The sequence below is a fragment of the Asterias amurensis genome, chromosome 17 (genome assembly GCF_032118995.1).
Source record: "Asterias amurensis chromosome 17, ASM3211899v1".
Lineage (NCBI taxonomy): Eukaryota > Metazoa > Echinodermata > Asteroidea > Forcipulatida > Asteriidae > Asterias > Asterias amurensis.
In genome coordinates, this window is record NC_092664.1 from 856450 (window position 1) to 978345 (window position 121896).

The 121896-nt window shown below is 39.8% G+C and overlaps 1 protein-coding gene and 2 pseudogenes across 1 annotated transcript; 2 read left to right on the forward strand and 1 right to left on the reverse strand.

Annotated features, from left to right (window-relative positions):
• The first annotated feature begins 19729 nt into the window (after positions 1–19729).
• On the forward strand, positions 19730–30818 carry LOC139950186 (uncharacterized; annotated as a pseudogene).
• Positions 30819–31703: 885 nt separating this feature from the next.
• On the reverse strand, positions 31704–121484 carry LOC139950052 (uncharacterized). Its single transcript, XM_071948682.1, has 7 exons — positions 121331–121484; positions 76906–77043; positions 76169–76263; positions 72227–73181; positions 70473–70601; positions 57037–57195; positions 31704–35309 (listed from the first exon to the last, which is right to left on the reverse strand). Exons 1-7 carry the CDS (start codon positions 121482–121484, stop codon positions 35122–35124), a joined length of 1818 nt encoding a protein of 605 aa, XP_071804783.1. The 3' UTR covers positions 31704–35121.
• LOC139950188 (uncharacterized) lies at positions 48312–49222 on the forward strand (annotated as a pseudogene).
• Positions 121485–121896: the final 412 nt, after the last annotated feature.

Below are 121896 nucleotides of genomic sequence, written 5' to 3' on the forward strand. Positions count from 1 at the left end.
TCAAATTGTTTGCCGCACATTGAAAAGAAAGCAAGTTGACGGTCGGTCACTACTCCTTAAAGTGGCCGTGCTCATGCACCATCCTCTAAGAAACTTTCCAATGCTTATGGGCCTTGCCCGGGAAATATTTCAGCAAGCAAGCGCGTAACCCCAAATTCAGAACCACAGAATCAATCAAATACGTCGTTTATCTTTACGGAATGTGCAGATTTATTTGAAGGCTTAACAATCACGAAATTCCAACTGCAGCGGCATCACATAGGAATCAGTTTTCTTTGAAGACTAAGCTTTTTTAAGACGTTCTTTGGGGATTAATTGAGAAAAATTTAAAAGTTAATAGAGAACAACTTCCTAGAAGGCCCTAATTCAAATATCAAAATAATCCCAATTCCCATAGGTCTTAGCATTTAAACGACAAGTTATTGAAACGAAAGTTCTGTTAAAGTTATGTCATTTGAATACAATACCGAAACAGTGTTCGAAACGCTCAGACTGGCGTAGACTATTAAACTCTCAACTCTTATTTTTTGTGGAATAAATTCAATTGCCATGATTAAAGATTAAATTTTAATTAAATAATTAATTTAATTTTCGAACGAAGTTTCACTGAAGGTTTCCTGGTTCATAAATAAAAACAATTCTGAAAAATACTTATGTTCGAATTATCATTGTTTTAGAGCTTACGGATACGGAGGAGCATGGAAAAAAACCTCACAAATTCAGCCTTAGGCATGAGGCATGGACAATATGTTGAATAAAAAAAACCAGATATGTCCTCGGATTGTTTAATAATTATTTATGCTACACGAAAACAGTTTTGGGTTAAAAAGTTGAAGCTGCCAAGTAGAAAAAAAAAGCCACCATCAAATTTGTTCAAGTCTGCAATATTCTTGAAAAATTATGGTAGAATGATCATTTAAAACACAAAGGTAATTTTAACAATACAACCGCATGGGTCACATAAAAATTTTCGCAGCAACGGAATCACTAAGGTTAGTTAAGCAATATCTGAGTTCCACATATACACGTTAAGGCAGGGTAAAAACTAAGCTGTCAAATTGTTTTCGATCCGCACATACTTGAACAAAACAGTATGCAATGAAACGAAAGCCAGTCGGTAAGAGACTATTGCAGAGTGGCCGTGCTTATGTAGGCACCGACCTCTGACCATGGCAACACTGTTGCTAGGCGGCGTAAGAACGTTTTCAAAGCTTTTGGGCCTTGCTGCGGCAATTATTTCATAGAGAAAGCGGTAGGCCCCAAATGACAGAAGTCCGATCAACAGAATCAACCAATTACGTCTTTATTTTGACGGAATCACGAAACTCTGAACATAAAAAAAAGTGTCAATCACTTGGGGAAAATATAGAGGGGACTTTTTAAAGACGGTTTTGGGGGATTAATTTGGGGGGAAACTGGCAAGTTAATGGAGAATAATTTCCTGAAAGGCCCTAATTCAATTATCAAAATAATCTCAATTCCTGTATAGCTCTTAGCATTTAGGAGAAAAATTATTGAAACAAAAGTTCGATTTAAGTTATGTCAGTTGAAGACAATACCGAAACAATGTTCGAAACGCTCAGACTGGTGGTGACTATTAATCTCTCAACTCTTTTTACTGTTTGTGGAATAAATAATTGTGTCTGCTTTTTTCAATGGCCCTGATTAAAGAAGATATTTTAATTAAAGGGTTAACTTGTTTCTCAATCAAGTTTCATTGAAGGTTCCCTGGTTCATAAATTAATCAAAATAATCCCAATTCAAATATAGCTCGTAGCATTTAAAATAAAAATGATTGAAAGGAAAGTTTGATTTAAGTTATGTCAATTGAAGACAATGAAACAGTGTTCGCAACGCTCTGACTGGCTTAATCTCTCAACTCTTCTTATTATTTGTGGCATAAAACCGCTCTGCTTTTTTCAATGGCCCTGATTCAAGATGACATTTTAATTAAATAATTTATTTAACTTTCAAACGAGTTTTATTGGAGGTTTCCTGGAAGTTATCAATAAAAACAATTTGGAGGAACGTCCACTGTTTGGCGGGAAAATACTGATGTTTGGATTCTTTTTGTAGAGCATATGGATAAGGAGGAGCAGGGAAAAAACATCATAAATTCAGCTTCAGGCACGAGGCATTCACAACATGTTGAATAAGAAACAAACCCAGATATTTGCTCGGATTATTTTATAATTGTTTGTACTGTATCGAAATAACTTTTGGGTTTAAAAGTTGAAACTGCCAAGAGGGGAAAAACACAATCACAAATTGCAAGCCTGCACTATTCTTGAAAAGTTATGGTAGATTGATCAGTTACAATACAAAGGTTTTTGTAACAATACAAACGCAAGCGTCACAGCAAAATGTAAGCGGCAACGCTCCGATCCGTAGCAGCACTGTTGCTGGAATCGGTTAATACAAAAATACCAAACATACGTGTGCAGGGTAAAACCGTTAGCTGCCAAATTGTTTTCGAGCCGCACATTTGAACAAAATAGTAATGCATTGAAAAAAACAGTCAGTCACAGACTCTTGCAGAGTGGCCGTGCTCTTGTAGGCACCTTCCTCTGACCATGGCAACACTGTTGCTAGGCGGCGTAAGAACCTTTCCAGAGCTTATTGGCCTTGCTGCGGCAATTATTTTATAGAGAAAGCGATGTAGGCCCCAAAATGACAGAAGTCCGATCCACAGCATCAACAAACTACGTCTTTATTTTGACGGAAGCGGCAGATTTATCTGAAGGCTTAACAATAAAGAAACTCCAAACTAGAGCGGCATCACAAAGGAATCGTGTTTCTTTGATGATGAACCTCGTTACCCCCCCCCCCCCCCCCCCCTTGAACGTGGTTCAAAGTGTCAATCAATTCAGGAAAATCTATCATCAGGGACATTAATAGACAGAGATATTTTTAAGGGGTAAAAATATACATGTGGATCTACTTCAGGGAAACCAGACCAGGTAACAGAGATTAGTTTCCTAAAAGGCACTTTTTAATAAGTTATAAAAAGTCCGATCGACAACAGTTTCTAAAGAAAACGTAACATTTATTGTATCAGCTGTATACATGTAAGCAACTTAGGATGTGTAACGTATTCTGTGCCGTTCATGAGAAATATGAATATGTTAAATCAGGCATTTGACTTGAAATAAGCGCAACTTGTAATAAACGCAACGGACGATACACATATTACATGACCCGGCCCAGTTTCTTACCATAACCTAAGCAAAACAAAAACTGCGCTTACGGGGTGCTTCGCCTAGCGTCTATAATAGCTTTATAGCTCTATAATGCTTGTGTGCTTGCGTTCTCCACGTTTTTACTAGGCATTATTTGCCTACATAAAAAGAGGACCAAAAGTGGACAACCCTTTCCCGAAATCTGATAGAGTTAACAGAAATGGGGCGCTTGTACAAAAGACGGAGAATGGTGATGCAAGTTTTGCCGGCGGGAAGCAGAGCCATAAAAGGTGGCATGGACTCTGCGTTGAGGAGTTCACCCACACAAGACCAAATTCCTTATTAAAACGGAAAATACTGGGTATGAAATAACCTCAAGGAACATGGGTGTTCCAAAGCTACTGGTTGAATCTAACCAAGATCTGAGATAATTATTATTTTTATTATTATTATTATAAGCATCAAAATCTTGCAAGTTAACAGAAATTTATAACCAGCCAGCCAGTACCGTAAAGTTTGCATTGCATGCAACTGGTGCCCCACTAAATACATTTGCTAAGAAATAGTTTCTGCTGAACAGCGATTAAATTGGGCCTATAAAGTATATTACGCACATCTATCGAGTCGCCTGCTAAGCACATAAGAGTAATGCTTCAAACCAGCCAGAATTACATTACAAAGTTTACATTGTTGCGACTAAATTAATTCTTGATGTAACTGTATTACTTCACCTGGCAGATTCATGTACTGACTCTACGATAATACACTCAGGAGAGTGGAGGAAGCTCTTAAAAATGTGTGATGGACGGACACAATTTTCAGGGTTTACGGACACAGTGTGAAACGTTACCATTTTCTGTATAAAATACCGAAACTGGTGTACATACCGTTTACTTGCTGAAATTATTTTCGTCTCAGTCAGACCACCAAATCTTGGGTTGTCGGCCGATTAAAACTGAATATACATGTTTGGTTGTACAGTAATGTTTCATTTTTGTTCCACAGATTCCAAAAGAAAACCTGATTGACAGATTATTATGGGTTATGTTTGTTTTTCTTCATTTGTTTTAATTATATTTTCTTTAATTAAATTAGACATTTGTTCAGGAACTTTTGTCAAATTTATTCAGGTTTCTGCTGTCTAACCCTCCGTATTAATTAACTACATACTTTATTTGATTAAATTCAACTTTGTATACCACGTTTTCAACAATTAATTTCGGTAGAGTTGAATGCAACAACAATAGAAAACACATAGTTACGGGAGCAGTAAATGTTTAATTGTGTCAAAAAAGGTCATGACATAACATTGTGTGTTGAGAATTGTCGGACTTAGCTACGATCCAGTGATAATGTTGTAATGTATCTGTTTTTATTAACAATACATAACCTTATTCCCCCACGCGATAAGTCCCAATTGATCTTAATGATAAACATTCGCGATAAGTTAATGGATTCCACGCGCTAAATTAATGGAAGAGCAAGGATGGCCTGTGATTTTTATCTTACCCACCGTCACTACGTGTCCCCCCCCCCCCCCCCCCAGTAATGTGTAGGCAATACGAACTGTTTGCAGCCAAACTATGTATCCTTGGCTCACACTTTGGGGTTCTACATACACCGATCTAAACTGGTGCACCCCCCCCCCCCCCCCCCACCAATGCATGGGCCTTGTCGCATTAATTATTTCCACACGCAAGCGATATAACCACAAAAAGACAGAAGCCCCGATCCACAGAATCAACCAATCACGTATTTATTTTGAAGGAATCTTCTGTTTTATGTGAAGGCTTATAAAATAAAGAAACTCCAAACCACAGCGGCATCACAGAGGAATCGTAATCCCCCCCCCCCCCACGTTTGAACGCGGTTAACATCACAAGTGTCAATCAAGGTAGGGAAGTTTAGCAGGGACTTTTATTGGCGGGGACATTTTTAAGAGGTTAAAATATACTTGTGGGGTTTATTTTGGGGAAAACAGACAAGGTAACCGAGAATGGTTTCCTTAAAGGCCCTATCAAATATTAACAATAATATCAGGTAAGCATTTAAAAGAAAAATGGCTGTTGTTATGTTGTTCGAAACGTCCAGACTATTTATCTATTATGTCTATTTTTTTTAATTTTTAGATAGAGTATCATTTAAGGTTAGTTTATCAATTAGGCACTTCTACTTTTACACAACCAATGTAGTTTCATGAGGAATATCCACTGTTTGGCGGCAAAAGAATACAAATATTTCTCATGTAAAGCTGGTTGGACTTTGCTTAGCCCAGAAACTCAGACCAAACAAACATCACTATTCTGTGCCATTCATGAGAAATATGAACAGGTTAAGTGTTAAATCAGGCCTTTGAGTTTGACTTGTAATAAACGCAACGATGCACAGTGCATGCTGATGATACATGACGCGGCCCAGTTCATGTCTCTGTTCACCGTAAGCAAACAAACCTGCGCTTACGGTGCTTACGTCAAGCGCATTTTCATGGATTAATTATAGCAGTGATGTTTTGCTTGTTGGGTATGATCCACATTAAAGTGGACAACCCTTCCTGAAAATCTGTGGGAGAGTCCGAATTTCTGATAGCAGAAAATTTGAACATAAATTATTTTTTTAATATTTTTTTTATCTACCAGATATTTTGGGGAATGTAGGTCGTCAACTTTTGGTCATCCATTATTTATAGCGCAGAAGCAGAAATGCGGCGCTTGCCCAAAAAAAGAGCCAGAGAATTGTGGTGCAAGTGCAGAATTTGGGGCGGGGAAAAGTGGAGCCACTTTATTTTGCATGGACTACGCATTGAGGATTTCACCCAGACAGGACCGAGTTTCATAAAGCTGAACTTGAATCTGCTATGAAATAAATTCATCAGGCCTGTAAGCATAAAAACTGGCTGCCAAGCATAGAAAAATCTGGCTTAATAAAAAGAAACTTAAGTAATCAGCCAAATCTCCATAAAGTTTGTTGCAACTGGTTGCATACATATAAAACTAACCTTAGTATAGACATTTGCTAAGCAATATTTTCTGTTTCTTACCAACATTATGAAATTGGGCCCATAATTAAAGCATGTAAGCACATCCATCATGCCTGCTAAGCACAGAAAAGTATTGCGATACAAAAACAGATAACCAGCCGAAATTACATTATTAAGTTTACATTGTGTGACTGGTGCCCACAAATTTTTCTCTTGCTCAACAAGAATGTGTCAAGCAGTAGTTTCTTGATGAAAAGTGTACTTTTGACATTTTGATTCAATGTATTACTGCACACCTGGCAGATTCGAATATGCTGTAATTACTGCACAGACCGCATACATACATTGTGCACGTACATATAATGTATTATCCGCATAATGTATAATAAACACAACTAGATTTCATTATTGATTTTTTTGAGATGAAAATAGCCCTATACATTGTGTGCGTATTATTCTAATATAGGGGAAAACATCCATTTTGTTACGTTTAGAGCTCAGTAGCACTTTTTCACTACAGCATACATTGTAAGTTTTATGGTTTTGTTTCAGTTAGAAAGTTAAATTTAAAGCTGGTAAGGCGAAACAAATTTCGTCACATTTTTGAAGTCTGCACTATTCTTGTAAAAAATCAAGTTAGTTGATAAAATACAATGTAGTAATACAACCACAGGCATCACATTATCACAATGTTAGCGGTAACGCTCCATAGCAACACTGTTGCTAGGAAACGCAAGGATCTTTCCATTACCGATGCATGTGTCCCCGGTGTCACCTCCGATGAAACTGTTCTTCATTTCGGTGTCCCACAAGGATCTGTTATAGGTCCTCAGGCTTTCACCATGTACCTGTCCCCAATCGGTGATCTTCTTCGTCAGCATGAGGTCAAGTTTCACATGTATGCAGATGACATCCAAATCTACGTAGAATTTGACCCCAAAATCCCTAATGATGCAGAATGTGGGCTGTTCAAGCTCTCGAAGTGCATCAGTGACGTTCAACACTGGATGTCAAGCAACAAGCTTCAGCTAAACGAAGAGAAAACTGAATTTTTCATTGCCTCTTCAAGCTGTAACTACAAACATCTTGCCCATCTGACTCTCACTATAAACAACAGCACACTCCACCCATCAACTTCCATCCGGAATCTTGGTGTTGTCTTCGACAATACTATGTCGATGAGTGATCATGTCACATCAGTCTGCAAATCAGCTAACTACCACCTCCGAAATATCGGTAGAATCCAAAAGTACATTGACGCTGAAGCCTGTCACGCCGCTGTTAGGGCACTTGTACTCTCCAGATTGGACTACTGCAACTCTTTGTTAAGTGGTCTCAAGCAATCTGATTTAAGCAAGTTACAAAAGATACAAAACAGAGCATCCCGTATCATCTTCTCCTTCTGTCAAGAGCCAACTTCAGAGCCTTTTCAAGATTTTATTTAATGAACAAGGGCTCTATCCTTTATGTTGGGGAAAACCACTTATAATATCTAGGCACATGTGATTGTCCCAAATTAATTATAGAGCCCTTGTTCATTTGATAAAATGTTGACATGGCTTTGAAGTTGGCTCTCCACAGAAAATATTGGTGTTTTGTAATACATTTTCTGTCAAGAACCAACTTCGAAGCCCTGTCAACATTTTATCAAATAAGAAGGGCTCTATAATTAATTTGGGACAACCATATGTGCCTAGATATTATAAGTGGCTGTCCCAAACTGAAAGGATAGAGCCCTTGTTCTTTAAATAAAATCTTGAAAAGGCTCTGAAATTGGCTCTTGACAGAAATATAAAAAACACCCATATTCTTTGTAACCTTTGACCTAGGCAACAGTTACCAACCAACATTAAACTAACACCATTTGTAAAAACAAGTCCAGTCTATATCTTGACCAAAATTCATTTTGGAGACCTATCCCCTTCTTGGTTTGCCAACATTTTGAAATTGGGGGATATTTCTCACTTTCGGTTGCCACAGCAATGCATAAGTACAATGTGTATGGTATGTATTGTGAACTTTTGATCTGTAATATTTGTTAGCGCCACTCAAATCCCATTTGGTTTTTGCTTTTTATGTGTTGCTGAGAATCTATATAATCATAAAACGCAGACAACTTAATGGGATCATATTGGCGCGTGGATTTCTAGACGACGCAAAATCGCCCGAAATAGGCAGTTGTGTAGTTTCATATGACCTTTGACCTTTGTTATATTGGTGGGCCAACATGATCCCAATTATTTTTCAGTTGAAATCTGTTTAGGAACACTCAACTTAACCAAATACAAGAAAACATTGATGGGATCTTGTTGGCATAGATACTTAGTGATGAAAAAAGTGAATGTTGTGCCAATTTAGGCCAAAATGTGTGGAATGACAATACTTTAGAAAATTTTCAAAAAATCTTTTGACATGCAAGTTGCAGAGATCCCAAGATTCTTTTTTCATTTGTCATTAGATGAAAACTGTTCCAATACCCAGTTGCCATAAAAACAATTTTTTGTTGTTGGCGCGCGAAGTTACGGAGGTGCGAAAACGCAATATATTGGTAAAATTTGAACTTTGACCTCTATTATCTCTCTGCGCCAACAAGATCCCACGCACTTTGCACTTACATTTGTTTTAGGGATGCAAGCTCTTTCATTTGAACTTGTTTAATTCATGGGATCTTATAGGCGCGCTGAGTTATGAGGCGTTGAAAATGGCACGAGGGCACTGTTCGTCAAAGGTTCAGGTGCGCGTAACATGATGCGCCAACGAGATCCCAATTTTTTTTTTTTACTTTTGTTATAAGCCCAACTGGAGGTTTCAAAAAATGTTTTACTTTTGTTGGGATGACCTTGGCGCACATTTTTGTGTTTACAGGGAATGTACTATTCGTTTCTCGAGGGCTTTTAGGCCGAAACTTTGATAACTGGTAACTCCAAAACCGAAAGCGTCAGCAAACTAAAATTTTGGATTTATTCGTTTGGTATGATGATGTATCACTCTGATTTTTTAGAAGAAGATCTGAGAACCCATGAATCACCACTTGGTACACTCTTACAGGCAGGGACTCATAAGTAAACAAAATCGACTTCAATTATTCATAATGTTAAGATAACTTGACCAAAAGTGTAAATTATTTTTATTCGTCGTCGGGCGGGCGGGCACGAAAAATATTGATTTTGATTTGTTTCAATATTATTTTAGTGTGGTTTTAAAACCAAAGACGGCACCAGAACGAAAATATGTCAAATAAATCTTTAATGAAAAAATATTGCCCGAGGTTAATTATAATACACTTAACTTTAAAGACTTACTTTGAACAAAATAAGTTTACGGTCAGATGTTGATCTACGCGGTTCCGAAGAGGGAGAGTTACAGACATACGGTCGCTAGAGTATTTTCAGAAGCAAATTGACAATGATCTTTGGATAGTTTTCTAGTCCTTCATTAACCAAAGACATAAGCGCAAAATAATTCCTTTGTGATACGTACATTTTTATCAATAAACGGCGATGGTTATTAAAAACAAGTATCTTTAAAACCGACTCAAAAACAAATTGTTAATATGATTGTCATGTGTATATACCGAAGAGGGAGGGTCGGGTACGACACTCTATAGAGTAATTTTATCATCCACAAACGTAGCCGTATTTTAATTTCTTCAATACACTTTATGGGAGATTCACAGTAATCCGTTTGCCTTCACCTAAATAAAACAAAATTGAATTAAATTATATATTATTGTAAACTAAAAATGTTGTATGTTCGCCACCGGGCGAACACAACTACTACTTTTGTTTTTTTTTTCCCAAGAAAAAAGCATCGCCGCAATCCGCAATAAAATTAACCAACTAATAAAAATGTCCTGATGCTTGAAAAACGCCACCGCAAAGTCACTTACAGTTGCCCATTTAAATATGTATAAGAAATTAAGAGTTATCATTTACTAATGTTAATTTTCTATCCATTCTTGTCCATTTGGCCTACATGTAAGGTCAAGAAGCTGATAATAGTTTTTGTATTTATTTTAAACAAATCAATATATTAATGTAAAATAAGGATTCACACAAGTATTTGCAGCCAATCAAAATGTCAAGAGTGATTTACATGTACCATAATTGTTTGCTTAATTTAAACTGACTGATCATGGTAATTAATATTTTCCTTAGTATTTGTTTAGGTTTCATAACGTAGGTTTTATAGGTTGTTTAGTTGTTGAAACTGGGTCAAAGGCAATTTGTACACAGTCTGCGGAGAATAAAGAACAAACAGTTACAAAAGACAGTGCCATTTAAGTAGTTCCATTGGGGGACAAAAACGTACTTGCATTGAAAAATAACTGACTGCAAAACCGACTTGAGATTTGAAAAGAAACATGAACCAGTTTTTGATTCTTTCGAGCGGAAAATAAACATCATCGTCAACTGCATTAACACCCAAGAGATGCAAACATTGAAATCCAAAAAAGTCTTGATGTTTCAAACAAACTCTACAATGAACAAACGATATGCCCTTGAATTTCTAGAAGGAATAAAAGATCGTCATGTTTGCCGCCGTCGAGTTGGGAAAAACTGCAAAGCAATCTACAAAGCAACTGCAGAATGTATGCGGTAAAAGGTGCACTGCGCCGCGTGTCACTCAGTTACCGATACGGATGTCTTCGTAGAAAAATCCAGATCGCGATGGTTTGTAGGATCGTGGAGATAAGATTGGTAGGAGTTCATGCTGCGTGCTGATGATGGTCGATGACGATGACTGACCGTTTAAAACGAAGTCTGCGTGTCTCACTTGCGTTGTGTAATTTGCATACATGTGCGTTGTGTAATGTGTGGTTTGTGTTGTGTTTTGTGTGGTCGCAATGTGGTCAGCGTTTTCGAGGCACTTCGAGTGATTGTTTTATGGTTGCGTCGTTGATATTTTGATTAAAAAAGAAGAAGGGAAATCTGGTAAACCAAATTTATTTTTACTCACAGCTGTTTTTAAACTGTTCAACAACAAAAATAACTAGACGTTAGGTGTTTGTGAACAAACACACAGCTGTTCCGTGTTATTTTGCTTGGATTAAGTGCTAAAATGACCAAGGGGTCTGTAACTGTAAAAAAGTTTGAAAATCGGTTGTGTACAGGTTAAATTTGGGGCACGGTTGTTCTAATTTTATTTTGATGCCTAAGGAGTCTAAAACGGTTGTGTAGTTTTTAACAGACCCGACATCATCATCAAGGACAAGAAAGACCAGAGGTGTATACTAATTGATGTGTCAATACCTTCCGAAGGAAACACCTCAATTAAAGTTGCCGAGAAGCTGTCTAAATACAAAGACCTTGAGATCGAGATTAGCAGAATGTGGAGTATGAAGACCGAGACAATCCCAGTGGTCATCGGAGCTCTGGGACTAGTAAAGAAAGGACTGGAGAAATTCATTGAACGTATCCCTGGCAGCATAAGCATCAACTTAGTCCAGAAGATTGCACTCCTCGGCACAGCTCACATACTACGTAGAATTCTGTCCATTAAATAACATCACCCCTTTAGCGCCTCAGATCCATAGTCTGCTACAAATACAGATCTCGATAGACAAATCAGTGCGAAAATGCGTAATTTAGTGTAGGGACTTGTGGCGAGTTTATACATTGGAGTAGTCTGGTGCTTCGTTCTAGTAGTAAACAGCTCAACTAAGTTTGATATGGTTACCATGCCACATTCTCGACACATTTTTAGTGCACAGAATCAGCATTGTGAAAACTAGTGTGCGGGATCGTACATTCTGAATTTTACCTCCATATAAATTAAATGGGTCACAATGTTAACATTAAATAACATTTTCAAACAAATAATGTTATGGAATCAATGAAAAAGGGCACGACGGCCAAGTGGCCGTAAGGTACGTGATTTTTAAAAGGGCTTCACGGCAATTCGCTGGGGCATCGCGGCAATGGCCGCTGGTGGCCGCTGCAGAGGTCGAGGCCTGCTAAAGTGACACAAACACGAAGGATTGATATAATATTGTAAATTGAACTGTGCATGTCGTTATTGAAAAACACAAATCAAGTAGACTTGGTTGTGATCTGTTTGAAATGATTCATGTGTTATTTGTTGTTTGCATCTTCTTTGTTACAATGTTTGATCATTATTGCAAACAAGGAGCAAAAATAGTGGACGTCGATCACCTTTACAATATCTGTGCTTTAAAGCCTCTCATTTTCGTAGCCAGAGCTTCCAGGGGTGGATTTCACAAAGGTAGTCCTAACTTAGGACTAGTCCTAGGCAATGCTAAGAGATAGGACCAGTCATAAGTTAGGACGAGTTACTGGTCCTAACTTAGGACCAGTCGTATCTCTTAGCATTGCTTAGGACTAGTCCCAAGTTAGAACTACCTTTGTGAAATCCATTCCCTGGCCCCTTAAGGGGGGGGGGGGTGAGACAGACTTGGCGCAGCCCGCTCGTGTTGTGTGCTATGCACACAATGTTTCTATTTTTTGTAGTGATTTTATGTTGCACTCCCACTTTTTTAGTTTCCACTTTCCAAATTCCAGGCTAAGACACTGAGTACTACTAGATTAACCAACATTGTATTTTCTCGTAAGAAAATGTGTATTTTCTAATGTTCTATATTAAATGTAACAACCTTTTTAGAAAAGGAAACGGGATCAGGGTTGTTTTATTTTGTTTTGTCTGGACATTTTATTTGTGTACTTTAGTGTTAACAACATGTTTCACGTCCGACCTGACCATAGAGTCTGAGCACACTGCTGGTCAAACAAATTGATCTCCTGGACAATTAAAGAAAAGTGATTTTAGGAGCTCAAATTGAGCTTCTGAGTATTCTCAGGAGAGCGATTAAAAGATCTCCTTGTAATTCTATAAACAAAGGTCTGGTGCTTTATATTAAACTCAAAAGTTTGTCCACTAAATGAAATCAATAAATACTTGCGCGCGCGGCATCCCGCTAGATGAGGAGGATTCTAGTATATAAAAATGTTGTGAAAGGTAATGTGGGGTAAGGGAGGTATTCTTAAAGGTAATAATCATTTCGTAGAATTGGATTAGAAATTGTATTTATAATCGGTATGGAATATTGTCATTTGTTGTATTTTGATAAATTGTTGAGCGTGCACAACATAGTTGTGAAACGTCGCCTCCCCTCCTAACCTTCTCTCTTGCGTTCTCCAACTAAAGGAATTGGTGTGTGTTTCTGGAATTGAGCTTTAATATTGGGGAAGGGTGTACTTGGCAATGATGGTTCATGGCATGATATGTAGGGTTTTTCGTGATATTTTAGTGTTGATTGAGCGGGCAAACGCATTATCTGTATAAATATGGATTATTTTTCGCCTCTTTTACGCATAGTTTTAATTCAATCGGCTTTTGTCATTGTATTAATTTTATTCACTGCACTGAGTATTTCCCTGCTAAGATAGCTGTAAGGGTAATTACTTAGTCCACTAACAATATAGCACGTACACTGCTTTAATGACACACTTACTTTATTGTGTTAAGCAATTGGGTATAAATTAAATATTGCCGACAACAGGCGGTCTTTTTCAAAGAGCCAATCAGACAATTGTATATCACGATGAATTTGGAATCCGAAGTCACCGATAGCCACGGATTTACTCGACTAAAGGCTCACAAGAGTCTGGTCCCCCCCCCCAACAATAATCACCGCTGCTAATAGCAGAGGAGATATCCGAATAAAAAGGCTTGTATGAAAGTGGTACCCTCTTGCTACATGTAAAATATGATTTGCTGCTTTGTTTCCAATAAAGTTCACAAGATTTTAGAATCTTAGGCCCCCATAGTGATTTATCGAGCGTACGTTAAACGACGCATACAAAGTTGTCGGAGCACCAAATAAAGCGAGTTTTCGGAACATGCTGTGCAACAGATAGTCTACTGTTTTTACTGCTTTTGGGGAGTAACAGAGTGTCGGCCTCTCTCATCTATATTATAAAAGCGCTTAAATCGCATGGGCGCCGCCATGTTGTTTTAACGTTAAGTGGTGCCCTGCTAAAATGATGCGTCCTAGGGTCAATTTCGGGGTACCCGTGGGTTGGGAATATGCATTGTTTGTGACGACACAGTCAAAGTGCGAGTGTGTATAACTTTGTGATTGAGTGCAGGCGTCGTTTGTGATGTCACAGTCACAGCGTGCGACCGTCCAGTAACTTCGCGCGTACATACAATAAAGAACAATGCATGGGATTAAGCTAGGCACCACGACAGGACGAAGGCTGGTGGGGGTTATTAGAGCACGTTGTGGGACAGGGAGAAGGAAGGGGTACGCAGTGTGGTACGTCTGTTGGAAGGGGGCGGGGGAACGACAAAAAATGAAGGGAACATAGTAAAAGGGCTGGGAAAATAATACAGCAAGGGGAAAAAGAAAAGGGACTAATGATGACATTAGACAGGGAAAAATAAACTGGACAGAGAAAAATATCGAATGAAAGAGTGGTGGCGCCATACGGAAACTTTTCCGGACCAAACCCAAGGACAAAGGCAGGGGCAAAAGAGACTTAGTAAGAAAGAAGTGGCATGGAACTGAACCCAGATTCCATCATAACCTGTATCGTGCAACAACTTGCTGTATTCCGTACATACTGTTTACTTGTCGGGACAGCATAGAATTCAAAGTGGCGTTCAGATCCAAAGCTTATCCTAGCATGAGCATGTACCCACATTTCAGTCTTATTGTCACTGTATCTATCTAGACAAAGACTAATCTGGGACATGATGTTTGTAATGGTTGAAGCAGGGGAGATGCTTGTTGTACAGCTTCAATAAATAGTGGTGTTTTTCCCCTCCTCTTCGTTTTACAGATTTAGACAACAACAGTGACGCCTTAAAAACCCCAATCCATTCAGCAGCTGCAGAGTCGTCGTCCTCATCTTCTGCAACCTCTTCCTCCTCGAAGAAACACAGCGCCGACCTTAACAAATGCTACAGCCAGACGCTCAAGTTCATCGAGATGAACCACTATTTAAAAGACTCTCAGGAACGATTAGCGGATCAGTGTAATGAACTGCAAGAACTTGGGAAGTCGGTGGCGGAACAAGTGGATATGCTGAGAGTGCAGTTAAGCTGATGGTCCTTCGAGGCCTCCATACTCATTTGCAAGACAGTCGAGCAGTCATTAAAACTGATTATCAACAAGTTATGAGGATGGAATCCAGCCCCGCGTGACGAAGTCCCCTGATAAAACATCCAATTTTATATGTTATCATATCTCTGGAACCCTATACAAACTAAAATAATAGAAACAGTAATTTTATTGGTCTTTAATAACTACTCCTACGTCCTCTCACTTATTTCACTTTTAGAAAACATTTGCCTTGTTATTTTGAGGGTTTGTGCGTCCAGTTTGGTTAATTTTGTATGTAGAAATTCGTAAAAAATGTAAAGTACCCGATTCAGCCGCACAAGAGGGCTAAACCCGACGGCCGATTGCTTAATATCGTAAAACGGATTTGGCAAATGCACATCCTGAGTCCTGACCAAACTGCTTTAAGTTCTAACAATTTTGTTGCTTCAGAACCTTGACCAATGGAATGTTCGTTCACAGCTTCAAAACAGCCGTTGATGTTTCACAAAGTTCGTAACTATGAAAGCATACTATTCTTAAACGGTAATTTTATGCACTCTGTTGAAGAACTGGCAAAACCTATATGAAAAGAATCAGTATTAAATGTATTCACTTTCTTCTTGCAAGTAAATTATTGCAATTTCTGCGTGTATACGTTCTGTGTGTGGGGGATGACATAATGGACTGTACCCCATACCACCAATGGTACAGGGTTATATGGAACAAATAAAGTTATTAGCAACAGTGGGTTGCTGTTTGATGCGTTTAAAAAATGCTGGAAAGTTGGGTACGCCTACATGAGTGACTTAATTATAATAAACACATCTGTAACAGGCGCATGTATTTTTGTTTCTCATAAATATTTTTTATTTAACACGCGAAATTAAACCCGACGGCCGATTGCTTAATACAAAATGGATTTGGCAAAAATAATGTACGTCCTGACCAAACTGCTTTAAGTTCTAACAATTACGTTGCTTCAGAACTTTGACCAATGGAATGTTCGTTTACAGCTTCAAAACAGCCGTTGATGTTTCACAAAATTTGTAACTCTGAAAGCATACTATTCTTAAACGGTAATTTCGTGTACTCTTTTGAAGAACTGGCAAAACCTATATATGCAAAGAATCAGTAATATATTCACTTCTTGAAAATGTTGCAACTTTTGCGTGTATACGTTCTGTATGTGGGGGGATGACATATGGACTGTACCACCAATGGTACAGGGTTATTTTTATATGGAAAAAATAAAGTTATTATAACAACAATGGGTTGCTGTTTGATGCGTTTAAAAAATGCTGGAAAGTTGGGTAGGCCTACATGAGTGACTTAATTATAATAAACACATCCTGTACAGATGCATGTATTTTTGTTTCTCATAAAGCCTTAATATTTTTTATTTTAATAACACGCGAAATTAATCCCCCCCCCCCTGTACAAAACGGTATATACACAACGCCATTTACCCCTCTATCTGCACGCTCTGCGAAACATCAATGAGTCACTCTGGAATGTTAATGGGAGTCCGAGGACCCACTTCAAACCTAAATAGGTGGCTCTGTGTGCAGCCTACGGCTTCCCCCTTCGACCAACAGGTGGCCCATATATAAACCAGACAACCACACATGTATAAGGAGATATCGCTCGTGACTCTAGCCAATCATACGGCTTCCCCCTTCGACCAACAGGTGGCCCTTATCAAACCAGACAACCACACATGTAAGGAGATATCGCTCGTGACTCCAGCCAATCAGACAACTCGTAAGAGGGAGTTCGGGTCAGGGTTTTGTAGACTTGCAACCCGACGTCTGAAACGACACAACCGTGTTGAATTCCACAAGGATGCCATGCCACTGGAGCTTCTAATTTCAATCCAAGATGGTGCGGGTTACGGCTTTAATAGTATAGATGAGAGCACATCTTTGGCTGGTTTATATTAAAACATTATAATACAATAAGTCTCAAATAAAACCGGTGTATTCGGTTGCTTTGGACGCCACGACTCTTGTCTCATGCCTCCCTTGACTTACCAAATTACAATATTTCGCCAAGGACTTTTCTGGGAAATATGTGACCATTTAGATTTAGATCTGGGATCTGGTAAGTTTACGTCCTTTTTCTTCAAAATCTTTTCTCAACTCAATTGTGTTTTTGACTTTTGAGTGTTATTCGTTAGACATTGACTATTGAGGATTAAGTTTGTGTTCCTAGAATTTGTGTCATAATTTTTAAAAGTAGTAAAAATTGAGCAAATCTGTTGACTAGACCATTTCGCCCTGTTTGTTATGAAAAATGAGCATGAGTCGTAACCCTCCGGCTACGCCATCGGTAGTTGCGATAATGTAACCCTCCTGCCGACAGCGGAGCCGGAGGGTTACAAAGCTTACGCAATGTGTGCAGGGCGAAATGGTTAAAACATACAATTTCGACAGCAGATTTGCTCCATTTTTACCACTTTTGAAAATCATGACACACATTCTATGAACACGACCTTAATCCTCAATATCTCAATCAATCAATCAATAGTTAAACTTATAAGGCGCTAATCCAACAGTCGTTGCTCATAGCGCCGTACAGTAGGCTTTTGAAAACAGATGAGATATAAGTAAAGTTTTGAAATTTGCTAATGAAGAAGATTGCTTGATGTTCTGAGGAAGACGATCCCCCCAACTGTGTTTAGTTCTTTGAATGTGAAAGAGTGAAGTGTCGGAACAGGAACGCAGATTTCTGACAGGTTCTTTGATTAATACTCAAAACACAATTGATAAAATATTTTGAAAAAAAGCACAAAAACTTACCAGATCCCGGAGAAAAACAGTCACAAATGTTGAAATGTTGCATCGCCATTTTGTGACTTCCCGATATGTTCAACGCTTTATTTGTTGGTCACCAAGCGCTGAACCACAGGTACTGTACCAGCCAATTGAATTGACGACCTGCCGAGCAGCGGCCGAGTTGGACTAAACCAAACTGTAAAAGGGGTGATATATGGCAGTGCGGCAGCGCTGTCCGTTCACTATGCCAGCCGTTCACTCATATAACGCACACGCACTGCCGCACTGCAACACCCCTAGCACAGGTTGGTCAAAATTCTGTTCAAAATATTTTTACCAAACTCAGAAAGCTGAAATTTTTACTCACATGTTCCTTGTAGTCGGAAATCGATTCGCGCATTGTTTAAAATGTTCTTCTTTGGTGTTAATATTTGGAGAAAAGAAAATTGAAATTGAAGTTTCCCACCCGCACGTCGAGAACAGACTTGCTTGTAAACACTTTCTTGCAGTGATCACTACCGCCCTCTCGTGGCGGCTTTGCTGTTTTTAACTTGTGCAAGCTGCAATTTTGTTACAGCGCAAACTTCGTTTTCCTCTTGCCTTTTTTTTAATGCACGACTGGCTTACACAAATTTAAAAAGGGTCATATTCTCTGACGTATTGCTGATGACGGCACTATACTCAAAGCCATGCGCACTTTAGCTCACACTATCAATTGGTACATGATGATCACATCGCCAGTACAGAACTTCGGCTTATTTTTTCAGCAATAATTTCTTCAAGGATATTTCAGGATATGTTATTAGGTGTGAACTAATTGAAAATGTACTAAGGGACACTTATGAACGGAATTTCAACTTCTCAAATTCTTCAAATGAGTCAAAGAAACATCATCCAACCTCGAAAGTTCAAAACAAAATTACTATCTGCTAGATTGAGTTTCATTCTCGATTGCTTTAGTCACTAGATGGATCACGTGAGGTGGTTACTATGGGATTCTATGGTGTGCCAATATGTGGAAAAAATTAAAATATTTTAAGTGAAAATGACAAAAACATTTTTTTTTATTAACTGCATACTCATACTGTCATAAATTCAGAGGAAAAGTTTCCGTATAGCACCACCACTTTTTCATTCGTAATATGTAATTTACCTGATTGATAATCCTTTTTTGTAAAAATGAGTGAAAATGTGGTGGCGCCATACGGAAAGTTACCCCGAATAAATATTATATTATATTAGGATACGTTCCGTTAGCGCAACTAACTCATATGCTCATGAACTCATGAACTGACTAAAAGTAACTAATCCATTCTTCAACAAATCATCATCATCCATGCCATTCAAAGTTCTGTGAAATAAAATACATCTCATTATTGAAGTTGAACGGTGATAATCGATGGAAACGAACAAAACATGATATACCTTTTCTCACAATTCACTCACAGTTTGGACATCGACGCAGCTTCAGTGACAATTTGACGCTCTTTAGGTTGGGTTTACAGAGGGTCCAAGTTTACAAAAAAAACATGTGGGAGATTGTCAAGTCGTATTTTGCTCAACTCGTTACCAGATTATAAAACGCCGTAATATAAAAAGCATTGTAGTCGATCTTTTGGGGATCGAGGCGTGCAGCAGCAGTGTGGCAACGCACCGCATAGTGCAAAGGTCAACAAAATAACTTCCGGCTACAAAGCATTATGGTTAAATCGCGCGAAATTCAGATCTTTGCGCTGCTCATCACGGTTTCGGTTGGGTTTTTTCACTTGCTTGGTATGCTTTCACAATTCCCAGAGCAATCGTCAATAAATTAAGAATATTATTAGAAAGCACGATCTCTTCCAGAGTTACACAGTTTATGTCAGTATCAGCGTGTGTGATCAAAAAATTGACACAAAGTTTAAAGGCGTGTTATTTCTGGAATTTCTACTCGAACTTGTTGATGTTTTGCCGTTTTTTGCGTTATTTATTTGAGCTGTGCTGTGCTCATGATTTATACGCGTACGAAGATCAATGACCATGCATCTTCAAATCTTGTTTGACACAATGTTTGAGTGTTGACATATTCTACAAGCTGGTTGAAATTAGTAAACTTCAAAAGACTTCAAGTTCTAAGCAAATGGTGACATGGACACACTCTTCACTAACACAGACTAGTAGTACAGTAGTGTAGTAGTAACATGTGATGATGATTAAGATTTCAACAAATGTAGGTACAACTTTCAAAGCTGCAAAGGAGAGAAAATGAGATGCAACATTTTGGAGAACCACAACAAAGTCACTCAGGGAGTTAACCCAACAGAAAATCGAAATGTCTGATTTAAGCACAAGTCTACTATGCTCAGCATGTGATGAACAAGATGGTACCCACGTCATTCATGAATGTGAGAGATTTATACGACCCCAGGACAAGGAAGCAGAAGCATCAAAAGATGATACATGTGACGCTGGAAAGCATCCTCAAAGTAATTCAAATAACTACACGGTGCATTGTGGTTTCGGTGCCACAAATCAAATTGTGAAAAAACATCTCCAAAGTAAAACACTTTCCAACTCTGGTGTTAAGAACAATCCCGATGATATGAGGATACTTAATGAATCCTTCCATGACGAAATGGCTGTAGACATGGCAGAGTCTGGATATGGCTCACTACTTACAATGTCATCATTGGGTCTACAATCACCTCCAATCAAAATAAATACAGAATCAGATAGTATGAAGAGTACATGTCATGCAAGTAGACATAATACATCATGCCACAATGGATTTCAAGACTTTGATGACTGTAGTAACCACAGTGAAAGCCAACACCCAGCAGGGCAAGAACAACTGGATATTGTATCTGGTTTGAAAAGCCATGAACCTGCTCTCATGGACAAGATCTTTTCTAACTTTACAGCCAAAGATCTAGTTAGGTATTGCCAGCTTTCAAATTGCTACTTTATTTTTAAACTTACTGTGTCAAAGATTTTAGTGCATTGTTTGGTTATTACTTTTGACTCAGGCCCAATTTCATGACACTGCTTAAAGGATTTGGGTACTTTTTCAAAATGTCCATAGATTTACATTAAACTTACAGGGTTTGAAGATAATGATAGTGGAAAGCTTCCCTTCAAATCTTACTTACTGTTACTGAGGTGCTGTAGTTTTTGAGAAATGAGTAAAACAATTTAATGAAAATACATTTGGAAATGATTAAAATAATTTTTGCCTCATGAAACGAAAATTATTTTCATGACATTGTTTTACTCATTTCCCCAATACTACAGCACCTCAGCTCGTAGTATTTACAGGGAAGCTTTCTACCATCATTATCTTCAAACTGTGTAAGTTTAGTGTAAATCTGTGGACATTGTGTTTTTGTCCTACAAAAGTTACATAGACCCTTTAAATATTGTCGTCTAGTTACTGAATCACAATTTCTTAGCAAAGCTCTCCATTACATGTTACCAAGTAAGTTTTTATGCTCAAAATTATTTTAAGTAATTACCAATAGTGTCCACTGCCTTATAAAGCCCGGCTCCTACCTCCTGAGAATGCGCTACAAAATTTTGAAGTCACAAATTCACAACAAATAATTTGCAACAGTTGTAGTGAGTTTAACTCCTGCGAAACATTCGCTGCGAAAACAGCAAAGTGACGTCAAAGTTAGCTTCGCATTCGCAAGAAGTGTCAACAAGGCTTTATAACTAGAGGAAACAATCAAATAAGTGCTTTGGTAAGCTGCACCATGAAATTGGACCCTGGCTGTAACAACATGCTTAGAAGCCAGAGTTTAATCACAATAGACAAATGAAATTGGTTCAAATGCAGACAGTACTGTCGTGTAACACCCAAGTCATTAATTAATAAATAATGAGGATAGAAAAAAATACCTGTGACCTTGCTAGACCTCTTAGATCACAGATTTTGATTTACATTAAAGAAAGAAATGGAACAACAAACCGCAAGTTTTTTAAGAGGTGGATTGTTACATTTCTTTATAGAGATGGTGCATGAATGCAGCCTTCTCTGTAAGAAATATTCCCACAGAGAACACGGATCCGAGAACACACCGCACAGTAAAGTCTCTGTATTTATGCTGTAAATTTATTTGATCTTGCACTTAAATGAGTAATAGTGATTGTTACCAGTGTCTTCAATTGCTACTCTTTTGACTACATAAATCTGAAAATGTGGACTGGATTGAAATTTATTGTTTTTTTTTGTTTTTTTTTTGTATAAAGACAAGAGTGGTAAACAAACAGAAATAAATTTGTGTCCATCTGGAATAGCATTTGAAGATCCCACATAATTGCAGGTCATGGCCTCCATTGACTCAAAGAACTTCCAGTGGAAGTGCCCTTTGCAAAATGAAAATGGCCTTGCCCTTTCAACATGTTCAATAGATGAAATTCCAGGCCTACATCACATTGAAATAAATTAAACTAAAGTATTTGGACTAAATATAGCCTAAAGTAAGAACTAAAGACTTCCAGAGAAAGCTTGATTGCATTCTTTATCATTACTTTCAGATTTAGTGGAGTGAATCAAGAATGGAGAGCAATTTGTGAAGGAAACAAAGAAACCGCTTCTAAGAAAAGGGAACTCCTTCAGCAAGAAGAACAAGCAAGAGAAAACTACAAGGTAGGATACTTCATCCAGAATAACCTCAACTTGAACAATAATCAGTAAACTCAAGTTGGGCTAGATTCACTCAAGTAGGCTTACATTGTATACCTTCGTAAACAGAACTTATGAATCAACAGACCCTTCCCATGGAATATGTAAATTGCACATAGCGCGTGCGCACTAACGTTTTGGTTGGCAAAGTGAGGGAACATCGCGCTGTTTTCTACACGGCTAATGGGTGCGTGACGCACACGCGATTGCGCGTCTGCTTAGTGCACAACTCTATGGTGTTTGCCAATCAACAGGGTCTAGGCCCCCCCCCCTAGGTCCCCTAGCCCAAAACATTCTCAAATCAACCAGGAAATATATTTCTGAATGCATCTGTTGATTTAATTTGTGTAGTTTCTATCCAAACATGATGTTTAGAAGTAAGCTCAAGAATCAGTACTGTGAAGAATCAGATACCAATACTGTTTTCAACCAACTAAAGCCTGATTCATACTTGCTGCAAATGCCATTTTTTACGTCACAAAATACTCAGCGAAACAGCCATGTGACGTAAAAACTCGCTTCGCCTTCGCATTCCCAGGAACAATGCAGTGAGATTTCAATTAAGACAAATTACAGCCCTGGAAATGAGCCTCATATAGGACTCTGAAATGGGCCTCATATAGGACTATATAGAGGGCTAAACTTGGTACTGACTGGTACAATGTGTTATAAATACCAACAACCATTCAATAAATTTGCAGGTTCAAAAAGAAAACAATCTTTGTGTGGAGTTTTGGTGTTAGCATTTATAAAGATTTAAACAATTGTGCAGATAAGGAGTCAACAAAAACACTGACAATTATATCAAAGACACTGGACACTATTGGTAATTGTCAAAGACCAGTCTTCTCACTTGGTGTATCTCAACACATGCATAAGTAACACACCTGTGAAAATTTGAGCTCAGTTAGACATCGAAGTTGCAAGATAAAAATAAAAGAAAAAACACCTGTGTTACACAAAGTTGTATGCTTTCATATGCTTGGTTTCAAGACCTCAAAATCTAATTCCGAGGTCTCAAAATCAAATTCTTGGAAATTACTTCTTTCTCGAAAACTATGTTACTTCACAATGTTTTATACCATCAACAGCTCCCCATTACTTGTTACCAAGTAAGGTTTTATGCTAATAGTTATTTTGAGTAACTACCAATCAGTGTCCACTGCCTTTAAATCATTTTTTATTTTTATTTTAGGAAAACTATCCAAAGCAAAGCTGTCCAAGACAGACAGTTAGTTCATCAACTCCACTTGGTAAAGTCCAAAAACTTGGAAAACCACAAGCATCAAGCACACCGACCACAAGAAGCAGTAGTAGCAAGTATGACATATTTGTAAAGGTTAGTCTATACTCGTATCAGGATGATGTAATGTAAAGTGCTATCATCAGCATTCTCCCTTAACAGAGGTCCACTGGCCAAATGGCAGTTAAAAACACGGGTCCAATTTCATTAAACCTTTAAAGGGAAGGTACACGTTTGGTAATTATCAAAGATGGTGTATCCCAACATTTATAAGCATAAAATTAAGCCTGTGAACATTTGAGCTAAATTGGTCATCGAAGTTGCGAGCTAATAATGAAAGAAAAAACACTCTTGTGTGCTTTCAGATAGGAATAAATAACTTCTGGCTAGAAGTCTTTTATTATTTAAGTGAGAAATTACCTGTGCATCCCCTTTTACAACAAGCAATGAAAATACTACAGAGCAAGACTGAGCAAAAAAATAGTGTACAAGGTACGGCTGTACAAGGAGAATTGTGTCTTAGCGGCATAATGGGACCTTTTAAGCTTCTGGTTCCCCCTGCATCCCCTTATACATTTAACAATAAAAACACTACAGATCCAGACCATTGTGTGTAAATACAGTGGCAACGAAAACTACCGGAAGCCGAGCATGCCTCATAAAAATGCAGGGAGTCGGCGCGGGCGTTCTCTTCACCTTATGGCAATGATAATCACGTCTTGTCTTCCTTGGTAAAAATTAAAGAAGAAAAAATAGCGGAGCGGGATCAAAATAAGCCATCCCGCTCCTCAAGCCTAAAACCAGTTAATATGAAACCCATTAAACTGCCAGTCTTCAGTATATTTAGGAACAGTTATCAGGCTTAATCTTGCACAAGTAAAAAACTTCATTTATCGAGTATACTCATACTGAATATTAAATTTTCGATTAAAGCCATTGGACCCTTTCGGTACAGAACAACAAAAAAAAGTTCACAGATTTACAAATAATTTACAGGGTTTACAGAAGGTAATGGTGAAAGACTTCTCTTGAAATATTAGTCCATGAAATGCTTTACTTTTTGAGAAAACGGTAAAACAATATAAATTCTCGTTAACGAGAATTACGGATTTGTTATAAACACATGTCATGACACGGCGAAACGTGCGAAAACAGGAGTGGGTTTTCCCGTTATTTTCTCCCGACTCCGATGTCCGATTGAGCCTAAATTTCCACAGGATTGTTATTTTATATATAAGTTGTGATACACGAAGTGTGGGACTTGGACAATACTGTTTACCGAAAGTGTATAATGGCTTTAAAGCCATTATACACTTTCGGTACCAAAAAAAAAAAAAAAGTTCACAGGTTTACAAATAATTTACAGGGTTTACAGAAGGTAATGGTGAAAGACTTCTCTTGAAATATTGTTCCATGAAATGCTTTACTTTTTGAGAAAACATTAAAACAGTATAAATTTTTTCCAGACTCCGATGACCGATTGAACCTTAATTTTCACAGGTTTGTTATTTTAAATATAAGTTGTGATACACGAAGTGTGGGACTTGGACAATACTGTTTACCGAAAGTGTATAATGACTTTAATCGGTTATTAAAAATAACTGACATCGACAGACGTTACTTTAAGCACACACACAATTGCTAAGCACAACAATAATGTTTCTTATCAAAAAACATACAGTTACCATTGCTTTGACTGGTACCTCGATCATTTCTTGCTTAGCCAAGAAATTTGCAAAGCAGAATTTTCTGCTCATCAGCTTTATGAAATTGGGCCTTTAGCACCAGTCAAAAGTCTCTCCAGGTGTGGTCAAGCTGGCTTGTTCAGTGTTGAAAAGCATAATTGAATATAAAGTGTGGACAAGTGAAAAAGGCTGTCATACCAGTGAGTGGAATGACAGGCTAACTGGTCCTGCTGGATAGTGGCAAAGTGAAAGGCAAACTTTGCTTTTCATTCATAAAATACAAAAATGTTTGTGTAAAAGGGAAGGTACACGTTTGGTAACTATTCAAAACAAATATTAACTTAAAAGCTGACTTGGTAAGGAGCATTGGAGAGCTGTTGATGGTATAAAACATGTGGGAAACGACTCCCTCTGAAGTAGCATAGATTTTGAGAAAGATAATTTCTCACTAAAATCAGAACTCTTTTATTCCTATCTGAAAGCACATAAATTCGTCCAACAAGGGTGTTGTTTCTCTCATCATTTTCCCACAACTTCGATGACCAATTTAGCTCAAATTTTCACAGGCTTGTTATTTTATGCTTATATGTTGGGATACAAGAAGTGAGAAGACTGGTCTTTGACAGTTACCAAACGTGTAACTTCCCCTTAAACTTTGCCAAGGCATCAACAATGATTGAATGTAGAGTTTGAAGGTAGCAGGGATGGGGTGGGCACCTCTATGCAGTCAACCCGCAGGTCACTTGATATAATAAGTTTCCTTTGTGATTTATCTGCACGAGTTGGCGTGATTTTTCATGCGTGACCTCGGTTTGAATATATAATTAGTCCAAAGGACTTCGGAATTCAGTCTTTTTCGGCCTTATCTGAAAAGTATTGACAGAAACAATGCAGAAGTACATTGAAATGAAGAGCACACCTGTCGTTTTGTATGAAAACAAATCGGTACAACTCAAGTTTTAAAAAGAGAAATTTGTACGTAAAAAATGGCTTCAACTGTACAGGAAAACCATGCTGTCTAATACATGTAGTTGATGTTTTCGTAATGGGAGTTTTGGATTAATGGTTGAAATCCCTGTATCCTGGCAGGACTAGGTACGATTCGGTCTCGCGTTTAACATTTCCAGGTAGAGTATGAAATAATCTATCCATACAAACTAATTACGGACTGTTGCCGACATTCATTACGGGAAAATTTGCCAGGTTTTTGTGACTTGTTTTCTCTGTTTTTGAAGCCATTTTTTATATACAAATTTCTCTTTTTAAAATTTGAGTTGCACCGATTTTTTTTTAACAACAGATAAGCTCTTCGTTTCAAATTAATGGTACATTATTTTGGTTGAGACTTTTCAGAAAAGGCTGAAAATGATCGAATTCCAGAAGCCCTTATGACTAATTAATAATCACACAGAGGTCACGCACCCAAAACGATGCATACTCTACAGATAAATCACAAAAGGAAATTAGTGACCTGCGTGTTGACTGTACATGTGTGAAGGGGTGACAGCCCCTAACAGTTCCCATACCTGCGGGTTGACTGTACATGTGTGAAGGGGTGACAGCCCCTATATACAGTTCCCATAAAAGAGTTTGTGATTTTTCATTTCAATAAAACATTAATTTTAATTAAGATGATTTTTGCAGTTAAAGGGAAGGTACACGTTTGGTAATTGTCAAAGACCAGTCTTCTCACTTGGTGTATCCCATCATAACCATAAAATAACAAGCCTGTGAAAATTTGGGCTCAATGGAAAACTTTGGACTATCTGCCACTCACCAAGAGAGGGCGCTCTTCACCACGTAATGTCAACAACTTAGGAATAGGAGAAGCATGAGTGACGGTCACTGACAGCAAATACCTTGTGTTTTGCGTGTTTTTGATTTTGTATTTTAGATTTAGCCAAACTGTATTTTGTTTTTCATAACACATTGCCAGCATAAACCAAACTAATCTGGAACAGGACGTACTGGACACGAGTTCCCCAAGGAAAACAAGCGGTGTTCATGAGTTTTTGGGAGTGTTTCTTCTAGGGTAATTAGCAAAAATTCAAAAATGCTGACCTACCAAAAATTGAGAAGAAATCTGAAGTTTAGTTGTATGACAATGTATCTGATTTAATTTTCAAGAGGCTGAGAGACTTCTAAATATTTTTTGAGTATTTTTGAATTTTTAGCATTTACCATTGTTTACTATAGGAGTTGAGCACCCTTACCTGGTAGGTCTGCTGCCCTCTAGTGGCAGAGCTCTCAAAAAGTCTCCCATTGGTCATCGAATTTGCAAGAAAATTATGAAAGGAAGAAACACCCTTGTTGGACAAAATTGTGCGCTTTTAGATAGCTAGAAGTCTTTTATTATTTTAGTGAGAAATTACCTCTTTCTCAAAAAACTACGTTACGTCAGAGGGAGTCGTTTCCCACAATGTTTTATGCTATCAACAGCTCTCCAATGCTTGTTACCAAGTCAGGTTTTAAGTTTAAATATTATTTTTGAGTAGTTACCAAACGTTTACCTTCCCTTTAAAGCCATTATGCACTTTCGGAACAGAAAAAAAAAGTTCACAGATTTACAAACAACTTACAGGGTTTACAGAAGGTAATGGTGAAAGACTTCTCATGAAAAGTTGTAATATTATTCCATGAAATGCTTTATTTTTTGAGAAAACATTAAAACAATTATCGATTCTCTATATCGAGAATTACGGATTTATTTGTAAAACACATGTCATGACACGGCGAAACATCAGAAACAAGGGTGGGTTTTCCTGTTATTTTCTCTCGAACCCGATAACCAGTTGACTATGTAAATTTTCAGAGGTTTGTTATTTTATATAAGTTGTGATACACGAAGTGTGGGCCTTTGGACAATACTGTTTACAGAAAGGGTCCAATGGCTTTAATAGCAAAGCAAGCTCTTTAAAATAGAATTAATAAATACCTCAGACAGTTTCGCTATTCCTATTGGTGGAGAGCGCGTCACGTGGGTGTGTATAAACCTTTGCTTATGACCAGTAAAAAGTGTCAATTCATGGGCGTGGCACGTGACCTTGCACCTATTCTTTTAAGACAGTTTCTTCATTCTTATTGGTCGAGAGCAACGGCTAAAACAGTTGTGCCACATCACGCGATACGCGCACAGCATTCCCTTATAAGGAGTTGTTTACCCGAGGGCGACGTAGGGCTTTACCATTTCGTAGCTGGAGGGGTGTTGTGTTGAAAGAAATCATTTAACAATTATAACTTTTGCATTGATTTTACTTTTTGACCAAAAAGATATGATTTTTTCACCGAAAAGGTATTCATGAATGGGAATCAAAGTGTGTTGAATTGGTTTTCAATAAGGGAATAAAAGAGTAGGCGATGAGTTCTTAAACATCCATTTAAAATCGGAAAGGGTCACGGCCGTGTGATAGGCCACGACCCTCCAAGGTTTTAAACGGCCGTTTAAGAACGAGTCACTGTACTCTCTTATTCTCGTTCATAAATGCCCTTATGTTAAAAGCGACATAATTTAACATGTAAAGACAGTGTGACACTGTTTCATTTGCGAATTTTTTCGAAGTTTGCAAATTTTCAAAAACTTTGGTAAAAATGTTTTTGGGAATTGCATTCCGCATAACTTAAATTGGCGTACATTAGCTTGCGCGCCCAACACACGAAGCTTTTCAAATTTTCAAAATCTTTTGCCGAAATGTTTTATGTGCGTCGGGTGGTGGTGTGAATACACGCGTGTGCACACACATTACGCGATGTTACTAATAGCTACACACACATTACGCGATGTTACTAATAGCTACACACACATTACGCGATGTTACTAATAGCTACACACACATTACGCGATGTTACTAATAGCTATGTTCCGCGTAGGTTAAGTTGGAGTCCACAGCTTGCGCGCCCCACACGCGAAGCCAGCTGATATTAAACAGCTCTAGCTGTGTCTTTATCAGCCGTTTAAACTACGCCACGTGACGCGCTCTCAACCAATAGGAGTAGCAAAACTGTCTGGGGTATTTCTGAACTAAGTGGTTTAAACCCGCCGAGGCCTGGTTCTTTATAGTTTTTTCTTTGTTTTCCCATACCAGAAAGCAGAATCTCTTTTAGCTGATGAGTCTTTCATCAAGTGCGCAAAAGGCTCATGCTTATCACCAGCTAAACTCACACTACACAACCAATCAGCAGAGTGTGTACAATGTGGCTATGTGTTCTGTACAAACTGCAGAGGGAAAGACCACAGAGGGTCACCATGTGAGGCACTTAGATGTAAAAACACCGCCATGAAACCAAATGGGATCAGCAGTGGCAAGAGTAAGAAGAGTCTTCGTAGATTATCTCGATTAGATAACTCATCATGATGAATGTAAACATGTTCCGTTCCAACTTTAGAGTTGTCCCAACTGTAGTTGGGACCAGTCCTGACTCCAGTGTTACAGTTTGAATGGGCCAACTGTAGTTGGGACCAGTCCTGACTCCAGTGTTACAGTTTGAATGGGCCAACTGTAGTTGGGATCAAGATATCTGTGTTCCTTGGGGGAACTAGCAATCACAACTACAACACTAGACTAATGGTGGTTCTACTGTGTACATGAAGGAGAAACAGTTGATTTTTTCTAAGGTTTTGGCATGCAGGGTTGACATACAAAAAGTTTGTATTTAGATTAGAGCCTCCAATTTCTCATCCATATTAGAATACTGTGTATCTATAGGGTCATTCCATGTCAAATCAACCAGTGGTCCCCAGGTGACCCCCTCAGATTTTGATGAAACTTCATCAGAATGATTGGATGTGGCTCAAATGAACACGTACCAAAAAGCTAAGTCATACTCCATGTCGTTTTCGAGATATGATCCATTGAAATTTGGTCGAGGCGCCCAGACGCGACATGTGATTTTTGTACCAGGTAGAGAGCTCAAACTTGGTATTCCATCTTACTTACTTTTTGTCACATTTCATGAATCTGCACTCAATTTAAATGTATCTCCTCGAATTTTCTAGTTATGGTCACCCATAAATGGCCGAAAATGTTTTTTGTGATAATTGGGGTTACCCTGTGCCCACATGAGGGGTCAAATGAATCCTATATTCCCTAGTTATTATCTATGGGTGCATGTCTTTACCCATAAGCAATTATAAACTCACCTCACCTATGCATTAATTCAGAAATAGCATGGGCCCAAAGTTGGTTCCAGCCAGAAAAAGGTCAAAAAGACCCCGCCCGTCTTGACCCCGGTTGACCCAGCGATCAATTGATTCATTTTTTGAAATTGATACCAGTAAAACATATATATTATATCTACTTATACACCAAATTTCAGCTTTGGCACTCAACTCCTTCATGGTGTGGTGGCCATTTGAATATTATGTTTTTGGCACATTTTTAATGTAATATCATACAGTATACAATGTACATGTACATGTACAATACATGGTAATATATAATGTTTGAAGCTTGTGTAACTTATTTTTTCTGGCTAGCAAAAAAGTAAGTTTATTTGTGTTATTGTTTTTAGAAATGGGTTGATGATGCATGTTTTCAACTGCAATAAATAATTTAGGGCAGGTACTTCAAAGTGCTGCAAAAATCTCCCATAACACACAAAATATTGGAACCATACCCCACTTGAAACTTGAAACATGGATCAAACCACACAAGACAAATAAAATCTGCCAGTACTTAACACTCACTGTCTGTCATATTCTTCTCTGGTTTTAACCCAACCCCAGTCCCCTTTGTTTCCTCCATGCTAATACATGTTTATGCTGGTTAAACTTTCCAATCACATGGTCACCTCATTTGCATAAACGCTGGTAACTTTCCATACACTACTTTTTTAGAACAATACTTCTCTAATGTGTATCACATGCAAACACTACTTTCTCAAACAAAATAGTACTTGTGTATCACGCAGAAACCACAAATGCCAATGCAGTGATGATACTTTTTGCTAGCCAGAAAAATCAGTTCCACAAGCTTCAAACATACCATGTATTGTACATGTACATGAATGTACACATGTACATTGTATACTGAATGATATTACATTAAAATGTGCCAAAAACATATAATATTCAAATTGCCACCACACCATGAAGGAGTTGAGTGCCAACGCTGAAATTTGGTGTAAAGTAGATATAATACATATGTTTAACTGGTGTCAATTTCAAATAATGTTTTAATTGATCGCGGGGTCAAGACAGACGGTGTCTTTTTGACCTTTTTCTGGCTGGAACCAACTTTGGGCCCATGCTATTTCTGAATGAATGCATTGGTGAGCTTATGATTGCTTATGGGTAAAGACATGCACCCATAGATAATAACTAGGGAATATAGGATTCATTTGACCCCTCATGTGGGCACAGGGTGACCCCAATTATCACAAAAAACAATTTTGGCTGATTAAAGTGCCTACTTCAGGTGACCATAAGTAGACAATTAAAGGAGATACATTTAAATTGAGTGCAGATTCATGAAATTTGGCAAGAAGTAAGATGGAATACCAAATTTGAGCTCTCTACCTGGTACAATAACTAAATTATGAGCTTTCAAAGTCGGAAATCATCACAAAAATCACTTTTTAAGTCTCCCGTGTGCACAAAATGGCCGCCTCGACCAAATTTCAATGGGTCATATCTCGAAAACGACATGAAGTATGACTTAGCTTTTTTGTATGTGTTTATTTGAGCCACATCCAATCTGATAAAATTTCATCAAAATCTGAGAGGGTCACCTGGGAACTTTTCTGAAAACTGGTTGATTTGACACGGAATGACCCTATAACCTTTTATGAGCAAAAAATGCAAGCAAAGAGAAACTTGAGCAGATCAAAAATATTTTTTTAGAAGCCCAACTTATTGTGGTTATCTACATTTACATCTCAATCAATGTCACTGTCATAATTCCAGTGACCAAGTCAAAGTTCCAACTATAGTTGGGCGATCTAAACATTGTACAGTATTCTTGAGTTGAGCTGGTACAAACAAACATACTCCTACAGGACTGTGATAATGATAAGGCGGCAGCGTGCTCTGTACGTCTTGGGAATTCTTAGTGCCCTCCAGGAGACGATGCCTTGCCCTTACTAACTAGGCGACCTTGATTGTTTTACTTGTATTGAGTACTGTTTAAAACATTCCACGAATATTTTTTGTGCAGAACTTTGGTGCTTGCCGTGCATGCAGAAACATGGTGATAGTAATCGCAGAATTCAGCGATAAGCAGAGCCATGAAATTGGGCCCAGTTGATTTGAATTGTTAACGTACCTTATTGGCCCACTTTGTGGATTGTATATCAATGCTTTGTGTTCAAATTGGCAATATACACCATGATAATGTGTTTACAGGTCTGTGTAATCTTTTTAAAACTGTTAATGCTTTATAAGGGTACATAACATTTTTTAATGTAACTATACCATATTCAATGTTCAATTACTTTGACAAGATTCTCCTGGTGTCACAAGTAAGTCTATAACTTCAATTTTAGCGACTTTAAAAATGCATTCATAAATACCTCAAACAGTTTCGCTAATCCTATCGGTAGAGAGCGCACCATGTGGGGGTGTTTAAAAGGTTGACAATAACCAGCTGGAGCTCTGTTTTTAACCGGTTGTTTTCGAATACTACGCGCTAGTCTTGGTGCAACACGTTTCTTGTTACAGGTGATGCAGGCGCTGTTGAGTTGGCTGCGCTTTGTGTGAAAGGAAAACATGAAACGTCTTGCACCAAGACTAACTTCGCCACGATGCATATCCAAAAACTGTCTCAGTCATAAAAATGCAACCCACGTAGAGAGCTCTAAGACGTCGGAAAACGGATAAGTTTTACTTTATTACGCCTTTTAAAGGCAGTGGACACTATTGGTAATTGTCAAAGACTAGCCTCCACAGTTGGCAGTTGGTGTATCTCCACATACGGTGTATGCATAAAGTATCAAACCTGTGAAAATTTGAGCTCAATCGGTCATCCAACTAGCGAGATAATAATGAAAGAAAAAAATACCCTTGTCACACAAAGTTGTGTGCGTTTAGATGCTTGATTTCGAGACCTCAAGTTCTAAATCTGGGGTCTCGAAATCAAATTCGTGGAAAATTACTTCTTTCTCGAAAACTATGGCACTTCAGAGGGAGCCGTTTCTCACAATGTTTTATACCATCAACCTCTCCCCATTACTCGTCACCAAGAAAGATTTTATGCTAATAATTATTTTGAGTAATTACCAATAGTGTCCACTGCCTTTAACCCAAAAGGTATTTATGAATGGAAATAAAAGATTAGTGCCTTGTTCTTAAACAGCCGTTTAAAACCTTGCAGGGTCGTGGCTGTGCGACCTTCGCCTCGGGCCTTTATCACACGACAACGACCCTGCCGGTTTCAAACGGCCGTTTAAGAATTTCGTTGCTACCCTTGTATTCCCTTATTCAATTCCTAACAATACATAGCAGCTCATCTGTTTACAGTTGCTGTGCTAGACAAATGACAGAAACAAATACTTGAACTGCACTTAGGGGGTACTGTACAGTAAGCATTCATTGTTATAGACCTCATATATACCAGTATAGATTCCTCTAATCTGATTGGTTATTGAAACCAACAACCTACTATGACCAGGGTCCAATTTCATAAAGCTGATTAGCAGAAAATAATGCTTGACAAATTTCTTTGCTAAGCAAATATTTATTGGGGCACCAGTCTCATTAATCTAAACTTAGTATAGTTTTGGCTGGTAACCTATATCTATTAAGCAATACTTTTCTGTGCTTAGCCAGTTTTTGTGCTTGCAGGCTTTATGAAATTGGACCATGAACACGGATCCTAAAGCTAGTTACAATGTTGCCAATTTTATGTGTTACTTCCTTCGTAACATGGTTAAAAAAATACCCTCCAGTACAGCATAATGTATATTGGAGTACCTAGTTCTTTACAAAACCTTTTAGGTTAACATAAATATACAGTATGTGGGGTGTCGTGGCCGAGTGGATAAGAGCACCAAACTCAAGCTCTGGTGCTTCTGTTCAGCAGAGTGTGGGTTCCAATCCTGGTCGTGACACTTGTGTCCCTGAGCAAGACATTTTACTATAATTGCTTCTCTCCACCCAGGGGTAAAAGGGTACCTATGTGGGCAGAGATGGTTCCTGTGATTTATTTAGCTTAGTGCGCTACATATTTGACAGCACAGGCTGTATACATGTACTCCCAGGGAGCTGAGATGGTTTAAAGGCATTGGACACTATTGGGAATTACTCAATTACTGCATGTGATCCAGACAACTTTAATAAATTTTCGTAATTAATTGTACATATTGATGAACCTACTTACTGAAATCTAATCATTTTTTACACAGTTTTTAAAGTATAACTCTCACTTTTACACAATTTTAACAGTTGCCTCTAAAATAGTTATCTGTTCAGTATGTGTGTGTGTTAATAATAAGTTGAATGGACAAACACAAAAAATTTCATTGTAAATTTTGTAAAACATAAAGTCAAATTTTGGATCAGTTAAATGGTATACTTTGGTTGTGTCAACAAAGCGAGAGTTTCAGCTGAGTCCAGTCCATTGTAGTGATGTGTAGACAGCATCATCATCGCCATTAATTGAACATATTATGACTGTTTTCTTGACGTTAGTAGCAAGGCGTCCGTAGGTGATTAGGTCCAGGGGAGATAGAAACCTCTGATAAGGGATGCAGACAGCTATAAAGTAGGAATGATAAAGGAATGGATCACCTGAAACAACAAAATACAACATCATGAAAATTACATCATTCAAGGTAAAGCAAGATAATTTAGAATTGCTGAAAAACACTCATTTAAATGCAGGTAGTAATGTAATTTGAAGGAAGACTGTTGCGCAAGTCTAGTGTCATTGCACACCAGTGACATGGATTTAAAAAGGGCTCTCATTTTGGGGAATATCCACAGGGCTTGTTGCTCAAAATGCTTGTTCTGATTTTATTTGAAGCATCAAGTCGAGCACTGTAGGCCTTTAAGAGAATATTGATCTCATTTGTCTTTATGGGTACTAGAATTGAAAGGTGTTTATCAAATTAAAAGTCAGTATTTTGACATTACTTGGTTTTGGTTATAGATATTACACAGTGGTTTTATTATTGAATTAAAAAACACAAGACCGTTGGCTTTCCCAGTCATGAGTTTACTGGTCGGATGCTAAAATCACTGGCCTCGGGCCTCTGCTCCAGCATAAAATTGTAGCCCTGTTTACAGTTAGGCATGTACATGTACATTGAAAGGGCTGTTGGAAATGGTTTGAGATATGAAATATTAAAACATCTTCCCGATTGGCCGAGAGTCATGAGAAAGTTGTTTGACATTGCTCCAGTGAGATGTGCAGTCATAAAGCACACATGGCTACAATATGGTCCTCAATTGAAACTCGATTGCTCTAGTCCAAAATACTTTGCTGGCCTGCCAAGTATCATTTAAAATATTAAATATTTTACCGGTAACTGTCCCTCCGTCACTATAAAGAAAACCTTTGCAATACAAAATATCCTCAGTGTTGCGAGTTGGATTAGTTTAATAATTTGGACAATTGAGGGCGCTATGCAAAGCAACGCCACTCGGGATCATAGATCTAGACAATCGCAACAAGTCAGTTTTTGGAGTAGAAAATTATCATTTCTGTTTAGTCTTGGAGGACCCTGGATCCCAAACCAGCGGTAAGAGGACATTTTAGGCATTGCTAATTTATCATTGTTGGGGTTAAATGGGGTATGTTTATTTGGGATAGATTCGTACTTTTGTGTAATCTAGGTCACTGTCATGCTATTACGGGAGCATTTTGGGTACGTTAGGCTAGGTGGACTCGGGACTTTTTATGGGTTCTCTTCCCAGTTTATTCCTAAGTTTTGGGGAGGGTTTCCTGTAATGGGTTAATTGTTAGTAGTTATTTTCATGTCAGGTGTGCTTGGTAAATAGTAGGGCCTGTTTTTTATAACTTTAGTTGAGCTGTAGGTTACAGAGCCATTTCGTGGCCAGTTTAGGAAATTCCAAGTTTTTCCCAGATTTGTTGTTGTTAAAGGTGTTTTGAAGTTGTTAGACAAATATTGTTTATTTGTTTTCTGTGTTTTTGACCCTAGTTGACGTGCAAGGCAGTTGAATGGTGCATGGCAAAGAATAAGACAATTGTATGTTGGAGAAGTTGAATGAATAAAGAAAGAACTCAGAAATAAACATCGTTTTCAATCAACCGACGTTACACTCAGAAATTCCTGTTTCTTATAAACAGTAAACCCTAGTAAACCTTCAGGGCCAAATGTCATTGAGCTGCTAACAGCAAGCATAAAAAGTATTAATAAATACCTCAGACAGTTTCACTATTCCTGTTGGTGGAGAGCGCATCTTGTGGGGGTGTATAAACCTTTGATAATGACCAGTATTTATGACCAGTTGTGAGCGGATACTCCGCGCTACTCTTGGTACAAATGTTTCTTGTTACGGGCGATGCGGACGCTGTCGGTGTGTTGGCTGAGCTGTGTGTAAGAAAACGAGCACGTCGTCCATCACGACTACAACGCGCACTAAAGGATCTGGAAACTGGGCGACTCAGTCATAACAATGCAACACATGGACGTTATACATACAGAGCTCAAGCACGTCAGAAACGGATAAATTTTACAGAGTGTCTTACCCTATTACGCCTTTTAACCAAAAGGGCATTTATGATGGAAATAAAAGAGTAGCGACCATTTAAAAGCTTGCCTTCGGCTCGGGCCTTTATCACACAGCAACGACCCTGCAGCTGTTTTAAACGGCCTTTAAAGAACTCGTCACTACACTTTTATTACCCTATTAATTTTTGGTTTTTTCTATAATACACGGATGTGTGTAAGCAAGCACACATCTCAAGCGTGTGCAAAAGCGCTAACTTTCATCTTCGTAACATAGCCAAAATTCGCAAATACTTGTCTCTGGATACAGCTGAGAAAGTCATCCAGGCTCTGGGCTCCTCCCGCTTGGACTGTTGCAACTCGCTCTTGGTTGGGCTTCCAGCTACATCTACTTCTCGTCTGCAACATGTACATAATAATGCCGCTCGAGTCGTTGTCCAAGCCAGAAAATACAACCACATTTTGCCTGTCCTGAGACGCCTACATGTACATTGGCTCCCCGTTGTGTTCAAAGTTCTGCATGGACAAGCCCCACAGTATCTTTGTGAACTAATCTCAACTAAGCACAGCAGTAGTGCTCTACGGTCTGATGGATCTCACTTGCTGGTAGAGCCAAGGTCTACATGTAGAACAATTCGTTACGGAGACCGTGCTTTCGCCAAAGCTGCTCCTGCCCTATGGAATAAGCTCCCTGTCTTAACTTCGCAAAACAACATCACTCAACAACTTCAAGAGGGAACTAAAAACACACTTGTTCACCTAGACTTTCATTGGGTTTAAGTTAAGTTATGTTTATTCTCGATTTTCTATTGTATAATGTTTTCGTTTTGTGTAGGCGTTGATCGGTTTTCTGTAGAAGTGCGCATTATAAATCCATATTATTATTATTATTATTACTTACCCAAGCTCTGTAAAAAAAAATAACAGGTATACAAATTGGATGTGAGTAAAACCAAACATTATTTTTTATCCTGGATACAAATTTCCATCCATAAAAAAGTAGCTCAGCATAAACGATCGACCTTACCAAATTTAGGTTACCAGCTAAAACACGATGTCCACCATTTGTGACTGAAATCATGCTGAGCAGAAATTTGTTTTGCAATATGTTTTGCTTAAGCAACTTTATGAAATTGGGTCCTGATGGCTAGCTGTGTGAATCAATAAAGTGTAATCTCTAATCTTTAATGCAAGTAACATGTCTGTTTGTGTAAGAAAAACTCCCAGGTGCCTGTATAGATCGGGCGCGTTAAACCGGAGGTCGTTGGTTCAAATCCCGCTCTAGTCAATTTTTCTTTGTTCAACCCAAAATCATTTATAAAATGTACCCAGTCAGTTTCCCTTGTAGTTTATTATTTGATATCTGATATAAAAAGTCGCATCCCCTTAAGGTGATCCCCTGTCTGCCGCTTCCCAGGTTGTATCGTTACCTGGGTGTGATCCCTGGCTACACGGCAGTTTGCGGTTGAATGGCTTCTGACAGGCACCCCCCCCCCAACATAGATATTGACTAAATAGGGAGACCGTCAACATAGGGCTAGAAAACTCAGTTGGTAGGGCGCCGGCACGTTAAACCGGAGTTCGTTGGTTCAAATCCAGCTCTAGTCAATTTTTCTTTGTTCAACCCAAAATCATTTAAGCTAATACTTCATAGTTTTATGCCTCTTTTGTGGAGTTGACGACGAGTTGATGGCACCAGGCGATAAGTAGTTGGACCCTATTTCCCAATGTGCGTTGCTGACTGATCGATAAAAGACGAACATTTTATTGCACAAGGAGTTTTTTATACAACCAATCCTCAAATTACGAACCCATAAAAATGGTGGTTGACAACAACAAAATTAATCAAGGGCAGAAATTAGCGGGTAAGATCTTCCCAAAGAACACAAGAAAAGTCATGTTTAAAAACACAAATGCCCTGCAAGCCAGTCCATTTCTTGACTTTTGACACGTAGAACAGTGTTGGCTTTTATCCACAAACAATCTGAGCCAGTGTTGTGCAATGTTGGGCTGAGGATACTCTGCCATGTAGGTTGGAAAGACAAATGGGTGAAAACAATCATACACACCACAACTTGTCGTCCAAGTCCCTGTCTGTCTCAGGGAAATATACAAAAGCATTATGCTTAAACTTTTTCCCTGCATGTTGACTATTACGTTAATTTCAATAGTTATTATCTTCAAATTCTATTCTTGCTGAAAATAAACCAAGCAGCAAATCTCTCTGCATATAAATCATTTTCCTTAGCCGCTCCAGGACTGTGGAACCATCTTCCCATCACAATACGCACCTCAATTTCACTGCCTATTTTCAAGAAAGCACTTAAAAAACATCTTTTTCCTTAGTGTCTGTTTTTGCTTTATTGTTCATTTGTTGTATTATCTGCATTGCTACTGTTTGTCTAAAGCGCTGTGGTCTAAATGAAATGGCGCTATATAAAAACCCATTGTATTGTATTGTATTGTATTTTCATTGCATCCGTCCTTCATTATTATATTCATAGATTTTTGTTTTCCATACATGTTTAAATTGTTATTGTCGACATGAAAAATAAATTTATTGATTAAACTACATGTAGCAACAATTCTTTTGTTTTAGCCATAATAACCTTGACATTTGGCCTAGGGTTAAAAAGCAATAGGCTTCTTGAGGATCCCAAGACCCACCCACAAATAAAAACCAATCCACAAACCAGGTTTGGAGTTGATATGACAAGTACTTCTCGAGGTATTGCTCAGACAACATTTCTTGTGTTTTAGTCGTAATGACCTTACAGTTTGGCCTAGGGTCCAAAAGCAATAGGTTTCTTGGAGATCCCAAGACCCATCCACAAACAAAGACCAATCCACAAACCAAGTTTGGTTATTTTATCTAGAGGGGAATTTTTTCCAAGTTTCTTAAATGTACAAAGCTACACAAACTACTGGTAAAACCAACTACTTATAGAACGATACGAAAATCAAATTGGCAAATGGCAATAAACAGGAAGTTTGATGATTATGCTTGGCATTTAGTTAGTACATAGCAATACAAAAGCCTCCCATTTGGATTAAATGTGTCTAAGTTGTTATTCTTAAAGGGACACACTGGCCGAATTGGGCTATTTGGGCTACAAAATAGACTAAGAAATGAATTCAACGGTCTACCAGGAATGAAGAAGAACAGTCCTTTAAAAAAATCATCAAATTTTGCCGTTTTTGAGCATTTTAAAACAAAAACTTATGTCGCGTGATTGTTCCAACCAAAAAGTGGTACAAACAATCACGTGACCTTCCGGGCTAGTTTTACTTCCAGCCGTCAAAAAGTGACTTACCAAACCAAATTTAAATCTTTTTTTTTCACAAAATTATTAACGAGTAATTATCGAAAAAGATCATGTGTTCAAAATATCGCTACAAAATGTAAAATGGTGAAATATCTAACTTAAGATTCGCATTCAAAGAGTCCGTGTAACGGAAGCTTGTTCTATGGCCCACGGCGTGAAGCAATTGGAACGTAAGCCTAGGGGCATACCACGTATCGCACATGCAGGGTCTCGCGGGGGGCTGGAGGTGTAATCCCGGGCGCTATGAACTCCCAGCTTGCGGGTCTCGCCGTGAGCTTGGGAGGGGCTGGGAGTAAATGTTTGTCATCGTGGGTTTGTCAGTCGGTACACCTCGTGTTGAATCCACTATTTCTTATGATCGCAACGTTACAATACTATGCTGTTTTGTTTCATGGCTCCTAATTTCTTTTTGCTAGGAGTTTTCAGGTAACAATAAAAAAAGATTGAAAAAGATTGTATAAAAGGTTGAAAAAAAATGATTAAAAAAAATTCTCTCAAAGCACAATTTTGTCAAAAAATATTTTTTTATTCTGTGAATGAAGTGTTATTTTGAGATTAATGAGGTATTATTTGGTCATGTTCCAAGCTACGCAGCTACTTAGCTACGCTTACGTTCCCTCAAGTTACGCTATAATATCAAAAGGTACGTTTTCAAGCCGAGTCAAGCTACCCTTACGTTCCATATGCAGCTACATTTACATTCCAAGATATCCAGCTACGCTTACCTTCCAAGATATGATGTTCCAAGCTACGCTTCAGTTTTTGCTTACGTTCCTTCTCAAGTTACGCTATAATTACAAAAGGTACGCTTTTAATCCTGCGTCAAGTTACGCATACGTTCCATACGCAGCTACATTTACGTTCCAAGATACTCAGCTACGCTTAGGCACCTTGTCAAAACTATCCCCGGGAAAACACAGGGATATTCTAACCCGGGGACGTTTTTCCTCTCGGTCCAATTAGTATAGCTTTCAAATTCATAACGGGATTATTCCGGGACACTTCACTGACAGCTGAGCTGTATGTTTACATTCTTTAAGATTAGCCCCAAGCACTCAGATCGTTATCTACTGGAAGCCTTGTTTGCGGTCACCACTGAGGGAGGTCACCTGCTTGTGGTTTTCTCAACCAGATAAAGCCAACACTGGGATATGAACTGGGATCTACACAAGTACACTAGTTTTTATGCAGTTATCATTTAGCATTTTGGTAAATCCTGGTTGACATAATGAAAACAATTCTCTCAAAACATTGTATAAGAACTATATGCGTGATGAAAACACTTTCATAATTTGCAGAGTTGGTTTGTTTTGTACTTTTTTGTTACTGATTTGTTACGTGTAAACATTAACTAACTTGGATTTAACTTTGAGTTTTATTTGCAGCGTTTTTGTTTTGTTTAAAATCCTACACACTTCGGACACAGTTCACATTTCTAACCATTTAACAAAACAAATTCCCACATAAGTAATAGTCTCACATATTTTTACCTGACAGTACTTCAAACAACATTACATTTTTTTTTGTGGTACTGTACCTTTTTATATCCATTGTACTTGATTCTACTGTGGTTTCTTTCACGTTTATTTTAAAAAGTCAGCCGCCCCTAAAAAACGAACGCAACCTCCCCACACCCCGCCACCTTTCAATGATTTAGACGCCCTATCGATCATTTAACAGTGTTGAATGAAAGCAACTTCAAACATTTTTTTAATACTATTAAATGCTTCTCTATTATAAACATATAAATCGAAAAGTTAAGCTTCCAATGAGCATGCAACTATTTCAGACCGGTCTGCAATACTAGTATTTTTCAAAAGCAACTCTAGTGTATTCCATGCAGGGACTGATTATATTTTCCCGCAAGAAAAACGACGCTAAATTAATAAAAAATCACCGGCGACGACTAACGCTTTCTTCTGCGATTTCATATACTTGTTTACACCGCTCTGGCAGTAGGGCAAAATCGACCAATGAAAACAATTCTTATGCGCTATGTGGACATTCAACAGCCTATGGAAACACTCGTCTCTGGGACTGTGGCTTCTCCCACACAGACACACATACGCATTGTAGGCCTACATGTATGTACACAACTGGTGTGGACGAACTGCATGGTGACATACATGTACATGTAAAGTTGTCACACACGTGTAAAGTTGTCACACTCCCTGTTTTTACTCTGAGCATGGACGGTGACTTGGGATTTTATAACTAAACTCTTATGTTTTCTACTTGCAAAGTAAGAACAAACAGTTGTTTATTATATTAAAAAATCATTAAAACTGTTGCTTTTTGGCATATATGAACTGGATAAATGCAAGAACTTTGACCTATTGTTTTAATCGTGTGAAGGAATATCGCTACACTATTGAGTCCTGCTATTAATGCTGCACAACTTTTGCGACGATCGTAGTACGTAACCCTCCCTCTCAAACTAAATATCATAGGTTCAAAAACAATCAACGTGTAGTTCATATGTTGTTCCATGGAGGTGGGTTGTCCTAACAAAGGTTTTCCATGCAGTCTTCTTCCATGATGGGTAAAAAAAAACCTTCACGTGAGTAAAAATGTTGTGCCACGATGATGCCTAATCAAACAACTTTATTCATGATGGTTTTTTCACAATAAGGGATCAATTGTAATACAAGTTATTTAAACACCATCCTAGCATACCAAAAACTAGCAGCACAGATTGATGTTTGGAACATTATTGTTTTGGCAAAGGTTATTTAAAAATCACAGTTGATAGATTTCAAGCCCTGTGCTGCTGAAAAGCCCTGGAGGGTGTGAGATCTTATCAGCGCCAAACCGCAGAAAGCTCAGCAGGGGAGTATAAACAAAGACCAGGACAGAGTGGCCCACCACCGGGAGACAGCCGACCGGGAGAGAAACTAAATAACAATTCATCCCGCCTGAAAACCACGACCGGGACAGACATCCCTGAATATTCCCGGGGATAGTTTTGACAAGGTGCCTTACGTTCCAAGATATGCTTACGTTCCAAAACATAAGGTTACCAAGCTACACAGCTTCTCAGCTATGCTTATATTACAAGATACTCTTTTGTTCCAAGATATGCTTACATTCCAAAACATAAGGTTACCAAGCTACACAGCTTCTCAGCTATGCTTATATTACAAGATACTCTTACGTTTCTTCAAGTTATGCTATAATAACAAAAGGTACGCTTTCAATCCAAGATATGACGTTCCAAGCTACGCTTACATTCCAAGTTTTTGCCTACGTTCCTTCTCAAGTTACGCTATAATTACAAAAGGTACGCTTTCAATCCTGAGTCAAGTTACGCTTACGTTCCATACGCAGCTACCTTTACGTTCCAAGATACCCAGCTACGCTTACGTTCCAAGATATGCTTACTTTCCAAAAGATATGGCTACGTTCCAAGCTACGCAGCTACTCAGCTACGCTTATACAATCCACATACATCTTTTAGGTTTGTTACGCTAAAATCAAAAATTACGCTTTCAATCCCGAGTCAAGCTAGGCTTCTGTTTCAAGATTTGCAGCTACGCTTACGTTTCAAAATACATTCTCTCAAAGACGTTTTTGAATCCCTCATGATGCTGGTTGTTTATAATTTATGGATAGACTGGATCCTTATGCTGCGTCGTAGTAAAACGTTGCTATATAAACAAAGCACCAGTCTACTTACAACATTGTGCGACAATGTCACGAAGATTTGACAGTTGCAACGGCTGGAAACACGACACGCTGGCCTTTTGCCGCTTTTGTTTTTTTTAATCATTTATCGCTAATAACGTGACATTTTGATGATTTTTTTTTACAGCAACCATCAATAAAAACATTATTTATGATTCTACAGCCCTAAATTGCATAAACGGTGAGCCGGTGTGTCCCTTTAACAAAGATCAGTTTTTCCATACCAAAATAATGATTTATTATTTTTTTTATTAGAATAAACGTGGGCTTTCTGTCATTCATCTTCATGAAATATATATGAAAACAGCAAAGAGAACTAAATAAAGAACAGACTATTTTCTACTAAGGACATTAATATCAAAGGTCAGAGAATTAGTCGACCAGTGTTTTATCTGGCGCCAAATATACAGAGTCACCTTACAAGTACAAAATAAGTGGACTAGTGTCTCTTCTTCCAATTTACAAAAGGTACACAGATTAGAATCCTTCCGACCAATTTTAGAAAGAAAGGAATTTACACCCAGAATTCTATGCACCAATCTAAACTGGAATCAACGTAGCTTAGTGTCACATGTACAATTAAAGGGTAAACCACAGAATTGAAATGTGCCATTTTGGAGTCGGAAAATCACACAAATTTTGTCTTCCCATTTGTCATAATAAACTTGTGCACAACTTTTTTGCTGGAAGTGAAAACACTGTACAGAGGGGTGGAGCCCTTTTTGTCCATCAACAAAGTCTCAAAATGAAACGGTAAAAAAGGGCGAGCAATTTCTGAAGTTTCTCTATTCAGTACATTACGGAAGGAATGTTTAATTGCAATAACCACGCCCCCGTACTCTAAAAAAAATTGTTCTGACCCTGAATTTCCTTTGAAAGGCCAAAAGAGAAAGAGCCACACCTTACGAGTCAAAAATGTCACACCCTTTTTGTTACCGACCATAATATTCTGACTATGCCATAACACATTTTTCAAAACGTCAATTTGACTGCCAGGTACATGACATTTAACAAAGCTGCACCAAGCATTAAGAACATCAATCCAAAAATGGTTTTGATTGGCAGCCCCAACAATGCCTGGTGGCCTCCCTCGAATGCTAAAGAATAATAAATATTTGAAATCTCTGAAAATAGAGTGACCCAACCCAAGTGATCTGAGTTTAGAAATCTGCGGATCCAGGTGACCTTAAGGGCTTTTATATACCAATGCATGTCAATCATTTTAACTCCTTCATGACTATAGCTTTGAATCATCTGGTTCCTGGACACACGGTCATTCCTTCTCCACAGTGTAAAGTTATAAAAGATACAGTCCAATTCTTTGATAACATTGCCAGGCGGGTTGGGGAGAGTTAAAATAAGAAAAGTAAGCTTAGATAAAAGGAGCGACTAGGTTACAGTAACTCTCCCCAGCACCGTAAGGTTATGTTTAGACCACTGCTCAATTAAACTCTTAATAGAAGAAATGACCAATAGTGTAATTCAAATTCACCATTCTTAGTGTTAAAGTCTATACCAAGGGCTCTGAAAGAGTTTTCAGCCAAAACCCAGTTGACTTTGATGTGCTCACAAATCCCTTTCTTACGCCCTTTGTTGCTACCAATCCAAACCGCATTTGTTTTGTCAATGTTGACTTTTAAGCCCGACATTCTAGCAAAGGCCGCAAGTATTTCAAAGGACTTTTGAAAGGAGCCTTCTGAGCCATCTAAAAAAGAACTGTGTCATCGGCATACTGGGAAAGTCTGAATTCACAACCGCTACCTTTTTTCAATTTTGTCTACTGTTTTTTATCAGAAATGGGGTTGATTTACTCTGGGTCCGCCTGATGCTTATTATTTTGTATTTTATTCTGTGTGATATGATTGTTTGTATTGCAATGTTTTTACTAATTTCTTGCTACTTTTTTAACTGTTGTGTATTTTAAACCATATTGCTATTTTATTGATGTTTTTTAATCCTGCATTTTAATGTTTTTCTTAACTGTACAGCGCTTTGAAACAGTGTTAAAGCGCTTTATAAATGCATTTAAGTTAAGTTAAGTTAAGTTAGCCATTATGCCTTTAAGCACTTTGTATTTTCGGATCAACATTCCAAACACTTCTGCACATAAAAGGAATAGGTAGGGGCTCAAAACCATCACCCTGTCTACAACCTCTTTCAATCTTAAAAGATTCGGAAAGAAAATCACTCACCAGAACTGAAGCCTTCGCCCCACTCTAAAAAAACTCTAAACCATTTCTTAATTGCAGGGCCGAAATTAAATTGTTCAAGAACCTTCAAAACGAAACTGTGTGAAACTTAATAAAAGGCTTTCTCAAAATCAAATAACAAAAACATACCGGGAATATTATTGTTTTCTGTAAAATTAAGCAAGTCATACATCAGCCTATTATTTTCTCTAATACAGCGGCCACTTAGAAAACTATTTGTTCTACCCTGAGTAGTATGCATAATTTAAAGAACGCAAAAGGTACCATGCAATATCAGAAAAGAAAAACTTATAAAATTCGAAGCTGAAACCATCCGAACCTGGAGATTTGTTATTTTTGCTCCCCTTTAGGCCATTTAGGAGTTCACCGTATGACAAAGGACCTTCCAAACTCTCCCGCTGTTTATCTGAGAGAACTGAAACTCCATTAAAAATGGAGCACAAATTGCTGTCGTTCAAGTTTTCAGCCACGGAATAAAGTTTTTTTATAGAAAAGCCTCATGCAGGATTTCACAAGAGGACCTACACTGTAGCATATGTGTTGTCATCTCTGACAACAGAACTGATAGTTTTGTTAATCATCCCCGGTGTGACTTTTCCCCAGATCCCTTTTGTAAAGTCCTCGGTTATCAATAGCAGACATTCTTGCAAAGAGATTACATGACCGCTTCGGAATTAGGAGCAAAGCCTATGACTAGCTGAATTCTTTTCTGCGTGGTAGAACACAAAGGGTGTCAATAGGGTTATTGTTGTCAAGGCGGCAGACTCTCCAATTTGGAGTGCCACAAGGTTCTGTTCTGGGACTGGTTTTGTTTTCTCCTTACATGGATCCACTCGAGGACATGGATCCACTCGAGGACATTATCACCCGCAATGGTCTCAATTGTGTAATTTATGCTGATGATTGTCAGCTTTACATTTCTTGTGGCTCTCGTTCTAATTTTTCTTGTGTGACTCAAATTGAGTCCTGCGTTGACGAAATTCGTTGCTGGATGCGAACAAATAAGCTTGCCTTAAACAATAGCAAGACTAAAATCTTGTGGTTTTCTTCACGCTTCAAAGATTCCAGTTTGCGGGACGTGAAGACAGATGTGCGAATCGGTGATGTCCGTATTATGGCCTCTGATACGGTTCGTGATCTAGGGGTGGTACTTGACTCGAGTGGCACCATGAATGCTCATATATCTAATGTGTGTAGGGTTGCATCTCACTCCCTCTGGCGGATTGGTAGATTAAGGAAATATTTGGACCAATCTAGTACTGAAAAACTTATACATGCCTTTGTTACATCCCGGTTAGATTATTTCAATAGCTTATACTTTGGTTTATACAATTATCAATTTCAGAAATTACAACATATTCAAAAGCTGCATACAGCCTGTCTTGTCATTAGGAAACGGTTTGATTGTCATTCAGATATAACACCAGTTCTTTTTGAATTACACTGGCTTCCAGTCAAAGTTCGTGATGAGTATAAAATCGTCTGAGTTATTTTTAAACTTATTCATCATGGTAAATCGGCCCCTCGCTATCTGTCAGAATTAATTTCAATTTACGTTCCTCATATTCAAACTAGAAGTTGTGTTGGTGTCAAACTTAATTTTTCCTTAGTTGGCCCAAGGCCTAGCAAATCTTATGGGGATCGGGCTTTTTCTATTTATGCTCCCACCCTTTGGAATAATTTACCCGTTCATTTGAGGATTATCACCAACTTTGATAATTTTAAAACCCACCTCAAAACATTTCTTTTTAAAGACATTATCTCTGACTCTTTACATTTGTTCTTTTTCATTGCCTTTTATATGGTGTTATCGTGAACAAGAACTGCTGACTAAGTTTTCAACAATGAGGAGAAAGTGCTGCATTCCATTTGACATCCATGGAAACCGAGACATCCGATTCATTACCTTTCCTTGATGTACTCATTTCCAAGAGGACTGATGGTTCTCTAGCACACTCCGTGTACAGAAAACCCACCCATACAGACCGCTACCTCAACGCTCGGTCATTTCATCCTCCTTCTGTGAAAGCCTCAGTGAACCGGACCCTACTTCAAAGGGCACACATTATTTGTGATAAGGAACATTTACCTAATGAACTGGAGCACCTTAACACAGTGCTAAAAGCGAATGGGTATAGACCAAACAAACGAGAGTCCCTTTCAAAACACAACTCTCAGTCTGCACAATCCAAAGATATGCCCATTGCGGTCCTTCAGTACATTGGTCAAACCTCACACAAAATTCAACGGATCCTCCGTGAGGCAGAAATCAAGTTCTACTACCGAACTCGCAACAAGTTGGAAACGAAGCTACACACTCACATACATGTAGACAAGCATGACTCTAGCAGTCAGGCAGGGGTCTATCGAATTCCTTGTACTTGTGGTAAAGTGTACATTGGCGAGACCGGTAGAGACCTAACTACCAGGCTTAAAGAACATAAAGCACACGGCCGCAGAAGGGAATATGACAAATCTGCCATTGTCAAACACTCCACCGATTTAGACCATGTCATAGATTGGAACAGGCTCGAATCATAGCACCTGAGAGACATTGGTATACAAGGCGTATAAGGGAAGCTATCGAAATACACAGACACGACACTGTGCCACAAGATATCGGTTATTTCATCAGCAGCATTTGACATACTATCCTACCACCCTCCTCCTCTAACAATCCCCAACCTACTGACACGCCTCACTACACCCGAGGGGTTTCTCACACAATGGGCAACCCTAACAATAGCCCTGAGCCCGCCAACCACAGAACCAATCAGAGCATTGATTGACCTGCAGTGGATCCACTGAACCCCTATAAACCAGCCCACTCTTCTCTTACCTCTTCAGTCTCCTGACGATGGCTAGAGCAAGCTAGTCGAAACGTTGAGACCAATTCAGAACTGACTCCGCGGCAGTACAGTTAATTACGATCCTATAAGCTAAAGTAGTAGTCCAGTCTAATTTCTATACCATCCGCCCTGGTACAGTCGACTCCCGTTAATACGAGGTCCGCCGGACTGGCCCATTTTCCTCGTATTATCCGAACCTCGTTGTATCCGATCGCGGTAATAATCAATGGCCGCACGTGTACACAGATGCATGGCGGAGCTGCAATGAACTACTGTGTGCATAGAGTGTGTGATGTACTGCACAAACAAGCACAAAATTAGGCTTAAAAAACTGTTTTAATTAAGTTAGTTTAGTTTTAAATTCAATTTTAAAATCAATTTACATTTTACAAGATTGAAAAAATGTGTGAGATTTTAACTTGCGTTCTTGTTTTGGGAGGTTTCCCTTGCAAAACTTTGGTCGCCGGCAGTTTAATGCCAATGCAACAAATAGAGTCTTGGTTTTCATCGGTAACCACCTGTGTAATGTTGGATGGTTCATTGCTACTACGAGATACCAGGGAAAATCTTGCTGCTGCAATCATATTGCACACACTGTGAAAAACTTCGCCCGTAGCAGTCAATAAAATAAAAGCTGGATTTTCATTGGTAACCACTAGTGTAATAATAGATGGTTCATTGCTACCGCGAGATACCAGGGAAGATCTTGCTGTTCCGTGTTTTTTCATACTGTTCATGCATCTGTGTGCACGTGCAATACACCCAGTCGCAGCAAGCAGTTAACAAAAAATAGAATCTTGATTTTCATTGGTAAACACCTGTGTCATGTTAGATGGTTCATTGCCAATGAGGGATACCAGGTAAAAACTTGCTTTTGCATTCAATAATATTGATCACGCAACTAGTTTTGCTTGTAAGTTGCGGGTTTATTTTTTTCTGAAAATGCATAATGCGCTTATAAACTCAGTGGATCAGTATCTTTTGTAAAGATTTCTCCATTGTTTGAACCATGCAAACCTACCAATCCCACCATTGTCTGGAATTAACAATCTTGCTTGCTGACTCGTGACTCCCGGTTTCGGATTAGTGTTGCTAGTGTAGCGTCCACTTACACCTCTATTGTATATCCTAAAAGCCACAAATAACGACTTGACAGGCTGCACAGGTATTTCCTTTGTGGTTTTTGAATTGTTCTCGTTATAAAAGGGTTTTTAACAATGTTTTGCTCGTAATGGGTCGCCCAAAGTACCTCGTAATAACCGTGTTCTCGCTACTACCGTGCTCGTATAGTCAGTATTTTAATGCATTGAAACACGCATGGGGCAGTTCGGGACCGGCAAAAAACCTCATAGTAACCGGAACCTCGTAATATGCGAGCTCGTAATAACGGGAGTCGATAGTTAAAAAGCAGGACAGTTCTTTTCAGAACTGAGAAGTCTCCCGAACCTCCGATTATCTACTCCGCGGCAGTAGAATAAAGCAAGACAGTTCCCTAAGAACAACTCTACCTGGCAAGTAGATTCACACATGGTGTTACCGCAAACCAAATATACATTGACACCTCACCATGCAATGCCTCAAATCCTATATACATTTGACACTCAACGCAAACCGAGGACTAAATCTCTTGCTGTACTGTGAGTGTCTCATAAAACTCAAAAAAGGGATACAAATGATGTGGTAGTAGAGAATATAATGTAGATGATGATACATATACCGTAATTTTCAGATTATAAACCACGCGGCGTATAAACCGCACTTCCCCAAAATATACAAAAAAATGTTAAGGTGTCGGCGTATAAACCGCGATCAAAATTTAAAAAAACATGAAAAAACTAACTGTGAGCAGCTGCAGTACACCTGAAAAGGACACTTCTTTTGTGGAAATAGATGTTAATAATGCATTGGCCAACCTAGATGAATCGCCAATAAAAACAGCATGTCTAGCCCCATCTAGTAGGAAATCTAAAGGAAAACAAAAGTTACACTCTGCAACAAAGAAACTGAAAAGAAAAATTGAAGTAACTTATGATGTTCCACTGGACAGCACGGATTGTGAAGGAGAAACAGACTTGCAGGATTTAAAACTGTATCGGTCAATGATGGAGGAATCTAAGGAGAAATTTAGGAAGTCAGACTCATACACTCACCGTGTACAGATATTGACTTTGTCCCCATTTACCACAATAGAAAGAACAATGCAGAAATTTGGTGCCACTAACTACTTGGTTAAGAAAAGTCGAGCTGTGAAAAAAAAAAAATGTACTCATGGACTATGTGATAAAAACAAAGGATAAGCGTTGTCGCCAGATCTAAAAGCTGATATTTCTGCATTTTATGAAACAGATGAAAATAGTCGAATGTGTCCTGGCATGAAAGAGACTGTGACAGAAACAAAAACGGTGAATCTGTAAAGCATCAGTAGCGCCTTCAGATAAGAAGGTTGGTTTTTCAACATTTGCCAAGCTGCGACCAAAGTGGTGTGTTTTGGCTGGGGCCTCTGGGACATTCTGTGTGCGTGTGCAAGTACCACCAAAACCCTAAACTAAAGGTGGAAGCTTGTCTGAAATGTGATGTCCATGAACTCTTCAGATACTGTGTACATGTATGTTCAGATGAAAGTGAAGCATGCATGATGGGTCTATGCAAGGAGTGCCAAAGGCGTCAGGGGGTCATTGACTACCTGAGCCAGAGTGATGATCTAAAAATTATAGAGGAGATCACTTACAAGCAGTGGGTTAGTACAGACCGGACAACGTTGGTAACAATCGTAGAATCAAAGGAAGATTTCATTGAGAACTTATCCACGCAGATAGAAAAATTGACCCGCCATGCTAACACAGCAAAAGCCCAAAGTTTGTATATGAAAACTGTAAAAGCATCAATGACTCCTTTGCAAGAAATCATAGTTCAGGGGGATTTTGCTGAGAACTTTTCATATGTTGTCCAAGATGAAATCCCAAGTTCTCATTGTGAAAATAAACAAGACACCTTGCACCCATTTATCGCTTACAACAGGAAAGAAGATGGCACTCTAGAACACATTAAAAACATTAAACTATGGTTATGATCTACATGTAATAGACACACTGAATGCCATTTTCAATATTTAACTTATTGCTTCCTAAAATATCTATAAATTTCAAAATGTGCTCACTGCTCATATAGGCCTAGATTGTGCTACCTGTTTGCATACGCCTTGCATGGTATGTAATGTACTACATGTACATGTACATGTATAAGCATACATGTAGGAATATCACATTTTTGGTCAATATGGCAACTTTGGGAAGAGCTGGAAAGAAAACCAAAAGTATTATATCTCTGAATTTTTTATACTGTAGAGAAGACATATGGAGGTAAATTAGTTCATCTCCAGATCACCTAATCCACAAGGTCAAATTTAAGGTCAAAAGGTCATTGACCCTCAACATGTTCTGACATGAAATATATTGGCAGATTACGATTGCTTATGCGATCCCCTTTCCAAAAATACCCAATTTTACCCTGTGGTTACTGAATTATGGTCTTTGAATATTGGCGATGCCACGCATTTTGACCGAAATCGACAAGAAAGAGCATGCCGTAGCGCGAAAACCATTTATAGGATCGAGCTAAAATTTTAAATTTGAGCTTGTTGAGCCAAAATTACTCCATAAACCAAATTTGAGCAAATTTCAAGAGGGTAGGGTTTAAAATTGCCCTTTTGGGGGGGGGGTGATTTGACACGGAATGACCCTTCTGTCGTTTCGACTATTCTTCCAGACAGCTCTGTCCATTCCTCCACGGACAGTAGTAGTCCAACCCAGCTGTGCTGTGTAGACGCTTGACTACTGTCTTGAGCTCTCGGTCGAGCACCACTGGTAGAGTGATACGAGGGCAGTGAGCTGCAAGACGTGTCAAAAGAGTTGCCAGCGTGCTTTGAGGACCTTGATGTGGACCGGTCCAATTTTGCGGCAAAGGTAGAGTGCCTTGTTGGAGATTCTATGTGGCCATTTTGGGTAAGGCCCCAGGTCCGCATGTTGTACAGTAATATAGGGAGCACAAATGCACAAAGAGGCGGATACAAAGACTCTCACTCATGTGGTGACGCCGCAACCAAAGTGTCTTCATCTGGTGGAAAGCTACAGTAGCTAAACTGCTTACGACGGGCGCCGTCCTCGCCGTCTCCCAACAGAGAGCCAAGCTTCTTCGTCATGCGCCGTTCCTCTTCTTCGCGGCAATCTAGACGTTTAACCGATGTGTGCTCAGTTTTGGTCATTGTCACTATAAGAAACCATTCGAGCAGACTCCTTGGTGCAACTTGTTCCACCCTGTCGATGAGTTCTCATGAGTAGCTTACGAAATTTACATCATCTGCAAATGCCACATCCAGAGGAAGACCACCGTCCCGGTTGCTTTGTGTTTGCAGCTTTTGACGAAGGTCACAAGAGCCGCTTCATGGTGTACCACAAACAACACTGGAGAAAGGCTGTCTCCCAGAGGTTCGCAATGGTGGTTTAAAAAAAAAGCGCAAGCACCACTCTGTAGTCATGGCTCCAACGATGATTCTGATAGCACTAGTCTAATAATGTGAAACTCATCAAGAAACCTAATGGTATCAAAGGCACGACTCATACCGATCCCAAGAATGTTGGCGCTTTTCTTGCAGCGTTAGGTCTTGGCGCACAGCCATTGGTAGCCAAAGACAACATCTGCTGTTTCGATCTCATCGAAATCCCCTTTGACCAGGGGCAAGAAATGCGTCCACCCTCTCGTAAATGCGTTTGAGGACTAACATAGAAAGTGTCTTTCGTAGTGCCGTCAGCAGGACGAAAGGTCTCAGACTAGACAGTTGGCCTTTAGGTTTCTGATGGAGAATGAGGATGCCTTGACCAATTGCTGTGCCTTCAGTGGTTGGTTAAAGGTGTCAGCTGTTGGTTGTGCCAAGTTGTCTGCGGCGTATTTGAGCAGTTCGCCAAGCATTGAGTCGCAGCCACAGGAACGACCATTGTAAAGTTTCTTCATAGCTTCCTTCACCTCTGCAGGCTGTACGGGGGTTTGCATTGGACTGCACTCTTTGAAAATGAGACATACACCCGTGGAAACATCACTCCAGAAATGGTCGCTGAAGTACACTGTATTAACTATTAATCAGTTTCAGTTACGTCATTTACGGTGTGGCCATGTTCGTTGTGAATCACAGGAGGGATGTAGGGTTTGCGGTAGAGTAGTCTCACTGCAGGGAACATCTGTGCACCATCAGGGAGGCATTCAACCACTGTCGTGAGCTTGTCTAGTCGTGCGAAGGCGTTAACTTCCGCATGGAGTGGAGGACGGTATTCCGTTCTTTTTTGAGTCGCTTTTTTGTAGCACCGGGTTGCATAGCGTCAATGCAGAGACAAAGATTTTGTTGTTTTGGAGACATTTGTTCTATCTTTCGACTGAAAAAAGTGTTAGTGTTTAGTTGTGCTGGGTACAGTGCTGATCGTGCTTTCTGCAAATTTCTTCTAGCCCAACAGGCTGTTTACTTTCCTGAAGGCAGCAAACTGCAACATTTCGGCTGGCAAGGTCAACTGCAAGATGTGCTCGCTCAGTTGGAACTAACAGACCCTGGGCGTTGAATGTGGCAATGGAGCTCCCCGGGGAAAAATGTCAAAACGAGATAGACATGTGGACATAAAATACTCTATGCATGGGAGTCAAACTGCACACCGAATATGCATAAAATAACAAACCTGTGAACATTTGGACTCGATTGGTCATCAAAGTTGCAAGACAATAATGAAAGAAAAAAAAACCTTGTTGCACAAGTTGTGTGCTTTCAGATGCCTAAACATGGCCTCTTTCTCAAAAACTACGTTACTTCGGTGGGAGCCGTTTCACGCAATGTGTGTACTATCAACAGCTCTCCCTTGCTTGTGACTAAGTAAGTTTTTATGACAACAACTATTTTGAGTAATTACCAATAGCGTCCAGTTCCTTTAAGGCGCCTTGTCAAAACCTCCCGGGCGTTCCTCCACGGAGAGTCTGCGGACTCGACAGCAAATACCGCCGTTGCTAAGGACCTCGGACAGTCCGCGGAAGAACGGTCGTGTGCGTTGAAGCGCAGCGAAGTTAATGAGCTATGCATGCCGGGCACTATTGTTGGTATAACAACAAGTCTCATGAACAAGTCTCCAGAACAATACATGTTGCGATCCAGTTTCCGAAGCCTAATTTGCAACATTTATGCTTGATACAAAAATATAGATTTCCGCAAGAAAAAAAAATTAATTAATAAGGAATCACCGCCGCCGCCGACTAACGTTTTCTTCCGTGATGTTGAATACAATTACATGCTGCTCTGGCAGTAGGGCAAAATCGACCAATGAAAACATTCGTTACGCGCTATATGGAAATTCAACAGCCAATTGAAACACGTGTCTCTGAGACTGTTGCTTCCTCCCCTCAGACATTGGACAAACCAGACTATCTGGTTGTTTTGACATGGACATAGTCGCACAGGTGTGTAGACTTGTTTGTTGGTGACGGTGACTTGGGATTTTATAAATATAAAAACTAATGTTTTCTGCTTGGAAAGTAAGAACGAACAGTTAAAATTGTCCCCTGGATACTCTGACCCACTTGAAACGGAGTTTGCACGTAGCCTGGAACTTTTGTCAGTCGAAGCCGGGAAAGAAAACCATTTTTGACATTCATGTTTTGGTTATGTAGGCCCAACCAAGTCTTAAAAATCACACATTGGAGGAAATGGCTTTTAGTTACACATCCGCCCTCACTTTGCTTTTTATTCTGCAAAGGTAAAACCATTGTTATCCACCTACGTTCCTCCGCGATTCCGCCGATCAGCTAATAAGCTGGACCTTACAATGGCCGACCGGTCACTCCGCGGAGCCGCCGGAATATTCATGTTTATTGACATGTAAATGAGCCGTGTGGCGGTGGATCTGCTCGGTTGCTACAGGTTCTTTTGTTACAAAAATACGCGGACTCCCGCAGAATGCACGCGGATTGGAACAGCTTGGAGGTTTTGACAGATGCCTAAGTGACGACTGTCCTACCTATTTAGATATGAGGCACTTGTAGCACCAACATCTTTGAATGTAGGACCCTAAACCAACAAGCATTTTAGCTCTTCTTGAAGTTACACTTGATTTGGTGAATGAAGAGGAGTGAGCCAAAGACTGACACAATCAAAGTCAGCTCTTTAGATCTAATGTTACCAATAAGGGAATCAATGTGTGGTTAAGAGGTTTTCAACTAATGGTTTAAACCCACCGAGGCCTGGTTCTTGATAATTTTACCGAGACGTAAATCTGTTTTGGTCAAAAAGTAAAATAAATGCAAAAATTATAATTGTTAAATTATTTCTTTCAACACAACACCCCTCCAGCTATGAAATGATAAGGCCCTTGGGTAAACAACTCCTTATAAGGGAATGCTGTGCGCATCGCGGGTATCGCATGATGTGGCACGACTGTTCCAGCTGTTGCTCTCGACCAATAGGAATGAAGAAACTGTCCTATAAGCACAGGTGCAAGCTCGCGTGTCACGCCCATGTTTCAACACTTTTTACTGGTGTTATATCATCCGTTCAAAGAACCCCTCGTGACGCCCTCTCAACCAATCAGAATGGATAAACTGTCTTTTGTATTTATGAATGCTGGTTTTGAGGTATATTCATGTACTTGTGTGTACCTTACTGCTGCAAGAGTCCCATTCCAGGAACAATTTGGTATTGTTGCAATTTGGGTTCTCAAAAAAATATTTACCTGGATAAACGAGAAAGTCACCACCAAATTTACAGCCTGAAGTGAGATAATAGCCTGTCTCCCATAGATCTTTGAATATCTTGTATCTCAGCATTTCTTGTGGTGTGCTAACCAGAAATGTTAAATCTGTCACATCCTGCCTTGGTGTGGTAGATGAGGCTATATCAAATATAAAGATGAAAAATTAAGAATGCAAATAAACAAAATGTGTAAAAATAATTTTTTGAAAAGGCACAAACATGTTTTAGAAAAAATGTTTTTATGATTGTACAGTTTGGATAAACCATTCGACTGATTAAAACAAAATAATTCTGTAAGTTTAGTTTTTATATACATTATCAGAGATGCCAAGGCCAGAGACCAGCTATGCGTGAGATTTTTCAAAGCTCACGACCCCCCCCCCCCTCCCCGCGGAAAAACCTTTCCAAATCGCCGCCCAACTTTTTGTTTCTTTCAATAAAATAAAAAAAATTGCAGAAATTAAATTGTGGACAAAAGGAAAATGACATCTTTCTTTTGCATGCTGTGATAAAATGAAATAATAAAGAACATTTATAGGGGGCCAAAATCCACCAAAATGAGGTGTTCAAGGCGCACAGGAGGGGGAACCACACACAGCAAGGAAAATAAGACAAATATACCAGTAACACATAGGCGATTATAGATTAAACAAAGTGGTTTTCAACTTAACCATTGAAAGTATTGATGTTAGTAATATTGCGGATTTGTAGAGGCAAGTCATTCCAGAGTGTGGGTCCAGCATGGGAAAAAAGACCTTTGCCCCATGACTTGCTACTCTTAGTAACTTGAAGCATGCATGTATTGGAAGATCGCGGAGATCGCACAGGAGTATAAGCTTTAACCAAAGAAATGTTATATATAGGAGCAGAACCATTGATGCAATGAAAGATAAGCAACAGAAGTTTGAAAGTAAGACGAGATTCAACTGGTAGCCAGTGTAGTGACTTCAGAACCGGTGCAATGTGAGTGTGTTTCCTGGTAAGAGTGACAATGCGAGCAGCTGCGTTTTGTAATTTTTGTAGTTTAGAAAGTTGAGTTTGGTAAAAGTGAAAAAGAAGACCATTACCGAAATCCAGCCGAGAAGAAATGTGAGCATGGACTATTTTCTGTGGCTGGACGGGTCAGGTATTTGCGGATCAGGCCAACATTTCTCAACTGGTAACGAACAGATTTACACACATTGGATATATGACCTGACATAGACATTGTACAATCGAAAATTATACCAAGATTTCTGCAAGAATGAGAGAGAGGAATCACAGAATCAGCAATCTTGAAAGAAGTAACATCGATCTTATCTAATTGAACCTTAGAACCAAATAATAGAAACTCAGACTTAGCACAATTCAATTTAAGAGAGTACACACTCAACCAGCTACAAATATCCTCCACACAAGATTCAAGATTGTGATTGGAACAAAGTGCCTGACTTTGACTTGGGGGAAAAGAAACATATAACTGAATGTTATCTGCGTAACAGTGATAATTGACAGAGTGACCTTGAAGAATGCTCTTTAGACCGCTGAGATATATGGAAAACAATGTAGGACCACCGACAGATCCCTGCGGAACACCACAAGTAACAGGCGTACATGTAGAATCAGATTTACAATCATTAATACATACAATCTGAGAACGATTACTTATATATGACTACAACCATTTATATGCCTGTCCAGTAATACCAAGTGATTGAAGAGTATGAAGTAAGATCTTATGGTTCACCGTATCGAAAGCGGAAGAAAGGTCCAGAAGAAGCAAAGCAGTAATATTTCCACCATCCATTTCATTGAGTATCTGGTCAGAGACATTAGCAAGGAGAGTCTCAACTCTGTGCAGTGGACGGTAGGCAGACTGACGGTTATCGAAAAGATCATTACCAAGAAGATATTCAGAAACTCTAAAAATAACAACCCGCTCAATTATCTTAGAGAAGTATGGAAGATTTGTACCGGTCGATAATTGTTGAGAACTTCAGGATCAAAGGATGGCTGCTTCAGGAGAGGACGGATGTGAGCAATTTTTAATGACACAGGAACAGTGGCTTTATCAATGCTCAAGTTGACAATACTTGTAATTATTGGTACAAAAGTAGTGAAACACTCTTTGAGCAATGTTATGAGGTTGGGTCCAGTTCACAAGACTTAGCGGGAGTTTGACGTAGGAGACGCTCGATCTCATCTGCCGTAGTAGGTCTGAGAGTATCCAGGATGGCTGGAGTCCTGGGGGCTGGTAACATTGACTTATCAGGATGAAGGCTACTGCAGATGCGATCAATCTTGGATTGGAAGAACTGGCTGAAACACTTAGCAAGCGATTCACTGCTGGTGTGAGTGGGTAGTGGAGATAGTTGTTTTCGGCGAAGAAGACGATTGGCCACAGTAAATAAGCGTTTGGAGTTGCTCCCACAATCACCTATTACACCTACGTAGTAAGAACACTTCGCTTTGTGGACAAGTGCATTGACGACGGACTTTTGAGCACAATATAACTGACGCTTCGTTCCAGACATCTGCGCTTCCGTTTTGCAATGGTGATGTCCTTGTTATACCAAGGGCTGTCGTGACGTTCCTTAACATGTCGGGACGTTGCAGGTGCATGAGAATCAAGAAGGATGCGTGCTTGAGAGTTGTACTGGTCGACGGCATCGCTGACATTATCAATGGTAGATGGTATTATGCTTTGCATGGCAGTCCTGGCAAATGAGAGTCTGTCAACAGCTTTGATGTTTCGTACAACTACTCTTTTACCGTTATGATGAGGCTTGAGTTTGCAGGTAATGGCAGAGTGATCAGATATTCCAAGTATAACTTGAACATCTGAATAAAGCTGGTTGTCAAAGTTATGAACAATGAAGACATCAAGGATGTGGCCTTTAGCGTGGGTAGGCATTGTCACTTCCTGTGAAAGACCATGACTGGTTAGCAGGTCATTGAACTTCAGGGTATTAGGTGATGAAAGATTATCCAGATGTGTGTTGAAATCACCAGTGATAACAAGAGGTGAGGGTTTGAACATTCTGTTGTCAAGCATTGAAGAGAATTCATCAACCAACATGGAGAATGATGAATGACTCCTCGGAGGTCTATATATGACAGTGATATCCACACTGGTGCTGTCTGACGTAAAGGTACCTGACATCATCTCAAAACTCTCAAAAGCATCAAAGGTGTGAATATTCACTTTAAGGTCATTGTGAAATAGGATACCGACACCACCACCCCGCCCAGTAGCTCTAGTTTGGTGCTTGAAGGTAAATCCTTCCGGAAGGAAATCAGCAATGACCGCTTCATCGTTAGAAGTCAGCCATGTTTCGCAGACACAAACAATGTCCAAATAGTGGTCGAGAACAAAGTCCTGGAATGCGGTGGATTTATTCCGAAGAGAACGGGCATTAAGCATACAAAACTTCAAGTAATTCTTTCGCTCATTATATAGTTGATATAGGATATAGGATATAATTGATGTTGAAGATAGAATGGACTGACCACGAGGAGTTGATTGTTGAAACCTTTTTCGAGCTCCCAGGCTTCCATGATGGGTTTTTCTACTGCGAAGAATGCCTAAAGATTTTATTGTTTCAAAAACTCTGGGGTTTAATCGGAGTCGAGTGTTGCCACGGCCAGGATTGATGTTGTGAAGTGTAAGACTGTCATATGTGATGCGTCTATTCTGCTGAGTAGAAATCTTTTTGGGTGAACCATCCTGGAAACCAGTTGGTCCAGGATTCGGGCTGACATCCCCACATCCAATCAGTAAAAGTTGAAAGGTGGCGTTGGAGTTCAAATAGTACAGACTGCGAGTTCCACTGTATTTTCTTACAGAATAGTGCTGGCTAGTCTGTCTTCAAGATTCATGATGCTGAGTAAGGCAAGCCCCTTTACTCAGCAGAAAATAGAGACAAACAGGGCAAGCTTGACCAGTTTCATTGTTAGTGAAGATGTCTATTGTTCACAGTCAATTGTATTCCCTACACACCCCAGCGAGCAGGCTGCAGTGCTAACACAACATGGAGTATATAGTCACCTTTATGTAGTATATGAGCCACAATTTGTCAATATTTCTGTTTCAGGTAAAACATCACACCAGGCACAAACTAGGCTGTAACTGTAGTACAGTAGCTTCCACAAACTTATTCCAGTAAGGTGGTATACAATTGAATATGCAATTGGACAGTAACTTGAAAGTTAAGAGCTGTGTGCAAACATTGTAGATTGCGTTTTTGGTACACACAAGCGATTTGGCAATGCATTGTCGTTAATTTTAAAAAAAAATTCCCAGTCTGGCCCCAATGCGTGAGAAAATAGTTGCTGTGTGTATGAGCATGAGACAGAGCCCAAATGCGTGAGTCTCATGCCTAATGTGTGAGACTTGGTAGGTCTGCATTATGACAGTGGCGATTATTATGACAAAAATTCTACCCTAAATACTTGAATGTGCAGTTATTACATTGGTTAAGTTTATCAAACTAGGCACATCATTAATGTGAACGAAAACCCACTACAACATAAATCACTGATTGGGTGTCATGAAAACTTGACCATCTAAAACAAATGTTGAAATTTTAATGTTTTTCTCAAAAGTACTCTTTTTATGAGGTATCATTTGTCTACGAAGCAGGAGCTGAAGCCTTGCTTTGGCACATTCCATAACCACAACATTCTATAACCACAACATTCTATAACCACAACATTCCATAACCACAACATTCCACAACCACAACATTCCACAACCACAACATTCTATAACCACAACATTCCCTAACCACAATATTCCACAACCACAACATTCCATAACCACAACATTCCATAACCACAACATTCCACAACCACAACATTCTATAACCACTACATTCCATAACCACAACATTCCATAACCACAACATTCCAAAACCACAACATTCCACAACCACAACATTCCACCACAACATTCCATAACCACAACATTCCATAACCACAACATTCCACAACCACAACAATCTATAACCACAACATTCCATAACCACAACATTCAATAACCACAACATTCCATAACTACAACATTCCATAACCACAACATTCTATAACCACAACATTCCATAACCACAACATTCCACAACCACAACATTCTATAACCACAACATTCCATAACCACAACATTCCATAACCACAACATTCCCTAACCACAATATTCCACAACCACAACATTCCATAACCACAACATTCCATAACCACAACATTCCACAACCACATTCTATAACCACTACATTCCATAACCACAACATTCCACAACCACAACATTCCACTGTTGCAATATGCATAAAGTTGTTTATTGACCTTTGACCTTTCGTGTGTTGCATTAAACGTTCCCGGATGTTAGCTTAAACCAGTGACTCGTGTCTACAATCTTGTGCACCTAAAATCATTGTTTACTAACTAAAGTATGAAGCATATCATATTGAAACATGGTGGCAGCGGTGAAGTATTCATCATAGAACTCTAAGTTACGCTTCTCTATAATGAAAAACTGAAAGAGAACCCGTCCAGGAGAAAAGCAAAAAAGGACAACCGATCAGTCCGTGAGCCCATCTACAGATCTATGATCTATCTACATGCGTCCGTGAACCACCGTTCTGCACTACACTACACTCGTCCGTGGATGTGTACGTCGCCCGTAAGTTGTAGTTTAAACTCTTAAACCGTGTTGATGTTTAGCAATGTTGATAGTCACCAAAACCAATAAAAGTGACGGGAAAGTGATTGTACTTAAAATAGTAGGAAAACGTACAAGAAATATGCAATCTGAATCTCACTGAACTGATGATAAATGCATACCTACTCAGTACTTTCACTCGCCATGCTAAAAATAACACACTCTCGACTCGTGAGATAGGGCTCCCTTCATGAACATTGTAAACTACATCTGTACCGCTCACTGACATCTACGCAACTGACTAGTGCTCGTATCTACGTTGCTGTTTTGGCATAACAAATAAATATAAAAAATGGCTTGTGCTAAACCCCTCACCCATGTGTCTCCCCCACCTCAACTAAAGCTCAAAGAAAATGCAATCGAAGAGTGGAAAATGTTTAAACAGATGTACTCCAACTACTGCATTATAACTGAACTGAGCAAACATGACAAGGCATATCAAAAGGCAGTATTCCTTCACTCTATGGGCCCTGCTGGGGTAAAGATCTTCAACAGCCTGACCTTCTCTGAAGATGATGATAAAGATGATATCACCCTCATCACACAGAAACTTGATCAATACATCATTGGTGAAGTAAATGAAACATATGAGCGATATATGTTCAATAAAAGGGACCAAGAAGCATCAGAATCTATAGAGGCTTATCTATCAGCTCTCCGTGAACTTGCCAAAACATGCAACTTTTGTGATTGTTTACAAGACAGCCTACTTCGTGACCGAATTGTTCTCGGGATCCGTGACTCACACACACGTAAACTGCTGCTACAGAAACGCAAACTCACTCTAAAGATGGCTCTTGACATCTGCAAGTCAGCTGAAGCAACCACATTTCAGCTGAAATCTTTTGGTGAAACCGAAACTGAGGCTGTCCACAAAGTTAGTGACTGGAAAACTAAGAAGGATACATCAGCTAAACACACAGGGAAACTCCCCACCATCACATGCAAATTCTGTGCTCGCAAACATCTGAGAAAAAAAGAACTCTGTCCTGCATGGGGAAAAACCTGTAGCTTATGCAAACGAGACAACCACTTCAAGCAATGCTGCAAGTTCAACAAAGAGACACGCAAAGTTCACGCACTAGATGACGCCCACGTGTATGGCTCTAATGAATCATTAGACTCTAGTGGCACTGAATCCATCAACTGTGTAGAGATTACTGTCAATGCTGTCGAAAACACCAAAGGTGCTCTCTTTGCTGAAATGATGCTTGATGGCAAATCAATGAAGTTTCAAATAGACTCAGGAGCTACCGTCAATGTTTTGCCAAGGAAATATGTGACTGAATCCACAATTCAACCACACAACCTCACACTTAAGATGTACAACCAGTCCACGCTAAAAGCTGTTGGCAAGACAAAAGTCATCTTGCGCAACCCCCAAAATAAGAAGAAATACAGGGTTGAATTTGTGGTGATTGAACCAAACTTCTTCACTCCCCTCCTCAGCCGCAATGCTGCTGAACGCATGTCACTGATCACAGTCAACTATGACAACTTCAGACTACTGCACTCAGTAAACGTCACATCCACTGAAGGCATTCTCGCAGAATATGATGATGTATTCAAAGGCAAACTTCCAGGTTCTCTACCAGGACTAGTCCACCTCCACATTGCAGAAGACGCAAAACCAGTGCAATGCTCACCTAAGAAAGTACCAGTGTCACTAAAACACAAAGTCAAGACAGGACTAGCACAACTGGTTAAAGATGACATTCTTGCACCAGTTGATGAACCTACTGAATGGTGTAGTCGCATGGCAGTGACAGCAAAGAAAACCTCGAATGATCTGCGATACTGTATCGATCCCCGTCCACTGAACAAAGTACTTCAAAGAGAGTTGTACGAATTGCCCGTTATGGAAGACATCTTACCAGAACTTTCCAGAGCTAAAATTTTCTCTAAACTGGACCTCCGATCTGGATATCTACATTGTGTGCTTGACGACCAGAGTAGTCTGCTCACTACCATGATGACACCGTTTGGTAGATACAGATGGAAAAGACTCCCATTTGGTCTGAAAGTCAGCTCTGAAATATTTCAGAAACGCCTCCACCAAGCGATTGCTGACCTTGACGGCATTGAATGCGTTGCCGATGACATCATTGTTTTTGGTGTTGGCGATACAACCGATGAGGCAGAACAGAGCCACAATGCAAGGCTAAAACAACTCCTCCAGAGATGCAGAGAAAAAGGCATCAAACTCAATGGAGAAAAGTCTGAGATCAAATCTCAAAGCATCACCTTCCTAGGACACGTTGTCACCAGTGAAGGTCTAAAAATTGATGCAAAAAAGGTTGAAGCCATCACCAAAATGAGTAATCCAACCAACCCCGTAGAAGTACAACGACTCCAAGGAAGTGTCACATACTTGGCCAAATTCCTCCCAAGATTATCCGAGGTATTTGAACCAATCAGAAGACTCACAAGAAAAGGTGCAGAATGGCAGTGGACTGAAGAACACAACAGAGCAATGTCTGATGTAAAAACACTGGTTACAACTGCACCAATACTGGCCTACTACAATCCAAAGAGAGATGTAACCATACAATGTGATGCCAGTAAAACAGGTCTCGGTGCGGCTATCCTACAAGAAGGAAAACCAATTGCTTATGCAAGTAGGGCATTGACCCCAACTGAACAGAGATATGCCCAGATTGAGAAAGAGGCTCTTGCAATCGTGTTCGCACTTGAACGATTCCACCAGTACACCTTTGGTCAAAAAATTCTAGTTGAAAGTGACCATAAGCCGCTCGAGACAATTGTCAAGAAACCACTTCATCGTGCCCCAAGACGTCTCCAAGGCATGCTGATGAGAATGTTGAACTACGACATAGAAATTGTTTGGAAGAAAGGCACGGAAATGCATCTTGCAGATATGCTGTCCAGATCATACCTACCGTACACTGATGGATCAGATGACTTTGCTCAGGTCAACCTGGTTGATAGCCTTAGCATGGGACCAGACAGACTACGACAAATAAAAGAAGAAACGGACAAAGATGAATCACTGCAACTACTGAAAGTGGTGATCCAACAAGGGTGGCCCGATGAGAAAGACTTCCTTCCATCCCAAACACTACCTTACTTCAACGTTCGTGACGAACTCTCCCTTTCTGATGGTCTTGTGTTCCGAGGGGAGCGCATCGTAATACCAAGCTCACTCAGGAAAGAAATGATAAAGACAGTTCACAACTCTCATCTTGGTGTTGAAAGTTCCCTCAGGAGAGCTCGTGAATGTCTATTCTGGCCAGGCATGTCTGCTGAGATAAAGCAGTTTGTATCAAAGTGTGATGCTTGTAGATCATATGAGACAAAAAACCAGAAGGAAACACTCATGCCTCATGATCTACCAAACCGCCCCTGGGAGAAAATTGGAGCCGATCTTCTAGAGTATGATGGTAAGGACTACCTAATCACTGTTGACTATTTGTCCAACTTCTGGGAAATAGACAGACTCCACGACCTGACCTCAAAAACTGTCATAAAAAAGTTGAAGTCTCACTTCGCAAGATATGGCATACCAAACTCGGTAATCAGCGACAATGGTGGTCAGTTCACGTCCGATGAGTTCAAGAAATTCTCCAAAGTTTGGGATTTTGAACATTTCACTATCTCCCCCAAACATAGCCAATCTAATGGTAAAGTGGAGTCTGCAGTGAAGGCTGCAAAAAGACTACTGAAAAAGTGCAAGAAAGCCAACTCTGACCCATACATGGCACTTCTTGAACTGAGAAATACTCCAACTCAAGGAATCAGCAGCAGTCCTGCACAAAGACTGCATAGCCGAAGAACCAGAACCCTTCTACCCACATCTAACAGCCTGTTAGTACCAAGAGGAAGAGACATCATGGAAAGTGAGCGAGCCAAAATGAAACATCTACAGAGAAAACAGTCGGACAACTACAACAAACATGCAAAAGACTTGCCATCGTTGGCAGAAGGAGATGTTGTACGACTAAAACCATTCCGCTCTGGAGAAAAACAATGGCCACGGGCTGTTGTAAGCAAGAGACTGGACGAGAGATCCTACGAAATCGAAACCCAACAAGGACAGACCTTGAGACGCAATCGTGTTGACCTGAAGAAAACGCATGAAGAACCACCAGTAATGCATGGTCACACAAACATGAGACACTTGCATGCCCCGACACCCACTGACCAATGCATTACAAAGGAAACCATCCTACCCCCACAGAGTCACCCAGACCCACATGTATCTGATGGATCTGGAACACCGAAACAACCCACACGGAAACAACCCACACGCATCCCTGAAATGGAACACCCCCCAGGAATGCATCAAACAATTGACCCAAACCCTCAACAAGAGACAATTGAACTGAAAGACTTGCCAAAAACCAGATCTGGTAGAATGATCAAAGAACCTAGCAGACTAAAGGACTATGTTAAATACTGAGAACTGAGTTCAAAGCAAAACAAGATGCTGTTCGCAAATTGACAACAGTTGCTTGAGTTTATATTCTAAAAAAAATTGTTTTTGTTCAAACCAAAAAAAAAGCGTTTTAAGCAGTTGAGAGGGTATTTTGGTTTCTCACTAAAAAAAAAAAAAAAAAAAAAAAAGTTAGGAGAAATTCCTCATTTTGTTTGACTAGAGAAAACAAATTGTTTCTCTATTTTTCCACCTGTTTTTTTTTTTTTTCTTCTTTGGAGAAAACATGATTTAATGCATGTCTAAAATAATTTGTTTTTCCCAGTGTTCAAGTTGGAGTTAAATTGTTGTGGCTTTCAAAAAATGCTCCTTCCTCAAAAAGAGGAGGATGTTGCAATATGCATAAAGTTGTTTATTGACCTTTGACCTTTCGTGTGTTGCATTAAACGTTCCCGGATGTTAGCTTAAACCAGTGACTCGTGTCTACAATCTTGTGCACCTAAAATCATTGTTTACTAACTAAAGTATGAAGCATATCATATTGAAACATCCACAACCACAACATTCTATAACCACTACATTCCATAACCACAACATTCCAAAACCACAACATTCCAAAACCACAACATTCCACAACCACAACATTCCACCACAACATTCCATAACCACAACATTCCACAACCACAACAATCTATAACCACAACAATCTATAACCACAACATTCCATAACCACAACATTCAATAACCACAACATTCCATAACCACAACATTCCATAACCACAACATTCCACAACCACAACATTCAATAACCACAACATTCAATAACCACAACATTCCATAACCACAACATTCCATAACTACAACATTCCATAACCACAACATTCTATAACCACAACATTCCATAACCACAACATTCTATAACCACAACATTCCATAACCACAACATTCCCTAACCACAATATTCCACAACCACAACATTCCATAACCACAACATTCCATAACCACAACATTCCACAACCACATTCTATAACCACTACATTCCATAACCACAACATTCCACAACCACAACATTCCACAACCACAACATTCTATAACCACTACATTCAATAACCACAACATTCCAAAACCACAACATTCCAAAACCACAACATTCCACAACCACAACATTCCACCACAACATTCCATAACCACAACATTCCACAACCACAACAATCTATAACCACAACAATCTATAACCACAACATTCCATAACCACAACATTCAATAACCACAACATTCCATAACCACAACATTCCATAACCACAACATTCCATAACCACAACATTCCACAACCACAACATTCAATAACCACAACATTCAATAACCACAACATTCCATAACCACAACATTCCATAACCACAACATTCCATAACCACAACATTCTACAACCACAACATTCCATAACCACAACATTCCACCACAACATTCCATAACCACAACATTCCACAACCACAACAATCTATAACCACAACATTCCATAACCACAACATTCCATAACCACAACATTCCATAACCACAACATTCAATAACCACAACATTCCATAACCATGTAATTCATTGCGGTATGGCCTTCTGAAAAAGGAATTAAACCGGGTACAGATAATTCAAAACACAGCAGCACGGTTAATAGTGGGTGCTCGTTCAAGAGACTCCATCACTCCCCTTCTAAAGAAACTTCATTGGTTGCCCGTAGAAAAACGTGTTGTTTTTAAGATTCTTATCATGTGTTTTAAAGCCAAGAATAATCTTGCTCCATCTTATATGTCAGATCTCATTCATAAGCACAATCCAGTACGTACACTTTGATCATCAGCACAACACCTCCTTGCAGTACACCCTGTTAATATGCATACCTATGGAGACCGTTCCTTTGTGGCTACGGCTCCAACTCTGTGGAATTCTCTGCCCTTGACGATCAGGAATACATCTTCCCTTGATGATTTCAAGAGACACACCTTTTCTTACAATTGTTAACCATTCTTGTATTGTTGTGTCGTTATGCATGTAGTGGTGTTACATGTATTTGTCCCCTTATATTTATGCTGTTGTAGATTGTATAGTGTACTTCTTTGTAAAGCGCTTAGAGAATTAAGTGTTAATTATTAGGCACTATATATAACGAAAGTTATTATTATTATTATTATTATAACCACAACATTCCACAACCCCAACATTCCATAACTACAACATTTCATAACCACAACATTCCATAACCACAACATTCCATAACCACAACATTCCACAACCACAACATTCCATAACCACAACATTCCATAACCACAACATTCCATAACCACAACATTCCATAACCCCAACATTCCATAACCCCAACATTCCATAACCACAAAATTCTATAACCACAACATTCCACAACCCCAACATTACACAACCAAAACATTCCATAACCACAACATTCCACAACCCCAACATTCCCTAACCACAACATTCCATAACCACAACATTCCACAACCACAACATTCCATAACCACAACATTCCATAACCACAACATTCCATAACCACAACATTCCACAGCCCCAACGCTCCATAACCACAACATTCCATAACCACAACATTCCATAACCACAACATTCCACAACCACAACATTCCACAACCACAACATTCCACAACCACAACATTCCACAACCACAACATTCCACAACCACAACATTCCATAGCCACAAGAAACCCCAAATTCTCAAATGTAATGCAAGATGCACAGTTGACCTATTTATTGGGCGGTTTTAGTGACCCCCCCCCCCCCCCAAACCAAACAGTGTACTTCTATAGTGTCCATTATAACACCCCTTACAAATATTCTGCCTTTTCATTGGTTTAGATCGCGTCACATGATGTGTCTTAGTTTTACTAGAAACGGCGGCCGTGTGATAGTGCATTGTTGGCATGTGATAGTCCGACGACTATCACACGCCAACAATGCACTATCACACGGCCGCTGTTTGACGACTATCACATGGCGTGCAGTACCCAGACGTCTTTTTACCCACCTCAAACCCTAACAGTTGTGCATTTGTGTATCTGAAATGCGCGTACGAGCGTTACATATAGGAGGACGATAAATAGTCTGTTTGGGTGTTAAAAAACGAATATTGACTTATTTTACTCATGGTATGGTTAAAACCCCGACACCCTCGGTGATCACCAGACCGTTCCTTTATCCCTCGGCTGGGTGACAACAAAATAGAATGCTCCGGGAATCACCTCGGGAGGCGCAGTTTTAACCACAGCACTCAATATTTGTATACCATATCAAAAAAAGCCTAAAACTGTACCTGTTACAAGATGTACCAAGTACCCCGAGGAGGGCTCTGGATCAGATGGCTTCTTGAAGACAGCTTCTTCGGTAACGCCTTTACCTAAAGACATAGTCGATACAATGTGGTCTTCAGTATAGTCTTTACCTAAAGACATAGTAGATACTTTGTGGTCTTTAGTAATGTCGTTGCCCAAAGACACAGTAAAACATTGTGGTATTTAGTAAAGTCTTTACCTAAAAACACAGTAGATACGTTGTGGTCTTTAGTAATGTCGTTACCTAAAGACACAGTAGATCTGTTGTGGTCTTTAGTAATGTCGTTACCTAAAGACAGTAGCTCTGTTGTGGTCTTCAGTAATGTCGTTACCTAAAGACACAGTAGATACATTGTGGTCTTCAGTAATGTCTTTACCTAAAAACACAGTAGATATGTTGTGGTCTTTAGTAATGTCGTTACCTAAAGACACAGTACATGTAGATCTGTTGTGGTCTTCAGTATAGTCGTTACCTTAAGACACAGTAGATACATTGTGGTCTTCAGTAATGTGGTTACCTAAAGACACAGTGGATCTGTTGTGGTCTTCAGTAATGTCGTTACATAAAGACATAGTAGATACGTTGTGGTCTTTAGTAATGTTGTTACCTAAAGACACAGTAGATCTGTTGTGGTCTTTAGTAATGTCGTTGCCCAAAGACACAGTAGATACATTGTGGTCTTTAGTAATGTTGTTACCTAAAGACACAGTAGATCTGTTGTGGTCTTCAGTAATGTCGTTACCTAAAGACACAGTAGATACATTGTGGTCTTTAGAAATGTTGTTACCTAAAGACACAGTAGATCTGTTGTGGTCTTTAGTAATGTCGTTACCTAAAGACACAGTAGATACGTTGTGGTCTTTAGTAATGTCGTTACCTAAAGACACAGTAGATACGTTGTGGTCTTTAGTAATGTCGTTACCTAAAGACACAGTAGATCTGTTGTGGTCTTCAGCAATGTCTTTACCTAAAAACACAGTAGATATATTGTGGTCTTCAGTATAGTCTTTACCTAAAGACACAGTAGATACATTGTGGTCTTCAGTAATGTCGTTACCTAAAGACACAGTAGATCTGTTGTGGTCTTTAGTAATGTCGTTACCTAAAGACACAGTAGATACGTTGTGGTCTTTAGTAATGTCGTTACCTAAAGACACAGTAGATATGTTGTGGTCTTCAGTATAGTCTTTACCTAAAGACACAGTAGATACATTGTGGTCTTCAGTAATGTCGTTACCTAAAGACACAGTAGATCTGTTGTGGTCTTCAGTAATGTCGTTACCTAAAGACACAGTAGATACGTTGTGGTCTTTAGTAATGTCGTTACCTAAAGACACAGTAGATCTGTTGTGGTCTTCAGTATAGTCTTTACCTAAAGACACAGTAGATACATTGTGGTCTTCAGTAATGTCGTTACCTAAAGACACAGTAGATCTGTTGTGGTCTTCAGTAATGTCGTTATACCTAAAGACACAGTAGATACGTTGTGGTCTTTAGTAATGTTGTTACCTAAAGACACAGTAGATCTGTTGTGGTCTTTAGAAATGTCAATACCTAAAGACACAGTAGATCTGTTGTGGTCTTTAGTAATGTCGTTAACTTAAGCCACAGTAGATACATTGTGGTCTTTAGTAATGTTGTTACCTAAAGACACAGTAGATCTGTTGTGGTCTTTAGTAATGTTGTTACCTAAAGACACAGTAGATACGTTGTGGTCTTTAGTAATGTCGTTACCTAAAGACACAGTAGATACATTGTGGTCTTCTCTGCCTTCGGAGGGCAATGTTTCTTGGTTAGTTGTTGATTCACTACTCATTAAATCATCAGTTTGGCCACTGGGGACATCTTGTGCCATGAGTGTCACACCGTGTGTCACACTGTTTTCATTGTACTGAGACAGCATCGAGTCTACTGTTGTTGGCATCATTTCTTGATTGCTGTAGCCGACACAATTTGTCCGATTTTCTTTAAAACTGATGAAAGATGCACTCGAAATATAGCAGTTTTTAGCATCTGGAGGAATTTCTTTTGTAATTTTCTTGTTAGCGCCTTCGCTATCAGTAGACACATCTTGTGAGGTCAAACTTGAATTGGATTTTGAGACTTGCAATTTCAAATTAATCTCATAACTTGACTCTGCAGCAGGAATAATCAATTTTTCTGAAGTTCCATTAAGACTTTGTTCAATTACTCTTGTAGAGCAGGTTACTGGTTTGGCATCTTGCCGTGATCCAATGTTTGTGCATGTTTTATCTGCAACACTACTAGCAAGGAGGTGAGAATCCCAAGTGTTTGTAACAGTGTTATGATTCAGCAAACTTGATATATTTTGTTCTTTATCATCAGACACAACGCTGCATTCTACAGAAACGCATTCTTGCTCCAAATTTGAAGCACTTTTGTCCTTGTGATATGAGCATTCACCTGCTTGGGATAACGTCTCCTCAGTGTGGTAAATCTTTCTTACTTCAGAATCAGTTTGAAATAGAGTCATTTCATTCCTAGGAAGGATCTTCTTGTCAGCAGCATCCTTTGAGATGACTGAAGGAAGAGAGATTGTCAAATTCTTTTCACGTTTCTGTTTCTTGGCTCGTTCAGCTCGTCGATGTTTCTTTGTTGTACGTCCTGATGAAATGATGGCAGCAAACTGTTCCTTCTTTTGCAGTTTTTGGCTTTCCCATAATGCTTGCTGTTGATAAGAGCAAAGATAAAATAATTATAACAATGTGACACAACGTAGTCCTGTGGGAAAACCATGTGCCTACATGTAATCTTGTCTCAAGGTGTTGGCTTTTTAATACAGCTTTTAGTAAAGCGCCCTCTTTTGGTGCAATGGAACAATGACATTGAAGTACATGTATAATGGACATTGCGCTAAACTAAAAACTGACAACAACGGCTCCAATGAAAGACCAACGCGGAGCATTTTACTGGGTCTAGCCCCTGACTCACATGTCAAAATCAAATCGCAATTGAAGTGCTTCCCGATTCCAAGTACGTGCTGCTTAATGATCAGATGTTTAAAAAAAAAAGAAAAAAAATGGAACGGTAAAAAAGCGGAGCTCAAGAAAAACAAGCAACAGGGAAAAAGCGGAGCCCAAGAAAAACGCTTTAAAGCAGAGATTTAACAGGCCTGCATTGAACCAACACATAATGAGTTGACGCAATAAGTGGTTTAGCAGAATGAAATATAACTTGCTCTGGGATTGTTGTTCAGCTTAGGCCTCAATGTCCTTACATTCACATCTAAAGACTGCAGTTATCAAAATCAAATAAACTCTAATTTTTAAAGTTTCTAAAAACTGCAACTACAGTCAACTCCCTTTATTACGCCCTCGCATATTACAAGGTTCCGATTACTACGAGGTTTGTGCCGGTCCCGCACTGCCCCATGCGTGTTTCAATGCATTAAAATATTGATTATACGAGCACGGGAGTAGCGACAACACAGTCAATTCCACCAAATTCCACCAAAAAGTGTCCTCGGCCCAAAAAATTGAAGTCAAATTTGCGGAATTAAATTTAGGGTAGCAAGAAAGAGTGATACCTAGTGATTTCAAGTCTATGTTTGTTTATTCTTTTCTTCTTGGTTTTCCATGTTTTTCATCGTTTATTAAAAAAGTTTTTTTTTTGCCAAATTCATGATTTTTGGGAAATGTTTGGCACAATTGTCTATTATGCCCTCCTGGTTACATTTTAGATGATATTTTAATTATTCTTAGCTTAAAATATATAACTGGGGGTAAGTAACCACAATTTTAAAGAAACTTCATTGTGAATTTATTCACAGGGTGCTGCCACTCGTTTTAATTAGCCCTTAATTACCAATTATGAAATGTAATGTCCATGACATTGCATGGTGTTTAGTTTTATATTTTAAAGCCAGTAAGAGATATTTTCATGAGACTTCATACGCAAAGCTAGTTTTTAGGGGCTAATCCTATAATGCAAGAAAATTAATAAAAAATTAACTACATTTGTGCTAACGAGCCTCATGGACATTACATTTAGCGTCATGGACATTACATGCCACATGACACACACCCTTTTTTCGAAGGTAAATGCTAAAGTTTACCAACGAAAATAAATTTTTTATTTATTGTTAAAGTCACCTGGAAGTGGTATTTTTTTTAAATAAAGCTTTTGTCACTAAAATATGTGTTTTTATGAGAGGAATGTGAAAAAAAAGTTAACTAAGGTTTTAAAATCTTAGTTTTGATTGTATTTACAAATTTACGAGTAGGCTCCAACCCGAGAGGGCGCTGTTTGTGACGTATTTCAAGGCGCGATATTTGGAGAAAAAATTTGTAGTCGGGCCCCCGTACATTACGTCTGGGAACATGGCACATCAAAACAAACTTAGACACGATTTTACACACAAACGTACATTGAAACTTGAACATGTTGAACGCCTAGTGGTTTTTACAAAAGCTATTGCTGCTATTTTTATTTAACTATGCGACTTTTTAGTGACAAATTGGTTGTAAGATGTGGGTATTATTATAGAAATACGGCCACGGAGCAGACTGCACGCACGCACTATGGCTGCTGTATAATGGGCGGACGGTCACATAGGACCTGCACGCACGGTGAATCGCATGCGGTACCAAAAAAAAATCGTGTCACTTGGCAAAAGCTAAAAACATACCCTCAAAGTTCAAACTTACCCGAATTTTTTCACGTTTAGCAAATGCCCCTCGTCACGTCTTTCAGATACCTTCTTCGACTTCCCACTAGCTAGAAAAATTGTTGGGACGGCGTCGTGTTTAAGAATGGCTCTTCTCGTCATGTCAAATGAGTTGTGTATCCCGGATTCGAAGCACGACGGCTCTAAGTGTTCGCTGCAGCGCTGAAAAAGACGTTGGACCGGACCACTTTGCTCTAGTTAATCTGACTTTCGTAGCCCACAACCGCCTATACTTGGGATCTGCAGGAAACAGATGAAGACTGACCCCATCTTTAGTTGTTTTGCTGCATCCAGCAGCAATACACCTGGTCGGCATTGCCAAAAAAATGCCAGAAAAAAAAACCTTTTTCGCAGCGTACAAACTCACGTCTTAGAATTACATGTACTTTTGCACGTGTGTTTATCTACGCATCGAGGGGGGTCTATGTTTGATCGAGGCAAAGTCTTCCTTTTCCTACGTCACAAAAGGGGTAGGCGGAGTCAACCCCCCAAGCACTTAATTAATTTTTTTAACATATAAATCGTGACAAACAATTACTCAAAAAATTGTTTTATTGTTAATTAACATATACTGTTATGTTTAAAAGAAAAAAAATCCTATTTCCAGGTGCCTTTAACTGCTAGCTGCGACAAGGTGTATTGCACATGCAAACACGTGCATGAGCAATATAACAGGAACAGCAACAACAACTAACTAAAAAACAATCATTGTTTAACTGACGGGGTGGGGAAAACTAACATACATGTGTACATGAACTTGTGATCCTGAAAGCAGCTGAGCCATAGCCTCCCTGCGTGGCAAGTGAGTCCATATTGTTTCATTCAGTTTAGTACAATGCCGGTATGCTCCTTTTAACAAGGGCACCAAGGCATTTCTATATGAGGAAATTTTACATTTTCCATGGAGCATTTCAAGGGCACGAAGACAACGACCAGGGGCAATTGTTTATTCACCAGTATTGTGTACACTCTCCCTTATCTTTTCTTACCTGTTCCTGAAAGCTTTGCTCTCTTGCTTCTTTGAATGTTGAAACATCCTGGCATGATGGTGTTGGAACGCTCACAGTTACAAACCTTGCTGCATCTGCATAGCATTGGATCAAACCAAAAAGTATTCCATTAAAGTAAAACAAAAAGCACATGCCGAACTCAACTTGTATTTGTTTAAAAGAACAATTTTTTTGTAACTGCCTTTGTGCTATGAGGACGATTTTTTAAGAGGGGAATAAATGAGTAGAGCTAGGTCTTCTGGTCTTGGCTGTTCATTTAAAACCAGCAGAATTGGATACACTGTGCCGCATTTATATAAATTTTAAAAAGTTTTATATATCTACGTGTTTTATCTAAACCTCATTTTGAATCTGGCCGTGATTGTAGTCCATGGTCAACCATATTTTTTTCTTTAAGTACACAGGTATACTTTTCTTTCTTTTTTCCCCATCGTGTGGCGTGTCATGGCCTAGCGGTAATAAAGAGCAAGGTTCAAATTCTGGTGTTTCTGATCAGCAGGGTTTGGGTTTGAGTTCCAGTCGTGACAGCTGTCCCTGTTTAAGAAATTTGTTGAATGCGCTCTACAAGCGACTCACAGAACCATTTAGCAGGGGATTTTAGCAGGGGATTTTTAGGCGCACACATTTTCCAGGTTATGAGCGCTCTATAATCATTATCATCTAAAAACACATATTTTAAAACAGTGCTTAAGTTTGAACTAAGTTGATGTACCCACCATATTCAATAAGCACTGCGGCTTCCTCTGGTAGGAGTTGTAATGGCAAACCAAGCTGAGTATTCTGTCTTGGTGATCTAGGTAGAGAGCCAGTCAAGGATCCAATGATATGATGTTTCTCTCGAAGGATCTTTACATCTGTAAATAAATGAAACAAAACAAAGTAGGCTTGAGAAGCAGTTTATTCAGTTAAGCATGTCTTTTTAAAGCTAAAATTGCAGGGTAATTTCAAAACATTATACCTTATAAGTGTCAATGTAAGATTTTCTGTAATTGTAGTGATCTAATAATAATAATAATGGCTTCTTGTAGCGCTCCTTTCTGTCACTGAGCGACCCACAAGTCGATAAATGATCAGTATTCCTGCAAGGTATTGTTTTAAAGGACCTCTCCGTTTATTCTACTATGAACAGGTTTTAAATGTACTTGTACATGTACATGTACATGTACAATGTGCTGTGGCACAAATTTGCTTCGGATCAAACCAGGAACATCGGGGCAAACCCTTCCTCTTCTTAAAAGAAGAGAAAATTTCCCCTTTTGTTTTCTTCTTGCTCACTTTATTATATTTACTTGTCGATTGTCAATATGATTGTTATAATATATTGGCTTGTTACATTCGCATAAAAATAGCACCCTCTACTGTCAACTAACTTACTTCGCCATCAACATGGCTGTCTAGCGGAAATAAAAGCCAAGTCTCACAGCGCATAAAAGTTAAGTCTGTCTTAGATTTTTAAAAGAGTCTTTTTAGGATAAAAATATACTGAATAGTTCCAAGCATTTGTAACGCAATGCAGCGTATGTTGATGGTGATTGGCCGTAGGTTTAGGTCGCTAGGCAACGTACCCTGGCTAGTACCTAGCTTTCACGTAACGGGTTAGGTTACGGTTTGTTGGAGGGTACCAGCCTAGCGCGTGTTGAGTATATAAGGATGGAGCGAGCGTGAGTCGTCCTTCTTTCCCGTGCTGCGTCCGTAAGAGCCAGACCTATATGTAATTGAAGAGAGAGTTGTGCCGAAACTCAAGGGAGAAGCCTCACGCTTTAGAGTGGTGAGTCAATAGTTAAATCAAGCCTTCACAATCAGTTACCTCCAATCTGCATTATAATCATCTTCTGAATCATTTAATTAAAGAGAAAGTTAGCATAATTACCGATCAGCCTAATAACTTCGGGAGTAGATTTTGTCACGTAGGCGAGTTGAGATTGGATAATAATTGAGCAATAATTAAACCAGTAAAAGTCACTCTGAATTGAACTGTGTTTGTCCCCGTCATTGCTGTGATCTTCCCGCCATCTGGGAGTGGGTGTGTTTATAATTACTGGTGGGGAATATTTATGGTGTTGCACTGCGGGCCTGGTGGTAGATTGCCGCCGAAACGGACCGACGACTCCAGCCTTCCTACCAGACCGCTCGCTGACGTTGACTGGGACTGATCGGGTTCCGGGCAAGAGACAAAACCGCCACACATTTTTGTCATGTTATGAATAGTTCCAGGCATTTTTGTCATGTTATGCCATCAATCATCATTGAACATTGAACATTCTACACACCACTATACCTACGTGCAGTAATACCGTATCAAAATGGCATTCAGTTCAGCAGTCTCTGCTCCCCAAATGGACTGGGAAGCCCCAGATATTATTATTAATTTTATTATTATTATTATTATTATTATTATTTTATTATTATTACTATTATTATTACTGGTTTATTGTAAAGACATCTAGAAAAGAAAAAAAAACACACACGCAAAAAAGGTAAGAAAGACAAATCAAACAAACAAACAAACATAAACTGGGAATAAAAACGGAGGTAAAAATTTGAGGCCTGCCAAAATGTGTTAGGGGCCTACGTGTTCAAAATACTGGTGAGGTAGGGAATGGGGCTAGTCCTGTATCAGTTGGTTCTGCACCTAATACTAGACAAAGAGTCGGAATTCCTAAGGTTATTATTCCTTGCAGGAGGCAGCCACTCTCTATGCTTGCTTGAGGACAGGAGCGAATTACCAAAGTTCAAAGAGAGCTGTTCAAGTCTTTCAGTGAGGGGCGGAAACCACACAAATATCAGCATAAGGTTTAAATTTACAAAAATCCCGAGTAAGCATGATACGGCCCTAGTTTAGTACCCTGGGGGACCCCAGCATTGGTTGATTCCCAGCTGGAAATACTACCATTATATATTGCTTTGACATTTGCACGATTCCGTCAAAAGTGTGAATTGATGTTTTCAAGCGTCCTCAGATGAAGAGAGAGCAAGCCATCTCCTCTTGTGGGTCGGGGAACAAGGCCTAGACAAATATAACAGTTGGAAGTTTGAAGATAAAGATGACAAGAAGAAAACTGAAGTTTTGTTGTCTCGATTCCATAATCACCTAGAGCCCAGATCAAACCATCGCATTTTTTGATACAAGCTGCAAGATATGAGACAGGACCTTACTGAAACTGCCAATGACTTTGTAACAAAGTTGAAGTCAATAGCAACCCAGTGCAAATTCCGTGATGATACGGAAATACAAGAGAGGATTGTGGATCAACTCATATGGGGTTCTGCCCATTACGACGTACAGAAAGTACTCATCAGAACAGATGAAACCCTGTCATTGAATGCTGCTATTGATGTCGCCCGCAGCCATGAGGCAACTGCAAATCAGCGGAAATCCCTGCAGGAGAAAGCCCAGATACCCCAGAGTGAAAAGCCAGAAATGAGTGTAAATGAAATCAAACCGAATCAGTCAGGCAGGAACCAGAAACAGCAAAAATGCTACAACTGTGGTCGAGTGCATCCATTCAAACCAAAAACCAACTGTCCAGCTTATGGTTCCACATGTTACAAATGTGGACAAGACAACCAATGGAAATCCAGCTGCAGATCAAGGACGTCAACCCTCGTTCAAAATCTCCTCGCAGGCGTGTGCATTATTTTAACTTTGAGGATGAGGAAAGATTAAAGATTAAAAATATTTATTGTCATGATGAAAAACATGAAATTTGTCTTCCCTGTGTAAAGGAGACAATACAATTTACAGATAAATACAAATATAAAGATATAAATATGTGGGGAGCATGTAAAAAGCACAAAATAAGAGTGAACCAAATTATCTCGACCATCTACTGTTAAAAAGCCTAATTGCACTAGGGAGAAAGGAATCCTTAAACCTGTTGGTCTTTAAGCATAGCTGTCTGATCCTGCCAGAGTGGTTTCGAAAAATGTGACGTTTCAGTTTCCTTAAAAAGTAAAGCCGTTGATTAGATCTTTTATACGCATGGGTAGTATTTGCAGTCCAGTTTAGTTTGCTATCAATAACTGTACCCAAATACTTCAACTCTTTGACAATCTCAACAGATTCTTCCTTGATTGTAACAGGTTCAATAGTGTTTGCAGTTTTACGGAAATCAAATACAATTTCTATAGGTTTTTTTACATTCAGAACTAGATAGTTGTTTTCGCACCAAACAATAAACTTAGTTATTTCATTTCTGTACCCAACCTCATCATTATTTGTAATGAGCCCTGTTAGGTCTGTGTCGTCTGCATATTTGGTAAGAACACATTGATTATTATCTAACTGAAAGTCACTGGTATACATAGAGCGTTTACCAATCGAAGGCTCAGGCTCAGGCTTGGGCTTCAGATTGATGCAGCTATTTTGAAGCTACGTACGAATCGGAGGCTCCGGATCGGGCTTCGAATTTGAGGCTTTGATTTTGGCTAAAAACAGCGCCAGACGAAGCCTCCTCAAGAGGTGGCTTTGCCAGGCTTCATGACGTCACATTCGTGATGATAAAACTTTTTCTTGCGGCAGCCATTAAAATCCTCGGTTACCGTTCAATAAAATTGACAAATTTGGCTCTTTTGAGGGCGTTTTACTATTAATAACCATAGTCTTCACCTGATATACCACCCATGAAAAGGCGAACAATTTGCATCAATGCTATTAAGGTAAGTTTTGATATACATGTAAAATGTAATTTTTTATGATAATTTACTTCTCGTTAAAAATGACGGATACAAGTACGTGTGGCACTTAGTGCTGCATCTAATTCGTGAAAATTGTCTTTTGGTTTTATTCTCAACATTTACTGATGAAGATAAGCTACATTCGGGAATTATTTGACAGGATAATATTTGTGAAAGTACATGTAGGGCCTGTCTTCTTAACTTGTTTATGGTTTTATTTTTCGTTGGCAGACATCAAATTCCTTGTCTGCTGATTAAAACGAAAGTTGTTTATTATTTAAATATAATCCCCAGGCCGAGAGCTGGATAGTGATATTATTAGTTATAAATATTGCGGTTTCGTTTGAGCTGAACCGATGTTTGTTTATAAACATTATATTGAACACTGTTGTTACTTATGAATAATATTTCGCTTTGTTGCCCTTTTTCAAGAAATGTTCTGTTGTAGGCCTACTTTTTTAATAATAATATTTCATATTGTTTACTTCTGACTGATGTACCGGCTATTTAGTAATTTATTTGAGTTTTCTGAAGGGAAATACATTTCTTGGCAACTTAAAAAAGGTTACATGAATACATAAATTTAAATATTAGCCATGAATGAATGAATGATGATACATGTACACCTGCATCAACTAATCAAGCAGGGGCTATATGGGTTGGGTGTTGGGGTGGGGGGACTTTGCTAGAAGAATACCTTTTGCTTGTGGATTAAGGATTTCAACTTTTTTGTAGAAGAGGACTGGCATTCATCAACATTCTTACTTGTATCAACTTTCATTGTTTTATTTTATCATGTAGGACTACAAGTACAATGTAGAGTTGGAAGAGTGACTTTGGTGTGAGGAAAACCACCAGGCCGAGGTTCAAGTCTAATAAGGGCAAAAGGATATACTTGAACACTGCCATATCTGTCAGGTACGGTATGAATCACACAATTAGTTTTTACCCATATACACCGGTGTGTGTTATATAGTTCTGTGAAAACAAAAATCACAGGCAAATTACTCAGGTGGGATTTGAACCCACAACCTTTGCAATTCTAGAGCAATTTCATGCTAAACTAGACCACCGAGTTTGCCCAGTAGCTGAGGCAGTTTGAATCCTAAATTTTAGCAGCCGGAACTGCAAATGATATTAAAATTGCACCGGGTTACGATTATTCAGTTTGGTTTTTACTCCGGTAAGTATTGAGTATATAGTGCTAACACCACATCGGTGTATATGGGTAAAAACCAAAATGAATACTATAAATATCAAGGCTGTGGCAATATTCACTCCGAAAAAGACGACGGTCTAAACCAACCCGTATACACTGTGCGTAGTGTGTAATCACACCGCACGATCCACCCGTATACACTGTCACATTGCTGAACACTCGTCGTACGACTACTGTGCACAGGTCATCCGCACTCGTACCACTAACCGCATGCAGAGGCCGTATACGGGGGCGTCGTGTCGTGCGATGTGGTTAATTTTACGCAGTGTACAATGTATATGGGTGGGTTTTTACAGTGGCGTTTTTTCAGAGTGACAATTTGACTGCCTTAGCAAGGCTTAGCAAGGCTAACCCGACATCCTTTTGAGATGTTTCCGATAATCAGTGGTGATCTGGAGTTCGAGAGACTTACAAGTCAATCCCCTCTTGAATGTTAACCTTTGTTTTTTATATCTAAGGGGTGAAAGAAAACTCTCTAAACAAACATTAAATCCCAAGAGCTAAAAATAAATTTTGTTTGAATACATTGTACAATGATCACCCAAATGGTTTGGTTAATGCTATAATTTTGCAATTTATAATGTTGAGGGCTGCATTGATTATTTGATCATACATGTACTCAAGCATTGATTATTTGATCATACTCGAGCATTGATTATTTGATCATACATGTACTCAAGCATTGATTATTTGATCATACTCAAGCATTGATTATTTGATCATACATGTACTCAAGCATTGATTATTTGATCATACTCAAGTATTTATTATTTGATCATACTCGAGCATTGATTATTTGATCCTACTCAAGCATTGACTATTTGATCATACTCATAAGGTTGTATCTTCTTCTCATTTCAGTTACAAGGATCTGCAGAAAAGCTTCAATGTGAGAAGCGTAACATGTGCTAGCCAGTTCCGTATCAAAGAGAAAGACCTGTTAGTTCATTTCAGAACAATATAAGATGTCATCAATAGGCCTGGGCAACAAGTGAAGTTTTCAACTCATCTAGTGTCAAAAACATTGCAGTCACGACTTTGACACTAGTTGCGACTATTTTAAACTCCTAAGATACATTGCGGCAAGTTGTTTGCCGCAGGCCCAATCAAGTAAAATTTGTGCTAAAAGGATTGAAGTTGTTGGGAATAGTCAAGAGCGACACAATGGGAGACTTTCCAATGCTAGGTGGCAGCAGACTTACCGGGTAAACTTCCATTGTTTACGTAGTTATGAGCTTGCGCATAATTCTAAAAACAATGGCTTTACCCGGTAAGTCTGCTGCCACCTATCGTTCTAGAAAGTCTCCTGTTGGTTCACCAAGTAGTAGTCGTGACTGTTTTTGTAGTAGTCATGTGTAGCACGTCGACTATCTGAGTAGTTGAAAAATGGTATTTGTAACGGGACAAGGCAATCAATAGTCTCCACTTCGCCACTTGTCACACTAGTCGCTTAGGCTTAGTCATCGGTGGAAGGAAATATCACCTGTGATTCAGCAGAAGAAACTTCACCAGTGTTGATAAAGATATAAAGCTCAATTGTAACTCTGTAAAGTAACATATTAAGCAAACTGACCTGTCCTTATTTGCTAATTTTTGCTAGCAACTATTCTACAGCTGAAAAATACAGCTTGACATTCCGAAATACTAACCTAACAGTTGACACATAATCATGTTTCTTGACTTTAAAGTGAAGATCATCATAATTGCAATGAACTTAAAAGTTGTTAAGTAACCTAACATTTTCCCAGCCTAATGGGAGAACACAAACAATTATTTATTAGCGCCGTCTTTCTAATCTTAAAAAAGTTATTTAAAAAATCAATTGCTGTAAATTTATACTTCTTTTGTTTAAGAGTAACTCAATTTATGATAAAAGAAAGTTTTCATTGTAGTGCAGTATAGCTTGTATGTTCAAAATTTCCCTGCTTTCCAGTTTCAATGCAAGGCATGTTCTTGACATATATTACAACAAAATAAAGCTATGTTGTCAGAACATTTTTGGTCCGTTTCGTTGTTGATGAAAACAACCATCATTTGTTGGCTTTCACTAAAAAAAGTCATTTTTCAATCAAGTGAAGCTAAAAAGTGGGCTGCTTTAATTATTACAAGTTATTGAGGTATTTTTTACAATAATAAACCATCAGAAAGCGAATATGCGTTTGTTACAATACAAATGGTATGATTATGTGTTTTGTGGTGGTGTTAATTTGTTTTAATTTTTTTATACAACCATTAAATAAATGCCTCAGACGCACGTTTGTTCTCTCTCGTGCATTATTATTTCCCCCATGATCCACCACGCGGGCCACATGAAGCCTAAGCCAGTGAAGCCGAAGTGTTCGAAACAATTTCTTCGCCATGTTGTTTATTGTGAAGCCTGAGCCTCACTGAGCCGGAGCCTGAAAATCCAAAGCCTGAAGCCTCAAGCCTGAGCCTTGGGGAACACCTGTGCTAATGTGAGTGATGTCAGAAAACGTGTTGGCAAATCTGACCCTGATGAATTTCTCACTATTGGCACCATTAACATTAACAGCATAGTCTCGACTAATGAAGCTGAGCAGAAGTCTTTGCATTGCTAAACATAAAGCAAAAGGGCAGACGACCAATCAAGCTCCAGTGTAAGGTTGACACAGGAGCACGGACAAACATCCTACCCGTCCACCTTTTTTGCATAATCTTCCCAGAGAAGTGGGACAGAGAAACCAGAATACATGTGGTTCCAAGTAAACACAGCTGGGCACAGTTAAAATTCCATGTGCAATACAAAGATTTGCATGAGATTCAACTGCATTTTCTATGTAACAGATGCAGCAGGCCCAGCAATTTTTGGTTTGCAAACTTGTCAAGCGTTGAATCTGCTCACACTACAACGCTCGGTAGAAACAAAACTGGTAAATGGGACTGAGAATACACCCAACCCACCAAAGCAAACTGCGCAGATCAATCAACCATCCAGCAGTGAGAGACAGGTCCATTTTGCAGACCAACCACAACAGCCTACCACACCCAACCCGATACAACGATCGCCAACATACGTAAGCAGTGCTACCCCACTCGACATTACAACCAGCAATACAAAGCAAGGCCGATCTACTTTGACCAGACCGTTGGGTGCTTCGAAGTTTAAATACCACATTGTCACACGAAGGAGATATTTTTGCTTACATTAACTCTACGTTTTAACTAGTATGCAAATTGTTAGGGCGTGGGAGATACGACACAGGTCATACGGTGCACTTCCTTTGTGTTTATGCTTAATTTTAGGTTTACTACGTACAGGATAGGGTGTTCTTGTAAGAGGAACATCTTAAATCCCCGCTTGAATGAATTTACACTACACCATTGAAAGGAAAACACATTCTTGTGGTACTGTGCCAGGGCCTTCTGGGTTGCTTGGCGATTAGATACATGTAGTTCATATTGCAACATAATCTGTGGTAGTTTCTTGCTTAGAGGCGATCACATTCAGTGATCCCTGGTAGGGTGCGTAGGCGTTGTCAAAGAGCAGGTTGTAGCTGCACATTTATATGAGCTCATAAGCGGTAATTGTAATAACATGGAGTTTGAGAGGTTTCTTAACCTAGGGCGCGAACTTAAGCTAGAAGGGGATGAATTGATGACTTTTATTACTAATCCCAGAAAAGAGAATGAAGCAAGAAGGTAAGAAACAGCAGAAGAGAAGGAAGCTTGGGGGATAGAGATAGCAGAACAGAAGGAAAGGAAGGTTTTTGAACATAAGGAAAAGGAAAGAATAGATAACTTGGAAAGAGAGGAAAGGAAAAGTAGGAGAGAACATTAATGATTAATGAAAGAGTTAGAAGTTAAGCAGTACATGTACAAAGCAAATCAGGAATCCGTTAACAAAGCAAGTGAAGGTAAATCTAGCAAACCTATACATGTACCTTTAAGTGTCAGCATTTAGGGAGGGTACAAATGAAATAAACTAATTTTTGCTAAGATTTCAGCGATATGCCATGGCAATGAATTGGCCAGCGTCAGAATGGGCAACTTCATTGAGTGCGTTGTTGACTGGTAGATCTTTAGATGTTATGCTAGGTTACCTGCGAGTATGGCAAAGGTTTAAAGTGAAGTCAAAGCCGCTCTCCTATTTAGCTTTCAATTAACAGAGGAAGGATTCAGGGTCAAATTTAGATCTTCTCAAGCTAAGAGTGGAGAGACATACACCCAATATAGTGAAAGGATTACAAGCTATTTGAGGCGTTGGGTTGAAGCTAGTAAAATTCCTACAACATTTGATGGAATTGTTGGATTGCTTTTGAAGGAACAGGTTCACAGAGTGTGTAGTAAAGAATTATTACTTTTCTTGGAAGAGCAACATCCTAAAGACATTGCTGAGCTAGTCAATCTAGCATATAGGTATGTGGAAGTACATAGATCAGATAGAAAACCGGTGAACATAAATAGAAACTTTGGTGGGAAACCAAATCAGGCTCCAGAACAAACTTCGTCTCAGTTGCAAATTCAGAAACAAAGTCAGACTGGGAATAAGACAGGGTACCAACCAAGAACAAATCCAAGGAGATGTTACGAGCGTGGAAGTCCTGGCCACTTGTCTTGGGATTGTCCACATAGAACAAACAAAAATAACCGTACAACTTCTGCTAAAACTATGGCAAGTTTGGTTACAGAATCACCACAACCAAAGACGCAAGAATTCTACTCAGAAGAAGACACCCATCCAGTCCAGACAGTTGCCTCCTGTATGACTGCACCATAAGGTCTTGCTTCAAAGCTGTGTGATTGTCCAACCCCTAATCCAGGTGAAGAGGTGAAGTTAAAGTGTGGGCACATAGTTCCCTTCATAGGAGCAGCATGGACAGGTAACAGTAATATGCCAGTTAAGGAAGGCTACCTTGGTAATCACATTGTGTCAGTCCTCAGAGACACGGGTTGCAGTACAGTAGATTTAGAAGAGACTTTGGAACTTGAAGTTCATCGTAGGCTTTTAACCACTTTTCTTTAAAATGACTTGATAGACAGCATGAAAGTAGAACATTACAGGTCAGAGTTTGAGCACGCAGACACTAAGACTATCTTCAAGAAGGTTAAATCCCTTCTTAACCAAGGTACAACTATCCTCCCTGACCACACGTCTGCTCAAGATCTTAGTAATAGCTTTGCCACATTCTTTACTGACAAGGTTGACAATATATACAGGAGCATTGAGGAAGAACTTGAGGAGGTCAACTATATAGATCCAGCCCCTCAAACCTTGGCAAGTGTTGTTTTCACGAATTTGAACGAGTGAGCGTAAATGACATTCTACAGCACATCAATAAGGCACCTTCAAATTCATTTCTTTTGGACGCACAGCCGACATGGTTCTTGAAGCAAAACACCCAGACACTTGTCCCGATCATCACACGGATTGTCAACAGATCTCTTAGCACTGGTGTTTTTCCTTCTTCACTAAAACATGCTGTGATCGCTCCCATCATAAAGAAACAATCACTTGATCGCAATCTGCTGAATAACTACAGACCTGTTTCAAACATTCCTTTCTTGTCTAAAGTTATTGTGAAGCAGGCCATCAAGAGCATCACCAACTACATGACTCAAGAGAATCTTGGAGAACCTCTACAATCGGCATATAGAGCTTTACACAGCACTGAATCGGCTCTCCTCAAAATCAAAGACGACATCATGCAGAACGTTTCCCATCGAAAAGGTGTTCTCCTCGTCCTACTGGACCTAAGTGCAGCGTTTGACACGGTGAACCATTCCATCTTGCTTGACCGCCTTACCCATGACATCGGGGTGAAAGGAGCTGCACAAAAGTGGTTCAAGTCCTACCTCTCCGGCAGAACAACGTGCATCTGTATTGATGGATCCTTCTCCGATTACCACAGTCTAAATTACGGTTTGCCTCAGGGATCTATTGTAGGTCCCCAGTCATTCGCAATTTACTCCATTCCCATTGGTCGTATCATCAGAAAGCTTAACTTACAATATCACCTTTATGCTGACGATATTCAACTGTACATACCATTCAACCTGAATGACCCGCAATCCATAACCTCAGCTCTCTCTCGGCTATCCTCATGCATATCTGACATCAAGTCATGGATGACCCTTAACATGCTGAAGCTCAATGAAGAGAAAACAGAGTTATTCATTGCTGTTCCTGACCATCTCAAACACAAAGTGCCTTCGGTATCTCTTCAGGTCGGCGACAAAGTCATCGAGCCTTCTAAGAGTGTTCGCAACCTCGGGGTTGTATTTGATTCGTCAATGTCCATGCACTCCCACATCACAACTCTCTGTTCCAGCCTCAACTATCAACTCAGAAACCTAAGTCGCATTCGCAAATTTCTGGACTTCGACACATGCCACCTAATTATCCGTGCTCTAATTCTCTCAAGATTAGACTATGGCAACGGGCTGCTTCTTGGATCTAGCACTTCAGACATCCAACGTCTTCAAGGCATCCAAAACTGGGCGGCCAAGCTGATTTGCAAGGCTATGAAATATGACCACGCGACACCCTGCCTTCAGCAGTTACATTAAATCCCTGTCAAAGAGAGAGTAACTTTTAAAGTTTTAGTTACTGTGTTTAAATGTCTCCTAGGAATAGCACCAGGCTACTTATCATCTTGCCTTGCTCTCTACCAACCGCCACGCTCAAGCTTGCGATCAGCTTCTGACAACACACGCCTAACCGAACACCCAACCATCAGAACACTCTCATCTGCTCACAACCGGACTTTCTCCTTTATTGCTCCGCAAATATGGAACAACCTCCCAGTACGCATCAGAAATTGTAACTGTTTGCCTTTATTAAAAAATCTCTCAAAACTCACTTGTATCAGATGTAATTTGTTATATTTATAGTTCCATTGGTCTTGCTCTTTCCAGCGCTTTGATCTTGATGTAAAGGTGCTTTATTAATATTTAGTTGTATGTATTGTATGTAGGTAACAGATGTTCAGTTGACAAGTCAATCACAAAATTGTGTTTTTCTTGACCAGCGTAACAGACGCCGATGTATGGAAAATACTCACTTTTTTAATCGATGTTTTCGATATATCGAAAAAATTTCAATGTTTTGAAAATTTCGATGTTCCTAAATGATATCGAAAATACCAAAAGAGTGTCCGTTATTAAAAAGAAATCTGTGATTGAGTATTAGAAAAGCTATCGTCATTATGTAGTTTCATCATTTTGAAGTGCCCTGTTAAATATAATACTTGTTACAACCAAGTATGTCTGTCTGCTTGTTCTTTGTATTTCGCTATCAGCCGCCCGCCCCAGAAGTTCACGACCCCGCGACGAGCGTACAGTAAAACCTCAAAAGAAACAGCCGCTGCTGCCTTAGGCTGTTTAATTTCCAACTTCCAATCGCACATGTGATCAAAATCAATGCGTCTTCATCACAGCATTTTTGACTTGGCAAAAATACCCCGCAAAAACTTCCCCAAAACAACAAGACAAAACAAAACAAGGAAGAACAAAATCTTATGTTATACAGTAAAATAATCTTTTTATCGATCCAAGGTATTGTAATTGGCGCCATTTTGGTCAAATAAAGCCTACACGTTGTGTTGTTTTCGTAAACAATCTAACATTTCCGAGGAACTATAATTTTATGCTTTGCAGACCATGCTGTCGGCGGCTATTGCCTGCGTACCAGCGAAGACTATGCTGTTGTACGGTGTAAGCGTGCACACCAGCGTTGGTGGTTATTGCAATTCGGGAGGAAAACCCATTTGCCCAAGCATGCGCAGACACGTGCAGTCTCGTTCAATGTTTCTTGCCTTTATAGTAGAATGCAAAGTAAAAAGACTAAGAGCCTTTATTGGAAACTATGTGACTGCTGCGTGCATTGTATAAATTGTGATCGCGGAGTGGTAGGTCTGTGTTTTGCGGGACTTTCTAGTGATTTTTTCGATGATTATCTCAACTTGTCTCAAACGTAAAAGTGTAAACATACGAGCGGACATTTAGTATGCATCTAACAATACAAACGGACCACCGATGGCAGTTGGATAAAAAAAGGGCACGGCAGTATTGCCGTGAATTGTCGTTATTTTCAAGGGCATCACATCAGTGCCCGTCGGTGCCGTTGTTTATTTCGAGGCATGATACGGTCTATTAAAATTGAACAACTGATTTTTTAAATAAATGTGTGTAATTCTCTCTTACTACATACTTTAAATGAATTTTATAATAATTTGTTTATAATTTTCGGCTCTTAAATGTTTTTTTCCTAACTACTTTAGTGTTGACAAAGTTTGAAGCACCACGCTCCTAGCACACTTCACTATCCACATACATGTACATGTAGAACAGCGGGCCTGTTTACCTAATGTAGTTCTGACCGCACGAAATTAGATTTATTTCCACACAATCTCAACTGAAAGCCGCCTGCCCGCCCGCGCCCGTCTGACAACTTAACTGACACTTCTATGTCAATGCATCGGTAACTGACACCTTAATGTCGGCGAGTCATGCACCTCACAAAGGCTGTGTCATTTTGAGACGGCCAATCACGAATCGAGAATTGTGGTGAGCGTTCACAAATGGCCAAGCCAGCGGGAGCGGCGATCATACTTTGTTGTAAAACCAGAAATAATCGGGGCGGGACTACCCAATTTGGTATTGAACTAAAAAAAAAGTTTGGGGGATCAGACAGAAAATTGATTTGAACTATTGCTACTTGTTAGATTAGGATCTGGTTATTATTGGTCCTCATGTCAATATTTCCAGGGCTTCCTATATTGGGTTGAGATTGAGAATTATCTGGAGTGGAGTGGGCAAAGTGACGAAGTGACAAAGGAACTGGCATAACCCCATCTGGACCTCTGCTGGCACAACACCGGATGGTCATACTCCACTACACTCACAGCCGGAAACAGAAGAACTTTGGTGGTGGTAGGACTCAATAGATCAAATCATTAAGGATTTAGTAATAGTGTAATACTTCTCATTTATTGATTTAGATTTCATTGATTTAAATTATATGGGTCCCTTCGTTCCCAACCTGGTTGACCACTCAGCGTCGCTGAGAAAACTCCCTCAAGAAGACATTGAATACAGCCGTTCCCTGTCGCACATGAAAGTCTTCAACACTACGATATGACTACTTGCAGCTCAGACTACACTGGCCAACATTGATGTGTGTCACAAAACCCGGGCCACCCTGCCTTCACGCGCAATGCGTTCGAGACTACTTTACCCTGACTCCAAAATAATCAACTCTTCTTCTACTATCGTACAGAATATGAGTTATTTATTTACAACTATCTACAAGAAAATAATCACAATAACTTTCACTAAAACCACTGGCATGAAATCTATTACTAAAGCAACGAGTGATACTTCAAGTCAACGCTTCGACCAAAGGGCTAGGCGCAACGCTCATGCAGAATCAATCGCCGCCCAATCGCTTTCACATCCAAAGCCCTTACCCCAGCAGAAACGCGATACATGAACATCGAGATACATGTACCTCTATGGTAGGAGAATCAAGCTGGAAAGTGACCACCGCCCCCTTCTGCACATCCATAAGAAGAACTTGATGAAAGCCCCACCGCGGCTCCAACGCATTCTACTACGCATACAGGCTTATGATTGTGAAATATATGCTACAAGCCTGGAAAAGAAAAAATGGTTGTCACAACTTTCCCGATACGAGAGGAAACCGGAAAAGAAAGTTCAGATACATCACATCGTCAGTGTCATAGCAACTAAGCTGGACAAAATCCAACAAGAAACAAAAGGGATGCAAATCTGCGGCTCCTTACACAGCAAATCACCGAAGGTTGGCCTGACAGTATCAAACAGACAAATCGCTCTATCCGGCCCTACTGGTCAGTTCGACATGACATAGCCATTGAGGATGGAGTACTCCTCGTGGGCAGTCCAATCCTTATCCCAGCAACGCTACGACAGGACATTCTTTTGCAAATACATAACGGTCACCAAGGCATGGAGAAATGCAAACTTGATGTACTCTAAATCGCCAGAATTATCGCGATATTGAGAACATTGTCCAGGAATGCCGTGCATGCCAAAAATATCAACGTTCCTAACGACGTGAGCCCATGATCAACATGGAAGTCCCACCCCGTCCATGGCACACATTGGGTCGGCACACATTGACACATTCACCGCAACAAAACTTGGTAAGTGATTTTCTCAGATTACTATTCCAAGATGACCTCACAGCAAAGTAGTAGTACAATTGTAGTAGCAGGGGCCATAGCCCAACATGGGCATTCATCGCCAAATCTTGAGGTAGCTAATAGCTCTTCTTTCAAGGTCCTTCAGTCTCTGTTCGGCGTTGTAATTGGTGCAGGCCTTCCTGGTATGCTCTCCAGCTGGTTCTTTCTGATGCCAGGTTAGACCAGGTGGTAAGGGAGGACGTCCTCTTAAGTGTCCTGAAAGCATCCTTGTAACACAGAAAGGGACGTCCTCCACGCCTGGTGCCCTCCTCAAGCTCACTGTAAAATAGGGCTTTCACTGGTCTCTCATTGGTCATTCTGTGGATGTGTCCGATCCATCGCAGCTGGCACCACATCCAAACTATCTCGATGTCCGATGTCATCGACCTTTGCCATCGTCAAGACGTCATCATTTGGAACAAAATCATTCCATCTGATCCAGAAAATTTTGCGAAGGTGACAAAGTTTGACTGTTCTTAGGGTGCGGACTTGGTGCTGGTACAGTGTCCATGTTTTGCAGGCTTATGAGTCAATTCGGTCCCAAGTCAACTCGGTCCGTATGGTTGACGGGAAGTTCTTGTTGGGCGAATAAATTTCAACTGAAAAAACAATGAGTTCAAATGTTTCTTTGCTTTCAACCAGAGTATTGTTTTTTGTATGGCTCTCAACAATTTACATTAATTAACAAACAGTAACAATTTAATCCTCTTTGAGATGTTTATTTGATCAACAAGTTTTATAAATAATATAAAAAAGTCTGATTTCTGAGAATTAAAACATGAGAAAATTGATGTTTGGTTAAAAATAATAATAATAAACATAACTTTCCAGTTAACTTACACGTAATAAAAATCAAAACACATAGGCCTACCAATTAAATAACCAAAATTAAAAATAAAAATACATTCAAAAAGTAAGTAAACTTTTACAAGAACATAATAAATATAGGATTTGAGCATGATTTGAGGCATTGCATGGTGAGGTATCGATATATATTTGGTTTGCGGTAACACCATGTGTGTATCTACTTGCCATGTAGATTTTGTTCTTAGAGAACTGTCATGCTTAATTCCACTACCGCGGAGTAGATTGTTCGTGTGTTCGGGAGACTTCTCAATTCTGAAAAAGAACTGTCCTGCTTATTAAGGGCATGCTTAACATAATAAATATTATCATTAACTCACACGCACGAAATAGTACCAGTAAAATAATTTTTAAAAAGTTAAATTTGGTCGAAGGACCGAGTTGACCTGGGACCGAGTTGACTTGGGACCGAGATGACTAGGACCGAGTTGGCTTTGGACCAAGTGGACCGGTACCCAAGGACCGAGATGACTTGGGACCGAGATGACTTGGGACCGAGTTGACTTGGGACCGAGTTGACTTGGGACCGAGTTGACTTGGGACCGAGTTGACTGGGACCGAGTTGACTTGGGACCGAGTTGACCGGTACCCTTTTGCAGCCGTATATTAAGATGGGAATGATACATTACTTGTACACCTTCACTTTCGTCTCATTTATGAGGTCATGGCTGTCAAACACCCGTTCTCTTTGGCGCCCAAAGGCACAGGAAGCAGCCTGGATCTTGCTCTTGAGTTCGTAGTTCATTTGGCAGTCGGCAGATAGATGGCTATCAAGGTATTTGAAGTGGTCCACGTTAATGAGTGGCTGACCATCAATCCCAAAGGTGAGGTCTGGACCGGTACACATAGTCACAGTCTTGTCTTTGTTGATGTGTAGACCCTTTTGTTGATACGTAGACCCTGAGATGCTTTGGCATTGTAGAGCGTAAGCAGATGTTGTAAATCATCCGGGTTGTCACAAAAGATTGCAATGTCATCGGCATATTGTGCTTCCCAAAATAGAGCTTGTTGGGTCTTGGATGCTGCTTTCAGTCGCCTGAAGTCAAACAAATCACCGTCGAACCTGAAGCGGACCTTTATGCTACATTTGGATTCTAGGTCAGTGAGGGAGAGGTACAGCACGACTGTAGTGCTGGCGCCAGCTTGCATCCCTGTTTGACTCCAGTTTCAAACCCTCCAGGGTAAGTTAGCTCACCATCCACAATGGCCTGGCAAACACATCAGTGTGAAAAGCTTGAATCATCTTGACAAACTTTTGTGGGCATCCAGCTTTGGAGAGTATCTGGTACAGCAGTCGCCTGTTGACACTGTCAAATGCTTTGGCAAAATCTACAAAGGCGATATACATGTGTCGCCTCTGCTCTCTGCTTTTCTCCATCAGTTGACGTAGAGTGAAAATTCCATCGATGGTGCTCCTGTCAGCTCTGTATCTTGACTGAGATTGTGGATACATGGGTTCCAAGGCCATTTGAAGGCGTTGAAGCAAGATATCGGCAAAACGTTACCAACCACGCTCGGGAGAGAAATACCTCTGTAGTTGCCACACAAAGACTTCCCTCCTTTCTTGTTGAGGATCGACATGTTTGCATTCTTGAGGTCAACAGGGATGTTCTCATGCAGCCACATGTCACTGACCATTTTGTGTAAGTGCCTAGTCATGACATCTCCTCCATTTTTTAGTGTTTCAGGTGGAATGCCATCTGATCCAGGGCTTCTGTTACACTTCGTCCTCTTGATTGACTCCACTACCTCAGCCAATGTTGGTTCCATTCCTAGGTTGTAATTGACTGGTTGCTGTTCAAAATCATCCAGGACCTGAATGTTGGCTATTGCAGGTTGGTTTAGAAGTGTAGAAAAATGTTCCATCCATGTGGCTTTGATGACTTCAGGAGAGGTCAGAAGCTGGCCGTCGCAGGCCAGCTTCCCCGCCGCCATGTGTAGTCAGTAAAACGAGCCAACGTGAAAGTACAACATTAAATTGGTGACTTCAAATTGATTTGTCCTAGTCATAGTTATTTGCTTGTGTTAGCTAAAAGTGGAAGACACAAAATTGGCAACAAGGAAAACACGAAAAGTCATGGAGAAAACAGTAATCCCCGTTTTTAACTTTTATTCGGAGCCATCGACTCTCAGACCACGTTGGAAAAGGTGGCTCATATCATTCGAACTGTATGCAGATGGCAAAGGCCATATCGTTACACGGCACTGGAGGTTTAACAATGATGACTTGCGCTACTACTCCATCTTGCCGGACCTTTCGTCCAGGAAATGTTCTCCAATCTACCGGACACGGGCGATGTTACGGATTATGATGCTACCAAAACTGCACTTAACAAATATTTCGTGCCACAGAAAAATGCAGCATTCTCACGGCAGACATTTCACCAGCTCGGGAAACGGTGATGCAATGTGTAACCAGACTACGCAAGGCAGATAGAGATTGAAATTTGGAGGTGAAAAAGATAACAGATGCTGTACTGAGTACCTGCAAATCTGATTATGTTAGACACAAGCTATTGGAAACAGGAGATGGATTAACTCTTAAAGGTGGCTGATAAATGTGAAAAGATAGAAGTAAAGATGGCTGCATTGTCTGTCAAAAGCAAAACTCCTCAGTCTGACAACGTCAATCGGGTGTTTGACAGCAAACCCCGGTCTCGTGACAAGCCAAACAAGCCTAGAAAGGAGACTCAAAGCTCCGAGGCAGGAAACATTCGGTAGGCCTACTACTTCTAAAGGCACTTGCTACAGATGTGGTCATACTGGGCATTTCGGCCAAGACCCCAAGTGCCCTGCAAGAGGCCAGACATGCAACAAATGTTCTGGTAAAGATCATTTTGCCACAGTCTGCAAGACAGAGAGCAAGCCAACAGTCAACAAAGTTGGTGAGGAACAGTTTGATTCTTCAGAACCATTGCATGTGACTACGCATTTCTCATTCATGAGGAAAATTATTTAAATCAGATCCCAAAAAAATGTTGGTGGAGTTGACCTCAACGTATTGATCGATTCAGGGGCCACCAGCAATGTGATAGATGAACATACATGGGAATCGCTGAAGAAAGACAAAATTAAGTGTGAATCCCGTGTAGCCCCACCAGGCAGAAAATTGTGGGCATATGGTGAGACCAAGCTTTATCTCTGAAAGGTCTCTTCAGCTGTGAAGCATGTATCGCAGAGAACTCCTCACCAGCTGAATTCATTGTCATTAAGGGTGTTCCCTTACTTGGCAATGAAACTGGGTGTGTAGCTATAATTGATGAGAGCACAGAGAGTAACTCGCACGGAACACAGATAACATAAAACAGTTCCACAAACAATTTCCGGCTGTGTTCAAAGGCGTAGGTAAGCTTACGACTGAACAAGTGAAGCTTCACATTGACCCCTCGGTCAAGCCAGTTGCACAACCGCTAAGACACACTCCATTCAATTTACACAGTAAAGTGGAGGAAACGATTCGCGAATTGGAAGATCTTGACATCAGTGAACGTGTCGACAGTTCAACCCCTTGGGTCAACCCGGTAGTCACAGTGCCAAAACCGAATGGTGACATACGACTCTGCCTCGCTTTGAGACGTGCTAATGAAGCGATAATACGCGATCGTCATCCAATACCCGAAGTCGACAAACTATTACAGACAATGAATGGCTCCAGATTCTTCAGCAAACTCGACTTCAAATAGGGTCACCACCAGCTGGAGCTTGATGTGGAATCGCGAAGAATCACAACCTTTGTTACAAACTGTGGTCTATATCAATACAAACGTCTTCTGTTTGGAGTCAACTCGGTCCCAAGTCAACTCAGTGCCAAGTCAACTCGGTCCCAAGTCAACTTGGTCCCAAGTCAACGCGGTCCCAAGTTAACTCGGTCCAAAGTCAACTCGGTCCCAAGTCAACTCGGTGCCAAGTCAACTCGGTCCCAAGTCAACTCGGTCCCAAGTCATCTCAGTTCCAAGCCAACTTGGTCCCAAGTCAACTCGGTCCTTGGGTACTGGTCAACTCGGTCCTTGGGTACTGGTCAACTCAGTCCCAAGCCAACTTGGTCCAAAGTCAACTCGCTCCCAAGTCAACTCGCTCCCAAGTCATCTCGGTTCCTAGCCAACTCGGTCCCAAGTCAACTCGGTCCTTGGGTACCAGTCAACTCGGTCCCAAGCCAACTCGGTCCATGTCAACTCGGTCCACAGTCAACTCGGTCCTTGGGTACCGGTCAACTCGGTCCCAAGTCAACTTGGTCCTTAGGTACCGGTCAACTCGGTCCCAAGCCAACTCGGTCCCAAGCCAACTCACTGCCCAAGCCAACTCGGTCCCAATTCAACTCGGTCCTTGGGTACCGGTCACTTGGTCCAGAGCCAACTCTGTCCCAGTCAACTCTGTCCCAAGTCAACTCGGTCCCAAGTCAACTCGGTCCAAAGTCATCTCGGTCCCAAGTTAACTCGGTCCCAAGTCAACTCGGTCCCAAGTCAACTCGGTCCCAAGTCAACTCGGTGCCAAGTCAACTCGGTCCCAAGTCATCTCGGTTCCAAGCCAACTTGGTCCCAAGTCAACTCAGTCCTTGGGTACTGGTCAACTCGGTCCCAAGCCAACTTGGTCCCAAGTCAACTCAGTCCCAAGTCAACTCGGTCCCAAGACAGGGAAGCTTGCAGTAGAGGCGGAAGGCTGGGGGAGGGGGGAGGGGAAGGACTGCAACCCAAGTTATTCTGTGAACAATTTGATTATATTTGTTATTTATTTTAGACCAAACATTAGTTTCCTTAAAATAGTTTAGTTCTTTAATCAGTAGATTTTGGATATTAAAGACAGGGGACACTATTGGTAATTGTCAAAGACTAGCTTTCACAGTTGGTGTATCTCAACATATGCATAAAATAACAAACCTGCGAAAATTTGAGCTCAATCGGTCATCGAAGTTGCGAGATAATAATGAAAGAAAAATAACCCTTATCACACGAAGTTGTGTGCGTTTAGATGGTTGATTTCGAGACCTCAAGTTCTAAATCTGAGGTCTCGAAATCAAATTCATGGAAAAAATACTTCTTTCTTGAAAACTATGGCACTTCAGAGGGAGCCGTTTCTCACAATGTTTTGTACCATCAACCTCTCCCCATTACTCGTCACCAAGAAAGGTTTTATGCCAATAATTATTTTGAATAATTACCAATAGTGTCCACTGCCTTTAAGTATTATTCTTATAAGTTAACTTGAAAGTTTTTGTTTAATATTATATTTAACCAACCATTAATTTCCTTTATTTTTTAATAATTATGTAATTCATACTGTTTTTATATTATTTAGTTTTAAATGTAAGTTACTTGAAAAGAAATCGAAGAGGATTAAATTATTAATGTTTGTCAATTAATGAATCGTTGAGAGCTGGCCATACATAAAAAAATAAGTTTGAGTAAGTTTACTTACTTTTTAAGTGTAAGTGTTTTCAACCAACTTTAATGTTTTTTAATATTTTTATTTATTGGTAGATCTATGTGTTTTTATTTTTATTACTAGTTAGTTAAAGCCATTGGACACTTTCGGTAAACAGTGATGTCCAAGGCCCACACTTCGTGTACAACTTATATATAAAATAACAAACCTGTGAAAATTTAGGCTCAATCGGTCTTCGGAGTCAGGAGAAAATAACGGGAAAACCTACCCTTGTTTCCCCACGTTTGGCCATGTCATGACATGTGTTTAAAATAAATCCGTAATTCTCGCTATCGAAAAATTTGTATTGTTTTAATGTTTTCTCAAAAAGTAAAGCATTTCATGGAATAATATTTAAAGTCTTTCACCATTACCTTCTGTAAAACCTGTAAATTATTTGTAAAGCTTTTAAAAAAATTTCTGTACCGAGAGTGTATAATGGCTTTAACTGAAAAGTTTTGTTTATTATTATTATTTTTAACCAAACAAAACTTTTCTCATGTTTCAATTCTTAGAAATCATACTTTTTTTATATTGTTTATGAAATTTGTTGATAAATAAACATCTCAAAGTGGATTAAATTGTTACTGTTTGTAAATTAATGTTAATTGTTGAGAGCCATACAAAAAACAATAATCTGGTTGAAAGCAAAAAAAAGACATTCAAACTCATTGTTTATCAGTTTTCCATTCAAAGACTTTCCGTCAACCATACGAATAGAGTTTACTTTGGACCGAGTTTACTTTGGACCGAGTTTACTTTGGACCGAGTTGACTTGGGACCGAGCTGGCTTGGAACTGAGATGACTTGGGACCTAGTTAACTGGGACCGAGTTGACTTAAGATCGAGTTGACTTAGGACCAAGTTGAGTTGGGACCAAGTTGACTTGGGATCGAGTTGAACTGGGACAGAGTTGACTTGGGACAGAGTTGACTCATAAGCTATTATATATCCTGGTGTCATGTGTTTTCAGTAGGATAACAGGAAAATTGTTAATAAGAGATGTTAAATTTGCATCGGGGATAAAGAATATTAATTTTGGTTTTTACCACCCATACATCGATGTGTGTTCAGTACTTTCCCGAGTCCTGTGAAAAAATATCACAGGCATGTTACTCGGGTGGGATTCAAACCCAGGACCCTTGCAATTCTAGAGCAGTGTCTTACAAACTAGACTATCGAGGTTGCCCGGCAGCTAGAGGCAGTTCGAATCCTATGCTTTGGCAGCGGGTACCGCAACGATAATAAGAGATGTTAAGTTTGCATCGTGGATAAAGAATATTAATTTTGTTTTTTACCCATACACCGATACAGGTTAGCACTGTATACTCAGAACTTTCCAGAGTCCTGTAAAAAAATATCACAGGCATCTTACTCAGGTGGGATTCGAACCCACGACCCTTGCAATTCTAGAGCAGTGTCTTACCAACTAGACTCCCGAGGTTGCCCAGTAGCTATTGGCACTTCGAATCCTATGTTTTGGCAGCGATAGTAAGAGATGTTAAATTTGCATCGGGGATAAAGAATATTAATCTTGGTTTTTACCCATACACCGATGTGTGTTAGCACTGTATACTCAGTACTTCCCGAGTCCTGTGAAAAAAATTGTTCACAATCAAAATTTAAACGATTTTTTTCTAAATCATCTATCCAACTTCTATATTATAAAAGCGCTTAAATCGCATGGGCGTTAAGTGGTGCCCGCACCCTGCTAAAATGATGCGTCATGGGGTTACGGATATGTGTTGTTTGTGACGTCACAGTCAAAGCGCAAGTGTTTATAACTTTGTGATTGAGTGCAGGCTTCCTTTGTGATGTCACAGTCACAGCGCCACCATCCAGTTACTTCGCGCGTACATACAGTAAAGAACAATGCATGGGATCGAGCTAGGCACGACGACAGGACGAAGGGGGTTATTAGAGCACGTTGTGGGACAGGGAGAAGGAAGGGGCACGCAGTGTTGTACGTCTGTTGGAAGGGGGCGGGGGAACGGCCAAAAAATGAAGGGAACATAGTAAAAGGGCTGGGAAAATAATACGGAAAGGGAAAAAAGGAAAAAGGGACAAACGATGACATTGGATAGGGAAAAATACACGAAACGCAAAACCACCTGAATGGCGGGACCCGCGCGCCGCGCGGAACGGAGAAAGTTATGGGGCAGAAAAAAGTGCACAGAATAATTCACAGGCGGGATGTAGGGAAGGAAGTACGGGTTAGATTAGGGATGTGGACAGGAGGAAGGGGTACAAAGTGGTACGTCTGTGTAATGGGGGACGGGCGGGGGAACGCCAAAAATAAAATGACGGGGAAAATGAACAGGGCTGAGGTAGGGATTGAAAAAATGAAAAGGGACTATCATGATATGGGACATGGAAAAGGAAAATATTAAGCTGAATCATGAAACGAGAAAGAGCCACAAACTGGACCCGCGCGAAACTGGAAAATATGAGTTATGGGCAAACAGTGGCAAGCAAAGAACAATGCCAATGCACAGGAAAGCGGGACGGGAGGCACGGAGGCGTGGGTTAGATATGGGACGGGAAGGGGCACACGGTTGGACAGGGAAGTGCGGAAAAATGAACGGGGCTGGCGAGGGGGAAAAAAGAAAGGGGACTTGAAAACGATACAGGACAGGAAAATAATAAACTGAACGGGAACAAAATAAACGAAACGGGATATAAACCGGACTGGGAAAGAACCACTATTGGGACCCGCTGGAAACTGGAAAACACTGGATGGGATTGACAAATAATGCCGAAACGAAAAAAAGACGGACAAGGGTTAGTGTATGATTTCACAAAGCACTAAGATTCGTCTTAACTTTGGATGGGTGGTTTGCCAGAGTGATTTGTATTAATTGTGACCCTGCCCAGCCACTTTAACCCTCCCCTGTTCACAACGCTACACTTGCAGCATTTTATAGTACAGTTTTCTAGCTGGGTTGCCGCGCAAAGCGCAGCATCCCGCTAGTTTTTATAAAGACAGTTACACTCCGTGTGTTGAAATCTTAAAGATTTTGTTTTTCTGTTGTGAGAGATAATCCACTATTTACAGTGCCAATGCATGTACGACATTGGAGCGACGTCATGTCCAAGACAGGGATAACTGTTTTCAAACCTTTCATTGGTTGGTATTTTATTGAATATTCAACAGCTAGTATGGCGTGCAAAATAAATAAAAAAGCTCATTCAATTAGTTTACTTTTAAAGAAATCTAATCACATTTTTATCCCAAGACAATGGCTACTTGCATCTAACAAGCAAACAACGTGCCAAAAAACACCGGCCCTTCGATGTCCAACAGTTGTGAAGTACCTGTAGCAAAACAACTCAAGACCGATACAAGACCAACCTTACGCAACAAATCGAAAGTATAACTGGCGGATTAGAACCAAATCAAAGACTGGAAAAACTAATGAGCAGCATAAGAGGCAGTGCTGCAAGTGAAATTGGTTTTCGACCACAAAACTCCAAACTGAATTTCACAAACGACGAAACAATTCGTAATCTATCCAACCAACGCAAGAAACTACTGATGGACATCCAAGGCAGAAATAGAAAGAAATTCACTGCGGGATAAAATTTGTAAACGCCAGCGCGAAATAGAAACCATCCAGGCTGAACACCTAATACAAGAGATAACTGACATAGACGACAGTCGTAGAATGTCCAACGCAGTGCGGTAAATAAGAAATAAGAACAAACCCCCCTCCAGTATGTGTGAAAGACAAGAACGGAGAGTTTATTGTGACTGATGGAGGAAAAGCAAACAGAATTGTGGAATGGTTCGCAGATCATTTCACAGACAACAAAAGGAGGTATTGAAAGCTTTGTCGGCGATCCATCGCCTCTAACCCAAAGAATTATAGAAAACATAGTTGAAAAGGGCTGTTAAATCATTGAAAAATGGAAGAGCCAGGGGACCTGACCAAATTGACAACGAACTCTTAAAATTTGCAGGAAAACAGTTTTTCAAACAAAATGCAGAAATTATCAACGATGCGTTAGAGAACCATCACCAAATTGACAGTATTGGGCAAGGAATCCTAAAAGCTTTGCCAAAACCAAAGAAAACTCCCGGACCACCTGAGCACCTACGACCTATCATCCTCCTAAACGGAGCCCGCAAACTACTATCAATCATAACGCTGAAAAGAATTGAGTAGAAAATCAACAACTTCACCGGACCATGTCAAGCAGGTTTCAAAAAAGGACGTAGTTGCGCAGACGTTGTTTGGGCTCAGCGAATGCTTGCTTCAGTGGTAATGAAGAAACATTGGGAACTTCGCAAAAGTGGCATCTGTAATGGCCTACATGCATTATGATTTGTACACCCGCACCCCTCAGGTGCATCATGGGTAAAAGCACATGTGAATTGTATATACACAGAATATATACAGTGAATGTGAAGCAGGGTTTACATTTGTCTCCAGTCCGTTCTCTTTATTCCAATACTCTTTTAAAGTTGTCTTATCAATCGGGACAATACACTGGCGACGAGGAGTACAACCTTCAACACGTACATTTACCATACAGACCCACCATACTGGATTTTCCGACTAAAATTTGGTGTAATTTCAGGCCGTTTTGGACAACACTTCATAATAATAGCGAACTGAATTGAATGGTAACTGTAAACGTCCGTGCACACGGACGTAAGTGAAGTTTCTTATCTAAAGACAACAGCACTTTCTCTTGCCCATATCACTATGGCAAACTACCTCCCACCATTTCCATCCTTCGAATATGAGTCCGACAAAACAAATGTGGCAATCCGTTGGGAAAAGTGGGTTAAACGCCTCGAGAAATTATTTGTTGCCATAGACATTACGAACGGGGCAAGACAGCGAGCACTCTTACTTCACTACGCCGGTGAACAAGTGCATGAAATCTATGAGGCAGAGAAGGAGACAGACACTGATGACACAGGAAACACGTACGACGACACTAAGACAATACTTGACAAATATTTTCAGCCAAAGAAGAACACACAAATGGAGATTTACACCTTCAGATCCTGCAAGCAAAAGGAGGGACAAACACTGGACGAATATGTGACGGAATTGCGAACACTATCCAAGACATGTGAGTTCACATCTACCGATATGGAAATCCTTACACAAATTATACAACACTGCACCTCCAACCGACTACGCCGTAGAGCTCTTCGGGATCCGGACAAGACTCTCACACAAATCATTGACATCGGGCGCACACTTGAGATGGCTGACACACAGGCCTCTGCTATGGAGCGCAAGACCGTCCATGCAATGAAGCCAAAATACAACAACAACAACGGAAAACGACCGCAAGCCAGAAACACTAACAATGCCAGTGGCCCTTCACGCTCGACACAGCACAACCCAAAAGCTACGCAACAACCGGGTAAGCTCTGTATTTATTGTGGTGGTAGCTACCCCCGTAGTGGGACATGCCCAGCACAGGGGCAAACTTGTAACTATTGTGGCAAACCAAATCACTTCCAGCGGGCCTGCATCAAACGCAAAAAAGACAAGGCCATTCATAACATACAAGAACATAAAGACCTGGCACAAAACACTTGTGCACAACAGTCAGACTCCTCTGGAGACGAATACAGCTATAGGGTGCATGAAAAACATACCTTGTACACATTGTCACTACCCACTGCCCCTGTCAAAGTGAACAACCATGAAGTCTGACTTTTGCTTGACACAGGCTCCACTGTGAACATTCTCGACCAGCGCACATACGCAAATGTAGGCAGTCCACCCATCAAACGCCACAGACAGTCAAAGGTACATGCTTATGGTGAGGATACCCCAATACACATACTTGGTGAATGCGTCCTTACAGTGGAAACAGCATCCTTGATACAGACTCACCGGTTCTTGATCGTGCAAGGCACACATGGTTCTCTGCTTGGCTACGAGACGGCAACCAAGCTCCAGCTTATTCACGTTGTACACACTGCAACATACAAAGACAAGTGCCGGGAGAAATATCCTGGACTTTTCCATGACATACATGTAGGCAAGCTGAAAGATACCCAAGTTAAACTTCATGTGGACAAAACAGTGAAACCCAAGGCAATCACCAACCGTCGTACACCCTTCCACCTCAGAACATAAGTGGAAACGGAGCTCAAACGCCTTGAACAGCTAGACATCAACGAACATGTACTTGGGGAGCCAACTCCATGGGTATCGCCAATTGTGACACCCCCCAAGAAAGATGGCTCGATACGCCTTTGCGTAGACATGCGCAAACCAAACAAAGCTATCATGCGTGAATGCCACAGCACGCCAACAGTAAATGAACTGATCCATGATCTCAATGGTGCATCGGTTTTTAGTAAGCTCGATCTTCGCTCAGGCTACCACCAACTCGAACTCGAACCAAGTTCACGATACATTACTACGTTCCACACACACATGGGGCTCTATCGCTATAAACGCATGAACTTTGGAATCTCATCAGCGAGTGAATTCTTCCAAGAGGCAATTCGCAACGCCATCTCTGGCATCGAGGGAGCTCGAAACATCAGTGACGACATCATCTATTATGGATCAGTTCCAAACGCGCAACGCAACCACGGCGCAGCACTAGAGGCAACGCTAACACGTCTCCATGACCATGGCCTCACAGTGAATTGGGACAAATGTGAATTCAACATGCACACTATAAAATTCTTCGGCCTTGTGTTCAGCCCGAAAGGCATATCACCAGACCCAGAGAAAGTGAACACCATGCGCAACTCGCCACACCCGCTTCCTTGGAATGACAAATTACAGCTCGCGTTTCATCCGCAACTATGCCACAATCACAGAGCCATTGAGACGACTCACAAAGAACAATATTCCGTGGGCTTGGTCTCAAGAGCAACAGGACGCCTTCAATACGCTTAAAAACGCCCTAACTGAAGACGCGAGCATCGCATATTTCGACATACGCAAAGACATCAAAATCGCAGTGGATGCCAGCCCCGTCAGCCTAGGGGCCATACTGACACAGGACGGATGCGTTGTAGCTTACGCGAGCTGTGCCTAGACTCCCGTCGAATCCCGATACAGTCAAACAGAACGCGAAGCCCTTGCTATTGTATGGGCGTGTGAACACTACTACATGTACATCCGCGGGACACCACACTTCATTGTCACCACTGACCACAAACCGCTTGTGAATATATGGCAGAAAACGCACCCACCGCTACGCATCGAATGTTGGGGTCTCAGACTGCAACCCTATAAACTCTCAATCAAGTACAATCCTGGACACTCAAATCCAGCCGATTACCTATCGCTACCGGCCCTCAACTCAAAAAACACCTCACACGAACAAAACATTGCAGAGTAATATGTAAATTTTGTTATGACTACATCAGTCCCTCGTGCAATGAACATTACTGACATCCAGGAAGCGACCTTACATGACCCAACCCTGATGAAAGCTATTGACCTCGTAGGCACAGGCCGCTGGTTCGAGATCGAAAAAATCACTGACCCCGCTATCAACAGAAACGAACTCAGCAATACCACAGCAGCAAGGATGAACTTACACACACCGTAAATAACATCCTGCTACGCAACGACAAGATTGTGATTCCGCAATCACTACGTGACATGGCAGTCTCTATCGCACACGAAGGTCACCAAGGCATGGCACGAACGAAAGCTATGATATGATCAAAGGTCTGGTTCCCAGGAATAAATGAGAGAGTCGAACAAACAATACACAAATGCCTTGCATGTCAATCCGCCTACAGTAAGCCAGGGCCCTTCGAGCCACTTCGCATGTCAGATTTGCTGCCAGGAGCATGGCAAAATCTGAGCATGGATTTCTGTGGACCGCTACCAACAGGGGAATACCTTATATGGTCATCATGGACGAGTACTCTAGATACCCAAACGTTTATCCCTGTCTTGGACAAAGTACTGTCAACATTCGGCTGCTGTACAGTAATCAAAACCGACAATGGCAGCCCATTCAACTCGCACGCCTTCGCGAAATTCGCAGAACACAGCGGTTTCAAACATCACCGCATCACACCTCACTGGCTGCGGGCCAATGCACAGGCTGAGGCATTCAACAAACCGCTGATGAAGCTTGTTCGTACTGCTCATCTTGAACACAAATCTTGGAGGCAGGAGCTTTACAAGTACCTTCGGCAGTATCCAGCCACACCACACCCATCCACTGGGTTCACGCCATACCAACTAATGTTCGGATGCGAGCCACGCACACGACTCCCACAAACCACCTAAACAATCCATCTACATTAGATCTTCAAGCTCGCGCGAATGACGAGCAGGCAAAATCCAAGCAGAAACGCAACACCGACATTCGTTTGAATACCCGACAAAACGACATCGCAGTCGGTGACACTGACCTTGTGAAACATGACACTAAATCGTCCAAACTCTCCACACCATTTGACCCCCAGCCATACAGTGTCACCGCTAGGAAAGGCAGCATGATCACCGCCTCTGCAAATGGCCACAACATAACTGGGAACTCCTCACGTTTTAAGGGCATCCCCTCGGACTCCAACAACAGCTACCAACGCGATTACATTGAGATTGAAGAGGAAAAGGATTATACTCCACCTAACACCCAAACTACAGCAGAAACACCTTCTTCATTGCCACATACCTTGCCAGACAAACTATTACTCAACATACGCACACTCGACCGACTCGCATTCGCAAAACCCCCAAATGTCTGGAGGACTATGTGGTCAAATAAACTAATCCACAGTTAACTGTATACACCTTGACAATCACAAAAAACTTGAAGAACTGAAACTTTTAATTCAACTTTCATCCTTACTTGTTTGCGCAAATCGTTTGTTGTTTATTGTTAAGCTTCTTTTGATTAACATGTTTTTTAAATCCACCTTAAGGAGGGATGTAATGGCCTACGTGCATTATGATTTGTACACCCGCACCCCTCAGGTGCATCATGGGTAAAAGCACATGTGAATTGTATACACAGAATATATACAGTGAATGTGAAGCAGGGTTTACATTTGTCTCCAGTCCATTCTCTTTATTCCGATACTCTTTTAAAGTTGTCTTATCAATCAGGACAATACAGCATCGACATGTCAAAAGCATTTGACACGATTAAGCGAAGAAAAATCCTAGAGATCCTACAAACCACGGGTTGTTCAAGCGACCACATTCGTATTGTCAGATTTTTGATTTCCAATAGAAAACTGAAAGTAAATATCAACAAATCTTCTTCAAACTGGTTTGACACAACGCTTGGCTCATTTCAAGGCGACAGCCTAAGCGGCGCACTCTTCATCGCAACATTGGCTGGAGCCCTCAATGACGTCAGACAACAAGCTGCACGTCCTGACCCACCAATATCTCCATCCTCTTTACCACTGGAGTCAGCTTACGCTGATGACGTTGACTTCCTTGATGAAGACAGTGAAAGCCTTGCAAGACTAATCCCCCTTACATCCAGAGTCTTGAAAGATTGGAACTTGTTTGTCAATGAGGGAAAAACTGAAAACACCCATATATACATGGCCTCAAAAACTGAAGTTATTCGGAAGGCATCCTACTCAATGACCAGGAACCCTGGAGGACAAGCAAACTACTCGGTTCTCTGATGTGTTCTACAACCGACATTCAACACCGTATCTGCCTAGCAAATGTAGCCTTCAACACATTTACCAAACTCTGGATGCAACCCCGCAAAATATCCATCACCTTACTGATGCATGTTTACAATGCCATGGTATTGTCTGTCTTCATGTACAACTCAAGTAGCTGGGCTGCACCTAAGAATGTGCTCGAGAAGTTAGACACCTGCCACCGTCGCCACCTTGGACGAATTCTTTGATGTCGCCAACCATCCGCGATGTCGAATAGCTTCCAATATATTCAATGTGGAGCTCGTCCCTTATCCGAATTAGTGAGGAAGGCAAGGTGGCGCATGCTCGGGCATGTGCTTCGACTGCATCCCGACTCACCCGCTCAGAATGCTCTAATGTTCGCAGTAAATGGATCGGGACACCTGAGAGGCCGTCGTGGCCGTTTACAAAACTAACTCGACATCCTACGGAGAGACCTCCATGCTCGTCAGCTGTCCCTTAAGACCCACAGTGACATTCTACGGCTTCGTGACGTAGCCATTGATCATTTGTCCTGGAGAACTCTGTATTAGTAGAGACTGTTCCTGTGTACAGTTTATATATATGGCTACTTGCGTTAGAATCCGGAGATATCGAAAGGCATGAAAGTAAAACACCCCAACCCCCTTGAAGCACACACACTTCAATACATTTCAGACAAGCAATGTTTGATTTCATGAGTAAGAAACCAATCTGTTATATTTTCTCTCTAATGTACACATATTATTTATTACGTTTATCAGAATTTATTACTGTCTGCAGTTAATCCACACAAACTTTTTTTTAAATTTTCACTTAAAACGTTAAAAAAAATTTAAATTTTCACTTCAAATGTTTATATTTTTCCCCATATTAGCACACCATAGAAACCCATATAGCAACTACATCACATGATCTATCGAGTGACTTAAGGAGAATGAAACTCAATCTAGCAGATGATAATTTTCGTTTGAAATTTAGAGGTTGGATGATGTTTCTTCATTATTATACCAAAAGTTAATCATTTTATAGACAGGAAACTTTATTCTCAGCATGATTAAGCCTGATGAAAGTACAGACTGTGAGTAAACAAAACAGCCGCGCTTCTGTCACCGATTGGAACTTGCACATTCTCGCGGTAAACGGGAATCAAAGTTTGGGTTTGAAAACATATGTGGGTTGATAACATTAACATATGAAGCTACTTCCTATAAAAACAAGTGGGCATTTCCATGGTTAGTTTCGTTACACTTTTAGCTGCTTAGCACAGCTTTGTGGTCTGCAATATTAACATGAAAGCCTATCAAGTCTCCATTTTTGTACCATGGCTACATCTTGGCTAGACCTAATATACAAAAAAATACAAACTTCTAGACACATTTATTCGGTTGTTATGATCAGTTTAATTTTGGTTAGTTACGTTACAAAAAAGGGACACGTCTTTGAACAAAAAGTTTCCTCAAACAGGATACAGCTGAAACAAACTTTACTATTTCTATAACTACACGTACATTGTACAAGGGTACAAGCAAGTGTTTTGGAAGGGAAAAAATTAAAATAAACTCTTATCCGTTCCAGGCATTGCCCCCAAATCATGGTTAGTTACGTTACAGTTAGTTATGTTACACTTTGTCCATGACTAATATTATTTGTGATACACCCTATGTACTTAAACTCACAGCTCTAATCTGGTCTATATTAGTTACTAATATGCAATTCTACACTATATCCAAATCAACTAAGCAAAAAACAATGGAATAAAGTAATATTTTGTAGTATAATTGCAAAAAAGGTATAAAAAGCCATTACCTCGTCATATCATTAACCTTGGTCACATATTATTACAAAATATTTATGTCTTTATCATTCAAACTTTTTTTCCTTTACATTCATAAGCCATGCAGCATTTAAAACCACAATAAACCAAGTAAATTTCTCTTTCATAGATACCAAAGAAAACAAAACAATAGAAAGGATGTTGAATGAGTTCTTTGTCTTGACTCTTGGTCATGTACACTAATCTTAAAGTTCAACAGAAATTTTGAAATGCTCGCGATTGTTGACATTTTCTGGCACATCAAGCTTGAAAATCATTTTGTCCCTCGTATAGAAGATATAAACATTTTGAGTGGGCCATTTTACATAAGATGTTTCACTGCCCCTCCCATGCCATCCACATGACCTTTGCTATGGGAGGTGCAGAAGAAAGTCCAGTGAATTTCAATCTTGTGCTGCTCTTGAAGCACAGCTATCCCACTCCACGATGCTTTTTAGCTTAACGCTTAAATGGGCAGTCTCTCTCTCTTCATCACACCCTCCCTCCTTTCCAAACCCCTACCTGGCCTACCAACACCAGTTCCTCTTTGCCCTTCTACTACATACATGTACCCCCTCCCTAATTAATAACTAAAGCCTTTGATTCTCCATGTACAAAGGAAGACTTATTATAATATTAAACTTTTTAAACAAGTTCCGGTCCTACTATTTTTTGTGCTTTGTCCTAAAAAAATCTCTATGAGATGCACATCAAAATGTTTTCGGGTTTATTGGTCACACTATTCACATCCCATGGTCTGTTTGCACAGTCAACAAGCTGATTATGATTTTGTTTTCCCCTTACACACAAGCTGATATTGTTGACCATTAGACGGCAAACTCTCTGCTGTTTCTTATGTCACAAAATTTCTTGCAACCACTGCCTTTTTCTCCTTGTACTTCTCGTAGTGACTAGCTGCCTTTATCTTTTCTTAGTGTTGCTGTTGCTTTTCCTTGTTTGACAATGGCCTGTTTGATCTATGGACATTAAAATAAGGAACAAAGTCAATCAACTTTTTTTTAAATTGCAATTTCTATAACTACACATTATATAGCCTATGTACCTGATGAACAGCATTAGAATTATACATGCAGCACTTGTACACAAACTCTCATTAATTAAGTATAGAAGAGAAATACAACTTTAAGAAAACCCTTTAAAATAAAATTCATATGGATTACACCATGTCACTTTATTGTCACCAAACTTACCCCCAACAAATCACCACAAAAGTTGAAGAAGATGAACTTGTAGGACAGGTGTGTTGCGCATGGATCTTGCATAGCATACAGACAAATCGAGGCACATGGCAAACAAAACATGCTAAAAGTTGAATTGTGGGTCAAAGAATAGTATTGTGGCGAAAAGCGCCTTTTCCCCAGAGTTTATTAGGCTGAATCTTTGCTATAAAATAGAGCTGTCAAATATAATGCACCGCTGCTTACTCGCTGACAGTTAGTTTTGCGCACGTGGGAAATTGTTGACGAGCGCTCTCTTGAGTCAAAATCGTAAACAAAACATAGCCTTTCAACCGTTGAAAACGATCTGGGGTCATCGCGAGTTTTGACCAATTAAAAGCCAAGATGGAAAACTAAACATGAATATGCAATGAAGTTAGTTGCGATGGTCGGATTTTGAGTCGAATTGATCCTTCAAAATCTACGTAATGTGAATTTTCTTGTTTCTTGTAAGAAATATATAACAACTAATGTTTTCCACTCAAAATTGAGAGAGCAAACCCTTTGAAAACAATTCCCTGTTTATTTTTGTAACACATGACGACGCTCTGGTGAAGCATTTTTATCAAGAGTAATGTACACAAGCATTGGGCAATTGTCGCTTTTTGTGACGTGTGCAAACTGTAATAAACATTGTGCATTGTATGCGTTTGTTTAGTTTGTATGTGAAACATGTGGGCCACGTCAGAAAAACGTTGGTGGAATCCCACTGATTTTAATTAATCCAGAGGGTTTGCTGCTATATAAACGGAATAATTTGATAGAATAATAATTTTCCTCTACAACAAACATTGTTTCAATATCAGGGAAATTCAATTTTACTCACAAACGCCAACAAAACTCATCGTTAAAGTCGCTGGTCGCAAGCGCTAATTTACATATCTGGTCGCAACCAGTTACTTTTGGTCGCAAGCGCTAATTTGCATTACAGTAACTAATTACTTTTGGTCGCTGGTGGCAAGCGCTTATTAGCATTTTTGGTCGCAGCCAGTTACTTATGGTTGCGAGCGCTAATTTGCATTACAGAAATCTATAAAAGGCGAGCGTTTTACGACTGCCGTTTGTTGTTAGTTCGTGACTTGGACAGACCTGGTGAAGAAATAGGACGGTCGCCGCATATGTGACCACCGCTAGCAAGACATTTTACATGTAGTTCTTCATCGTCATCCCCGAGATATACTACTAGTTAATTAATTGTGTTTGACTGAATAAAGACCCTTCAATAAATAAAACCCTGTAGAAATGGAAGAATAATTAAAGAGAAGAGAGAATAAATGAGCAGATATTCCGGTTGAATTGAAAGTAAACCCTTACGCTTCGGAGTGAACAGTCTCTTTAGAGTTCTAGGGCCAATAACACTTCAGCCTTTAGTCAGCCTTTAGTCAGCCTTTACAGCCTTCATCTTCAGTAGGAACCAGTCGTCGTCCCACCCCTTCCCCCCTTCTATGATCAATTCTGCCGTCCCTTTTACTAAGTGATAAGTATCATACTGCCCTAACTTGTTTAAACTTTACAACATGGCTGAAAACTTGTGCTTGTGTCAACTTACAGCATCTTAATAGTCTTCATGTCCGTTAGTTACGTTACACTCCGGTTAGTTACGTTACATAGTTGGTTACGTTACAGTTTTTGATAGCTGCGATAACGTAACCCTCCTCCCGACGGCCGTAGGGTTACGTTATCGCAACTAGTTTTTGACTATTAATTTTGTTTTTTACCCATACACCGATGTATGGGTAAAAAACAAAATTAATATTCTTTATCCCCGATGCAAATTTAACATCTATTATAGTTTTTGACTGCTTCTTATTTCCACATGGCACAATTTTAATGATTTTTCTTTACTTATTTTAATTAAGGATTGCACCAAGTAGGAAAATTCAAGATATAGGCCCTAAACATTTTAATTGATGGTAGGGTCATATCTTTGGATTCCGTGACCATTTTTTTGCTACCTTTTTTTCTCGATGGATTTGAGTTCACGAACCATTTAAAAGGAAAATTAGCTCCTATGAACCTCTGAAATGTGATAGGAACTTTTTTTATTGCGCAATATTCAAAATGGCCGCCGACGCCATCTTGAAAAACATAAATTGTAATACATGTTGCTCTGGCACCAGATGACCTAGATGGACAAAGGAGATGTCCTTTTCCACTATATCTGACATGACAAATACACTGGAGTGGTAATTGTAAGGTTTGGGGACCATCTTGACCTCATAATCCAATATGGCCGCCGACGCCATCTTGAAAAACATAAATTGTAATAGCTCTGGCACCAGATGACCTAGATGGACAAAGGAGATGTCCTTTTCCACTATATCTGGCATGACAAATACACTGGAGTGGTTATTGTAATGTTTGGGGACCATCTTGACCTCCAAATCCAATATGGCCGCCGGACGCCATCTTGAAAAACATAAATTGTAATAGCTCTGGCACCAGATGACCTAGACGGACAAAGAAGATGTCCTTTTCCACTATATCTGGCATGACAAATACACTGGAAGGGTTATTGTAAGGTTTGGGGACCATCTTGTCCTCTAAATCCAATATGGCCGCCGGAAGCCATCTTGAAAAAACTAACATTCATTGGCTCTGGCACCAGATGACCTAGACAGACAAAGGAGATATCCTTTTCCACTATATCTGGCATGCCAAATACACTGGAGTGGTAATATTAAAAGGGATGATCTTGACCTCGAAATCCAATATGGCCGCCGAACGCCATCTTGAAAATTTGAAATGTGAAAGCTGTGGCACAAGAAGAGCTATAAGAACAAATAGTGTGTCATTTCCCACTATTTCTGGCATTACAAATTAATTTTAAAATGTTTTTTTATAGTTCTGGAACCATCCTTACCTCTAAATTCAAGATTCACATCATAGCAGCTTCACTATCACAACCTATCTCACTTTTCACTTAGCTGCCGCTATCACTGTTGTCATGTGTCTGCGGGTTTGTTGGTAGGGACATGGATCAGGGAATGGGGGGGGGGCTTAGTATAATGGATTGGCAGACACAAGCCATTTGCAAGATGCAACCCATGGCCTAATGGTGAGGGGTGACTTCTTAACTTAGTTGGTATGCACGCTCCCAAGTGTGGACAGAGACTGTCCAAGTCAGGCACAAGCCAAATAGTGCTCTTTTTCCTGCACTCTTCACTTGGCAGCTCGGACTTCTCCCAGGGTCTTGCTTTTACAATCGCCATACACGTATGACAAATTGCTCCAAATTGTTGATAATCTTTTCTTTTGATAATCTTAAGAACAAAGCACAATGTAGATGGTGAATATGGCAGTGTCTGCCTCTGCATGGGCACAATATTAAGCTCTGGCATCAGACTGCCTGCGAGATTCTTAGCAGAGCTGCCTACTACACGTAGATGATCTCAATACTGGTTGACTCTGCTGTTTTTAGGAAAGCTTCTTGGAGGAAAACTTGAAGGCGGATCTTGCCTTGTTCTCTGGTGTGCTCAGGAGAGCATGGAAATCTTCTGATTTCATGAAAACATTGCTGATTGGCAGTTTGTCTTCAGTGGTAGGAATGGTCAAGCGCCATATGAGGCCCATATCGAGGATCTATGTGTATACATCAGGCTCTGGAATGGCAGTCGAAGTAAGACTTTTGCGGGAGCTTGCTTTTCTGTGTCTTATGCATGGTTCCATTGACGTTGAAGATTGCAACGGAAAGCACAACACGATTCTGCAGGATGTCTTCAAGATTGGGCACCACTCGTTTTGACCAGCCAGAGAACAGAGGCCAAAGCTTTACACTCCATTTCCTCCATCCTTACTGCAATTCTCAAGTTGAAAAGTTCTTCTGATGCTTGCTATTTCGAGTGTCTGAAAGGAGTTGCTTTTCATTGTTTGGAATTGCCAGTCATCCAGATGTCAGCTTAGAGCCCTTATTCATTGTTGGCTCTATCCAAATGTCAAGGACGACACATGAATATGGTTTTCCAATTATTGAGTGCGCAACATACCATATTCCTTGAATGCAGCCTGGTCTTCAGGAAGGGTATCAAGTACTGCCGTAAAATCGGGAAGATGCTGACTATACGTGTCATTGTCATAGATTCACATCCATGGAAGCATGAGGTTGAGTGAAGACTTGAACTCTGTCCAGTTGCTCGTTCTGATGACATGGGTACTTTGAGTCAGAATCTCCACCATTTCCATGAAGGAAATCCAGTATTCTGCTTGTTGGGAACCCTCAAAGTCCTTGAAGAGAGTGTCAACTACAATCATGTAGGTCAATCAGATCAGCATTGTACTTAGGTTCATCATGTGAATCTGAAAGTTCTTGAGCACTAATTGAAAGTCGGAGCTTGGCAAGTAAAGCGTCAATAGCAAATACGCTTCAAGTCATGTGTTTTTGTCCTGGCATGACAGAACAGTCTCGTAGTAGATTTATACAGGCATCGAACCCGCTCTTTTCCCACGAAGGGCCGAAAAAAAGAACCATCTGCAATGACACCCACTGGAACCAAAACATCTAAGATGCCAGATCCCTTTAAACCTCTTGAAATAGCGTAGATGAGTGACATATTGATGTGGAAAGGTCATGTGAAAGGTATGATTTTGTGGAAAGTTTACAGGATGGTCACCAACATTTATTGCGAAAGGCATTTTTATCTCTTTGAATTGATTGGCTTTACAAGTTTACACATCACATCAAATAAATCGTCTTATCAAGTGGGTTGGGGTATGTCGTATGAAATTGCTCAACTTTCCTCTGGTTTTGACATGTTGGCTGAAGCCCTGAAAACCCTGGCACAGTCTGTTCTTCTGGTTTAGGTCTCACTTGGTCATCTTTGGCCCTGGGCCAATGCAAGGATTACACCGCGAGTTCTTTGCCCGTATGTATCGAGAGTGCTTGAATCAGTTAGAATCAGTTGTAATGCCAGAAATAGTGGAAAATTACACCATATTTGTTTGTACAGCTCTCTTCTTGTGCCTGAGCTATTACAATTCATAATTTGTGAGATGGCGACAGCGGCCATCTTGGATTTGGGGTTTAGGATGACCCCCACACTCTACAATAACCGTTCCAGTAGACTTGTAATGCCAAATTTAGTGGAAAATGACATATCTTTTGTCTGTCTAGGTCATCTGGTGCGATAGCTAATGAAAGTTATGTTTTTCAAGATGCAACCCGGCGGCCATATTGGATTTCGAGGTCAAGATGGTCCCCAAACCTTACAATAACCACTCCAGTGTATTTGCCATGCCAGATTTAGTGGAAAAAGATATCTCCTTTGTCCGTCTAGGTCATCTGGTGCCAGAGCTAATAAAAGTTATAGTTTTCAAGATGGCGTCCGGCGGCCATATTGGATTTAGAGGTCAAGATGGTCCCCAAACATTACAATAACCACTCCAATGTATTTGTCATGCCAGATATAGTGGAAAAGGACATCTCCTTTGTCCATCTAGGTCATCTGGTGCCAGAGCTATTACAATTTATGTTTTTCAAGATGGCGTCGGCGGCCATATTGGATTTAGAGGTCAAGATGGCCCCCAAACCTTACAATTACCACTCCAGTGTATTTGTCATGTCAGATATAGTGGAAAAGGACATCTCCTTTGTCCATCTAGGTCATCTGGTGCCAGAGCTATTACCATTTATGTTTTTCAAGATGGCGTCGGCGGCCATTTTGAGTATTGCGCAATAAAAAAAGTTCCTATCACATTTCAGAGGTTCATAGGAGCTAATTTTCGTTTTAAACGGTTCCTGAAGCCAAATCAATCGAGAAAAAAAGGTAGCAAAAAAATGGTCACGGAATCCAAAGATATGACCCTACTATGATTGCCTTCTCTAGAGACGAAAACAATCGGAAGTTTTGGTTAGTTACGTTACATAGGCTTTAATGGGGTACAAGCTTCACAGATTGATGGTCTGAATCTATCACAAACACAAATTTTGACGATTGCAGCCAATGTGTAGGTCGAATCAATGAATAAATATGACTAGAATGATTTGATACCTTGTAATCTTCCCCATTCAGTAGTAAATTGAAGTTGCACAACTTTTTTACACATAATTTCATGATAAAACATTGTTGGCACAAAAATATTTTGGTTGTATCTTTCTTGCAAAGACATGACATTGAAACCATATTTTCCTGAATATTTGATGTATATGTTCTTGGCTTATAAGCCAAATTTTTACTTAAAAAACACAATTCTAAATTTTGAGGTCATGTTCACTTCTTCAAAGAATTGCCCAAATACAACAGTCGCACTAAATACCGACAACTCACGACCCCTCACGACAACATTTTTTAAATGCACTGTAACAGAACATTTGAACATAAGTCAACCATTAAATATATGCACAATAGCCCCACTTGTGTGGCCAAGGATAGCTGAATCCTTGGCCATACAAGTGGGGCTATATGCACAAGAGTCATATGCACCCAAATAATTTTCAAACTATTTTAATTGTAAAAAAAAACGTTTTTTTCCCGAATTTAGTAACGAACGGCAATATCCGCTATGTTGTCTTTCGACGCACTTGGACGATTCTATTATCGCAGGGTGATACAGTATGCAAAATGATTATTAACAATTTTTTTATGTATCTCATGGAGGTTAAAACAATATTATATTTAAGTTTCCCCTTTAAACTTCAAATTCCAGAGTTAGCAGCTTAGTTACTAACATTAACAAGAAAGAAAAAAATCAGCAGCTAAAACCAAAATGAAAAAATAAAACTCAGCCCTCAGAAATTACCTCGCCCCCTGCGGTGTAATAGAATCGTCCAAGTACGTCGAAAGACAACATGGCGAATATGTCTGTTCATTACTAAATTCGGAGTAAAAAACACCTTTTTTACCATGTTTACAGTTAAAAATACAATTTTTTCAAAAGTTTGAAAGTGATTTAGATGCATATGACTCTATAAATTATACAGTTGATTTATGTTAAAATGTTCTGTTAAAGTGCATTTAAAAATTGTTGTCGTGAGTTATCGGTATTTAGTGCGACCCAACTAATATTACAATATCCTGGTGTCATGTGTTTTCAGTAGGATAACAGGAAAACTGTTCACAATCAAAAACTAAATTTTTTTTTTCAAATCATCTATCCATTTTTTTAACAATAACACTTACACTTCATGGTGTGTTGAAATTTTTAAAGTTTTGGTTTTGGTTTTACGTTGCGAGAGACAGTCCGCCAATAACGTACTTAAGCATGCACGCCATTGGAGCAACGTCATATGTTTTCACACCTTTCATTGGTTGGTATTTTATTGAATATTCAGAAGCTAGTATGACATGCAAAATAAATCAAAAAAAATATTATTCAATTACTACTTAACAAATTTAATTACATTTTTTTCCCAAGGCATTATGGCTACTATATTAGAATCCAGAGATATCATAAGGCATGAAAGTAAAACACCCCACCCCCCTTGATGCACACACACTTCATAACAATCCGTTTTCCCCCATTTCAGACCAGTAATGTTTGGTTTCAGGAGATAAGAAACCAATCTATGATATTTTCTCTTTAATGTAGACTTAATATTTATTACGCTTTATCGGAATTTATTACAGTAGCCTATATGCAGTACATCACACAAAAAAATTGTTTGTCATTTTCACTTAAAATATTTTAATATTTTCCCCACATTTGCACACCATAGAATCCCAAATAGTAACCACCTCACGTGATCCATCTAGTGACTAAAGCAGAATGAAACTCAATCTAGCAGATAGTAATTTTGTTTTGAACTTTCGAGGTGGGATGATGTTTCTTTGACTCATTTGAATGTTGGCATAATAATGCACTAGTGATTAGCAATTAGTACCAAAAATCAATCATTTTATAAATGTTTGAGCATAACCAACGACAGGAAACTTTATTCTCAGCATAATTAAGCCTGATGAAAATACAGACCGTGAGTAAACTGCATAGCTTCTGTCACCGGTGCAGCTGACAATCTCGCGGTAAACGGGAATCAAAGTTGGAGACTGAAAACATATGAGGGTCGATATTATAACGTATGACGCTACGGTACAAGATTACAATATCCTCTGCTTACCAGTTATCACGCTATTATGCCTTTTTATTTGAATTGGGAAAAAATAATGATCCCATATATCAACCGATGCCCTAATTATCTTCATTTGTTAATACGAAGTATGCAAACATGTATTAAAACTTGATGGACATTGAAATGTTCACACCACACACCGATCTTGGATGACTTCAACTGGCCCCATTTGTTTTGAGTTTTTCCTGTTTTCACGGCAAACGAGAAAGTATGGTTTCCCGGTGAAGCCATACATGGAAGAAAAATCTGCAGTGACTACAAGTGTTCTTTGAGATTCTGTGTATGACTGTATAGCTAGCAGTTGCCTTAATTTTATTCAAAATATATTTTTATTAAATTTTTAAAATTACCATGGTAACTTGCAAACAATATTTTTTTCTTTTTTAAATATAAGAAGAGTGAATATATACTGGCTTCAAAATCTGATTTCTATTTATTTTGTTTCTATTTTTTTCTTAATATTTATAATGAAACGTATAAATAAAGTGATAATTGAATCAACAAGCTGATGTTTAAATTTTGATATAAATAATAGTATTGATACGAGGGTTACAAAATAAAAATCTCCAAAAATGTTAGAAAATGATATAAGGCACATGGCTTCTTTAAGCCTCGGATTTTTTTTCAAGAATGCTCAGCAAAACATTCTGTCACATGATTTTGATCATCACGAATTGTGAATTGAAATAGCGTTTGATGAAACTTTTTCGCTGGGCAAATATTTTTATATGGCCTCAACGTTATGACATATTTTTATGGTGACTGCTCTATATTCCGACATCTCTATGTTCCGACACCCTTATATTCCGACACCCCTATGTTCCGACACCCCTATGTTCCGACAACTCAACCTATATTCCGACACCCCTATCTTCCGACACCCCTATATTCCGACACCCCTATGTTCCGACACCATTATATTCCAACGACCCAAACACCCCGATGTTCCGACACCCCTATGTTCCAACAACCTGTACCGATATTTTGTGTTAGCCATTTTTTAGTCCATGAACATACTGGTAACCTATCTTTATAGTCCCACAAAGGAGTTTAATTTGTATATTAAGTGTTATTCTGCTATTAAAAATTAGCAACTTTGGTTTCTTTAGCAGAGGACTGAGTAATGAAGGGGGTGGTAGGACTTAATTATTTGTTGTTATCAAATGTTAACAAATTATTATTATTATTATTGTTATTTTTGGTGGGGGGGGGCAAAAGAAAGAAATTACACATCGGCGCAATAAACGCAGGAGAGGGTTGGAATTTGTATTAATTGAAGGCTCGTGAAATGTTATCAACACGGACACGCACCTAACAATAGCAAAGTACCGAGTATTTTATTGCCAGCTACCTCGGGGAGCCATACTCATGTGTATAACCACCACAAAAAAATGAAATGCATGCGTGATTCCATCACTTTTTAAAATAGTACAAATTCATTTTATGAATGTTCAAACCTAATCCCGGTCGAAAATTACTTGGAAACCTTGCGTAATACAAGTTGTGTTTTTGTTATTGATAAACTGAGTAATATGTGCGAAAACAACTTGTCGGAACATAGGGGTGTCGGAACATAGGGGTGTCGGAATATAGGGGTGTCGGAACATAGGGGTGTCGGAATATAGGTTGAGTTGTCGGAACATAGGGGTGTCGAAATATAGGGGTGTCGGAATATAGGGGTGTCGGAACATAGGGGTGTCGGAATATAGGCCGAGTTGTCGGAACATAGGGGTGTCGGAACATAGGGGTGTCGGAATATAGGTGTGTAACCATTTTTATACCTTGTAGAAATGCCTAAAATACCAAACTTTTTGCATTTACAAGTGCAAATGACCAGTGGAGCCTTACGTGTTTCTAAGTTTTGGTCAAAGAAGAGGAGACTCTTTGCTTGGCGAATAAAACCACACAATTTTTATCTTGGGACTGTTTACATCGCGCACAGAGAGGTAAAAGATTTGCAACGATAATAGGGACACCTCGAAAACAGGACCTCCTACGATACAATTACAAATGTTTCGTTTCAACTTCCTCAATCAATCATTATCAGATTATGTCATACCGTTAGCACTCCATACAAGAATATTTCCTTTACAGAGATGAAGTTTTATCGTCTCAGTCAGTACAGACGCTTCTTCAACCGATGGAAGCCCCGAGGATTCAATGAACTCGCACGCTGTCACCGTGGCCACCGTGGTCACCGTGGGCGCCGCCATGTTTTGATACGAATGCTCTCTGTTGCATTTCTGAGCAAGAGAGGGCGCTGCATCGTAAACATTTATTTTGAGAAACTAAAGGACAGAGCACCATGTTCCGTCCCAACTTGATAATCGTCCCATATATAGTTGGGACAGGGGGTCGATCTATTTCTACCTCCATGATTTCACAAAGAGTTAGGACTAGTCTTAGGAGATATGAAAACCGTACGGCTAGTCCTAAGTTAGGACGAGTAACGCGTCCTAACTAGAGATAAGACTAGTCTTTACTCTTTGTGAAACCCACCCCTGGTCCCATCCCAACTTGAGTGTTAAAGTTGGGGCGTCCCAACTGTACTTGGGATTCCCCACAGAGCTCTCTTCTCTACTATCGATAAAATTGCCTTAGGAAAAAGTCTTAACTTTGTTCCAA

Coding starts and splice junctions, on each gene's coding strand:
- LOC139950052 (XM_071948682.1), bottom strand. CDS start 121,484: ATGGCGGCGCCCACGGTGACCACGGTGGCCACGGTGACAGCGTGCGAG. Junction 77,044..121,330: donor TCTTGTATGGAGTGCTAACG/GTATGACATAAT, acceptor ATTTATTTACAG/ATGTAAAGATCCTTCGAGAG. Junction 35,310..57,036: donor TGACTTTCTCGTTTATCCAG/GTAAATATTTTT, acceptor TTGTTGTTTCAG/GTGATCCATTCCTTTATCAT.